The sequence below is a fragment of the Crotalus tigris genome, unplaced genomic scaffold, assembly GCF_016545835.1.
Source record: "Crotalus tigris isolate CLP2741 ecotype Arizona unplaced genomic scaffold, ASM1654583v1 scf7180000017833.3397121, whole genome shotgun sequence".
Lineage (NCBI taxonomy): Eukaryota > Metazoa > Chordata > Lepidosauria > Squamata > Viperidae > Crotalus > Crotalus tigris.
In genome coordinates, this window is record NW_024096661.1 from 2,837,109 (window position 1) to 2,981,287 (window position 144,179).

The following is a 144,179-nucleotide window of genomic DNA, read 5'->3' on the forward strand; positions in this document are numbered from 1 at the left end:
GAAGTGTGTAGTGGGGTGCCCCAGGGCTCTATTCTGGGTCCAGTGCTCTTCAACATCTTCATCAACGATTTGGATGAGGGGATAGATGGTGAAATCATCAAATTTGCAGACAACACCAAGCTGGCAGGAATAGCCCAAACTCCAGAAGACAGGCTTAGGATACAGGAGGATCTAGACTTGCTCAATAGTAGTAACTGTGAGAGGGACCTCGGAGTCCTAGTGGACAATCACTTAAATATGAACCAGCAATGTGGTGCAGCTGCCAAAAAGACCAACACAGTGCTAGGCTGCATTAACAGAGGAATAGAATCAAGATCACGTGAAGTATTAATACCACTTTACAATGCCTTGGTAAGGCCATGCTTGGAATACTGCATCCAGTTTTGGTCACCACGATGTAAAAAAGATGTTGAGACTCTAGAAATAGTACAGAGATGAGCAACAAAGATGATTAGGGGACTGGAGGCCAAAGCATATAAGGAAAGGCTGCTGGAATTGGGTATATCTAGTTTAATGAAGAAAAGGACGAGAGGGGACATGATACCTGTTATGTCCCGAGCCTTTGCAAACGGCTCGGGCGTTTGCAGGCAGTCCCGGGCAGGTGCAAAGCTGCCCGGGACCAGACAGGCTGTCGCCAGCGCCGTGCGCATGCGTGGGTGCTGGCGCGGGAAAAGTAACCCATTTACCTGGGAGTTGCCTATATAAGAGGCTGCGAGGCGTTTGGGCGAGGCCGAAGCCATCTTCCTGTAAGCTGAACGCTGAATAAAAGAAACTGAGAACTTCAGCTGCTTCTCGTGTCTGTTTCCCGCCACGGACTCAACACTGGCGACGAAGGTGGGATGCCTTGCACTACCTGGAAAGGAAGAAGTGTAAGCTTACCCAAGGAGTCCTGAGCGGCGGAAGAGGAACGGCGTCGACTCGGCAGCTGCCCGCCAATCCGGTGCGCATTCGGGGGTAGGCTGGCTGATAGACCCGTCTCCTGAAGATCCGAAGATGGCGAAAATCGGAAGGCTTTCGGAATTCGACGTCTCACATCCAGAGCGGTGGGAGTCCTACGTATCCAGAATGGAGAACTACTTCAAGGCAAACCAAGTGAGGGAAGATAGCTTGAAGGCGGCCACCCTGCTTTGCGTTTGCGGCCAAGACGCCTTCGAAATCGCAGAAAACCTTGCAGCACCTGTCCCCGTAGAGTCTGTAAGCTACGCAGACCTGAAGAAGCTGCTGAAGGAGCACTTCCACCCCAAGGTGTCCGTTATCTCATGCGCCACACCTTCGAACAAAGGGATCAACGGTCCGGTGAGTCAGCCAAGGAAGACATCGCCGCGTTACGGAAGGCCGCCAAGCCCTGCGAGTTCAAGGACCTCGAGGAACGACTGAGGGACCGATTCGTGTGCGGGTTAAGGCATCGCGAGCTACAACAGAGACTTTTCGCAAAGGAAGAATTATCCTTCCAAGACGCCTTAGGGATTCACCGCAGAAGAAGCAGCAGGCGGCGCTGTCAAGAACATGCTGGCCGATCAGAAAACAGGCAGAGGGTTGCGTCTCGTGCCCCAGGAAGTAGTCCAACGAAACTCGAGGGAGGATCCGGACGAAGAAGTCGACCGTCTACACCCCAAGAAGGAAGAGAGCAGAAGGGAAAGCTCTTCGGACTACTCCCCTGCCAAGGCATCGGCTACTGAATGGCAGGTCGCCACAGGAGAACCGACTGCAAGTTCCGCTCCGCTACTGCCGGCATGGGCAAACAAGGCACATTGAAGCTGTGTGTCTGGGCAGACGAAAAATGCAAAACCCCAAGAAGAACGCCTGAAGGGTACCAGATTCCCCAGCCAGAATAGGGTAGGTTTTTGCGCTTTGCGAAGAAGCATCTGTAGAACAGGCACACACAAGCCCATGAAGAAAAAGCTGTCACTCAACGTGAAGCTACAAGGGTTCCATTATCTATGGAACTAGACACAGGGTCTGCCCTGTCCATCATTTCATTGCATACATTTAGGAAGATTTGTTCCAGAAGTGGGTCTAAGGCCAAGTTAAGGCATTCTGATATTGTATTAACAGATTTTCAGAACTCAAGAGTGTGTGTTAAGGGGGAGGCCACCCTTAACGTGCAATACAAGAGTTTTGAAGGTCCACTAGACTTATTAGTAGTAGGGGGTGAACGAACGAGTCTCATAGGACTCGAGTGGTTTGAGGCCCTGGGGATACACGTCACAGGACTAAACAGCTTACAAACACTCGACCTACAGGAAGTCTGCAAAGAATTTGCAGATGTTTTCAGCCCCCAGCTGGGCACATTCAAAGGACCACCTGTGTCCTTAAGCTAGACCCCACTGTCACTCCCATTAGGATTAAAGCAAGAAGGGTCCCTTTTGCTTTAAAAAGTAAGATTGACACTGAACTAGACAAACTAATCCAACAGGGAATCCTAGAACCTGTTGATTCCAGCCCGTGGGAGACCCCCATTGTCACGCCTCTAATGGCAAATGGGGACATTCGCATTTGTGCTGATTACAATTGCACACTCAATAAGGCATTGCAGCAACATGCCTATCCTGTTCCTGTGGTCAGTCACATCCTGGCCTCTCTCAAGGGGGGGAGTGTTTTTGCAAAGCTTGACCTAGCTCAAGCATATCAACAGCTGCCTGTTGATAATGATGCTGCCATAGCTCAGACTATTGTGACCCACAGGGGAGCTTTAAGGTAAAAAGGCTACAGTTTGGGGGGAAAACAGTGAATGTCGCTCCGGGATTCCAAAGCGAATGGAAAACACACTACGAGGTTATACAAGGGGCTCTGCCCTATTTTGACGATGTCTTGATTGCAGGAGACTCCACACACATTCTAGCTGAAAGCTAGGGCTGTCCTGTAAGATTCAGGAAATCAGGCCTCAAGCTCGAAAAGGACAAATGCAAGATTGGGGTGCCTTATACACTGAATTTTTGGATTCAATTGATGCTGCTGGGATCTCCTGCTGAATCCAAACTAACTGCTATTTTAGAGGCACCCAGGCCAAAGTCTAAGGCCGAACTTCAGGCCTTCCTAGGCCTCCTGAATTTCTACAATTCTTTTCTTCCACATAAAGCTAGTGTAGCTGAGCCTCTTCACAGGCTACTAGACAAACAGGCTGTGTGGCTGTGGTCACAAGCGCATGAGGCTTGCTTAAAAGAAGTCAAGGCCTTGCTCACTTCTAACAGTGTTCTTGCACATTTCAACGAGTCTCTCCCTGTGTGCATCGCTTGTGATGCGTCCCCCTACGGGGTTTGAGCTGTCCTGAGTCACCTCAGGTCTGATGGAACTCAGGTTCCTATTGCATACTACTCCAGAACACTGTCTTCTGCCGAGCGCAACTACGATCAGATAGACAGGGAGTCTCTGGCTGTTGTTGCTGGAATTAAAAAATTCCACGATTTTCTATATGGCAGGCATTTCACGGTCTTCACTGACCATAAGCCTCTGCTGGGACTGTTTACCACACGTAAGCAGACTCCCCACATCATTTCCCCTAGAATGCTTAGGTGGTCTATTTTCTTGTCTGCATATGATTTTTCATTACTCCACAAGCCTGGGAAAGAAATGGGCCATGCTGATGGCCTCAGTAGATTGCCTCTGCCAGTAGTAGAAGCTGACCCCGCGCCAGCTGTCAACATTCTATCAATCCAAGCCTTGCCCGAGCTTCCTCTTAGTGCCAGGGATGTTACCGCTGAAACAGGTACAGATCACACACTTTCACGTGTCCGCTCCTGGGTCCTGTCCGGGTGGCCTGAGCACTGCCCTAGTCCTGAGTTTCAGAGTTTCTGGTCCAAAAGGAACGAATTGTCCCTTTCTCAGGGTTGTTTGCTTTTGGGAAACAGAGTTGTCATTCCCACCTCAATGAGGACTAGGGTCTTAGAATCCCTCCACGAGGGTCATCCTGGCATTGTTCGTATGAAGGCTCTTGCACGCAGCCACTTGTGGTGTCCTGCTTTAGATAAAGATATTGAGGCTAAGGTACACGCATGCCACCTGTGCCAACGATCTCGCCCAGAGATGCCCCAAGCTCCTGTGCATAGATGGGAGGAAACACAGTCCCCATGGTCTAGGGTGCACATTGACTACGCTGGGCCCTTTCAGGGCCAGTTCTTCTTGGTCCTTGTTGACAGCCATTCAAAATGGCTTGAGGTTGTGCCTGTCTCATCCACCACCACTGCAAAGACTATTCAGGTACTGAGGGGGATTTTTGCTGCACACGGGCTGCCAGATGTCATTGTGTCCGACAACGGCCCTCAATTCACCTCCTCCGAATTCCAAGCTTTCTTACAGGCAAACCTGATTCGTCATGCCACATCTGCGCCCTTTCACCCTTCCACCAACGGTATGGCTGAACGCATGGTGCGCATCGCAAAGGACGCCTTGAAGAGACTCACCTACGGGGACTGGCATCACAGGTTGGCTGACTTTCTCCTTTCTTATCGCACCACACCGTCCACTTCTACAGGGAGAAGTCCAGCTGAACTTCGTTGGGGGCGCCAACTTACTACGAGACTTGACCGGTTGCATCCGGACAGACTGCCTTCATCTACCTCACATCCTAGGGCACCTAGACAACTACTTGTGGGTGCCCCGGTTTGGGCTCGCAATTACGGGCCTGGTCATACATGGGTCCCCGCTTCTGTGTCCAGGATCACAGGTCCTCTCTCCTACGAGGTTGCCCTGGACAACGGTCGTGTCCTGCGTCGGCACATCGACCAACTCCGCTCTAGGCGGGACTTTTCTGCTGAAACTCCTGGGTCTTTTCCAGGGGGGGAGGGGGACCCTTTGGAGCAAAGGGAAGGGCAAGAGTTACTGCCCATCTCCACTGAGGGAGCCACAGACGGCCCGTCCCAAGATTCTGCAATTGCTCCGAAAAGGAAGTCATGGAGCTTACCCACACAACAGGCATCCACGCCTACTCCAGCCAGGGAGTCACCCCGGGGGCATACTCACTTTCCACACACATCACACAGCACTCCAGTCACGGAGGATACCCGGGGGCATCCCAACAAATCATTCCCCGCAAGAGAGCTGGCACACAATCCCCAAAGTTGGCCTGACCTTACCCCAAATCCTACAGGGGGTCAAACATACACAGAGCTAGTCGAGGAACCAAGTCCCGACTACAACACCCCTAGCACAAATCAGGGGACACCTGAGTTTTGGGAGAGTACAGAAACCCACACGAGCCCAAACACAGAATGGGGTTCAGGGAATGGACAGCCTCCTGACAGGTCTTGGACTGACCTAGGAGGTTCTACAGAGACGCCCAGCAGTGGCTATCACTTCAAGGGGCCTGAGGGTCTACAGCTAGGTAGGACAACCAGGTCACAAAGCAACAGAAGCCCTGGCCTGACGAGCCCGGTGGGCAAGCAAGCAGGCCAGGCATCGGGGCACAGTCCTTGGAAGACACCAGGGCACAATAGAGAGAATAGGCTCACGCCTCCCTCCAGTCAGGGGACTTATGCCAGTAACCCACAGCTAAGAAGGTCACAGAGAGCAAAGAAATCTCCCAAGTACCTAGAAGACTACATAACATTGCTGGCAAGGCAAAGGCCAGTAAACAGTGGGAGCACTGGGGAGCAAAATGTTATATAAAATAAATGTTGTATGTTGGTAGTAGTTTTAGCCCGGGGGAAAGGGGTGTTATGTCCCGAGCCTTTGCAAACGGCTCGGGCGTTTGCAGGCAGTCCCGGGCAGGTGCAAAGCTGCCCGGGACCAGACAGGCTGTCGCCAGCGCCGTGCGCATGCGCGGGTGCTGGCGCGGGAAAAGTAACCCATTTACCCGGGAGTTGCCTATATAAGGGGCTGCGAGGCGTTTGGGCTGAGCTGAAGCCATCTTCCTGTAAGCTGAACGCTGAATAAAAGAACCTGAGGACTCCAGTTGCTTCTCGTGTCTGTTTTCCCGCCAAGGACGCAACAATTAGGGCATACAATACTTTTCCTGATAATAGAGGAGGGAATTCTGTATACAGAATGTTTTTTTCTTCTACTCCTGCTTTTTTCAGTGAAAAACATCAGCTGCAGTTGCTGTTAACAAAGAACAAAACAGAGGGGAAAAAAACAACCCCACACTCCTGAGAGCCTTTTCCATCACAAGCGACAATGGTGGGCTACAGTGGCAAAATACATTTTATTAACCCATTAAACTTCTGACAAAAGAAAAAGACTTGAATTAGTGTATACCTGATATGGATGTGGATACTCTTCTAGATTAGCAACTCTCCCAGCTGTCCAGGAACACCAAGGCTTTGTGTTATTGATAGCTAGTTTTTGTTCTTGAGGCTTGTTTTACTACAAACTCCCTAATGAGGAGTTTATAGTAAAACAAGCCTCTGTGTGGGGTGTTGTATGGGCTCTGCATACTGAACACCTAAGTAAATAGTCAAGGAAATGTGTCATTGTAAGTTATTTCAGTTGAGGTACGGTACTGGATTTAATTACAATGATACTACAGGGTGATTGAACAAAGCAAAACATGCTTTTTTATGATCTTGTCACTATTAAATTTGGGCTCGACTAGAAGACCTCCAAGATCCCTCCAAGATCCCTTCCAGATTCTATTCTATTCTATTCTATTCTATTCTATTCTATTCTATTCTATTCTATTCTATTCTATTCTATTCTATTATCAAATCTGTAAGTCCTAGCTATTTTGGGGTGGGTGGGGGTGATGATGATGAAAATAAATCTTTCCTTTGAGGAGGTGAGGAATTTAAAAAGAAGAAAATTATGTAGGGGTGGCTGCAGTGATGGTGGTTGGCTTTTAAAAGACAGGTGTGAACTGGGTGATCCAAGACCCAATTCTTCTAGAGTTGAATTGAATATGCATGAAAAGGGGCAGGCTTTGGTCTCCTGGTTGTGTCTGCCATTTTGAAACCGATGATCATTGTTGTAGACACCCCTGAGAATATATCTCCTCTTAGGCTGTTAATCAAAGACAAAGCTATATTGCCCCTTTATTTCCTAGAATTGGTCCCAAAATGTATTTCTACACACATTATCTGGGAAAAATGCAATTGAACTTACTGAGTCTTATTTCTGAGTACACATTGCTATTTTCTGAGCTAAGATAGTATTATATTATCTCTGCAAAGACTTGTTCTTCATTAAAACTGTCATGGGAACAGGGAACAGTGATGAGGAGAAGAGGGAGCGCTAATCTTGAAGTCTTCTTTCACACAACGTGGCGATAGTACTATGAAAATGGACAATCACATAACCCTCTTGGTCACCTTATAAAAAAGATTACTACAAGAACCCCAGACTTCATTCCCAGGAATTAAATCACATTATCTATTTTTTTTAAAGTGAATTCATTCCATCAGATTGAGTACATCCAGAATAAAAGTGGAATAATTGCAATTATGCTAATAATAATTGTGAGATAAGAATAAAAGTGGAATTATAATTGCAATTACACCAATGATGATTGTCAGATAACTAACTATGAACTTGTGGTTGATAGAAGCTACTTGACAGTTACGGTGTTTGTGCTTTTTCCAATTCAAATGCTTGTCCCTCAAGAGGAAAGTTTTCCTACTCTGACAGGCCTTGCCAAAAATTATTGAGTTTTGTGAGAAAAGGTTTTTCTCTTTTGCTTGATCCCTAAGAAATCTAGGCAGCAGTTCTGACTGAATAACTTAGTATATAGTTACTATTCTAATACTATCTTTATCTTGCATAGGAACATATTTTATATTAGCAGAAAATTATTTATCATGTAAGTACTTGGCTTTAACCCGTTTCCCCCCCTCTTTTTGTAAAACACCATTCTATGCCATATTCTATCCTACTCTGGATGCTGAAAGCAGATTTGGGGGAAAAGGGCAGGAAGAAAAATATGGATAACCTGTCGCGAACAAGTGGAAACACTTCCTGCTATTGTACTGAATAAAATCCCTTATGTTTAATTCAATGCTTTAAGCAAAACTGAACATTTTAGAACAAAAAGACAAAGCTTTCTTCTTTCTCCAGCTATCCTATAATATGCCGTATTTCTTTTAGTTTTGGCAGCCACCTAAGTGTGACTTGGTAGCCTGGATGTTTTTATTCTCTGAATCAACCAAAGTTTGAAATCTGCTTGAGATCATAGCCTGAGGCTATAATCTGGAGTTTTAGAAGTCTGTAGGGCAGCAATTTTGACTGTTTTTTTGTTTTGTTTTGATTTTGCTAACCAAGGCAATTCTACTGGATTGGCTCATTATTTATTTTTATGGTTTATATCCCATCTTTCTGCCTATCGGGCTCTCGGGAGGGCTCCCAATAAAAAATAAAGTGCGAGCACTTAAAATCTCATAAACACAGTTAAAATCATTATAGAAGTACCTTGTTATGACCCTGGGATCTCTCTCCCGTAGAGGTCTGCTTCCAAGTTCTTGCTGTTTCTGGGTCTTGAAAAATGAAAGGAAGAGGAGTTCATAATATGTAATAACTCTAAATTCAAAAAGTCATGAAGAAAAGAACCATAGGGCTGAACAACCCACTTAACTCCCCCAATTCATTTTTGTATCTCCAAGATTCCTTGAGGATATTTCCTGTGGAAACTCAGTGCCAACATTATATTTTCCCTTCCTTTTTTTTCACACAAAAAAAACCATAAATTAGGTGGGAATCTTAATGGACTAAAAATGAAGTGGATGGACTTCTTTCCTTTGACTGCCTTGATCTGCATTTGTGAAAGCCAGGGGAGGCCTCTGAACTTGCAGTCTTCCTACGCTTTCACTCAGCTGTTCTTGTGTTATTGGAAGTTACATAAGGAAGATTACCGCCCCTAAATGCTGCTTTAGTGCCCTACTGTAAGGGCTGGTTGAGAAAGGTCAATAAGACAAAAATGTCTTGCTAAGGCAAATTGTGCCACATCTTTGCCTTAACAAAGATAACTACATTGTCTCTGCAGCACAGATCTATTAATGAGGTAAGTTCAAGACATTTTACCTAGACCTCTTGTGCATGCAATAGGTTTTCACTATAAGACAGACTTTTTAAATAATAATAGCAGAAACAGCATGTATCACTTTATTCCTAGAAGTGGTTAAATTTGCTAGTGAGTCATGCCAACAAGTCTAAAAGTTCTAAAAAGTAAATGATCACAGAAGGGTGCGCTTTCCAAACTTCAATAAGAACTTACATTTTAAACAGATGTTGAAGTTTTAAAAAAGTTTTTAGGTTAGAGGAAGATACTTTTGGTGTGCTAATTCAGCACAACTTCACTACAAGCTCTTTTTAGGACACTTTGGGTATTAGTATGCTGGCCTTTCTTTCCTCGTCCCTGCTAACTCTTCCTTTGAAGAAATACTACAGGGGAAAATTTAAGAAGGTATGAGAGCATATTGCTTCTCTCTTATAGTTTACACTCATTCTTATAATAGGTTCAATAAAACCTTGCTGCCTTTGTATCTCAAGTCACAATCTGAATTCAGTCATGCTATTTTAGGATTAGATCTTCCAAGATCCTGGGAAATTTTTATATCCCAAATAAACTCTTCACAAAAGATAGATCAAAAGGTTGATCTGCAATATATCTATCTATTTACTAGTAAACTTTCATGTCTGTAACCTTTAACTGTGTGAAACAGTGCATTCATAAGGCAACTATTTTTGAATCAAGGTACCCCAAATGGACTAGCTTACACAATACATCCAAAATCTGGGATGCATGACTAACATGGGATTGAAATTTGGCAAATTTGTTATTGCTTCAGTGCTGCCATGCTGGTATACTGCCACCCAGAAGTTGAGTAGACTGCCCCTGTCCTGGCCCTATGAAGGCTGGGTAGACTAGTTGAACCATCAGCTGCTAAAGAGCAGTCAGCTACAGTCAAGCTGGCAGGAAGCTGAAAGTTGCTGCTGCTTGCAATGCTCTTTTGTTCTTAGACATTCTTTCTCTCTCTCTATTTAGATAAGGAAATATCTCAACTCTACAATGGCCCAGTTGGGCACGGGTTGTACAATGTGCTAGTAAGACTCTTGTGTCTCTAACCTTTAACTGGGCAAAATGGTGCATCTTAGGGCAAAATCTTGTCAAAAAGGGTGTCTCAAACTTATAAAATGCTGGAATCCATTACTACCAAGGGAATGAAGTTTGGGAAATGTGCTTCAGTGCTGCTTCAGTGCTGCCAGGCTGGTGCATTCATGTGACCTCATTTTCAACATTCTGTGTCAGTTTCCCAGCCACTTGTGCAATCTTTTGTTCCCTGCTTCCCAGCAGTAACCACTTACCTGTCTGCTGGGAAGGGCAAGATAGGGGAGGGAAGAAAGGAAGGGACAGAGGAAAGAACAGGGAGAAAGAAATCCCCATACACCCTTCCTGGCCCATATCACCCCCCATGTGCTCTCCTTGACTATCATGGCCCCCTCTATACCTTATTTGACCTATATAGTGCATATGACCTTCTTACTCAGTCTTACCTCTCCATAGCTTACCCTCTTGCACAGTGCCATGCACCTGCACACTTCTTGCACACAGTCACACCCTTCATGACCCATGCCACCCACACATGCCTTTCCCAATCCACACAGCATCTCTCACACAATCCCCACATACTTCACAAGCTACACTGCCATCCTTCCCAACTGACCCTTCCCTACCATACCTTACCTGACCCATGCAGTACTCTCTGTGTATGTGCATGCACCCTTCCCAATCCATACCACCCCCTCCATGTCTTCCCCAAAAGGCATAGCATCTCTCATATACTGCATGCATATCTACTGACCCCCTCATGCCTTTCTTGACTCATGTAGCCCCTTCTGTGCACTCCCACAGTCTCTCAATCTGCATGGCCCATGTGCCCTCACCAACCCATGTGGCACCTCTCATACACACCACAATCCCATGCACCTTTCTCAACCAGTGCCTCCCTCACGCATGCCCTACCCAAACCATGGTGGCCCTTTGTTGAAAAAGATCTCTACCTCTTAAAACTTCTAACTGCATTAGTCTTTTTTTTTTAGGATTGTCATAATTATGCAAAGTAGTTATATATATCTTCCTCTGGCAGAGCTCTCCTCTCTTTGCAAAAGACTAAGCCTTATTCCAAACATTGCTTTTCTAAAACATAATGGTTTATGAGTAGTTTATACATAATTTTACCAAATTAAACCAATGTTGGGGTTCATGTGACACGATGAACTGTAAAATAATCATATGGGCTAGGTTCACACAATATTCTAGATTGAAATGCCTTGCCAAACTGTTAAATGAAGTTTAATGTCTTGTACAAACATAGTTAAAGACTACTACCAATTTACTACTACTTAATTCAGTGTGTTCTTGGCTGTTCTGTCACATATCCTTCTGGCATGTAATAGAATCCACTGTAGTTGGACCATATGTTCTTCCTGTCTAAGTGGCTACTTAGATGCAATCTTTCACCTCAAATGATCTAATTAGTCAGTTTTTGCTATGAATATGCTATTGGTTCCAAGAATAGTGGAAGTAAGAAGCAAGAATTTTAAATACACAAATGTGACACATTAACTTCACCTCCTAAGCCTGGAGGATAATTGGTGATATCTGTTATAAAATGTTCTAATAATTGCCACCTCAACTCTAATTCACATCAGAGCAAAAGCAGAAAGCAGGAGCCAAAACTTTTTAGTTTTTAAGTTTAAATATTCCTGCTTCATTAGGTATTCTACGAAATACGGCTAAATGCTTATTTGCTGCATTTGGAGCAGCGCTGCCCAATGCTTAGAAAATCATATACACATATGAAACTTTTCATCCAAATTCACCAGTTTACTTAACTTTGTGTAGAATAGTTGCCTTAGGGAATATAATTACTGTAGTTCCATTGTTCAGAAGTGGGTGAATAACAGCAGTTATTATTGCCGGACCATTATGCGTGAGTTTATAATAACTGAAATGTCTACTTTACATTAGAAAAAGGCAACTACAGTACATATCTGAACAAATATGCCATTAGAAAATAGAAAAGCTATTTTTTATATAAAAAGAAAAAGATGTGCCTCAAATGCAAATTAACATAAATCAGAAAGCTGTCAAAAACATGAAATATGTCTTCCAATTTTTGGAAAGTTGTTTTCCTGTGAACCAGGCCACTGTTTCTTTATTTCAAACAAAGTATATTTTATTTCATTTCCCCCCCATACACTCTAGAGCTTACATAGAAACATTTTCTAGAAATATGTGGAGAAATCAGACTTTGAGATGTCATGTAGATCAGTGGGAAAAGTTTCAGTATGGAGGAAAGAAAACCTCCATTGTTTTGTCAAAGTCTTTGGTCATCTGCAACTTTAAATCCCATTTATCAGTTCATCACTGGGGCGAGAAGTAAGATTTTCCTCATTTGGCTCCTGAGTGCAAAGCACTTCCAGAACACACGCAGTTCTGGAAGTGAAGAAAACCGTGGAAATAGAATAACAAATTAGTTTTCATTGCCTGCACATTTTCATTGCTGTCTATCATACCCTGTCATAAGATAGCTAATGTTTAATTGAGTTCCTTCATCAATTTGTATTGCCTCTGTGGTATCTGAAGCAGCTTTCATTTATCTCTATAAATTGAACTCTTCTATGAAGGCTGGAGCAGTTAATTATTATAAAGAGGATTCATTCATAGCACTGATTCAAACTCCCTCCATGGCATTCCAAGGATAGAAATGAAATGGCTGAAGTTCAAACATAATCCCTGTACTCCTAATAATGAACAGGCCCCTCAGTTTCTGAGCAAATTTTCCAAAGTGTCAGTGATTTCTGGACAAAGTCAGAATTCCATTCCATTGTCATCCTGACAAAGGGCAGCAATTTATTTCTTTAAAAGAGGCACAAGAAATTTGATGACTGGAGAAGTGAGTAATTAAAAGAATAGGACTTGGGAATGTATATTTATCAATCTAGAGGGAAAGATGGGGGTTACTATTTTTTTTAAAGCAATGCTTCATTAGAAAGGAGTTTTCTAAGGTACAAAGAGTGGCAGGGCTACACACAAAGACTATAGTCAAGCTGTTCATTTATGGACAAGCTTGCCAACTTCTAGTGGTACATGCATGCCATCCAGGTGAATGGTGATGGCATGTTCTATTTCATGCAAGTTCCTTGGAGAACAGCCAGAAGAACCAAAATTATTTGATGGACAGGCTATACCTCTTTTACTCTTTACAACTCTGAAGGCATACCCATACCTGGTTGAAGGGACTCAGAAATCAACCACATTACTGGATGAAAGATAGCTGCCAAATGACTCTACTTCAAGAGATCTATGAAAACATGATAAGATAAGTATGCATATTAGAAAAAAATATGCACCTAGCAGTTTTTATCTCTACTGTGCTATATGCCATGCTATTTATTGATATTTATATATTTATATTTATCAAATTTCTATACTGCCCATCTTACCTAAGTGACCCTACGTGCACAAACTTTTTTCTTTTTTTACAATTTCCTGAGAGGAAAGGGCTACAACTACATTTAACACAGAAGGAATGTCTTTTACTTTATCATTTTATAGTATGAGATAGTTTCCTCCAAGCCACATCTGCCAATTGAATTAGATTACACCTCCCTTTATCTCTAGGCAGCATGGACATTGTAGTCAAACTAGGCAGAAATTAAAAAAAGACTGAACTAAATTTTAGTACTGGAATCCTTTAGCAATTGGTTAGAGAGTTTCTTTCCCCCCCAAAAAATCATACATGGTATTTTTCTGTGAAAATTAGTCATACTTTTAATCTAAAGTTATATAGGCTCCATGCTGCATCTCAGTTGTAACATGTTACTTGTGTTTCGCTGAGATGTAATTTTGTCTCTGCATTTCTGCCCTACTCTTTCTAGCTCAACTTTTAATGTGCTAATCATCCATTGAAAGCTATCAGAAGGCACCTAGCCAAATCAAGCTCTAGTCTTAGATACACCTGCAAGAAGGTAAGGCCCAGTGAAAGTATGTGGTCTTTCTTTGGGACTTAAAATATTTTAAAAATCTTCTATAAGTACCTCACAAAGTGAATGTTATGTTGACAAGATTATTGATGCAGCGTCTGATGATGAAGTAGTCATGCCTAGCCCATGCACTTTTTGTATTCAGAATAGATTATCCACTTCTGACATTTTTAATTAATCATTTTCCTTCATTTCACATGTAAGTCTGACCAAAAAGATCCTATTTGTTGCGGGGGAACAGATTAGACTTTCTAGCAACCAATCATACAGCTGGGCAATTTAAGTCATTCAATAAGCTCAGAACTGAATCAAATTTGCACTCTGATTTTATTTATTTGAGTTATACTCTGCCTTTCATTCAGGAGCTCAAGGCACTGTACATAGTGCTTTCTTCCTCCTGCTTTTGTTCCTCATTTATATTTAAAAGGAGTGCACATTAAACTGCTTGTTAGCAAATTCTCAAAAACTTTCTGAATACATTAATTATGTAATCTGTATTATTTCAGATGTATATCAAATACAAGCAATTCTGGAAAGCTGACACAATAGACATATCAATAAAATGACAGGATATAGCACACATATAATAAATGAAATATGGCCACTGAAGACAAACAACAAATACATTCAATTTGTGGGTTCAATTTCTTCCTGACCTTCATTCCTAAGAGAAAAACCAGTTCTTCGAGGCTTTATGAAAGGCCAGCAGGGTTGGGGGCTAATCTAATTTTGGGAAAAATAATGCATGTCTGAACAAAATGGAATTTTGTTCAATGTATTTTGAAAACATTTTCATTTATTGGTTTTCATTCCCCTGACAGAGATATTCAATTGAAACACATTGGGATTTTTTAATATATATAATTAAAAAAAACTTCCCCTCTAATTAAGGTCCCTATTTCCCACCTATTTGATTAATGTAGTTCTACCCATGGCTGCTATTTTCATAGGAGAATATAAAAATAATATCATCTGACGAGTTTTCCACATCCCATTATATCCCGCCATGGCAGTCTGAAAAAGAACTCATAACTGTCTCAGAGACTATCTAGCTTTCATTTGCTGCTTGATCCAGAAGCTGGCATTTCAGTCCTAGATCCATCCAGCAAGTGAAATCAAGCAATCAGGAAACAAGGAGTCAGGATGATCAAAATGGCAGCAATAGCAGGATAAAGGCAATGCCTTGACACCTTCTGGCCCCAAACAGAGACCTATCAGATCTCATACCAGAGGGATGATGATGATGATGATGATGATAATGACGATGACTTAAAAGTGTAATCCCCAATATTCACCCTTCACTCTGAAGTCCCTTCACTCTGGGATAGTTTGTAAGCCCTCATGTGATGAGTAAGAGGAAAAGCTTCCTATGTGAAATGGACTGAATCCATGCCAAGTGATGGCATTGAATTTTTGGTAATAAATGTTTATTTTGTCTCTTTCTGAACATAACCAGCTGCTTCCTTCTATATATGTAGCTTGAAAGATATACATGGACTAGTGCTATTGAACCTTGGCTGCAAATTCCAGACAGGAAATAGATCACAGCAAAGAAATTCAGAGAAAACTCTTCTCTGTCAACTACTGGTTGTCCTGATTTGCTTTAGTCCAGATTTGGTCATTTGAGGAGGAAGAGAACATGTAACTTTTGCCTGAAATAATGGTTGGGAAAACAACAGGATGAAGTTTTAAGAGAAACTGCTCATCTTACGTTGAGATGATTTGGAAGATGATATTCTGGGTGACCAAGTATTGGATTGGTATTTTCATGTGAAGGTAAGGAGACTGCCAGTTAAACCCAAAGTAGTAAACATGTATAAACTATAAAAATGCCACAAAGACAATTTAATTGACAGAATAAAGCAAAACAACCTATTCCAAACTAACAAATGGGTGAACATTATTTCTTTCTACTAGGTAGTTTAAGAGTTGTGCCACCAGGCCTATAGTCAAAATGAATATATTTGGGGGGAGGGGAGGAGAAAAGAAGATACTATAATTATGTTCAGGGAAAATCCAATATATAAGAAATTTTAACACTGAAAAACAAAATAGGATTGTAGAAAGAAAACAAAATCCAAACATCCAGCCAATAGGAACTATGGAATAGAAAAAGATTGTAAGAAAAAGAAAAAAAGACGGAATCTGCACCAAGGGGGGGGATGGGGAGGGGATTGTTTTCTGGCATTTACAGGAAAAGATCTAGGGGGAAAAATGCATTGCAGCATTTGCAGCAGGGCCACTTGGAATAACACAATCAGTAAGCCAAAATGATCAAGGATTGTTGCAGAACAATGATCCAAAGAAAAATAAAAACACAAGCAGGAAAAAAGAGAATTCTTTATCTTATTACTCATGTAGGAATTATGTTCATATCCTCTAACCCAGGTGTCCCCAACATGCCCTCCCCCTCCTTGGGCATGGAGGGAAGGAAACGTCATCTGCAGATATGCAAGATCTAGATTGCACAAGAACCATCTCTCCTTCTTGGTCCATGGAAGACAATTTTTCTTCTGAAACCAGTCCCTGGTGCCAGAAAGGTTGGGGACCGCTTCTCTAACCTACTGTAAATCATGGCCACAGGTATCTTCTACTTATATTCCAAGGTGGTCTTCAGTCAACAGAATATACTCATCTGGAACACAAAATTCTTATTTCCCTTTTATATACATATAAACATATTTAAACACCATATGCAAAATAGTAGCTTAACGTTTATATGACTAGAAAGAGAAAGTCTAGTTTCAGAAGCAAAATTTTAATCTTTCATTATCAGATTGGCTCTTAAAGAGATCAGTGATACTGGTATCAGCTGAGTAAAGCACAGAAAACTTATTAAACTATTAAAATTACTTGTTACGATACTGACAATAAACCTAATCTTTCTGGTATAATCTGCAGGGTGTAATCACTCCCTCTTCAGTTTAATGCTATCATTCATTTTGATCTTCTCAAAGCCAGCCTTTGTGACAAATTTTCGTCCATGTAGACCTACTTTTATCAAGGGTTGTTTTCATTCTAGCTATCTGCTTTGGGCTAATTCTGCTACAATCTGGCGCTTTTGTGCCATTAAAAGCTCACACAAAATACAGACAAGGTGGAAAATGGTACCATTTCTCATAAGTACCAGAGAATTAGATTGAAATACAATTATATTTTTATTTTAATAAAAAAATAACTGAGCCACACTGTTAAGCACAGAGAAACAGCATTCTTTGTTTTCCTGCTTTGCACCAACTAAGTGACTAATCTGCCTCCATGTTTCAGTATGAGTCATTTTATTATTATTCTTATCTTGGCTGTAAAGTTCAGCATGCTATTATTATAAAATATTAATAATGGCTGGGGAGTACTAGTTTTGTGATTTTTTTCCTCCCAATCTATACTTTGACTTTGAGACACCTGTGGTAGTAAATGCTTATATGTCCACCTTTAAAACTATTTGGCACTTGCACTTGAGGAGCTGAAAGCACATTCAAAATGTTAAATGCATAGCTCACCGCATATCAAGACAGATCATTATTCTTGTACATCAACTATTTAGAATCAGGTACTATAAAAGCAAAATAAATTTGTGTGGAAAAATGTACTGTAGAGACAGTTAAAATCTCTCCCATTCTGCAAGATTTACCAGTGATGTGATGGTGCTTTCTTGTAACTGGTGCTATGGATTAACATGATAAACAGTTTGTATTCAGACTTCCTTCTAACTTGAGAATTGTTGGAGAATGGCAGGGGGAAAGCTTGCTTTATCTCCAGAGAGAAGTGTAGGAAGGACACCTAAAGGTGCTTTTCCAAAAGGCAATGGGAGTTTCTTGGGTTTTTTTCTTGAAAACATTTTGCCTGTGATCTAAGAAGATTCTTCAGTTCTGACTGTATGGTGGGGAATGGAAGGCTTTATATTCTTTTTTTTTTTAAGTATATTTTATTGATTTTTTTAGAATGACAATCTTTAGTGCTTAGTAAACAACATGTTGTCTGGGTTCATATATTTAACAACAGTGAATAGTAGTTAATTTCTATACTTTCATAATCAACATATTAACTAGAAATACTTTTCCTTGGTCCTCTCTTCTTCCAATAGGTTTTCCTTTTACCAACATTAAACAAATATAGTTCTTAATACTATCAATATATACAGATTTAAATATAATTTTTTTCTAATATTTAACAATAACATCAGTATGTAATGTCTTTTTTAATCAGCTTGTTTTACAGTTGCATTTGCAAAAAATCATTTTATGTAAATCACTATAGGTCCTGTTCTCAGAACTCTCATTTAAGCTTAGTTTCCCCTCAGTAGTCAAAACATTTCTTATCAGTTATAGTTTTCTCAAAACTGATTACATTTAAATATCCAAAATATTTCATACGTTTAAATCATCCCAATATTTTTACATTTCCCATATTATAAAAAAGAAAGAAAAAAGAAAGAAAAATACTATACTACTTATACGTCACATTTCTCTTACTGTAAAACCCCTTCATTTCCAAGATTTAACTATTCTTTTAACCATACTTAGACAAATGTTTGGTCATATGATATTCCATCTGGTATGTCAAGTCATCTCTCTTGAGTCTGGCTCTCACCTGTTCTTATTTAAGCTTAGGTTCCCTTCAGTATTCAGAACATTTCTATCAGTTATAATTTTCTCCAAGTTGATTACAACTGAATATCCAAAACATTTCATTCATTTAAATCATCTCATTGTTTTTTACATTTCCCATATCATAAAACAATACTATACTACTTATAAATCACATCCCCTTTACTACAGAACCCATTTGTATCCAAAATTTAACTATTCTTTTAACCATATTCAAACAAGTGTTTAGTCATGTAGTACTCTATCTGATAAGTCAAATCATATCTCTTGAGTCTGGCTCTCGCCTTCTTCTCTTGCCTAGCAGCTTTCCAAGTCAGTGTGTTCGGCTTGCCATATAATTCTTCCTGTATTTTTATAAGTGTTGTTAAGAATGGGAAAGACAAATTGAGTAAGGTGCTTTTGAGGAGGAGTTTTGCCCATTTATACTCGTTAAGATGCTTCCACTTTTCTTCTCCCTCAATTTCTCTTCACATTTTTTTGTCTCCCAGACTCTAGTGGTTATCCTAACAGCTCTATTGTCCATTTTATAAATCTTCTTTCTTATCTTCAGGTTTGTTTTGATGTTCTGAAAAATGAAATGTCTTTTCCGTTTCCAATATTATAGCAAGATCTTGTAAATTTTTCTTTGCCTGTGTTAAGTTGTGGTTTTCTTCATTTGTAGCCTCCATCTTTGAATCATTTTTCTCTAGTTTTTATTCTATTATCTGATTTGTTTGTTTACTCTTTATCACTGTTTTCTGAGAATTTTTTAATTGTAAGCTTAGATAAAAATGTGTTCATTTATATCATCAAAATTATTTTTAATCTCATTATGATTTGAATCCATTGTCATTGTAACATAGCGTACATTTCCTCCTGGAAAATATTTGTCTTATCTTGAAGTATTTCTCCTGCAGATGTCTGATGTTCCAGACTGGGGATTTTAGAAAAGAATATTGCATGTGGTTTCTTATCACTTTTAGTTGTATATGCAAGCTTCATTTTCATCAAACCAACCAGTCTTAAATTCCAAACACTATAGTCTTATATATCTCTTAACTTTATAAAAACCATCCAGTAATTCCCCACTAGGAGAACAGCCAAGAGGTCAAAGTTTTTCTTTCTCTGCAGACTATTCTTAAACTTAAATATCACAGCTCAGTAAGTATTTATAATCCAAGAAGGTCAGCAGTTTTCATAAACAATTGTATTTCTCATTCTGCAATAGATAGCCCAGTGTGTTTTCTTTCTTCTATTCCCAGCTGTTTGTGCTCTGTTGGATGGTGAGAATCAAAATGTAAATGGGTTTTCTGTATACTTGAAGGTTGAGCCTTCTGATTTCTTTGATGTGCTCTGCACAGCCCAGGAAAGCCAGACTATTTTTCTTAACATCTTCCCTTGTGAATACTCTCCAGAGTATTGATGTGTTTGGTGAAGGCTTCCACTTCCCGTGTTTTAATCTTGACCAAAGTATCATCCACATATCTATACCAGTGAGTGGGTGGAATTCCTGTGACGGAGTTTAGGGCTTTGTTTTCTATTTCTTCTACATAGAGATTGGTCACAATGAGGGACACCACTGAGCCCACAGTGCAGCTGAATTTTTGTCTGTAGAAGGTATTTGAGAAGCTTATGAAGTTGCAATTAATATAAAATATTGGTATTAGTATATATCAGGAATACAAATGACACCAAATATTGAGCAAGATATTTCAGTTCATGTCTTTTATTTCATATACTAAATAAATAGTTCACTGTGGGGAAAAAATTAAAAAACCCATCAGTGTTCATTTAAAGGTCTGCCAGCCTGTCAGGAAAAGATGAAATTTAATTTTGGGTGGTGTCAACTATGTCAAGAATGTGGACTGTTCTCAGGAAAATGGAAATTGCAGAACATTTTATTGTCCTTATGTGAAATCTATACTCAGAACAGGAAGTCCTAGTCCAGATGGAACATGACAAAATAGATTAGCTTCAGGTTGTCAAGGAGTGAGACAAGGCTGTGCTGTTTACTCTCTATCTACTTATTCAATCTATATGCAGAATATATGTATATATATTTCAATAATCTGCACTATGCAGAGCATGCTACTCTGAGAGCTGAAAAATGCAATGATTTGCAAACTCTAGCAATGAAAAATGAAGAAAACATGAAACACTGGACTGAAATGGAATTGATAGAAGACCAAACTAATGACAACAAGTGTGGGAAACAGCCTTAGAACTGCTAGATCATCAACAGTAAAGGAACCAGCAGTCAAGAAATCACTGCAGACATTCCCTTGTTAGGGTAGCATGAATATCTGAAGATATTCAGATGTTGTGGAATGTCAGTGCCTACAAGAATGAGAACTGTGCAGCCTGTATTCCCTACAGAAGTTAAAAATGGACTTTGAAGAAGCAAGATAGAAAGTGTATTGGCATTTTTGAACTTTGGTGTAGGAGATGACTCCTGAAAACACCATGAACATCTAAAAAATCAAACACATGGATCATAAAATAAATGAATCCAGAATTCTACACAAGGTACAAGTGACCAGGTTTAAACTAGCACATTTTGGAGACTTTATGCAAAGACTAGCTTTCTATAATGCTGGAAAAAGTGGAAGGAAGCAGAAAAAAAAAAGTATGACCTGCAGAAAGATGGATGGATTTGATTCCAGTGGTAATGAGTGTGCCATTGAAAAATCAGAGGGAACTAGGCTGAGGATAAATGATCCTAGAGAAAATCCATTTGTGTGGTTGCTAAAAGTTGACATCAACTCAATGGCACATAATCATCGTTATAGTGCACAGCCAAGTCAGCAGACTTTAGATGCTGTAAATTACTAAGTTATTTAATTTATTATCATCTTATTATTGCCAGGGAAGAGACTGTGAACTCTCTTCCTATCCTGAATGGTTTACATCAGATATTATGCATTTTGACTTGATTGGCCAAGGTGAACACTTTTTTTTTCTGTGCCTCTTATTAAAAATGCCCATGGCAGGCCCTACTGAGGAATATATGCTATTGACCCTGAAGTTATAATATATATTGTTTATAGGAAATAGCTTCTGAAAGCATGATCACACAGGAATTTGTCTCATCTATTTTTAAAGTTGTCTAAGAAGAAAGAAAACAGCTATCATCACATCTTCTCCTAGCTAATTCTATTCTTTTGTTATGCTACATGAAGAAAAGTCACCTTTTGCCTATCCTGAATTTCCAGCAACTCAGATTTGTAATTTAAAATAGTGCTGAAGAGCCTACGCAATCCTTGCATTGCTGCCCTACAAGTTCCAACATTCCTCACCATTGGCTTTCTCCCTATACTAAAAAACCCTAAATGTTGAACATTTTCTCTCTCTTTTTTAAATAGAAAGAGAAAATAAAGGCTCCAAGAAAACAAAAAAGAAAGAGAAAATAGAGAAAAAAATCCCAAGAAAGCAACTTTACACCACCATCATGACAGAATAAACAATTTCACTATCTCTTCACCTCTTCTTAATTAACAGATATAAACTCTTCATCCCATAATTCACCTTTCAAACTATAAGAAAATCCAATAAGTAATGCCTTCTTCAAAATGTCCAAATGGAATCCTAAAATAACATTAATTAACCAATTTAAAATTCATCATTCCATATCTCAACTCTCAACTATAAGCAAACCCACATTTAGAAGGCATAGAACAATCTCAGTTTCCTAGTATGAACAAAAGGCTTAAATTTAACATGACAATTTCTCCTTTAAAGAGAACAATTTCACAAAAATCCTTACTTTAAGTGGAAGGGCAATTAGATACAAAACCAATTTAAATGTTATCAGATTAGAATACATAAAATAACTGTGAGGAAAAAGGTCTAAACACTAAGTTAATTGTAAGTAAGTCCAACATACAACATTTTTTCCATTCTAGGTGTCAGCAAGTCCTAAGAAAACTACCAAAAAATAACATATTCCATTTTAACTCTGATCACCAAGTAATAAACCAACTTAGTGTTCCTTCTTTTTACATAAAACAGTTTTGTTCTTTAATCCATTCAGAGAATTATTGATCTTTATTTCAAATTTCTTCAAAACATCAAACATCTTTTTTAAGTGCAACAAGAAGAAATAATTCTAACCCCCCCCCCCCGGGATTGCTATTTTTATTTCTTTTTTCCTTTCTAAAGATTTATCTGATTTTTTTTTTGTATGTCTAGTAACAAATTCTTGTTCATATTGTTCTCAGATAGTCTTTGTTTCATAACTTTTTCTATAACAGCTTCTTTTGGGACCCCAGAGATACAACACAATGCCGTTATTGATTCAAAGTCCAAATGCAATCCCTCAAAATGACTCTGAACACCATTATTTGTTGCTTGTCTTGTTATGTCTTCAATATCAAAAATATGTTTTTCTTTCAAACAAAATGTATTTATTCTTTAAAATTAATTTCAGGGTCTTAATATTCAAAATCAAATATTCCAATGTTTTCTGAGCTTAGTCCATTTAAAACTTTCTACAACCAAAACCTTGCCTTGCTTTTCGCTGTTTATTTTAAAATCTTAATGCTTATAAAGATACAGCTTCATTTTCTTATATTATGAATTGAAGGCATTGAAGGTATTTAACTTCCAGAGTTGTCATTTTGAAGGTGTCTAATTTCTTTAAAACAAATAGTAAGCAATTTCTGAACATGTCTAACCAACAATGTGCAAACTTAGTATCCTTTGAAAAACTCTGATTGCAGCTGGACCAAGTATGGCAAATTCCCTCAGTCCCAATTCTCCCACCCTCTGGTGACCATTGTATTACTGTCTCTCTGTGAGAAGCAACCATACGGAATGCAGCTTGGGCAATCTTGCATCCTCTTTTTATCCAGAGAGTGTTGAAGGAGTTGATCTACTTGTCGATTCTTTATTCTAAGCTGCAATCATTCTTCCCCAGAACTTCAATGTTGTACATTTTCTTATTAAGAAAAAATCTAGTTATGGGATTTCCCAATCTCATAGATTTGTTTGGCACTATCTCTATTTTCTTTTTCATTTTAGTGGGTTTTTTTTCAAAAGTTGCTTGAATTTTTTTGTTCTGTGCACTTTCAATCTTGTAAGTTTTGGGCCCACAGTACATTTTTACAGGTAGTTTTCATTTACCATGTTTCCCTGAAAATAAGACCACGTCGTCGTTGTCTTCTTCTTCTTCTTCTTCTTCTTCTTCTTCTTCTTCTTCTTCTTCTTCTTCTTCTTCTTCTTCTTCTTCTTCTTCTTCTTCTTCTTCTTCTTCTTCTTCTTCTTCTTTTTCTTCTTCTTCTTCTTCTTCTTCTTCTTCTTCTCCTCTTCTTGTTCTTCATTCTTCTTCTTCTTCTTCTTCTTCTTCTTCTTCTTCTTCTTCTTCTTCTTCTTCTTCTTCTTCTTCTTCTTCTTCTTCTTCTTCTTCTTCTTCTTCTTCTCGTCCTTCCTCCAAAAGAGGCACCAGATCTTATTTTCAGGAGATGTCTTACTCACCTCCAGCTCCAACAGCCCCACTCAGCTGGTCCACTTCTTCTATGTCCGAAGGAGCAGCTTCATTCTTCAGCTGCATTCCGGCCTGCCTTTTGCAGACAGGCCTTTCTGGAAGGCCTATGCAGCTGAGTACCGAGGGTTTTCGGCTGCAGTGGCCTTCCAGAAAGGCCTCTGACTGAGAAATGCAGGCTTGGCTGCAGAAGATGCCAGAGAAGAAGTAGGCCGGTGAGGAGAGGCCTGGCTGCAAAGTAAGTGGGTGCAGGGTGCGTGGGGCAGATCCTCACCCCTACCCCATCCTAGCTTGATTTTTAAGTGTGTAAACTAGGGCTTATTTTTGGGATAGGGCTTATATTAGTCCCACCCCCAAAAATCAAGCTAGGGCTTATTTTAGGGGTAGGCCTTACTTTCGGGAAAACAGTAGCAACCACAGATGGGACTGGAAACTCAGTTGTTAAGTGAAGCAGTCACTAAGTAAAATTGTAATTGTGTTTATGATCTTATTTCAGCTTTCCTTTGCTTTAAAGACCAGCAAAGACTGAAAATGTGAAAATTGGTTATAACATTACTTTTTCATCTCCACCATTGTAAATGTGAATGATCACTAAATAAGGCAATTGCTAATTGAGGACTACCTATAACAATATTCTGGACAGTAGTACCATCTTATAATTTTATTTACTGCTACTTTTCTCAGTAGCTATTATGGGAAATTTTGGTGCAGTGATTGAGTTTTTGAACTTGAACCATTTAAGTTTAAGTCTATCCTCTATCATGGAAACTACCATGGATGACTTTGGGTTCGGCCCAGGAATATTGCTGTTGAAATTGGGAATGACCACTCATATAAACTCATATAAACTAGGTAACATCATCAATGACTAGCACTGATGATGTTACTTTGTTTAAGAAATGTAACATCTGCAAGAAAACAACCAAGCTCAGGGAGCAACAATGACCCCTCATTTCAATCCACAAATTTTCTCCTTTATTGGTACCATATAAGCTCTCTTAAGGAAGGAAGGTATGATATGTGTTGTGTCCTGAGCCTGCTGGAGCAGAAAGCAGGCTCAGAATTGTTGCAAATGGTCCCGGGCAAACCAAACGCTGCCCGAGACCAGATAGGGTGGCGCCAGCATTGTGCGCATGCGCAAGGTGTGAAAATGGTCAGTTTCTATTGGTTCACACTGTCTGGGTCTCAGGTCCTATAAAAGGCCTGTGTGCCTTTTGCTTTTTGCTTGGTTGTAAGAGAAGAGTAATAAAGAGCTTGTTGTTTCACCCTGTGTCTTCGTCAACTGCGAACAAACGGAAAACACAACAATATGAGTCTAAAAAGTAAATATGTTCTGCGTTAAACTTAGGTCACAATAGTATTTATCAGGAAGTAAAATGCTGAGTGATCTGTGTATGTGTGTGTGTATCAAAATTGTGTGTTAAAGATTTAATTCTCCTTGGCTCAAATTTGAAAAGGAAAAGCAAAAATATAAGGCACTCCATGAGTCTTATTTCCCCTTTTTTCTTTTCAAAATATCCTGGTAGAAAATGAGGTGTTCCTGAGAACAGACTTATTAAGTGAGTTAAAGATTTGGTCATCTATGAAATTTTCTCAAAGGAATAAATATTCTCATATCCACCATATCTGATAGCCTATATATCTAAGAATAGAGATGCTAAGGGGTAACAGCTCATTCATGACCACATTTACGAAGAATCTGGAAAGCTCGGTTACATTTAATCTTGTGAACAGGACATTCATATTTTTTTAATAGTGTGTTGCCTGAGCTCCATCAAATATCTCTGAAGTATCTTAAACTTTTAAAAACACTGCAGTAAAACAGATATAAAGACTTCTGGAAAAGAGCTAACTTAAGTATATGGAACAACTTTCAAATATGAATGGAAATAATAAAATTAAAGCAACTTATTCATCTCAAGTGACAAATAAAAATGTCAGTGTTATTGTCACAAAAGCTAATACATGACAAGAGACTGAAATAAAGACATGTTTGAACTACTGGAAATTTTCATTTTATTTTACTCTATGTAAAAGAGACCATTGTGGAAACTGTCTAGCCATAACAAAATGTTTTTAGCCCTGGATAAATTTGGTATGCAGGGAGAAAGTTAAGGGCCTACTTTAATCTCTCCCTTTGAAAACTACAGGATATGAAGAGCTTTAACTGGGAGGGATCCTGCTCATGGATTATATATTGTGTACACTATTTCCTTGAGTAAGCTTCCACTGGAAATAAAAGCCACTGATAACTCCTACAACCACAGTTCAGAAGTATAAAATGATGTTCAGAAAGGAGAGGATACAGTACTTGGGAGGATAAATAAAAATTAACTTTGAATGGCAAATTATTTCAAAACAATCAGTAATGTCTATTAGCAATGTTCCAACTTGAGGCTTCCAGATGTGCTGGATTTCAACTCCCAGTTGAGGGCTCTATTGGACAGTGCTATATTAGCAAGTATGGTCCACAATAGGAATGAGTATTTTTCTTCAAGTTGAGGGCTGAAATGTGTTCCCCAAATTAATGGAGGAACCATAGGAAACAATGGGGCTGATTTTTTTAGTTCATTTTTTGTATTTGAGGGGTTCAAAGGGTAGGAATGATAGTGGAAAGATTTCTACAGGTCAAGGATTCCTTTCTATCCTTTCAAAAGCCTGAAATATTGTCTAAAATTCTGGCATCAATTTCAGACGTTTTACCTCCAAATTACAAATATATTATCTCAGGCCTCTGAAGGATGGAAAATAAAACAAATTGCCTTCTATTTACTTTTCACTCTTAGTTTTGAGCAAACAAAAACAACATCACCAAAAATGATAATTTTTTCCACTGTGTTCACTTGGGGTGCTAGAGCTCAAAGCAGACTGCTAAATCCATCATCATCATCATCATCATCATCAAGTGAAGTGTGTAGTGGGGTGCCCCAGGGCTCTGTTCTGGGCCCAGTGCTCTTCAACATCTTCATCAACGATTTGGATGAGGGGATAGATGGGAACTCATCAAATTTGCAGACGACACCAAGCTGGCAGGAATAGCCAACACTCCAGAGGACAGGCTTAAGATACAGAAGGACTTGGACAGACTTGAACACTGGGCACTATCTAACAAAATAAAATTCAATGGTGAAAAAAGCAAGGTTCTACATTTAGACAAGAAAAACAAAATGCACAGATATAGTATAGGGGGTACCTTGCTCAATAGTAGTAACTGTGAGAGGGACCTCGGAGTCCTAGTGGACAATCACTTAAATATGAGCCAGCAGTGTGCTGCAGCTGCCAAAAGGGCCAACACAGTGCTAGGCTGCATTAACAGAGGGATAGAATCAAGATCATGTGAAATGTTAATATCACTTTACAATGCTTTGGTAAGGCCACACTTGGAATACTGCATCCAGTTTTGGTCACTGCGATGTAAAAAAGATGTTGAGACTCTAGAAAGAGTACAGAGAAGAGCAACAAAGATGATTAGGGGACTGGAGACTAAACATATAAGGAACAGCTGCTGGAATTGGGTATCTCTTGTTTAATGAAGGATGAGGGGGGACATGATAGCAGTGTTCCAATATCTCAGGGGCTGCCACAAAGAAGAGAGAGTCAAGCTATTTTCCAAAGCACCTGAAGGCAGGACAAGAAGCAACAGGTGGAAACTAATCAAGGAGAGAAGTGACCTAGAACTAAGGAGAAACTTCCTGACAGTTAGAACAATTAACCAGTGGAACAACCTGCCTCCAGAAGCGGTGACTGCTCCAACACTGGAAGTTTTTAAGAAGAGACTGGACAGCCATTTGTCCAAAATGTTATAGGGTTTCCTGCCTGAGCAGGGGGTTGGACTAGATGATCTCCAAGGTCCCTTCCAACTTTACTATTATTATTATTATTTTGGATCATCGCACAGTCAGCCAGATGTTCAGACTGGATTTGGCATTTTGTCTACCTATCGAGTCCTTATCATCATTATCATCATCATCATCATCATCATCATCATCATCATCATCATCATCCATCCATTGCAGGATGAAGGCCTCTTCTGCAATATGGTCCTGAGTTTTCTTTTGCCAATTGGGCCTGAAATATGTGCTGATGTCATCAATCCATCTTGTTTTAGGTCTGTTTTGTGGATGCTTGGAATGATGATGAGTGGAATCCATTCTATGACTACTTTGGTCCACTTGACATCAGTTCTTCTTCCTATGTGACCAACCCATTTCCATGATTCATGGATTATTCACCCAATAAAGATTATTGGCTAAATTAAGCAGTTTGTATGATTTGGTATGAAGTAAAGACCTAGTTTTTTTTAAGGAAGCAGTATATAAAATAATAAAATAGAAAATAGCTTACAAACCAGTGAAGTATGAAATATAAAAATAATATAGGCATTTTTTATAAAATACCTATCTGGGGGATTTCCAGACATGCAATTGAGGGAACCTCTAAGGGGACAAATTTTGATAAAATCTCGTACAAAGAATTGTTAATTTGTTCTGGTTCGAATTGGCATTTGAAATCCCTAGATGTATTAAGGCAGCAAAATATTCTACAGTCATGGTTTCAATATTTACAAATAATGGATAGATGGACTGTAGACAAGAAAGAGGGAATAACACTAGAAGATAGACAATTGGTTATTCAGATTAAAAACCAAGGTCCGGCTCATATAAAAAGAATATACAATGTTTTATTAGAGTTAGATTCGGAAACAGAATTGGTTAAAGACTGTATGATTAAATGGGCTCAGAATATACAGGAGCCGATCTCATTGGATTTATGGGAGACAATTTGGATAAGAAATGTTAAATTTACACAAGCTCAAAATTTGAGAGAAAATTTTTATAAAATGTTTTATAGATGGCATTTAGATCCTAAAAAATTATCTTGTATGTATTCCAACATACAGCCCAAATGTTGGAGATGTGGCAATAATGATGCGACATACTTTCATATTTGGTGGAATTGTAAAAAAGTAAAGGCTTTTTGGATTATGATTTGGTGGAACATTCAAAAGATTTTTAGAAAAAAGATAAAGTTTACTCCTCAACTATTTTTACTTGGTATTTTTGTTGACTTAAATGAAAAAGAAACTACTTTGATGTTGAATTTATTAACTGCAGCAAGGTTACTAGTAGGTTTATATTGGAAGAAAGATTCCTTGCCTACTTTAGAAGAATGGATATTTAAAGTATCTAGTTTTGCAGAAAAGGTAAAAATTTCTGCTTATTTAAAGGATCATACACAAGAAAGATATATTACTCTATGGGGAAGGTGGATAGATTATATTCAGAAAAAGTATGGAATTAAAAAGTTTCATTTATTTTATGAATGAATATCAAATATTATAGAGAATTGTTTTATAGGTTATGGAGTTAAAGGTTAATTATGATATATATTTTTTCTCTCTTTTTTTTCTTTTTTCTTAATTATTATAATTTTCTTTTTTTTTAACCCTGTATTCTGCTCTGGGAAGTGAAGGGAGGGGGGTTGGGGGTGGGAGGGAGGGTAAGGGGGGGGGTTTCTCTATTTTAAAATTTTATTGTATTTTTATAAATGATTGTATGTTTTAAAAAATAAAAAAATTTCAATAAAAAAAATAATATAGGCATTTTTGTTTCCATCTAATATCATTCTAGCTCTTGTCTAAAAGGAGAGTTTGATTCAGACTCAGTTTGAATTTTGGAAATTGGTTGCTTTTGAATTTTAGACCAGATCAGAATTGATAGATTTCTCTTAGGCCCTAAACTAGAAATTAGCTTTGGAAAGCTGAAGTGTTGCCATTTCATTGACTAGCATGAACATCTATAAATAGCTGAGACAGAGTAAACCTTTCTGAGAGGATGAAACTGTAGGAAAAGGGGGTCAAACTTGATCGCATCACGGGACATATTGTGACATATCGTGACATTTTCTGCTTTTGTGGAGCCAGGGTGGGTATGGCTTGTGTGTGAGGCATCCGGTCTGTGGGCCGCCAGTGTGACATCCTGCTGCTGGAGATGACCTAGCTGAGCCCAAGGGAGGGGTCAAGTTCATCATCAGTCTTGAATCCCTTCACACCCACAAGTCCAGCCCACCTTGAATTCCTATGACTTTTATCTACCACCAATTTGCTTGGACCGTTAGTAGTTCAGATTCTTATAGAACTTAAGCTTGAAATAAAGCTTTATACTTATTTGAACTGATTTGGCACTTGACAGAAACTTCTCCAATGTCCCCAGAGCTAGAAATGCGGAGTTTTGGAGACAGATTGCAATTTATTTATTTTTAAAGAAAAAAAAAGTTACTAATTATTTCGGGACAATGGATATCATTTGTTGACATTCTTTTGTTGCACAAACCTTACCAGGCTTCACCAGGGTTTGTGTGTATGTGTGGGCTCATGGGCAGGTGTGCCCGGGGACCTTTGACAAAATGGTTGGAGGGGTAATAAAAAAAGGTTTTAAAGCCTTAACTCCCCCAATTCTTTGCAACATAATGTCTATGGAAAATGTATAGATTTTATGCACTATAATTACTATACTAATACTATAACTTGATGTGTAATCTGTCAGATTTGAACTACTAAGTGGCAGCAAAGAGTTAATTGTGTGTCTTTGCTGCCACCTTATGGCCATCTGGATTATTGCAAACCAAATCTGATAGCCCTATTATCATCAAGAGAAAAAGGGCAGGGATTTGAAGTTAGGCTCCTTTTTCTAAAAAAAGAAGTGGGTATGTTGTTGGGTTTGGACAGAGCTGGATGGCAGTTATCTCAAAGACAAAATATTGCAATAGTTCCCGGATGAGCAGTGATGAGAAGGAAGACTTCTGTCAATTTCTTTCCTTTTCCTTCCCTCTTTCCCTTAGTACTATAGAAGAGCCTAGAAGCAATGCAATGGCTTTCTGTATCCATGTGGACCTTATTATAGTTGAAATTACATACTTTTAGAGGAAAAAGGTGTGCCAGTTCAAATGTTTTCTTAGCACTGTGCAGTGGTCTGAGTCAAATAAAAATAGAGTTTATTTTGTATTTCAAGAGAATAAATCAAGAGAATATACAGTGAAAAATATAAATCAGAGCAGACAGATATTGCAAGTTATATATGGCATACCACAAACAACTACAACAGACTCAGAGGGCAATACCTGATGATGTATATACTTGAAATCCATTGATTCCTATAAATAAAAGTTTCACTTTTTAAAATTATCCTAAATGATTTTTCTTAAAACAAAAGTAGAATAGACAAGCAAGTTGAAGTGGAAAATATCAGTTTATTAGACTCTACCAACCTAATTACTAACCATACATAGACTATTTCACCCTATTTTTCCATAGAATTTAATTTAGCCCTTGGCAAATGTTTTGAGCTAGTCATTGGCAATGATAAATAGTTCCTCATTGCTCAGCAGAGCTCCACTTCTACAGCAAGGCCCCATGATGTATCACAAAATTCTATGTCTGGGCCTTGAATGATCTGCCATCAGGGAAACATGGTGCTTTTTATATTAATTGTTTAGCTCAGGCAATTCAGCCAGTTAGATTTTATCCCATATGAGGAAATAACTTTTTACTTGATGGAAAACACAAAGCTCAACTCTGCTGTCCAGATTGCAAAGATATGACAGATAAAAAATAATGAAATTTGTAAAGCACTCAAGGAACAAGGCATCTTCTTCCATCTCCAAATGTAATATTCATGCAGCCAACAGATGTGATACATGTAGTCACAGCGTGGATGAATTTGCTTTGTTACTCCCCAGTAATGAGCAATTACTTTGGCAAACACACAGTGCTTGTTGACAGGAACTGTATCTGAATGCTTAACTAAATCAAAATACATACTCGAACATCCTTTGAAAGGCTTCTCCTCAGCTTTAAGGTTTGAGGAAAAAGGAAAAGTCAGAAGGAAAGAAAATTGCCATTTCAGAAGGCAATAAATCTTCTTTGAGAACACTGGGAATTCTCTTTTACCCTCAACACATTCTGTGCAAGAAAGAAATGTACAGATGGCACTGAAGAGGATAGTATTGATTCAGACAATCAATTTGGCCTCTCACAACATGTCCCAACTTTCATCATCATTTTACAATGAGAAAGTAGCTACAGTTACATTGCAACAATGAAGAAGTCCTGTTAAGAAACTTAGCCTGAACCCTTTATCCTGACCATCGCCTGCCACTGAACAAATTTATTATAATAGACCTTTTAAACCAGAGGTGTCAAACTCGTAATGTCACGTGATGTGTCGCGATGTATCGTGACTTTTTCCCCATTGCAGGCAATGGGGTGGGTGCGGTTTCGGCACGATGCATCCGGTCTGCGGGCCGGCAGTTTGACACCCCTGTTTTAAACTGAAAAGATGTAAACTTTCTGAACCAGGAAGCCATGGCAGTATTAATTCACACCCTTATCACCACATGGTTGGACTAATACAACATGCTACATGTGAGTATGCCTTTAAAGGTGAGCTAGAAGCAACCAGGCCTTTGGGGGGGCGTGTCATTTTATTGTCTGTCAATTGCAGGGTGACAACTATTTTTTGGTTACTTAACTGGTTCTCCAGAAGCTTCTGGACAATTTGAAGCTGCTGGTTGTTAACAAAAACCCTAAAGAAAACAGTGACAGATTATGTAAAACTGAGGTCCCCAACCCCCGGGCCACAGAGTGGTACTGGTCCAGGGCCTGTTAGGAACCAGGCTGTGTGAACCAAGTGTCATTGTGTATGCACAGGAACTAGGTTGCATGCAAAACTATCCCCCCCCCAGTCTGTGGAAAAATTGTCTTTCATGAAATCGATATCTGGTATCAGAAAGATTAGGGATTGCTGACGTAAAGGATTGCTTCATCCAGGAAAATGCTGATCTGCCTGTGAGAACTTTCAAGAGAGTCTGCTGAAGGTTTCTCCTTGGAAGGTACAAAGACCTTTTTATAGCAATCCCCATATTATGGAACATACTACCCTAGAGAGTAGCCACTGCCTCATTCATATCTGGTATTCAGGAAGAGGGTTAAAACTTTCCTTTCTGAACAAACTTTCGAGAAATTTTGGGATGCCCCCATTACATTGTAGACTGCCCAGAAACTCTGGATTAGGCACTATGAAAATCAACACAATATATATATAATACACATGAACTAATTTTTTATTTCAAAAATAAAAGTTTACTGATGTGACCTATCCACTGAATTTTAGCCAGACCACATTCACTACTGAGGGAACATGATTCCCCCACCCCTAGCTGCAGTAGCTATCATGGCTATCATTAAAGCAATTTGCACCTTTTGTCTTGACTGCAGAGATTTATTGGGCAAATTTGAAATATAAACAATCACAATACAAATTTTAAAAAATCTTGGCTAATAAAACTACCAGCAATATAATATTATGTATAGTAACAATGCCAAAATTTATCTGTGGGAAACCAACATTCTTAACTGTTGCTTATGGAATTTAATAGCAGACTATTCTGAAAATGGTATTTGGGAGAAGCATGGCCAAAGTAGGTTACTGAACATTTCCGCACTAGCAATTTATAGCATCCCTCAGCCTTTGCGGTATAAAACCTGTCTTCATTAGTGATATATCTCCACAGCGCAAAACCTGTCTTCATTAGTGATATATCTCCACAGCGCGAACTGGATGATGCTATAAATTACCAGTGAGAAAATGTTCACTGATTGCAACAGCAGAAGGAAAAACCTTAACCATAACAGAGAAAATAGTTGCAATTCCAATTGCAGCTATTTTTCCAAGGAAACCTCTGGCTTTAAAGATTAATAATTTTCTCAGTTCTGAAAAATATTTCTAGAATCTCCAGCCCAATTCAAATGGGCATTTAAAATCACATTCTTGTTTGGGATATGAATCTGATATTATTTGCCTAGGGTACCTTCACGTCTTGCCTGTGTTGACCTAGCCATGTTGATATGGCATCACATTCAACTTTTCAGATTAGTGTACAACACATTGGGGACTTTACTGTGAACAGAATCTTCAAGAACTGAAGTCAAGATTCCTACATGGGCAAGAACCTGTAGACATTCTGCAGGTTTTCTTTCTAGAGATAGATTTTTAATTTCCAGGCTGTCTTTTCTTAATTCGCAAATAGCAGAAGCATAGATAGATTGACAATTGAGCTCCTGTGATAAAATAGGTTGCCCGTAGTCAGTCCACCAATTCTAAGAAAATCTCCAGTGGGCAAAGGCAACAGTCACAAAGAATCATTATACCAAAAGAAACCAACATGCAATCTGAGTTGAAAACACGAGGGTAACTCATCCCATAAACAACAAATGTGAATTCCAAGAAATAACTGCTTTCAAACAGAGAGACTGCTGCTTGTGGTTGTAGCTAGATACCATACCTCATACTTCTGCAACTGATACCTTTTAAGTCTGATCTGGCTACAAGGCCAGCCAGGGGTATTGAGTTAAATTAATTCATCTGGGACTTTCCAAACCTGATTTGCCTGCCAAGATATTCAACATCCTGATGCCTTCTGTGGATTTTTGTGTCTATGTTCCCTTATTTGGACACTCAGTTGTTGTTTTTTCTATTGACCCTAATGCCATTCAGTTGGGCTGGGTGTCTCTTGGCACCACTGAAGGATAAATACAGTGTACAAGATCCATATATTATAGGGATTTTTTGTTTCAGGTGTGTCAAACTGCTGGCCCGCGGGCTGATTTCATCATACCGAAGCTACGCCCACCCCATTGCCGGCAATGCAAAAAGAGTCGCAATATGTCGCAACATATCACATGATGTGGCGAGTTTAACACCCGTGCTCTAAGTAAATGATGATTCCTAATAACTGCCTGCACTAGTCCCTGAAGTTTTCTTAACAAGATTTTGGAAAATGTTTGCTGGTTTATTCAATTATTATCTAAAACAAATGACTCTGGAGTATTTAATGTTGTACTATATTGTAACTTTTCAATTGCTTTATCATTGTTTTATGATTGTTCAACCCCAGAGTTATATATATAGGGCTGAGAGAGACAGAGAGTGGCTCAAGGTGACCTAGCTGGCTTTGTGCCCCAGGTGGGACTAGAGCTCATAATCACCCAATTTCTAGTCTGGTGAATTACCCCAGACTGGCTCGCTAATCCTTAAAGCCTATGTCTATTGAATTGTGTATATGAGGCATGCAAATGTCTCTAGTTCTGGCACTATTGTATCCACTCTCTGTTTATCACATTTTAACCTTTCATACTTTTATCATTTCCATTTAGCCACACATTGAAGCTCAGTTTCTTTGCATTGTAACTTTTTTTTAACATTGCATTCTCTAAGACTCATAATATGTATTCTTAGCTTGTCTGATCCTTTCCCCATTAACAGTGAAATGTTTAAGAATAGGTGGATCAACAGCAGTACATTTATCTTGAGGATTGTATGATAATGTTGGCATCAGTATTAATTAACTTATGTGAAGAAACATAATTGCATTCATAACCCTTGAAAAAACTCTCCACAGAGCAGAAAGCTATGTCAAATATGTTTGGCATATGGAAAGATAACTTAAAATTTTCGCAAGAATTTTGTTCCAGCAAGGATTCTACAAAAATGTTTGAGATTACATTACTAATAAGAATTCTATTGCTTTTATAACAATAGGGTATCAGGTTATATTTCTGGAAATTTATGTTACAAATCACTGTTTCTTGATTTCCTCTAACATCAGAGGTATAAATATATCATTTTTATTTTGTGTGTGTGTTTTAGTTTGGTTTTGTTTTTGTTTGATTATTACAAATGGATATTTTCTGTATGTCTAGTGTTGAAAACAATTAGTCATTGCAATTACCTTTTCACAGGTTTTCCATTACACCTATAACTTTGAGACCTTGACATGCTAAATGCATTGCTAAGAAAGCCATTGTAAATATAATGCCCTATTAGAACACTGTTTTAATTAACTAATAGGAGGGAAGATATTGGCAACCTATTTTAAAGCCATCCAGGCCCCTATTTGAAAGTTGAATTATGTCAGTTATGAATGGGATGATACAAGTCTCTTTTTGGGAGACTTGGTAAGTCTCAATTCAGTGCACAAATAGTCCAACTTCATACTTCAGTGAAGAACATTCCAATTTTAGAAAAATAAACTGATTTTTTTTCATAATCAAAACATTGGGGAGGAAGATATCTAAGATGAATGCATGGAGTCTTCTAGAATTTGAAAGGAGCAGTAAAAGTCACCTTACTTTGGATAATTATTTTTTTTCTCTCTTCATTTTTAAAAAGCCCCTTTAGATCATTTCACTTGCAGCAATCTGCTGTAATTCTCCTTAGTTTAACCAAATAATCTGATCTTTCTAGTAAAAAAAGTAAAACTGAAGGAAAGTATGCTGATGGTTTTTAAACTGACATGAAAATTGTAATGTTTTTTTTTATTTTATTTTTTAGTACTGCCTTGGGAAAACTATATTCTGAAATGAATGCTAAAATGGATTTTAAAAAATCATACCAAAAATATCTCACTGGATTTTGAATAATTCTGTTTCCTCCCATTCCTTTCCCTCCCAAAGTATTTAAATTCATTAGCAAGAATTAACAGCATTGTGCCAAATAAACCAATGTGATTAATGCTTAGGTGGTTTCAGTATAGATCCATGCTTTTATAGTATTTTTATATGCACAGTTTTCCTAGCACGGCAAGCAATTCTGAACTGTTATATCTAAACAGATCTGAAAGGACATTGATTGTGTAGCCTTTCTAGTCATTTTATAACTGAAATGTGTGGCATTTATGTGGAGTGAAAGCCACCAAGCTGCTGAACTGCCAAACACCGGTTAATGTCTCTAGCAATCTAATTAGCATTCTCTCCATGGGCACAATTTATGCCACAGCTCTGAGACCAATTCCCCATTAACAGACACTCTGTTACTAAGAGGGTGAAAAAAGACATCTATAATTAAAAGTGGAGAGCTTTGGGAAGGCCTGAGTCATAACATTCTCTCTCACTCATTTCATAGATAATTTACTTGCTCTCAAAAGAAGAGAAAGCTGTGATTTTTCTTGGTACCCAAATGTTCTCATTATGATGGAATTAGCCCAGAAAAGGCTAGGAGAATAAACAGCAAAAATAAAACTTTAAAAAGCTTAACTGACACTAATCTATCTATCTATCTATCTATCTATCTATCTATCTATCTATCTATCTATCTATCTATCTATCTATCTTTGTCTGTCTGATTAACAACACCACTTTTTGCAAATGTCACCACAAACGTGACCATATAACCCTATTTCTTTGATTATTTACCATGTTACACTTGCACAATATAATACTGTATATTCATGATTCAAGTCATAAAGCTTTTAACATACAGCAATTTCAGTGAAGCATGAATGTATGTATATTATATTACATTTCAAATATGATCTTTATTGGCAAAAAGTTGCCCTAGTCACTCCCTAGTCAGCTAATTGCTCTTTTATGCACTGCAACAGACTCCACCATTCCTGGGCCTTCTAGCTATAATGGATATCAGCTCACAGAATCTTCAGATAAATGGCCAATTGCTATATTAGCTGGGTATCATAGCAGTTGTAGTCAGTGGTGGGATTTAAATATGTGAACAACCGCTTCTCTGTGTGGATGCCACTTCTGGAAGTCCATTCTGGGACTGGGCAACAAAAAATTAGCTACCAGTTCTACCAAACTGGTGCAAACTGGCTGAATCCCACCATTGGTTGTAGTCTAACACAACAAGAAAGCTTATGAATGAATGATGCATTACAGCATTCACAGGAAGAACAAACTATAAATTACCAGATAGACAAAATGCATCATGGTATTCTTTCCCAGGCCCCAGAGATAACTTCTATTGTATACCTTGGTAACAAAATTATAATTTTAAAATTATAATTTTATAAATTTTAAAACATTATTTAGCAATAAAACATTCATTGGTGGGAGGGGGAGGACAATGATTAACTATGATAACTGAGAAACTAGGGAGTTAATTTTCTTTATTTAAAAAATCAGCAAAATAAAACTATGTATAATTATCCCATAAAATGTCATCCAGTAAAACAACATCTATCTCTAAGGTGTCAATCAATAGTTTCAACATGCAGCTGATAAATAGGAAGAAGGCCTACAGGATATGGCAGTTTTTATGTTCGCAGGGTTGAGGCATTAAGTGGAGACACATTGTGTAAGCAATAAGCCTTTCTTTATTGTTCTCATCCACAACCAACAACTGCAAAACGGCTCACACGCCTTTTATAGTGTCTTATCCCTGAACAACGTCAACCAATGATTGCATGCACGCAAAGCTGGAGACAGCCAGTCTGGTCCCGGGCAGTTTTTGGTCTACCCAGGACCCTTTGCAACATTTCTGAGACTGCCAAATACTTCATCTTACATTTATAATTTTTAACAAAAAAATACAACAAAATAATAATATACTTTACAGAGTGTTTGTTCTGCATTTGTTTAAGGACTAGTAAGGTTCCCTTGACATGACAGAAACCTCACATAGTCCCCAAGATATTTGGGTGGGCCCTTGGCCTACTGTGACCTTCTGATGGCCAGTGAATGTGCCTGGCCTGCCAGCTCGCCTGCCAGGCTAGGCAGACCAGGACTTTGATGCCCCAAAGACCCAGGTGACCCATCCAGTTGCTGACTGGCTGGATCCTCTGAATCCAAGCCAGGGTTCCTTGGGGGGGGTGGAATTCCTCAAGTCCAGTGGTGGGGTGGAATTCTCCAAATCCACAATGGACTCCTCTTGGGAGCACTATCCCTCGAGCCCAAGACCAGCAGCTGGAGTAGCCTGAGTGGCTGATGTGCCCCAGTACCCCAATGGCCCGTGTGCGTGCCAGAGATGCCAGAGTCAGGAGCTGCCTCCATGGCAAACCCCCTTTCTGGAGACTTCCTGTTCAGAGAACTTGCTGAAGCCTGGTATGACCCCCATTCTGGAGCAATAGCTGAATCCTGTGAATGTCCCTGTTCTCCCACGGGAACATGTACATGTGAAAACCCGCTGGAGCTGAAAGACTGTGGTCCAGAATAAAGGTTATGGTCCTCCTCCCCCCTGAGAGCAGAGCCAGGAGCAAAAATGTTGCTGGGCAGCCTCCAGCGCAGTTGGTCTATGTGTCATTGGATGACACACCCATCGTCCAAGGCCACTTCATATGACAGTGGCCCAGAGACCTTGCATACTACTGCTGTGACCCAGAGATGTCCCAGACCGTAGTTCCTTGCCCAGACCAGATCACCCACCTGTAGTCTCCTAGGTGCCCGTGGTTGTGACACCTTTGAAGCCACCCGGTCTGGGTGCAACCTGTCCAGTTTAGTAATGAGGCGGTGACCCCACTGGAGTTCTGCTGGGCTCTTTCCTGTGGCTGTGCAAGGTGTGGTGCAATGTGCAAGAATGAACTCAGCTAACCTGTGATGCCAGCTGCCATAAGTGAGTCTTTTGAGAGCATCTTTGGTAGTGCACACCATCCTCTCAGCCTGGCCATTGGAAGATGGGTGGAAGGGAGCAGAAGTCACGTGCTGGATCAAGTTGGCCTGAAGAAAAGCCTGTAACTCAAAAGAGGTAAATTGGGGGCCGTTATCTGAGATCAGGACATCTGGAAATCCATGAGAAGCAAAGATTCCTCTCAACAACTGGATGGTCTTAGCAGTAGTAGTGAAGGAAACAGGTACAACCTCTAGCCACTTGGAATGGCTGTCAATGAGGAGAAGGAAGAATTGCCCCTGAAAGGGCCCAGCGTAATCTATATGTACCCTTGACCAAGGGGCTTGTGTTTCCTCCAACCTGTGTACAGAGGTCTGAGGCATTTCAGGCCTTGACTGTTGGCACACTTGACATCCGTGCACCTGGGTCTCAATGGCTTTATCGAGCCCAGGCCACCAGAGATGGCTGTGTGCAAGCGCTTTCATCCGGACTATACCTAGATGTCCCTCATGCAGAGAGATCAAGATTCTAGACCTCAATGAGGTTGGGATAACTACTCTACTACACCCATAACAGGCACCCTTTGAATGTGGAAAGCTCGTGCTTCCTTTGCCAGAAGCTTTGAAACTCAGTATCTGGACACATGTCAGGCCATTCTGACAACACCCATGTCAGCACCCGTGTAAGCATGTGATCAGTGGCAGTTTCTGCAGCCATGTCCCTAGCATTGAGGGGAGATTCAGGTAGCTCTTGAATGGAAAGAATGTTAATAGCCAGAGCAGGATCTGCATCTATCTGTGTTAGAGGTAATCTGCTGAGGCCATCTGCATGGCCCATTTCTTTTCCAAGTTTGTGAATCAGTGTGTAGTCGTATGCTGACAGGAAAATTGACCATCTCAGCATTCTGGGAGATATTATGTGAGGGGTTTGCTGGTTTGTTGTAAACAAACCCAGCAGAGACTTATGGTCTGTATAGACCGTGAAGTGGTGGCCATATAAGAAATCATGAAATTTCTTTATGCCAGCCATTATGGCCAAGGCTTCTCTGTCAATCTGAGTGTAATTACGCTCTGCAGATGACAGAGTCCTTGAATAATAGACCACAGGGACTTGTGTCCCTTCAGCCTTCAGGTGATTGAGTACTGCTCCCACCCCATAAGGGGATGCATCACATATGATGCACACTGGCAATTGCTCATTGAAATGTGCTAAGACCGCATTTGAAGAGAGCAAGGCTTTAACCTCACTGAAACTCCTTTCATGGACCTTAGTCCACTGCCATGGAGCCTGTTTATCTAAGAGCCAGTGTAATGGCTCAGCCACTGCAGCCTTGTGGGGAAGGAATGTGTGATAGAAATTTAAGAGTCCCAGGAAAGCCTGAAGCTCGCTTTTGGACTTGGGACTTGGGGCATGCTGAATTGCTTGAAGCTTGGATTCAGCAGGATGGATGCCTTGAGCATCAATTCTGAAGCCTAAGAATTCAGTGAAAGTGACTCCAATTTTGCATTTATCTTGCTTCAGTTTCAGACCCGCTTGGAGGAAATGAAGCAAGACAGCCCTTAATCGTTCAGCTAAGTTTAGAGATAACTCCCCAGCAATGAGGACATCATTGAAGTAGGGACACATCCCTGGAATACCATGGAGTATGTGCCGCTTTAAGGCAGTCTTCCCTTATCTGATTGACCCTAAAATAATTCTCCACCCGCGCCATGTATGAGTTCCAGCGCTCCGGGTGGGATACATCAAAATCATATAATCAGCCAATCTTAGACATCTTAAGCCTTACAGTCTTGTTAATGCCTTCGCTGCAAGCCTTGTCTTGGGGGAAGGGGTCCGTTTGCTGAGCTCACCTCCAGCGATGCTGTACTGGCAGGCTGAGTCGCTATGCTGGAGGCCGACTTCCCAAGCTTCAGGACCTTCTGTGAGTCCTAGATCTTCCTCTTGCCTGAAGTGATCCCACCTTCGTCGCCAGTTTTATGTTCACATGGTTGAGGCATTAAGAGGAGACACATTGTGTAAGCAACAAATTTTTCTTTATTGTTCTCATTCACATCCAACAACTGCAAAATGGCTTGCAGGCCTTTTATAGTGTCCTATCCCCGGACAACGTCAACCAATGATTGCAGAGGCTGTTTCCCGCTTGCGCATGAGCACAAGGCTGGAGACAGCCAGTCTGGTCCTGGGCAGCTTTTGGTCTACCCGGGACCATTTGCAACATTTCTGAGCCTGCTGAATACTTCAGCAGGCTGAGGACATAACAGCAGTGATGGCGAACCTTTTAGAGACCGAGTGTCCAAACCGCAACCCAAAACCCACTTATTTATTGCAAAGTGCCAGGGCCGCATAAGCATTGTGGTGCCCTTGGGGGGGGGCAGGGAGGCACCTCTGAGTGCCACCTCTGGCACGCAAAAACTGGGGGCACAAAAATGGGCCACTGTGCTGCAAGGCGCAAAAATGCCCACTGCCGCACCGCAGGGTACAGATACAAGGTGCTACATCACATAAGAATGGGGCAGGGCTAGTGAATATCACACAGGCATTAGCCCCACCCCATTTGCAGCGCATGCATACTCACAGCCCCATGTATGCATGCACGCATGTAAAATGCTTCCTCCTCCCTTTTCTTCCAGTCCACCAATCAACAATGGTTGGTGACCTCTGCTCTACCACCTCTACTCGAGCTTGCTGCTTTGCCTCCTTTGTGCTGGTCAGGGCTCCTGCTCTGGGTGGCAGGAGCAGCCTGATGGACCTGCTGCTGGCAGCGGTGGCACATGCTCCAACAGAGAGGGCTCTGAGTGCCGCCTCTGGCATGCGTTCCATAGGTTCGCCACCACTGGGATATAGTTTACCATAGTAAGGAAGATAACCATGAGGATCAACTTTCATATTAGTTATTCCTCCAATTTGTGTATCGATGTATTATAGGAGAGAACAGATTAAGACAGTAGTAGCATTCTAGATCTTACCTAATTATCTTGAGAGTCAGTTTGGTATAGTGTTGAAGATGCTGGTCTAGAAACCAGGAGATTGTGAGTTATAGTCCCTCCTTAGGCATAAAAGCTGGCTAGGTGACTTTGGGCCAGTCACTCTCTCACTCAGCTTAATGTATCTCACAGGATTGTTGTTGTGGGGGAAAAGAGGAAGAGGAGCAAATATTACGTTCATTTGCCACCTTAAGTTACATATAAAAAATAAACATGGGATAAAAATCTAATAAATAAAATATTCTAAATCTACGTCCAATAAAGTAATAAATATGGGATAAAAATCTAATAAATAAAATATTCTAAATCTATGTCCAGTTGCAAGTGTTACTGGTTTATATTTCAGCAAAAACTAGAATATCCTAGATTGTCTATTCCTTGAACAGAGCTTCTTATACATGCATGTTGTTTTAGAAACCACAGACCATCTTGAGGCAAATTGCACAATTCTATAATATGGTGCCTCTTTTGGAGGGATAAAAAAGTCCGGGTCTTATTTTCAGGAAAACACAGTAGGTATGGTTTTCAGTTATGTCTTATTGTTTCACCATAAAATTCTAGATTTACTTGTCTCAACCAAGTTCCACTGAACTGAAGAGCTTATCTGTATTGTCCAATTGTTCTCTCTAGTTTTGCCCTCCAGAAATTGGCAGGTAACCATTTCTGGAGGGCAAAACCATGTGTGAGCTTTTCTCTACTTGCAAAGATACTTCTTCCTGTTAATGTTGCACATGTTAATGTAAAGTACTTCTGCCTGTTTGGGGTATAAAATTTCGTAAATGCTTACTATGAACTCTAAAAGGTTTGACACCTCCTTTTCTCAGCAGAACTGGAATAGAGGTACCTTGTGAAATAGTCAGCTTTGCTGGAGTGGCTACTGTATGGTGTTGCCTAGCTTAGCAATATGTATCCTTGATAGTTTCTTTAAAATGTTGAAAAGGCAATTTATTGAGTCCTAATGAAACATCTGATCACGTCCTATATTACAGATGATGTCTGGCATGAATCTATATTAATCTTCCTTATTTTTTCTTTCATATTAAAACAGAATCATCAAATATTTCATCCAAAAATAGGAGCAATCATTACCTAGCAATTTTGTTTCCCCACTACCTTCACATGGTAGTAATTGAAAAACATCTCATAAATGACTTCTTTGGAATCAATTCCCTTCTTTCTATTACACTCAGATAGGCTGAATTCTTTTTAAAAAATGAAATCACATGTACATCAAGTAAAAATGCATATTCTCTATATTTATTTGTGTCTGCAATCTTCGAAGGCAGAATTAGTTCCCATCAGATGTTGCTCATGCAGTTCTGCTAGAAGCATTTGTGACAGTCTTAGACACATTATTGGGTAACTTATTAAAGTCAGAAGCAAAGTCAGAGTTACAGCAATTTGCTTTCTTTGCTGACATTGGAAGGCAGGATTATCTATTTGGTTCACTGCAGAAGTCCAAATATTGATAATGTAACTGATAATAGTAGTTTCCTGTTATTGCCCAGTAAATGTTTTGGGAAATAAAACTGCTTCCCACAGAATGCCAAGCAGGAATTTCCAACTGCTTCACCATTTTTGCTGATCTGCCAGGAAATAAACTTCTTTTTTTCACCTGCATTTTCTGCACCACATGAGAAAAATACATCTTCCTTCCCCCATCCTTACCACTTTCTATAGAGGGACAATCGAGAGCCTCTTGTCATACGGCATTATAATCTGGTTTGGAAGCATCACTGCTTCAGACAGGAAGCCGGTGCAGAGAGTGGTGAGGATGGCAGAAAAGATGATTGGCAGTTCACTCCCTTCTAACCAGGAAATAGCATATAAGCGTTGCTTGAGCAGGGTCCGCAGTATTGTCTGGGATGCTACACATCCTCTTCACGACCTGTTTTCCTTGTTACTTTCTGGGAGGAGGCTTCGTGGTATCCTAACATCCAGATTCAGTCACAGTTTATTCCATACAGTATCAACTTTGTGAACTCTCAAGCTTCTTCTTTCCGCTATGTATTCAAGATGGAGGTTAATCAATATTTATATGTATTTATATGTAAGGGTGTAGGTATATACATATGTATGTATATAGCATGTCTATATGTGTGTTATGTATGTGTACACTTTTGAGAGCAGGCAACAGAATTTCATTTTTAATGTGTGCCAGTATGCCCACAGTAAAAATGACAATAAAGGTTATCTTATCTTCTGTAAAATTTTGCTTACCAAATATTGGTTATCAGTATTTTCATATTTATGTATAGAAAGAAATTAGAATGAACAATATTACCTTTTATGCCTTTTGGCATACCAAAATAATATTTAGATTAATAATTTTACCTATGTGTCTTTATTGTGCCTTCCTGCATTCTCCTATAATGTTTTATTTCAGAACTGTTAGAAGCACTAGGCAAATAAAGAGAATATGAGGCAGTAAAAATACTTCTAGTTCATACGATTTTTCTGTTGCACTTATTTCATCTTTTATATATCAGTGTCATCTTTCTTTAACCAATAGGCTGTCATAATAAGAATCTGAAATTTCTCAGTTGATCTGCTCCAACATAATGCTATTTGCAAATTCAAGACATGTTATTTCCATTTTCTGTTATTAACATAAAGCAAATTGCAATGGGATTTATCTCTAAGTCTAAGTGAATACACTGAGCTAGCACTTCCCCCTCCCCTCCCGAACCTTTCTGAGCTTTCTGGAAAACTCAGAACAGTGGTATTTCCTAGCATTTTCACCAGATTTGAGGTCTGTTCTTCCTGCCTGAGGGAGCATTTCCCCTCCCATCATGGAAAAGAGGGGAAATCTCTCAGCACACTGGGAGAATGGACCTCAAACCCAAATGCCTCAGATGTTCCCAGAGCCAGTGACCTTAGGGCTGGAACTGTCTCAGGCTTCCAGATGGCACATTTGCATTGCAGAGTTTCCCTGCCAAACCACCCTCACATTCTGATGCCTTCCCTCCCCCCTCCCATTATTGTGGTCAGATGGTGAGCAGGCTGTTTAGCAAGTCAACCATGACAGTCCCTTCCACTTGCAACCTTTCCTGTGGGCTTCCCCATTGACTTTCTGGGGAAGCTGGCAGACATGATTGCAAATGGCAATCATATGATTTCAGGGCACTTGGCAACCAGTTGTAAATGTGAACAGGTTGCCAAATGCCTGAAATGTAATCATGTGACTCAGTAATGGTGGTGTGACATTGTATGGCAGATGGATGTACTTAACAGGTCATAAAGTACCCATTCCAAGGCTATTGTGACTGCTTAAATAAGCAATTATAAATCAAGGACTACCTGTAAACCTACAAATAAATTAATAGAACAGCCCTTCATATTATCACATGTGTACATACTACCACATATTTCATCATTTTTTCCTTTCTACACTATTCATCCCCTTCTGCTGCAAAAAACAGAACAGCCGTGCACTGTAATTTCAGAGAAGATTGTAGATATCCATATATCTCTGTGGGGTTTCCACTATGTTGATTTTTTTTTATTATTCCCCATTTCACCCTGTGAAATTCTTCAGTGAAAAGGTTTAGCTGAATAATTCAAGAATTCAGATAATAAAAAAAAGAGTGGATGTGGAGTGGATATGTTTGGGAGTAATAAATCAACATACTAAAAAGTTCTCTAGATGTTTGTTTTAATGATTAAAATGGATGCTTGGTCTTTACTCTTTCTAAAAGGAATGAAGAAAATAAACCATAGCAGTACCACAGGTTGGGGAAAAAAGAGGTGTAACCTCTGTCACAGTAACAATAGCTTAATTTAAAATATGAGAACCATATATCATAGGGGTGACAAGAAAACAGAATTTGTGCAGGGGAAAAGGAATGAATCTGATATCCAGCAGAGAGGTCAGGCAAAGATATCTGAAATGATGGAATCTGAAGAATATATACTGACACTTTTCAGTATATGAAAAGACTGAGGGTGTTACCCCCTCCCAAGTGATGCTTAAATGGAGCTGGATGGGGAGATGCTAAATGAAACACCCATGGTCTTTCCAGCTGAACTAGTCTGAAAGCAAATATGATGGATGGATGGATGGATGGATGTGTGTGTGTGTGTGTGTGTGTGTACATGCGCATGCACACACCAAGATAAAATAAAATTTTCTTGTGAAAGAAAAGCACACAGGAGATATTATAAGCTACAAGCACAACATTATTAATAAGGATAGATTTTTTATAAAGAAATATTGGGGACTGTGATATTTCTTTGGCCACAAAACTTCAGAGACAGCTTTCTAAAAGGTACCAATAAATTGTTCATTGTTTATAGAATCTTAATATTTCTCCAAATTAATGTAAGTTTTAGAAACAGCTCAAGCATATAAGGATACATTGAAATTTGGGATGTGTTTGAGTGTTCCTTTAGAAAGCTATTTTTTAAATTACAAAGTAATTATTTTCACATCAAAAAGCCAAAGAGAGATCAATGGCAAGATAGATAGATAGATAGATAGATAGATAGATAGATAGACAGACAGACATTGATAGATAAGATAAGATAAGATAAGATAAGATAACCTTTATTGTCATTTTTATACTGTGGGCACAATGGCACACATCAAAAATGAAATTTAGTTGCCTGCTCTCAAAGTGAAACACATACATGACACACACCTAAACATACTATGAACAACATATGTATAGACCCACATCCATACATATACGTAGCAAATAAATATTAAATATTGATATAAATGATAGATATAAATAGATAAATGATAGATAGGTGATAGATAGATAGATAGATAGATATAGATAAATGATAGATAGATAGATAGATAGATAGATAGATAGATAGATAGATAGATAGATAGATAGATAGATACTTGCCTGGGGTCTCCATTCTCGTTTTTATCATTCCAGTATTCATATGTAAACAAAAATCCTTTAAGAATTTTATGTAATTGGGAAATTATATTTGATGTTTCTTTAAATCTGAATTTTCTCCCAGATTTGTGTTACTATCAGTTTACTCCCTAATGTGATTTTCCATTACACACACGTGGACACATATCCTTATGTTTTTCAGGTATTACACAGACGGGTTTTGTTTGTTTTTGAAAATCTACTCCAGAGTGCCAATGTAATTAGCTGAAATCCTGTTGAAGAATGTTTCAAAATATGGGAGGATTATTGGTTCTGATTAAAATTAAAATAATTATATTCTGGGGAATTCTGCTCATTTTTATATGTTCTAATGTTTAATATCGTGAAGCTTTTTTTTTTTTGCTGCCTAGCTTGTTTGATTGCTTATATTTAGCTGTCTGCTTATCTATTGTCCTCCTGTAAAATAGATACATAGGCAAATAAACCACAGCAATAGAAAGGCTGTATTTACCTATTTTAAACCCTTGACATTTTCAAAGTAATGTTAAAATAACAATTTAATTATTATTTGTAAAGAAAGTAAATACTATTTTCTAACTAGAAAGTGGAAAGTAATGAATCTGAACAAGACATCTTAACCATCACAAATGATTCAGTGTGATTTACAAGATTTTTCACCTCTCTGCTTAAATATGGGCACCAGAAGACAAAGCTGAGGTTTTGTAATTGTAATTCTACTTGATAATAAGTGTCATGCAGGCAGAATGTATTGACCTCCGGTCATCTGCTCTACCGGGCTTATGGGCCAGGGTGTTGTTACTGCTTGACCTTCAACTTCCAGTAATCTCTTTAAGAAAGCTTTTCTTAATTTTGTAAATGGGGGTCTGCTAGCAAAATATTTTTCCCAATGGATCCCTTCTTTTTTCATACATGCAGCATTGCTTCAATTATTAGAGGGAGAGTCAGAAGAATTGGTGCAGTTAGCTTATTGATTTAAGAAGCAAAATTAAGCAAAATTAAAGGCCATGATTTACAATTTTCATAGAATCATAGAACTCAAAGAGGTCATTGGGTCAACAAATTAAATCTCTTTCTCAATGTAGAAATCTAGGTTAAAGCATTCCTGCCAGACAGGTATCTAGTCTCTATTTGAACATGTACCACATTCAATTGCTCTTACAAGTCAGAAGTTTCTTCTAACATTCAACTGGAATCTGATTTCCTGTAACTTAAATCCATTATTTTGCCTTCTGAATTCTGGAATGAATGACCTTTTCTGTGATATTGTCTCAGGTACTTGACAGCCGCTACTACAATCTCCCCCCAATCATTTTTTTTTCTAAAGGCTAAACATATAGTATCCAGCCTCTTCAGTCTCCTTGTAAGTCTTACTTCCTAGCTCCCAAAGTATCTTCATTGCCTTTCTCTTCAACTTTTTAAGTTTTTTTCCCCAGTCCTTCTTAAGATGTGTACTTAAAACTGCACATAGTACTTGAGGTAGAATCTGAGCAAAGGACAATATTATGCAGTAATTATTTCTCATTAGTTTGAAATTTATCTTCCTGCAGCTTATACTGTCGTTTTTCTTTGCAGCTGTACCACACTGCTGACACCAAAAGGAGGACAAAAAAGCAATCTGCTGTGCATATCTTAATTGATAAATAAGTCTGGATATTTAAAAATAATTGTAATTCAATAATATCTATATTTACTATATTAACTATAATTGTAATAGAAAGATGATATGTCTCAGTATATACCAAGAAAGACTATGAAAAGATAATCTATGTGCTTATCAGTTTTTAGTCTAAGGTTCAGTACTCAGACACAACTTCAAGGCCTTTGACCTCTCTTCTTGGTACTAGCAACTTACCTAGTAGAAGATGACTTTAAATAGTGACTTGATTTGCCAGATTTGATTTAATCTGTCAGATCATGGGCTTCAGATTTCTAGTCCGAACATATGTGGTTAAAAATGTGGGAAATTAAATGAGTGCATTTAGCTTTGTTTAGGAAACATATCAGATGGCAAAACAATCCAAGGAAATTGTTGTATATTTTTTATTGCTAGGCCAGGGAGGTATGATGGGTCAAGATGATGAGCTTGTCAACTGGAAAGCTGACAGCCTAGGTTTAGAACAGAATGCCACATGACAGAGTGAGCTCCCATCACTTGCCCCAGCTCCTGACAACCTAGCAGTTCAAAAGCGTGTAAATGCAAGTAGATAAATAGGCACCACTTCGATAGGAAGATAACAGCATTCCTTGAGCCTCGGCATATAGTCATGCTGGCCATATATCCATGGAAGCATCTTCGGACAACACTGGCTCCTTCGGCTAAGAAACGGAGATGAGCATTGTCCCTAGAGTTGGAAACAACAGGATAGGGGAAACCTTTTCTAATAAAATGTCAGGGTATCTCTGATGAGATGCTTTGAGAGAGAACCTCTGCCTATATTACATATGGCCTCTCAAAGCAGCTCTTGTTCCAGACCGCTGCACCTGTCCAATCTCATGACCTAGAACAGGGATAGGCAACCTTGACTTTTTTATGACTCATGGACTTCAACCCCCAGAATTCTGGAATTCTGGGAGTTGAAGTCCATGAGTCATAAAAGAGCCAAGGTTGCCTACCCCTGACCTAGAAGAAGCAGTCACAGTACACCAGCCCCTTAAGCAGGTGGGATGCCTTTTTTAAAAACAATGTTCTGATTTGTCACTAAACAGGCAGATTTAAAAAAAACTCTTTCATCTGGGCACATTTGCTTTCAGATACTGTGGTTAAAGAAAATAAGTCCCATTTTGATTTGACCTCACCTGTTGACATAGAGGGGTAGCTCTTCTCAATACCCATTTAACTGAGACAAAAAGTCACATCTGGCTATAAGATAGTGAGGGAAAAAGTCAACACTGGGGAAGGCTCTGCTATGGGCTAGCATGCAGGAGTCAATAATCCTTGGTTTCTCCAGAGTTACTTTGGTACTGACTTCACTAGGAGCTTAGAACGTATAACATAGACTAATATGGTTAGAAGGATCTTTGGAGGTCTTCGAGCCCAATGTCTTGCTCATGCAGGAGACCCTACACCATTCCAGACAAACAACTGTCCAATCCCTTTCTGAAAATCTTCACTGATGGAGCATCCACAACGTCTATAGGCAAGCTGTTCCACTGATTAATTGTTCTCAGGGTCAGGAAATTTCTCCTTAGTTCTATCTTGAATCTCTTTTTAATGATCTTTCAGCAGTTATTTCTTGTCTTGCTTAAGACTGTCAACATTCTCTTTTCCCCTCTTCTGCCTTTTACTGAGAAAGAAAAACCTGTTTTGGCAAGACTCAACAAACACAGAATTTTCTCATGGAAAGCTACCTGGGCCTCAGATTCAAATGCCAAGAACAGAAACTTCTATCTACAGTACTACCAGGAATAAAGAGCTTACTGCAGATAATAAAGCTGAATTTAAAGCAGTCTCTGCCAGCCTGCAAGACTGAGAATTGGAAAACAGGATTATTCCATGAACAAAACTAAAGACTAGCTGCCTTTAATTTCCTCCTCTCCCTATAGTATATCCATACCAGCTCATTGTTATTAAGAATTTTGTAACATTAAGAATTGATGTCTGAGCTTTTCTTCTCTTCTTCCCATCTGTTTCCTTTTATGTCATCTTCTGTATTGTAAGAATATTGGCCAGGATTATAATGATTGATGTATAAACTCCCCAGGAGCTTTTTCAGTCAAAGAGGAGGTAAAAACATTTTATAATCATTTTTGTTAATAAATAAATGAAAGCTGTGCAGAAGTATGTGAGAAGAAGACAGTGGTACTCCTGAGTAACTTTTACCCTATAATAATATCTAACACTATTTGCTTGACTCAATACAGATTCATTATAATTATACAATATTATTGAATTCTAAGCAGAAATAACTGTACTGTGCATGAAAAGAGATAAAGAGTCTTGAAGGTTTTAAGCCTATTATGAAGGAAAGAGAGAGAAAAAGATTATGTAATAAAATACAGGAGAAAATGGGCAGAGTGAACAGTTTGTTTCTTTCTGGTACAGATGCGTACCAAGTAAAAATTGTCACCCATCATATTTATGGCATTCATTAAGTGATTTGGGGCAAAAGAATTCTGCCAAGAAGGACAAAATAAAATAAAATAAAATAAACATCTTGGCAAGATTAGCAGAGTAAACATAACACTGTCATGTTGAAAAAGAAAGCCGGAGTAAGAGCAGCAGTGTACCTAATGTATGCCAACTGGCCAGCTGAGCAGGGCAATCATAAATTTCTTTATTGCTTTTCACATAGTTCACTGAGACTTACTCATTGCAAGTGTCTATGCAGAAGTTATGTTTTTTGAGGGGTGGGGGAGAAGTACATGAATGCAATGATTGCTGTTTTTGCTTAAGCCAGCATGGAGGAAGGTGGAAAGAGGTTTTTTTTTTTTCTATTTCTGTTTGGGGGAAGCATAATATAAAACATTTTTCCTTTCTATTTTAATGGGGAGAAGATAAGCAATTCCACTTCTTAATCTGGTTAGGCTCTTCCATTGCAGAGATGTGCTTAGGAAATGGGGGGAAAATCATTAAAGGCTGCCTGACAATGATTCTTACATTCTTAAAAGGTAAAAAACAGTAAAAGACAAAAGAAACTGGATATGGACATGACAAACTACAATGTACTCAAAAGGATCTCAAAATTACTTTATTTCAAAGCCTGGGGAAAACTCAGGTTTTTAACGGGTTATAGATCATTAACAGCCAGTTTGGTCTAAAGCAGGAGTCTTCAAACTTTTATGACTTGTGGACTTCAACTCCCAGAATTCCTCAGCCAGAGTGCCTGGCTGAGAACTCTGGGAGTTGAAGTCCACAAGTCATAAAAGGGCCAAGTTTGAAGACCCCTGTTCTAAAGATTAATGCATCAGCCTAGAGACTAGGAGATTGCGAATTTTAGTCCTGCCTTAGACATAAAACTAGCTGGGTGACCTTGGAGTCACTTTCTCTCAGCCTTAGGAAAGAGGCAATGGCAAACCACTTCTGAAAAAAGAGGAAGGAAGGAAGGAAGGAAGGAAGGAAGGAAGGAAGGAAGGAAGGAAGGAAGGAAGGAAGGAAGGGCACCATTAGGATAGGAGCCATGTAAATCTGATTTGGGGTGTGCAGAAATCCTATTCCAGGTGGCAGGCGCTATGATAGAGAAGGCACATTTTTGGGGTCTAAGTAGATGATATTCTTTAATAGATGTGACCTGCAGTGCATTGATTCTGACCAGTCTTATTGGATGGGCAGAAACCATGAGAGATTCTGATGCTGCAGATCCAGATATTCCACTCATTCTCTCCTCCCCACTTTCTTATTCCATTAAAGAGCTCTGCAGGCAAATGTGTCCATTATCTTTTAAAGGAGATATTTCAATTTTTTTCTCTCCAAGGGTGGACTCGCTCATGCTGTCATGCAAAGGGGCACCCTGAAAAATCTTACAATTCCTGGGACACACTCCAGGGAGATAGGCTATCTAAAAAAATTAAGAAACCTCTTTTTGAGACAGAATTCAAATGATAGTTCCTACTACCTGAAATGTGAGGTGTCAGATTGATACAGATGGTAATGTAAATAATTATAGGCACTCTCCACCTGAAAAGTTGGGTCAGCTTTTCTTGTCCTCCAAGGTGACATTCATCAATTTTTCTCTTTCTGACAGTTTATGGACCTAAGAATTTTCCCCACTTTACAAATCTCCTTGAGAAAAGAAAGATACTTCCAAGGTGATCTAAGAAAGAAACCTGAAATAACATATAAAGTATTTTTAACATCTTTAACTTTGTTCTTAATTCTGTCTTTATTTCTATTTTATAACTGTGCTTTTAATACTTCTGTATATTTTTATTGTAAACTGCCCAGATTCACTTTGGTGAAGTGTACAGTGCAGAAATTTGATAAATAAACAAATAAGATAAATAAAAATATTTACCTAATCCTTCTACTATCAGAATATTGATGCTATCTTCCCCTACTCTCTTCCTACCCAGTTTGATCTGCTGTTACTTAATTGCTATTTTGTTCTTTGCATCTTCATTTTTCATGTCAGATTCTAGCCAATCATGTGTTTCAAAAGTACTGTAGTATCTTGGTAATCAACTGCTTTGAAACTCATCAAATTTGGTACTCAATATATTTTGATACAAAATTTTTGTCCCAGTACTCATGGTTTGTTTGGTACTCAACACACAAGCTAGAACATGTTGGTGTTGGCTACCTTGTAACTCATCACATTATTCCTTATGGGAAAAAATATTTGGTACTCACTGTTTTTGGTAATCATCACACTTTCTGGAACCAATTAACAATGAGTACTGAGATACCACTGTATCTAATTGGCTAATAAAGTTAAAGCCAGAAGACTCACAGTGAAGTAGCTTCCTCCCACTCAGACATGACTAAATTGCCTTGGTCCAAAGCAGAGACTTTTGGATGCTATGGAACACATTGTGGTGAGAGAGAAGTTCTCTGAGGATGGGCTTCAGAATAAGTCCGAAATCTCGGAAGACTAAACTTCTGTCACCATGACTGACCCAGATTGGATTCTGCTTTGGAAGATGCTTGGAGACAAATAGTTGGGACTGGGAGCATAAAGAACATCCCTGCACCGACAATCTGAAAATCCTTAATGGATATTTCTGATAGTCATAAAAATGCTTGGCAGTTTTGTGTTGGCCAAGACAACCACAAAGCTGGGTTTATTTCAAGATTTCATTGTAGAATTTCTCAGGGAACTTATTTAACTTCATGAACATTCCCGTAACGGTTAAGGCAAAATTATTATTTTTGAAAGAAACTATATAGAAGCATTTAATCAAATTTGGCCATTGGAAGCCCATTAAGTGGTGACTTAACCAGGTATGATGTGTGGAAAATATTACACTTTGGTTTTCCTGCTTTTCCCCCTTCTTCTTAATGAAAGAATAAAAACAAATGGAAAGTTAAATGGGGGTGGCTTGGAATATCGCTATCATAATGTATAGTGCCATCAATGTGCTTACATTAGCACCATCAAGAAGTTTGATTTTAATGGCAGACTTATTACTTTCCAGAATAAAATCATTTTAACACGGTGGTTAAAATAAACAAAACAAATAACATTCACTTGCAGGTCAAACTTCTTATTGTCCATTTGAATGGCATATTACAAAAATGTAACACAATTAAAAGAATAGGAAGAAAGGAATGAAAATCAAGGTATGGCTTATCTATTTGGTTCAAAATATTGTAAAACAATCAAAAAGTAGTATAAATAGTAGGCTGTTTAAAGAAATCAGAATGTGTAGAAAATCTGTGATGCTTTGTGTAAAAACAAAAAGATAACTAAGAAAAAAGTTTTTCTTCACATAAGTTATATATCTGATTTTTTCCCCTCTTTCAGCCAAAACCATAAAGTGTCATTTATCTCCAGCTAGTGAGATAGGCATATGCACATGCTGCATTCACCACAGGTGTTGATAATGAGTTTACTATTTTTAATTATAATAATTTCCATATCATGGCCAGAGCCAAATAGCATTTTAACATCTCTGCTTGAAAAAATATGGAAAGTAGAAAAGCTATCATTATAGCTTAGCAAGATAATCAAGCTTCTTTGCTCACATGAGGGGAAAAATCATTATGTGCCTTTTGCGAGGTCTCAGTATAAACCAAAATGCAACCTGGGCTTTTATGGGGAGGGAAAGTCCTGCAAGGTCAAGTTATTATAAAACACAGCAGGTGCAGAATCATGGTTGTGGATTCCTAATGTTTGGAGATATGCACATTACAGTATCTTTACATGACAGTATATGTAGAAGTGGACAATTAATTTCATCTCTATTTCAACATGAGTTGATCTAATTTTGCGTTTTGAAATAAAATGTAGAGGTTTTCGCGGGTGTTTGTATGTAGGTCTTTGGTTGTTCGGGTTTTCTCCCGCGTAAAATTGGAAGTGTCTTGCTGACGTTTCGACAAAGTCCCATTCGTCATCTTCAGGCTGGTGTTTTCAACTTCGTGCTTCGAGGAGTAATTTGCTCCTTGAAGCACGAAAACATATGTGTGTGTGTGTGTGTGTGTGTGTACATTTAAAAAAAATATTCCAAATTTTAAACTTGATATTTTTTAAAGAATGAGAAACTGAAAAACAGAATTGACAGGTGTGCTCTGGAATAGAAGTAGTGGATAGCTGTGAAGCAATCACTCATCACATAGCCTGGGTTTTTATACAGAGATACCTTGATAGGGCCAGCTGATAATCATTTGGTCTCAGGATCCAAACAGTATTTGTGCTTTTCTTACTGATACGGAATATTTATACCCACCGAATAAAGGTAGCATTTGAGATGGCTTGTTATAGACTGCAGATATAACAATGCTCAACAATTACTAGGAAAGACAGACAAGGTGGTCCTTGTTTAGTGACTGCCTTCTTTAGCAACTGTTCACAGTTTTAATGATGATGTAATGATCCTCACCTTTATGATTTTCAGAGGTCTGTACAATGAAGAAAAAAAGTAAGATCATAAGCATTGTCAATTTCACTTAGCAACCGCTTTGTTTAACAACTGAGTTACCAATGTTAGTCAGGAAGCATGAGAGGCAGCTAAGCCTGTTATTCAAGGCAAAATTATTTGTTTGGTTTTTCAAATTTATACAGGTAGTCCTCTACTTATGACCACAATTGAGTCCAAAATTTCTATTGCTAAGCGAGGCAGTTGTTAAGTAAATTTTGCCCCATTTTATGACCTTTCTTGTCACAGTTGTTAAGTGAATCGCTACATTACTAACATGGTTGTTAAGTGAACCTGGCTTCCCCATTGCTTGACAGAAGGTTGCAAAAGGTGATCTTGGGACACTGGACCTGTCATTTATATGCGTCAATTGCCAAGTTTCTGAATTTTGATCACATGACCACAGGAATGCTGCAATGGTCATGAGTGTGAAAAAATGGTCATAAGTTACTTTTTTCAATGCCATTAAAACTTTGAATGGACACAAAATGAACTGTTGTAAGTTGAGAACTACCTGTATAGCTCCACACCTCACACTACAACCAACTCTGGGCAACATACAATAAAGCTTAAAAACAATAATTCATAAATAACAGCAACTATTATTATTACAAACATTAAAAAATATAAAACATCCTCCTCATGAAATAATATTCAAAAGGATGTTAATAATAACAGTGCCACTTCACTAATTTGCCACTCCCTGGAGTCTCCAGGCCCAAGAGCACAACTACGTTTTGAGGACCTTCAGAAAGCCAAGAGCAATGATGCCAGCCTAATCTCAGAGGAGGGTGGATATTTCACAAACCGGGAGCGACAGCTAAGAATTCTCACCACTTAGGGCCTCCCAAATGTATCTCCTTAAATGATAGAATGCACAACATGACCTCTCTACTAGATCTAGTGGGACAGGAAGATGTAATTGAGGAAAGGCAATCCCTCAACCCAGTCCCATGCCATGTAGGGCTTTAAAGTTCAAACCCAGCAAAGGTTAAAACCAGGCCTGAAAATGAATGGTAAGCAATGCAGCTTTCTCTGGAGCCACAACAAGGCCAATCTCCAACTGTGAGCAAATTTGGGTGACTTTGTTTGACAGTCGCTGAGCAAATTCTTTCACATGGCCCTGCAAAGGATTCTCTAAGCCCCTTCTACCCAAGAGGGATCATGTTATTGAAACAGGACCACAGATACAGTAAGGACAGAGAAGTACTGGTGTTTCACACCCTTATTGCTTTAATCATGGCTCTAAGTTGTGTCTGGTTGAGTTGAGTTCCCAGTAGAGCATCAGCAACTCTCTAGATCAGGGATCTTCAAACTTGGCCCTTTCATGACTTGTGGACCAACTCCCAGAATTCCTCAGCCAGCATGCCTGGCTGAGGAATTCTGGGAGTTGAAGTCCATAAGTCATAAAAGGGCCAGGTTTGAAGATCCCTGCTCTAGATGTCTCTTCTCTCATTTCAACATCCTCAGCTACTCCATACACCATGGGGAGAAACAGGTTCCATGAAAGGAGAAAGGTTGTGTAGAGACAATCCAACGGAGATCCTATATATCTAAACTCATTTCATCTCAGGCTACTCCTCATTAAGGAGCATGAATGATACTTGCTTTTCTGTCCAGCAGGTAATCATATTTTTTTTTCTTTTTTTTTTTAGTAAATTAGTACAGTCCATTCTTCAGCCTTACAACTAAAGTGAGGTTGGAATTGGCAAAGGGTAACATAATTTACAATAGTGTATCTTTCTGCTGGCTGAAGGTCTGGAAGATAGCACTTGAACTTGATTTGGGGGGAAAGCCTTACATCTCCTTAGTTGAGCTTTGAAAATAATATAAGGGAAAATGTCTCCATTAATCCCAAGATGTGACTGCATGCTAAGAACACAGTAATTGTTCAGTCTTCCAAATATCTGTCAATCTTCTTCTTTCTTTTTTAATTAGCCATTTATGTGAAGCAACTAATGCTATTGAAAGAATGTATTGTTATTGATAAGTGCATGTGATTACCTCATCAGTAGTCATAATGAATCATCCCAGAAACAGTACAGTTCTGCTGATTCAATCTCCCCTGGCTTCATGTTTGAATAATAGCATATTATCAACACCTCTATTTGTAGAAGAGTAAACCCACTATATAGGCCCCCAGAAACTTAAAAATATGAATGAGAGCACTTTGACAATCACACTCTCAACTTTTCCCTTCTCAAAAGTGATGGTGGCATAGGCTATCGACGTCTCTCAACAGATGTTGATTTCTTTCAGAAGATTATGTTTGTGTCTCTTCCTCTCTATAATCCCTCTGCCTTCAATAGAATATAAAAGAATCCAGAACTTTCAACAAGCTGATTTTGAAGACATGCTAGATTCTGCAGAGTAGTAAAGGAAATAACTATATCAAAGATAAATTGCATTTTGCCCTCTAGGTACCATAGCACCATTTTGTTGCAAACCTGTTGAGAGTCTGACAGCTTTGAGGGACAATGCCAGGGTAGAAATAAAGAGATTGAAATAAATAAATTAGTCTAATAAATAAATTGGACTAAAATAAGGTTTCTCAAACTTTATGGTACAATAACTCTCTAAAATAATACTTTTGTGTAATCCCCAGCTGAGGTGGTGCAGCAGTTAGAGTGCAGTACTGCAGGCCACTTTAGCTGACTGTGTTCAGCAGGTCAGCGGTTCAAATCTCACCGGCTCAAGGTTGACTCAGCCTTCCATCCTTCCGAGGTAGGTAAAATGAGGACCCAGATTGTTGGGGGCAATGTAAATATATATATACATTGCTTACTGGTGTACACCGCTTAGAGAGTGCTTGCACTTAAAGCGGTATATAAGTCTCATAAATAAATAAATAAATATAGGTAGTCCTCTAGCTTACATTCATAGTGACCATTCATTGTTACAATGGTGTTGAAATATTGATGTATAACCAATCCTTGGAATTGTCATCATTGCAACACATGATTGTAATCTGGACATTTGGATCCCATGCTCATGATTATGATGGTGCAGAGAAATGTAGTAATTTCATCACCATTTGTGACCTTCCCTGCCAGTTTCCCACAAGCAAAGTCAATGAGGAAGCCAGCACATTGTTCCAGTAAGTCCCCCTGGCTTTCCTGCATTTGACTGGCACCATGCCTTCCATCCTATAGCTTTATTGCACTTTTGCAATGCTGCAACTCCCCCTCTCCCAGCATCCCCCAACTTGCATACAGCCTGTGCTGGTCTGCTCACACTCACACACTTACACACTACAGATGTTAGGAATCTTTACTAAGGCTTCCAAACCTGGATTAGTATTCCCTTGTGCCAGCACCAGCTTAACCCCAATGGGTTCCTCAGACTACTCACAAGAAGCCAACACTAGTCCTCAAAGGCAAAGGCAAACCAATCCACTAGGCAAAAGCAAGTCCTCAAGGCAAAGGCAAATCCACAAGGCAAGAGCAAGGCAAGAACACACAGCAAAGAAATGGACCCATTGTTCCCAGCGTCATTTCATTCCCCTTGCTGAACTAAATAATTGCTTCTTGGTGCAACTCATCAAGAAGGGTGAGGCTTCTTCCTCATGAGTAATCTGGCTGACCTTCTTTGTGCTTGCCTCCTCTCAGCCCTACATGCTCTCAAATCTGGAGAAGGAGGTAGTTCTTCATGTCCACTGACCAGCTGCAGCCCTGTGTCCTCTCCATCCAAAGCCAGCTGCAGCTCTGTCTCTCCTGTCTCTAGCTCAGTCGGCTGCTTGTCTGATTGCTCCCCTGTGTTCAGCCCTTCCACTTCTGGCTTGTAACTCTTGGTTGCTGGATCCCTCTCCTCAGAAATAGCATCTGGACAGGCATCTGGGGAATCATCCAGGGGACTCATCACATTTGGGTCTCCCCAACACTCCACAGCACCTGGGACTCTTTACCACTTCCTGCTTAATGTATCTTGTGGACATGAGAGTTTTCTGTCATTATCATTGTCATTGCTAAGTGATGGGGTCATGTGATATTATGTTTTACAACTGCATTATTTAGTAATGGCAATCCTGGTCCCAATTGCTATTATAACCCAAGGACTACTACTAACATTTAGATAGATAGCAAATGGAAGAATTAAGCTTTCTGCAGTTGAATGGAGCTTTTTCACTGCCCTCTGAAAGCTGGAGAGATTATTTCCCATCACTTCCAGTCAATCCATTTGGGATGATAAAATTGAAATCCCTCCACACACCTAAAAGGGGGAAAGCTGATGCTGAAGACTTAGTTCTGGGTAGGCCATCTCCAGAGATGCAATAGCTTGTGAGATGTTCCTCAAAAACAGCACTTCACTAGCCTGCATCCTCTGAGAATGAAAGAAAACAAGAGAGGGACCAAGGGAGATGATGCAGGTGACTTGCATCCCCCCAGTCACTCCTGAGATTCAAATCATGGTGTAGCATTTTCTCCTGGATGGAATGGATCTCAGAAGGACTCTGCTGTCCCATTTCAGGATAATCACTTCAACATACAAGTAGGAAAGTATTTTGGAAATATAACTTGCTAACTCCCTTCAGAAACTCAGCTGGAGTTCTTCACTAAGGAGAACTGCAAAGACAAATAAGTACTTTTAAGAGCTTTCCTTGCCCAATGCTATCAGCTCCCCAGGAATCCACAGTTATATTAGTATACTTTAATGTAAGCTTTCATGCCAATTTAGAATCAAGTAAACCAGCAATATGATTAGGCACATTCCCAAGAATGCTCCGCAACATATCAACCCTTCATGGAGGACACACGGCAATTTGTTGGCAATTAATTTGATTGCAGCTCATCACATACCCTTTTGAAGAGATGCTGTGAAGTATAGAGACTATGTGTATCTATAGGATGGAACAGCTGCCATGCATTGTGCCAATAGCAGTGGCTTCTGAACACACAGAAGTATTTTCATACATAAGCAAATGTATTGTTTATTGAATTAAAGCAGATCATTGAATTGGATCAGCAGTGCCTTGATCCTTTGTGGAAACAACAGAGTGGATTACCTTCATAAAACACACAGGCCTAGGAAAAAAATCTGTGTCACATGAATAAAACTAGTTTTATTACAGATTATAGTAAATTTCTACATTAAAGACAGTTTTCATAAGATACAGCTGATCATAATCTCAAAAAACAGGTGAATGCAAGTATTTAGCAATGGAAATCTATTCAAACAGAGCCAAGATAAGTGTGAAAAACAGTTCCCAGTGCTGCCTCTTAAGCTTCTTGTGAAGAATTAAACCCACAGAGCATTACATTCCTTATTATTAATAAAGGAATCAATTATCACACACCATCAGTTTACTATTCATATTCACTGTATAATGCTTCACAGGTTTAATAACCATAAAGGTATGTGAGGAATTTTTAAAAAGAATAACTTTTTTAATTCCACAGTGTTTCAGTTATCTAATGAAACCAAATTTTTCATAACAAAATTAACATAAATTCAAATGAAGATTGTTGTCCCTGACTCTTTTTAAGTTCTGCCTAAAGAGATTTTATCAGTTATTAGAGAAGCCTCTTGAGCTTATACATTTCATTTAATTTTATTTGTGGCATTTATATCCTGCCTTGAATAAAATAGGAAGACTAGTAAAATGCATAAATTAAAAAATGTGAAAGCTGATTTTGTTTCTCAATATTTTTAAATATGCAGAAAAAAACAAGTTAAAGTGATATATAATCAAGGATAGACAGAAGATAAATCAGGATTTGTTGACAGTACTTTGGGTGATTTGCAGTAATTGGCAAGGATTTCTGGATTCCAGTTTTCTTTTAGCAACAGTAGCAACTGCTTAATTTCAAAACCCATTATACTCTGGAAGCTCAACATAGTTAGAAATGGACTTTTGTGTCAAGGACTGTAAGACCCTTTCTGTTAAAGGGTCACCAAGCAGGATTCTCAGAACTGCAATGCCTTCCTTCTATCTCTGTATTACATTCATTTCCATTATTAAATGCTTTACTTATGTTGCTATTTGAAATCACAATTGTTTTCATTGCTTCTGTTTATTGTCTATTGCCATTCCTGCTTTCTTATAGTAATTATAAAATTATTTTTATTCTAAATAATAAAATTATTATTGTTTTGTTTTTATTTATTTTGACAGCTAATTTCCTGTGGAAACTAGTGTATAACCCCAGAATGCTCTGGATTTTGTATCATCGGGCGTCATTGCAACTTAGGGGTGTTTAAAGAAAAAGAAAATAGCATTATTTCACTTCTGTTATCCTTAAATCAATTTAGCAGCTGCTATAGAATATAATGCTGCTTTCCAAGTAAGTGATGAATAGAAGATGAATTGCTTATTAAACAACAGTACAAACCCCAGGAGATGAAGCAATTATAGAGAACTCTCCACTCTTGTAGATACCAAGTATATTAGAAGAAATAACCTCAGAGTGAGGTTAACATCGTAATTTTTATTTGGTTGTATCTTTAAATTAGAGATGAGAGAGCCAGTTTGGTATAGTGTTAAGGCACCAGGCTAGGGGTGTGTGTGCTTGAGTTTCTCCTTAGGCACAAACCCAGCTGGGTGACTTTGTGCCAGTTGCTCTCTCTGAGGTCAGGGAAGGAAACAGTGGCAAACCATTTCTCTAAATCTTGCCAAGAAAACTTCAGGGACTAGTCCAGATGGTCATTAGGAGTCAAGACTGACTCATAGGCCCCAATCCCACTCCCCAAAACACACTAAATCACAGTTCCCCAATCTTTCCAGCTCTGCAGACCAGCCGGGGAAGAGAAGATGATTCCATGTGAGCGATGAGCAAGCACACGCATGTGCAAATCTATTTGTGTGAGCAGTACGCAAGCATGTCCTCTGCTCGCGCAAGTGGGGACGTGCACACTCACCCGCCATTTCCACGTCTCAGTTCCAAATGGCTCAAGGCCTGGAAGTGAGCCATGGACTGGAATTGGAGACCCCTGCTCTAAATACCCTTTTGATACTTAACCATCTTCTTTCTTTTTAGATGTGCATTTGAAATGGATGAGGTTAAATATATATATATATATATATCCTGAACAGGTTATGTAATAGCATTTCTAAATGACCCTATCTAGAATTGTTAGACTCCAGTGCCCCTTATCCCCAACACATTTAGAAGGCACAGCTTGTGGTATAATACTGCATTTTCTTGACATATCATATAGTTAATATATTTGTCTTAAGGCTGCAAACATGTTAGGAACTTCTGGATATTTTTGATCCCCATCTCTCAGTTTTTAATATCTTCTACCAATAATTGGGAATAAAAAGATTTTACTGCAAGGCCATCTAGAGGCCCATTGGTTCTCCAGTTCTAAACCATTTTTTTTTTGCACTTGTGATTTCATGTACTGATTTTATATTTTTTTATTAGCATTGTCTGCCAGAAATGCTTTTTGATTGTGGTGGTTAACAAAGCAAACAAATAAACAATAGAATTTCATTAAAATTATATATAATAGGGAAAAAATGTATACGGTGGGGGTTCTTCAACAAATCCATGAGATAATTATTCTTTTCTTATTATAAATTAGCTGTCCTTTGTTAAATACTAAAATAGCTTGCTGACTCAATGTCAAAGTTTCATATATATCAACATTTGTTACATTTTTATAATAATATTAATAATATCAGTTTAAAATATCTTTTCTAACCAAAGCATAACTTAATTTCATTTGTACTTAATTTTCACTTATTTAATCCATATCCTATTTTCGCTTTTTTCAATTTTAATTTCCCATCCATGTTCAAAGTATCCCAATCATTTATAATTTCAAAACAAGTTATATTTGGGCAACCAAAAGCATCCCTTATTCAAAATTCTTAGCATATTCTTGTTTCCCTTTTCATATAATATAATATTCTGATTACAACTCCTAACTATCTAATTATAAAAATACTTCTATTTCTAACAATCTATTCTTAACCATATTCAAACCTCTAATTAGTAATACAGCATCCCCTCTAATAGGTCAAAGCTTCTGTTTCCTTCAATCTTACTCTAGCTTTCTTTCTTTGCCAACTAACTTTCCAAGTCAGTGCATTTGGATCATCAAAAAATTCTTCCTCTATTTTTGTATATATTACTTAAAACAAGAGAAACAATTTGGTTAAAGTGTTTTTGGAAGAGTTAGCCCATTGATATTTATTAAACCGTCTCCCTTCTTCTCCAGTTCCCCACAGTTCTGTTAACGACTTTATCTTCCATTCCATCAGCTCTCCTTCCTTGTCATCCAGTATGTTCTGAAACCTTGGTTTGTAAAATGTCTTTTCCATTTCCAATATTATCATTGTGTCTTCTGAGTTTTCATTTATCTGAGTCTGGTCATTAGTTTCTTCCTTTAGATCATCAATGTTTATGTCAGCATTCTCTAGTTTTCCTTCTATTTTCTGGATTGCTGGTTCCTTCTCTGTAGTTGTTTTCTGAGTTTGTAGATTTAAATTAGAAAATCGTTCTTTTATCTCCTTTGAGTTATTTTTAACCTGCTCACAAGCTAAAGTAATTGTTTTTTTGTATTAATTTCAACAGGGAGAGAATTTCTTTCTGTGTTTCATCAGTATTTTCTTGGTGATATGGCAAGTTAAGGCTACTGGGAGCAGATATTAAAGATAATAAGTAATAATAATAGTAGTAAAGTTGGAAGGGACCTTGGAGGTCATCTAGTCCAACCCCCTGCTCAGGCAGGAAACCCTACCCCATTTCGGACAAATGGCTGTCCAGTCTCTTCTTAAAAACTTCCAGTGTTGGAACATTTACTGCTTTTGGAGGCAGGCTGTTCCACTGATTAATTGTTCTCACTGTCAGGAAGTTTCTCCTTAGTTCTAGGTTGCTTCTCTCCTTGATTAGTTTCCACCCATTGCTTCTTGTCCTGCCTTCAGGTGCTTTGAAAAATAGCTTGATTCCCTCTTCTTTATGGCAGTCCCTGAGATATTGGAATACTGCTATCATGTCCCCCCTTGTCCTTCTCTTTGTTAAACTAGACATACCCAATTCTAGCAACCGTTCCTTATATGTTTTAGCCTCCAGTCTCCCAATCATCTTTGTTGCTCTTCTCTGTACTCTTTCTAGAGTTTCAACATCTTTTTTACATTGTGGTGACCAAAACTGGATGCAGTATTCCAAGTGTGGCCTTACCAAGGCATTGTAGAGTGGTATTAATACTTCACGTGATCTTGATTCTATCCCTCTGTTAATGCAGAGTGGTGGTGTTTTATTATTTAAAGCTGAGTATGAAACTTCCTTTATAAATTTATCCAACCAACTGGCCATTCCTGAATCTCCCCTAAGCAGATATAAGTAAAATTCAAATTTTTCTGTCCAGTAAGAAATATAACCTTTCTGTCCATGAAGAAAAAAAGAACCATTGAAGTTTATTTAACAATCAATATTTATAATCCAAAGTGTTCCATATGTTTCTTCTACAAGAAAATAAATCCACAATACAGTTCTGAAAGTCAGCATTTATGTTCAAAATTCAGACAGGCCAAATTTAGAATATTTGTTATCATCACTGCCACACAGATAGGCAGCCCCCAAGCCTGTTACTTTTTTCTCAGCTGCACTTCTCAATAGTAAAAACTTCCAAGGCCAGCCAAAGTCTTATCTAGTTCTGTGCTTCAAGCCAGGCTTCTTTTAGGCATAAATAAGTTGTAGTGCCATAATTCACTACTGGATGTCATCAACACCATTTTCCAGTTTTTAGATCCAAAACCTATATTGTAAATTTTTCAAGTCTTTTTTTTTAAAGAAAAAGGTCTTAAAAACACTTTTAGTCCCCAATTTTTCAAACTGTATGTATATATTAATTCCAAATAGGTCTTATAGGTTTTGCCATTTTCCCCAAGTAATTAATTCATTGCTTTTCTTTTCTGAGGGAATGGGGCGGAAATTCCCTATCCCTCTTTCATCGGGGAAAGTGCTTTGGGCAGATTTTCAGGAAGAGGTTTTAAAATCATAAAGAGAGGATCAGGTCTCACTCAGGTTCATCTATGTTGCTGTAAAGTTGCTTGGTAGTGCTTGTTGTCTTCTGTTGTCAGCAGCTTCGGACTGGCTATGTGAATGCAGCCAGTCTTTCCCCCGCCGGTTTGGAGGGCTTCCTTGGATCAAACAAGAGGGCTGCCACCCCCCCCCCACATGATCAATGAGAGTCCCTTCCTTGCTTGCCACCTGTATGGGGCAACTTTCAATCCTGTCCAGGGTCCCCCAGCAGGGCAAAACCAAACACGAAAGACGGAGCCCCGTCTTCATGCATCTGCATCACTGTGATGTCAAAACCGGAAGCCACTCCTTCCAGGTTGTCTTCATGGAGTAAAATCTTTTTCTTCTCTGGAAAGTTTATCAAGTAGTTATAAGCTTCCCTTTTTCTCAAGGATTTCTCAACCTTGTTCAGTTCTGCTGAAATGGTGCGAACCGGCTGAATCCCACCACTGGGTAAACCTGTGTACCAGTAGCTTGTGTGAGGAAGCATGGGATTCAGTTTTTGGCTAGGGAGGCAAAATGATCTGATTTGAATGTGATGTACTTCTTTTCATCAAGGTCTCATATTGCACAAAGCACTTTGTTTCTTTATAAAGATAGGTTCTGACACCACATTTATCTATCACCCCCTCCTGTAAGAACTCCCTCAGTGAAGGGAAATCAGAGATGACATCTCTCTGCAAACACTAGGAGACTGATAGCTGGGTCTCTTCTTTTCCTGCCAGGTCCTAGTCAAATGTCTCAATTGCTTAGGCAGGAGCAAATGGCTTTAGTTACTTTTTTAGTGCCTTTAGTGCCATTTAAAGGAAAAGCCTCCATTCCCTACAATAGAAAATCCTTAATTCATGTTATTATTGGATAAAGCACTGTAGCTAGCATTTGAATGAGTATATAGAAGCAAAAATTAATTTTGTGCACTAGTAACAGAAAGAAATGGAAGTGAAAATGAGCTTCTTAGAGATGAATTCATAGTGCTTGCAAATTTAAATTGGCTCATTGCCACGTCTTCCATTTAATGCAGTAGATCCACAAAGATACAAAATGGTTTTCTTCTAAATATTGTTAAAAAGAGACTGGAAAGTTAGCATCTTTATCAAGGAAGCCTAGTTCCAAAAATGAATAAAAGTTCTTTCATAGAGTTTTATTCATAATGTAATTCCATCAGGTTGACTTTTGGCATTAGACAGTTGAGAAAATTGCTCTGACAACCCACCTAGACATAATATGCAAGTACACTGCAATTGGAGGTATAAAATATTTCTAATCCATCCTGTGCAAAGAGTTACTTGAATCCCTTGTGTCACCTTGTTTTAGAATAGTGAAGCTGATGTTACCTGTAGATGGTACATTTTCCAGAAAATCCAGGAAGTATCTTATATTGAAATTTTCTTTTGTAGTCCTGAACAATGTTAACAATTTTTATGTGCCAGCATTATGTCCTCAGGTCTCAGTAGGGCCAAATAAATATTTTTATTTATTTTTAGCAACCAGAGATGGGGTAGCAGATTACCCCAGTACACTGAAAGACAGAGCTTAAATGCATTCAGACTCACCAGCAAAATGTTGACTGGATCTTCCTCAAAAATATTGTTTAATTACCGAGATTTTTCAGAATGCATTTTAGTTGCTTGCTTTTCTAAACTTGATATCTTCCTCAGTATCAGTGCTGATCTGGTTGGCTGGGTCCTGGATGATATATGAATTGTGGAGAGAGATGGGAGATCAGTCTGCACTCTGCCTTTTCTCAGTCATATATATAGCACCCCTTTGTGTACATTTTCATAACCACAACAACCCTAGGAGACAGGCTAGACTGAAAGAGAATACAGGTGGTCCTTGACTTACAATAGGTCATTTAAATGACCGTTCAAAGTTACAAGGGCGCTGAAAAAAGTCACTTATGATTATTTTTCACACTTATGACCATTGCAATATCCCCATGGTCACTTGATCAAAATCCAGACACTTGTCAACTGACTCATATTTATGACGGTTGCAGTATCCCGGAGTCATGTGATCACCTTTTGTGACCTTCTGACAAGCAAAGTCAATGGGGAAGCCAGATTCCCTTAATAACTGTGTTACTTACTTAACAACTGCAGTGATTCACTTAAAAACTGTGGCAAGAAAATTCGTAAAATGGGGCAAAACTCACTTAACAAATGCCACACTTAGCAACATAATTTTGGATGACTGAATCCCATCTAAAAATGTTCACGAACCAACAACGAAAAAGGCTTGAACAGAATAAAGACTTACTTGGTTCAGCTTTCTCTTCCAGCATGCAGCTGCAGACAATATATTGGTGGCCAGGAGGTGTAGTTAATTTGGGGGTGGGGGATGGGTTTATGAAAACTTTGGTAACTAGGAAGATAATATATAGTTGGAGGCACTGCGTGTGAGTAAGCCCAGAATTTTGTGTTCTTTTGCTTTCCCTCATTAATTTTTTTGAAGGGGACTTTTCAAAAACAATGTTAGACATCTTTTTGAGCTTGGACTGGAGACCGTGGATTTCCAAATTGATAGGAAATCATGGGGCTGATATTGAGGCAGAAGAGGTTCTGGGGCACACAAAGAATTCCAAATCACTTATGTCCTGGGCCTGCTGAATGACTCAGCAGGCTTAGGAGGCTGCAGAAGGCCCAGGCAGACCATGTAGTTGCCCGGGACCAGACAGGCTGTCTCCAGCCTTGTGAGTACGTGCAAGGTGGGAGATTAGCCTTGCATTGATAGGCTGATGCTGTCCCTGCAAGGGAAGTATAAAAGAGCCAGCACCATTTCATTTGCTGTTCTATTTGTGAACTCAATAAAGAAGACCCCTTCTCATACCTTGCAGCAAGAGGCATCGAAGAGGCTCCAGGCTGTAATGATGTCAAAGCTAGGCCATCTATCAGAATTTGATATTTCTCACCCTGAGCGCTGGAGCTCCATGTGACTCGAGTAGAGAATTACTTTTGAGTAAACAAGATCCAAGAAGAGGCCCTTAAAGCTGCTACATTGCTGTGGGTCTATGGGCAAGAGACTTTTGACATTGCAGAGAATCTTGTAGCCCCAGCACCACTGGAATCAATTGTATATGCTGACTTAAAGAAGATGCTGCGAGAGCACTTTGAACCCAAGCTCTCAGTAATTGCATGGAGGCATGCCTTTGAGCAGAGGGATCAGAGGCCTGGTGAGTCTGCTGCGGACTTTGTTGCTGCCTTAAGACAAGCAGCTAGGCCGTGTGCATTTAAGGATCTAGAAGAGAGATTCCAGGATCGCTTGGTTTGCGGCCTACGAAGTCATGAGCTGCAACAGAAACTTTTTGCAAAAGAAGATGTCTCATTTCAAGATGCTTTGAGAGATATTGCAGTTGAAGAAGCAGCGGGAGGAGCTGTGAAGGCCGTTTGGCTTGCCAAGAACCCCCCAACGCCTAGCACCATCTATCACGAGGTCACTCGAGAGATTCCAGAAGAGGATCCAGAGTTGGAGGTAGACAGGATTCAGCAGCAAGCAGAAAGAAGGCCTCAGGAAGGTAGACAACAGACAACCTCATTCCCTCAGTGTTTCGGGTGTGGAGGACACCATAAGCACTCTGACTGCCGGTTCCACTCCGCTATCTGCCAGGCATGTGGAAGGCAAGGGCACATTGCCTCTGTCTGTTTGGGTCGCCAGAAGGAATGGTCTCCAGAAGAATTGCCTCTGAAAGGTTCCAAGGTCCCCAGCCAAAACAGAGTGGGCTTCTGCACGTCCCGTAGGGCCGTTTTCAAAACTGGGGTTCACGGGCCACTTAAAAAGAAGCTTCACATTGACATGAAGTTGCAAGGAGTTCCCTTGTCAATGGAGTTGGACACAGGGTCTGCTCTATTGATCATTTCCTTAGACACTTTTAAAAAGATTTGCAGCAGAAGTGGCCTACAAGTTAAACTCAGGCCTTCAAATTTAATCCTTACTGACTTCCAGAATTCCAGAGTCAGTGTAAAGGGGGAGGCCACGCTCATGGTGCAGCATAGGAGTTTTGAAGGGCTGCTAGATGTGGTGGTAGTTGGGGGTGATCGTATGAGTCTTATTGGACTCGATTGGTTTGAGGCCCTTGGAATTCAAGTGACTGGACTTCACAATCTGCAAATGTCAGGCCTTGCAGAAGTTTGCAAGGAGTTTGCTGATATGTTCAGAGCTTGACTCATACAAGGGGCCTCCCACTGCTTTATGTTTAGACCCAGCCATCACACCCATCAGGATCAAGCCTGAAGGGTGCCTTTTGCCCTAAAGAACAAAATAGATGCAGAGCTGGACAAGCTGCTCCAGCAGGGCATCTTAGAACCTGTGGACTCTAGTCCATGGGAAACCCCTATAGTCACGCCACTGAAGGCCAATGGAGAAGTTCGAATTTGTATGGACTATAAATGTACATTTAATAAGGCATTATTTATTTTTTATTTATTTATTAATAAAATTTATATGCCGCCCAATCCCTAGGGACTCAGGGTGGCGTACAAAATTAAAACAATAAATATAACAATAAAATTGCAGCAGCATGCCTACCTGGTGCCTGTGATGAGCCACATTCTGGCCTCACTCAAGGGGGGGGGGGCAAATCTTTGCAAAGCTTGATTTGGCTCAGGCCTATCAACAGCTACTTGTTGATGAGGCAACGGCTGAGGCCCAAACAATTGTGATGCAGCGGGGAGCCTTTAAGGTAAAAAGGCTGCAGTTTGGAGTTAATGTGGCCCCTGGAATATTCCAAAGTGTGATGGAGCGAACACTCCGTGGTATTCCTGAGGTCTGTCCCTACTTTGATGATGTCCTCATTGCTGGGGAGTCATCTGGGAACTTAACTGAAAGGCTGAGGGCTATCTTGCTGTGTTTCTGCCAAGCAGGGCTGAAGCTGAAGCAAGACAAATGTTACCTCCACTGAATTTCTGGGGTTCCATATTGATGCTGAAGGCATCCATCCTGCTGAATCCAAGCTCAAAGCAATTCAGCAGGCCCCAAATCCCAAGTCCAAAAGCGAACTTCAGGCTTTTCTGGGACTGTTAAACTTCTACCGTGCATTTCTATTTCACAAGGCCACAGTGGCTGAGCTGTTACACCAGCTCTTGGGTAAACAGGCTCCTTGGCAGTGGACACAAGTCCATGAAAAGAATTTTTCAGAAGCCAAGGCCTTGCTGGCCTCAAATGCTGTGTTAGCTCATTTCAATGAGCAATTTTCTGTATGCATAACCTGTGATGCATCCCCTTATGGAGTTGGGGCTGTGCTGAATCACCTCAGGACTGATGGGACACAAGTCCCTGTGGCCTACTATTGCAGGACTCTCTCATCTGCAGAGTGTAATTATGTGCAGATTGACAGAGAAGCCTTGGCAATAGTGGCTGGCATAAAGAAATTCCATGATTTCTTATATGGCCGCCACTTCATGGTCTACACAGACCATAAGCCCCTGCTGGGTTTGTTTACAACAAACAAACAAATCTTCACATAATATCTCCACAAATGCTGAGATGGTCAATTTTCCTGTCAGCATATGACTTCACCCTGCTTCACAAACCAGGTAAAGAAATGGGCCATGCAGATTGCCTCAGCAGATTACCTCTACAGCAGGTAGAGGCAGATCCTGCTCCTGCTCTGCACATTCTCTCCATTCAGGAATTGCCTGAATCTCCCCTCAGTGCTAGGGATGTGGCTGCAGAAACTGCCATTGATCACACGCTTATATGTGTGCTGACATGGGTGTTGTCAGGATGGCCTGACACATGTCCTGGTGCAGAATTCCAGAGTTTCTGGCAAAGAAAGCATGAGCTTTCCACTTTCAAGGGCTGTATACTATGGGGTAGCAGGGTAGTCATCCCAGCTTCATTGAGGACCAGAGTCTTGCTCTCTCTGCATGAGGGACATCCAGGAATAATCCGGATGAAGGCGTTTATGCGTAGCCATCTCTGGTGGCCTGGGTTCGATAAATTGATCAAGACCCAGGTTCATGGGTGCCAAGTGTGCCAACAGTCAAGGCCTGAAATGCCTCAGGCCCCTGTACATAAGTGGGAGGAGACACATACTCCATGGTCGAGGCTACACATCATCTACGCTGGGCCCTTTCAGGGGCAATTCTTCCTTCTCCTTGTGGACAGCCATTCCAAGTGGCTAGAGATTGTTCCTGTCTCCTCCACTACTACTGCTAGGACCATCCAGGTGCTGAGAGGAATCTTCGCCTCACATAGTCTTCCAGATGTCCTTGTCTCTGACAACGGACCCCAATTCATGTCTTCTGAGTTTCAGGCTTTTCTTCAAGCCAACTTGATCCAGCATGCCATATCTGTACCGTTCCATCCAGCTTCCAACGGCCAGGCTGAGGGTATGGTGCACATTACCAAAGATGCTTTAAAGAGAATCACTCATGGCAACTGGCATCACAGATTAGCTGACTTTCTTCTTTGCCACTGCACCACACCTTGTACTGCCACTGGGAAGAGCCCAGCTGAACTTCGCTGGGGTTGCAGACTCATTACCAAACTAGACAGGTTGCACCCAGACCGGGTGACTTCACAGGTGTCACAGCCATGGGCACCTAGGAGACTACAGGTGGGTGATCCAGTCTGGGCAAGGAACTATGGACCTGGACATCTCTGGGTGACCGCAGTGGTATGCAAGGTCTCTGGGCCACTGTCATACGAAGTGGCCTTGGACGATGGTCATGTGTTAAGGTGGCACATCGATCAACTATGCTGGAGGCTGCCCAGCAACACTTCTGCTCCTGTCTCTGCTCTCGAGGGGGGGGAAGAAGACCACGATTACAATCGTGGACCACAGTCTCTCCGTGAAAGTGGGGATACACTGGCTCCAGAAGGGGGTTCTGCCTACAAGGTGGCTCCTGACTCAGGCACTGGGTCTATGGATTTGGCCAGCCAACCGGCACTACAGGCTTCTCCATCTGCTGGTCTTGGGCTCACAAGACAGTGCTCCAAGAGGGTTCCATTGTGGACTCAGGGAATTCCACCCCACCAAGGAATTCTGGTCTGGGGTTACAGGCTCCAGCCAGTCAGTACGATGGAGGATCGCTGGATTCAAGGGGACATCTATGTCCTGGTCTGCCAAGCCTGGCAGGCGAGCTTGCAGGCCAGGCGCCCACAACAGCTCTAAGAAGATCAGAGCGAGCAAGGGGTCCCCCACCCAAGCATTTACAAGACTATGTAATGTTCTTGTCAATTCCAGGACAGGCCTAATAGAAAAAAATAGAATGTATGTAAGGGAGGCTTAATAGTTCTCTTGAACTCAGGGCACACTCAGAGTTGGGGTATTTTGTTTGATAGTATTAAACAATATGTGGTATTTGTGTAAATATGAGAAATGTAATGACTGGGTCTGCCTGCGTGCAGGCATAACTGTGTTTAGAAATAACAACATGCTTAATTGAACACATGTATATGTATACTGCTATAAAAAAATAAGTATTCACTTATTGTTTTATCCAAGTGGGGAGGGGTGTTATGTCCTGGGCCTGCTGAATGACTCAGCAGGCTTAGGAGGCTGCAGAAGGCCCGGGCACACCATGTGGTTGCCCGGGACCAGACAGACTGTCTCCAGCCTTGTGAGCAAGTGTAAGGTGGGAGACTAGCCTTGCACTGATAGGCTGATGCTGTCCCTGCAAGGGAAGTATAAAAGAGCTAGTGCCATTTTGTTTGCTGTTCTGTTCTGTTTGTGATCTCAATAAAGAAGTTGTGTTTGTTACACCTGCCTCGCTTCGATGTCTCTGAATCTAAAACAGAACAACTTTTATTACAATAAGTCAACCAAAGGTCTCTGGAAATCCCACAAGAACAGAAGGCAGAAGCATGCTGCCTTCAGTAGTGAATGTGCCATTTCGACATCATGACTAACTGGCAGCTACTGATAGCCTTATTCTTTGCTGAATATGTCTAATGCCGTGCCTGTTGAGTCCTCAGCTAATGGCAATAAGTCACGAAGTATCTCGTAGTTTCAGGAGCCTCTTTATTGTTGTTCTGTAGCCCCGTTACAACTCTGAGGCACGCAAGCCTCTCAGCCTCTCTTAATAACAATTCCCAGGCCAAAAGGCAACATTTAGGCGCGCTGCGCGCCTCATGCATGCGCGCGAGCGCCGGTGCTAGCCAGTCTGGTCCTAGGCAGCTTGCAACTGCCCGGGACCGTTGCAACGTCCTGAGCCTACCTTTGCAGGCTCAGGACACAACACCCCTTCCCCCCGGGCTAAGACTACAACTACATGAATAGTTACACGCGACCTCAACACGAGCGTGGTGTGCCAACCCCAGCTCCAATGGTGCTGGGCTATTGTTCTGGAGATTAATTCCCCAGTGCCCCTATTTCCAATTTTCCACAGAAACACCCTCTTACTGTTTCTGCTTTGCCAGCAGAGTTACAAAATCTTCAAGGTACTTAGGAGATCTCTTAGCTCTCTGTGATCTTATTAGGCCCTGATAATCTCCAATTACATTTTGCCCAGGGGATGATATGGGTTTGCCCCCTTTCTTGGACCTGGTGGTCCCGATGGACCGTGCCCCGTTGCCTGGTCTGCTTGCTTGCCCACCAGGCTCGTCAGACCAGGACTTTGTTCTCTCCATAACCTGGTTGACCTGCCTAGTTGCAGGCTCTCTGGCCCCTCTAGAAGACTGCCACTGTTGGGCAACTCTGTAGAGCCTTCCAGGCCCATACTGGACCTATCGTGAGGCTGCCTTCCTCCACTCCCCAGTTCCATAGTAGGACTGTCTGGGTTTTCAGTACTGCCCCAAAACTCAGTTGCCCCCTCAACTATGCCAGAGATGTCAGAATTGGGATTTGCCCCTCCGACCATCTCCCTGTGTGAATGCCCCCTTCTGGGAACAGTAGCAGTACTGGGCCAACTAGACTGATTGTGTGCCAGTTCTCTTGCAATGTTTGAATTATTAGGATGCTCCCAGTTATTCTCCCTGACTGGAGTGCTGAATGGTGTTAGTGGATGATGAGTATGCCCCCTGGGTGACTCCCTGGCTGGAGTAGGCACTGGTGCCTGTGTGCTATTTGGTTCCCATGAATTCCTGTTCGGAACACTCGCGGAATCTTGTGATAGGCCATCTGTGGCCTCTCTGTTGGTGCCTGGCTGCTGCCAACACCCATCCCTTTGCCCACAGAGGTCCCCCTCCCCTCCTGGAAAAGAACCAGGAGTCTCTGAAGATAAGTCCAGTCTTGTACCCAGCTGGTCGATATGCCGTCGCAGGATACGACCGCCATCCAACGAGACATCATATGACAAGGGACCTGTACCTTACATACTACAGGAGAAACCCACAAGTGACCTGGCCCGTAGTTACGGGTCCATACCGGGGCACCCACTTGCAATTGCCTCGGTGCCCTGGGTTGTGTAACCTTAGAAGGCAGTCTGTCCAGATACAACCGGTCAAGTTTAGTAATCAGTTTGCGCCCCCAGCGAAGTTCAGCTGGGCTTCTCCCAGTAGAAGTTGAAGGTGTGGTGCGGTAAGCAAGAAGAAAATCAGCCAACCTCTGGTGCCAGTCCCCATAGGTCAGTTTCTTTAAAGCATCCTTGGTGATGCGGACCATCCGTTCAGCAATACCGTTGGTGGAAGGGTGGAAAGGCGCAGAGGTGGCATGACGAATCATGTTGGCCTGTAAGAAAGCTTGGAATTCAGAAGAAGTGAATTGAGGGCCATTGTCAGACACCAAAACATCCGGAAGCCCATGTGCAGCAAAAATCCCCCTCAGTACTTGAATGGTCTTTGCAGTGGTGGTGGAAGAGACAGGTACAACCTCAAGCCATTTTGAATAGCTATCAACCAGGACCAAGAAGAATTGACCCTGAAAGGGCCCAGCATAATCGATGTGCACTCTAGACCTTGGTGACTGTGTTTCCTCCCATCTATGTACAGGAGCCTGGGGCATTTCTGGGTGTGAGCGCTGACAAAGGTGGCATGTGTGCACCTTAGCCTCAATTTCCTTGTCTAAACCAGGCCACCACAAATGGCTGTGCGCAAGCGCCTTCATTCGTACAATGCGAGAATGACCCTCGTGAAGGGAACCTAAGAACCTAAACCTCATTGAGGTAGGAATGACAACTCTGCTGCCCCACAGCAGACAACCCTGAAAGGTGGATAACTCATGTCTCTTAAGCCAGAAACTCTGAAACTCAGTGCCTGGACAACTCTGCGCCTGAATGGAAAGGATGTTGATGGCAGGGGCAGGATCAGCCTCCACTACTTGTAAGGGTAATCTACTGAGGCCATCAGCATGGCCCATTTCTTTGCCAGGTTTGTGAATTAAAGAAAAATCATAGGCTGACAGAAAGATTGACCATCTCAGCATCCTGGGGGAGATGATATGGGAGTTTGTTTGTTTGTGGTAAACAACCCCAACAGAGGTTTATGGTCAGTGTAGACTGTGAAATGTCTGCCATATAAAAATCATGGAATTTTTTTTAATTCCAGCAATAACAGCTAAGGCCTCCCTATCTATCTGGGCATAGTTTCGCTCAGCAGAAGACAAGGTTCTGGAGTAGTACGCAACAGGAACCTGAGTTCCATCCGGTCTAAGGTGGCTAAGTACTGCTCCCACCCCATAAGGGGAGGCATCACAAGCGATGCACACAGGGAGAGTTTCATTAAAATGTGCAAGTACATTATTGGATGTGACTAAGGTCTTAACCTCATTGAAGCTTGCTTCATGTGCTTGTGACCACTGCCACACTGCCTGTTTGTCCAGAAGCCTTTGAAGTGGTTCAGCTACATTAGCCTTGTTAGGAATAAATGAATTATAGGAATTCAAGAGGCCCAGGAAAGCTTGTAGTTCAGCTTTGGACTTAGGCCTAGGAGCTTGCATGGTAGCTTTTAATTTGGACTCAGCAGGATGAATCCCATTGGCATCAATTTTGAATCCCAGAAAATCTGTAGAAGGCACCCCAAATTTACATTTGTCCTTTTTAAGTTTGAGGCCTGTTTTCCGGAACCACAGCAGGACAGCCCTCAATCTCTCAGCTAAATTTTGAGTGGAATCTCCAGCAATTAAGACATCATCAAAATAGGGGCAAACCCCTGGTATACCCCTCAAGGTATTTTCCATTACGCTTTGGAAAATTCCAGGAGCCACATTTACTCCAAATTGTAGCCTTTTGACTTTGAATGCCCACTTGTGTGTTACAATGATTTGTGCTACAGCAGCAGCCTCATCAACAGGTAACTGTTGATAAGCCTGTGCTAAATCTAGCTTTGCAAAAACACGCCCCCCCCCCTTTGAGGGAAGCCAGAATATGGCTGACTACAGGTACAGGATAGGCATATTGTTGCAATGCCTTATTTAGAGTGCATTTGTAATCTGCACAGATGTGAATGTCCCCATTAGCCTTAAGAGGCGTGACTATGGGAGTTTCCCAAGGACTGGAGTCAACAGGTTCTAAGACTCCTTGCTGAATCAATTTGTCCAATTCAGCATCAATTTTCCCTTTTAAAGCAAAAGATACTCTTCTTGCTTTTACTCTGATAGGAGTTACAGTGGGGTCCAATTTTAAGGAAACTGGGGGCCCTTTGTATGTGCCCAGCTGTGGGCTGAAAACATCTGCAAATTCTTTGCAGACTTCCTGTAGATCTACTGTTTGCAAGCTATTGAGCCCTGTAACTTGTATTCCCAAGGCCTCAAACCAATCGAGTCCTATGAGACTCGTGCGCTCACCCCCCACTATCAATACATCTAATGGACCTTCAAAATCCTTATATTGTACGTTAAGGGTGGCCTCCCCCTTAACACACACTTTGGAGTTTTGAAAGTCTGTTAGAACTCTATTAGAAGGCCTAAGCTTGGCCTGGAACCCACTACCAGAATAAATCTTTCTGAATGTGTGAATGGAAATGATTGAAAGTGCAGACCCAGTGTCTAGTTCCATGACCAATGGAACTCCTTGCAACTTCACCTTAAGTGACAGTTTCTTTTTGAGTGGCTTGTGTGTGCCTGTCCTATAAATGCTTCTTCGTGAAGCACAGAAACCCACCCTGTTTTGGCTGGGGACCCTGGTACTTTTCAGGTGCAATTCTTCTCGGGGTTGTACCTTCTGATGGCCCAGACACACAGCTGCTATGTGGCCTTGCTTTCCACATGCTCTACAGATTGCAGAACGGAACCTGCAGTCGGTCCTCTTGTGGCGACCTCCACACCCAAAGCACTTGGGTACAGCTGAAGACTTTTCTTTGCCTTCCTTCTGCTTCCCTTCTTTGGTTGGGTAGAGATGATCTACTTCTTCATCAGGTTCTTCTTCTGAGCTCCCTTGGGCTCCCTCATGGTACACGGAAACAGCTTCTGGAGTACTTCTGATAGGCCTCATATTCTTGATTGCCCCACCTGCTGCCTCTTCTGCAGTAACCTCTCTCAAGGCATCTTGGAACGATATGTCTTCTTTAGCAAAAAGTCTCTGCTGCAAGTCTCTGTCCCTAAGCCCACATACAAATCTGTCTCTCAGCCTTTCCTCTAAGTCTTTAAACTCACAGGGCTTAGCCGCTCTTCTCAAAGCTGCAATGTATTCTTTAGCTGATTCACCAGCCCGTTGATCCCTCTGTTCAAAAGTATGTCTCCATGCAATAACAGACAACTTGGGCTGAAAATGTTCTTTTAGTAATTTCTTTAAATCTGTGTAGGTAACAGATTCAAGAGGTACAGGGGCTGCTAAATTTTCAGCAATTTCAAATGCATCTTGACCACAAACACACAGCAGGGTGGTGGCCTTTAAGCCATCTTCTCTCACTTGATTTACTCTGAAATAGTTTTCTACTCTGGCCACATAAGACTCCCATCTTTCTGGATGCGTAACATCAAACTCAGAAAGTCTTCCTATCTTTGCCATTTTTGCAGTAGTACGGAAAGGGTCTATCAGCCAGCTTACCTCCAACGACGCTGTATTGGCAGGCAGTTGCTGAGTTTAATGCTGTCTTCCTTGCTGCTTTCAGGACTCCAGGGTAAGCTTACAATTTCTTCAATTAATTATAAGGCATCCCATCCTCGTCGCCAGTGTTGAGTCCTCAGCTAATGGCAATAAGTCATGAAGCATCTCGTAGTTTCAGGAGCCTCTTTATTATTGTTCTGTAGCCCCGTTACAACTCTGAGGCACGCAAGCCTCTCAGCCTCTTTTAATAACAACCCCCGGGCCAAAAGGCAACATTTAGGCGCATGGCGAGCGAGCGCCGGCGCCAGCCAGTCTGGTCCTGGGCAGCTTGCAACTGCCCGGGACCGTTGCAACATCCTGAGCCTGCCTTTGCAGGCTCAGGACACAACAGTGCCCATTTCAAATCATCAGCCCTCATCCCTTTTCTTAGCAGAGCATTTTGTAAATTCATTAGGTATTCTGTCAAATGCATTTGATTGCCTGCCAATAACTTTCATTGACCTACAATCATTTATGAGACAAGAAAGCCCCCTTCCTATCTATTTTCTCCACACCTTGTTGAAGTTTATATAGTTTTTTCAACATTGCCCATCTCTCTTTTTCTTAATTAAAATAAAAATAAAAACCCAAATGCTATAATTTGTGAGGAAAAGAATACCAAAACTCAACCCTATAGTGTCATTCCTTATGGCCTAGAGCTATGCTGGCTCAGGAGTTCTGGGAGTTGAAGTCCATGAGTCATAAAAGAGCCTAGTCTAGAGAATTGAAGGTGGAAGAAACATTTGGATGTTTCTTCATATACGTACCAGTCACATTAAAAAAAAATTCTTCTCACAAATATGGGAAGAATAGGAATCAAGAGTCTGAGGTGTGGGAATCTAGAAGAGGGAGACCAGTGAAAAAAACTGTATTGTGAAACTTTAAGGCAAACTTTGCTCCTTACATGAGGTGTGGTACATCATGAGCCAGGTACAAAGAAGCAGAGCTCTTGCGTCACATCAAAACACATATTTCCTCATTGTGGAAACTAATGCCTATGCTAGGAATATGACTTGAGATTGTACTTAAAGATCACAATCTGTCTCTTTTTCCATCAAGTAATTTATTTGCAATTCTGGTCTGCTTTACAGGATTTGGGGAATGAACCTTAAAGTGTTCAAAAGAATAGCAGGATACAGATGTATATGGTGAAGAAATCCAGAAATATAACTGCATTTCTAAAGTGAGTATTAAATGATTTTTTTTTTCACAACTCGTGAAGGGGTTGAACCTCCCTGGACATAAGTTGCAACAGTGGGCCTTATTTCCAAATTGGATTGGACTGTAAATGAATGTCTATTATTCTAATTGAGTTTTATTGCCTAGGATTCATATGGTCACAAATCAGATCACTTAAATCTATGGTAATTTTACATTACACTGATTTCAATAGGTCTTGTCCAAACATGCAGGGCAGAACAATTCCACCTTGTCCTCTGGAGCCCTCTAAGCTTGAGTACTGCAAGAAATCCAATGGTCAGAAAGGCAGAATGGAGAAAAGTTAATTCACAGCTTTTTACTGGCATCTCAGATTCTAATATAGGGAAGAACTGGTCTTGGAGGGGTGGCTAAAGGGTGAACAAAGGACTTCCATCTATGTTACATTTGCTATAGCATATCCACCCACTGCAAAGTTGCAAGCTTTCTTTCTTGCAAAATAGTCATAGCAACATGTGTAGTATTTCACTTGTTTTTCTAATATAGATCATTAATGCACAGCCAGGCCTGGGGAATCTCTGATACACCAGATTCTTTGAATTAAACTCCCAGAATCCCTAATGAAGTGGAATGCTGAGAATGATTGTGCAGCAGCACCTATAATGTCTAATACATCATCTAATTCTGTATAAAGTATTCTTAAAAAAGGATTCCCAAAATAGCTACAAAGAAGTTGGCAATCATTTCATAAAATTTAATTGTGAAATTACGTAGGAGTTGCCTGTCTGTTGAAGTGAAAATAGAGAAATCATACTATCTATGAGGAAACTGCTGCAATCAGAGCAGACACCATTATTTTAGGCATTATTAAGTGAATATAATAAAATATTCCATCAAGCATATGTAACTGTGTGTAGGTATAGGTATAAGTGTAAAAAAACAAATAGATGATAGATTAGATGAAGACAGATAGATAAATGATAGATGAAAGATAATGATAGATAGATAGATAGATAGATAGATAGATAGACAGACAGACAGACAGACAGACAGACAGACAGACAGACAGACAGACAGACAGACAGAAACAGGGCTTTTTTTTCTCATAGAATGCCCAGAACGGAGTTCCGGCACCTTTTTTGGATGGAACCTTTTAGAGTAGGCAAGGCGGGTTGTATGATGTGTGTGAGTTCCGGCACCTTTTTTTTTTTTTTTTTAGAAAAAAAGCATTGGATAGATAGATAGATAGATAGATAGATAGATAGATAGATAGATAGATAGATAGATAGATAGATAGAAATGGATCAAGCATATAAGGGTACATTGAAATTTGGGATGTCTTTGAGTGTTCCTTTAGAGAGCTTTTTAAATACAAAGTAATTATTTTCACATCAAAAGCCAAAGAGGAATCAATGGCAAGATAGATAGATAGATAGATAGATAGATAGATAGATAGATAGATAGATAGATAGATAGACAGACAGACAGATAGACAGACAGACAGACAGACAATGTTAGTTATCAGTTTCCTACTCTGATAAATCTGAACCACCATGGATCAGACATGCTGTCACTTGATTTCCTGAATTAAATTGTTCCAATCACTGAAGATATTTTTCTAAATGTCACTCAGCACGGAGGTTTGTGGAGTTTCATTTTTATTTGAAGATGAAAAATGAGTGTTCTTGAAATATCAGAGTTTAAGATAGTATTGTGTATATTGAAGCTCTGTAAAAAATAACTTGGGTTGAATAATTCCATCATATTGTCATTTTTATATCATTTTATTATATTGCTTGTTAACAGTACAGAGTTAGGTGAGATGGGTGGTATAGAAATTTGATAAATAAATAAATAAATAAATACATAAATAAATTTACCATACAATAGGCATGATAATGTTATGAAGACAATTTGTTAAAACCATATTTTAACAAAACTATATTTTCTTCACTTAGTGGAGGAATCCTTTTAAAATTCTACCTTTTTCTTACTTAATGAAGTATCACAGTTACCATTTAAGTAAATGGCAGACTTGGAATTATCCCTATGTTTCTTCCAAATATCTGCTTTATTCCATCTCTATGTGTCTGTCTGTCTGTCTATCATCTATCTATCTGTCTATCATCTATCAATCTGTCTATCATCTATCTATCCATCTATCTATCTATCTATCTATCTATCTATCTATCTATCTATCTATCTATCTATCTATCTATCGTCTGTCTGTGTATCTATATCTATACACACAGAGAGAGGAGAAATCACACTGGAAAGACAATTAGACATGACTCCTCCCTCTTCTCCTACCCTCTCTGTGACTACCTATGTAACTATTGATGGATTTATCCATATAATGTATAGCAAATTATGCCTATCCTCTGTTGCTTTTCATCAGAAAGAAAAGAAAAAGAAAAGAAAAAAATATATGAGGGGAAAAAAGAGAAAGGAAAAAGAGAGAAGATGCATTGGAATTCTCACCAGATAAAATTTCTGTCCTGTGGCACTTTCATGCTTGGAAGAAAATACTCACCACATATACCATGTATGTGGTATGTAATTGATAAAAATCTTGTGCTAACGTGGGTATCTTTTAGAATTCCACCAGAATGTTCTATTGGCATCATCTGTTGTAGTTTACCTCTATTGTTGATTTGCAGTTACAGTAGACATCTATCCTTCCATCTGTATTCATAACAGCTCCTCTATTATTCATAAAGTATTAGAGAAAAGGCAGGAAGCATCATCCTAAACTATTCTCTGACTGACTGTCATTTTGAATCAGTTTCTAAAATGTAATAATTTTATGAAATACTAAGCCAAATCAGCATGAACATAAGCTTCAAGTCCTTAAGTTAGTGGGAATAAATATTTCTTCATCACCAGGACAATGGACAGACAGAGATCAGCAGAAGGCATTCATGAAAGTATTTGTGCATATACTTTAGCTTCTTTACTGATTGAAAATGACAGATCTCATATATACATAATCACTGATTGCTTTTTGAATTCTCATCAGCAAAATAAAACATCCAAAAGCCAACTGAATTAATACCTATCTGATCAAAAACTTATAGATCGGTCAATCCAAATTAAATAGTCATGCTACCAGTAAGTCTATGCTAATTTAGCTAAAAATAAATAAAAAAGAAAACACTGGAGAGGCATGCAGAAAGAACGAAATTCCCAAAAGGATATCTTAACTGAGAAGGCTTTTTTTTTCTAACTCTGGATTACAAACCACAACACCCACATTGTTATTACTTTTATCACACTATTTCGATTCTCTTGAAAACCTTTTGGAAAACAGAATGGATAAATTCACCTTGATGAGTTTCCAGGTCAGTTTGTAATTGATCACATAAACAGCCCAGTACAAATCATTCTGCATGATTATCCTTACAATTTTTCTTTATTTTTCTTTTTTGGTTTGGAAAAAGATTTGGGACCCTTTTTCCCTGGATTCCAAAACAAAAAGTTAATGTTGCACAAAATCAACATTTATGTGCTTATTCCTTTATTTATTCTTCTACTATCTACTCCACACAATCAAATAACTCTTGTGGCTTACATAGAGTATAAAATAAGTTAAAACAGCCACAATCTCATTAAAATCCCAACTATGTTCAAATTCAAATCTGTAGTTGTCCTAAAAGATTGCCAACTTTTGTCTAAAAATATACAACTAAATTTAAAAAAAAAGCAGTATTGAATAACTTGACCATCTAGATTCATAGTTACCGTGTTTCCCCAAAAATAAGACCAGGGGTTTTTTTTTCCTCCAAAAGAGGCACCAGGTCTTATTTTCATGGGGTGTCTTTTCCACTCACCTCCGGCACCAACAGTCCCATCCGCCCAGCCTTCTGGGGCCGAAGGAGCAACTTCATTTTGCAGCTGAGAATGGAGCTCTGGCTTGCAGCAAAGGTCTTTCCGGAAGGCCCCTGCAACTGAGAAACAAACTATGGATTAAATCTATATCTTGGTTCTCGGCTGCAGGGGCCTTCTGGAAAGGCCTGACTATGAAATGCAGACCTGGGGATGCTATAGAAGAACTGGGCCAGTGAGGAGAGGCCTGGCTGACAGGTAAGTGGGTATGGGGTGCCTAGGGCAGCTCAACAACCCCACCCCCACCCTAGCTTGGTTTTTAGGTGTGTGCCTTGCCCCAAAACTATGGCTTAAATTTGGGGTAGGGCTTATATTAGGCACTCCTCCAAATCAAGCTAGGGCTTATTTTCGAGGTAGGTCTTACTTATGGGGAAACACAGTAATGCATTTATTATAGGCAAGGCTGCCATCAGTGAGTGTTTGAGCCGCTAAATTGATGTCTAGTTTATGATCCCTTAAGTCAGTTACAGTTATGTCAAAACAGTTTTCAAATAAATTGTATTTGAAAACTTGTATTTGGAAAAATCCTTTGAGGAAGCTGGTGAGTTGGGATAACCTCTGACAGAACTTCACATTTCTTTTTTTGCATTTTTCACATCTTGAGGTATGAGAAGGTGAGTGTATATTTTTGATGGGTACAGTGGAATCTTCATTGTACCCATAAAAATGAACAAAACTGAGTTCATGAACATTTGCAGTCATGGAAATTAATTTTTTGAGGCAATGATTAAATTATTTAATGCTTAAATGACAGGTCCGTTGTCAACAAAGCCCCCCTTGTCTGTGATTTAATATTGGACAGCGGGGTGGACCTGGCATGTATAACCGAAACCTGGCTGGGCCCTGAGGGGGGTGTTTCCCTCTTGGAGATGTGCCCAGACGGGTTTGTGGTGCTTCATCAGCCTCGACATCAGGGCAGGGGTGGGGGAGTGGCAGTCATCACTCGGAAGTCCTTGAGTCCTCGTGGGATTCCTGCCCCGGAGGTTGTTGGGTGTGAGTCTCTCCTATTGAAGTTGGGTTCACGGGTTCGGTTGGGCTTGCTGCTGACATACCTACCTCCCAGCTGCGTTGCAACAGCCCTGCCTGCATTGCTGGAGTCAGTAGCCGGGTTGGCGTAGGAGTTCCCCAGACTTATAGTACTGGGGGACTTTAACCTACCATCACTCGGCGATCGCTCAGAGGCGGTGCAGGAGTTCATGGCTTCCATGGCAACCATGGACCTGACCCAGGTAATTCAGGATCCAACTCATAGGGGTGGTCACACACTCGACCTTGTGTTTCTCTTGGGGCAATGGAGACATGATCTGGAATTAAGGGGAATAGAGATCTTGCCCTTGTCATGGGCAGATCATTTCCTATTGAGGCTGGACTTCAGAACATCACTCCCCCATCGCAGGGAGAGGGAGCCGACTAGGTGGTTCCGCCCCAGGCGCCTAATGGACCCAGATCGGTTCCAGGAGGAGCTTGGGGAAATACCTGACTCCCTTGTCCACAACTCGTCCGGGTCCCTGGTTGCGGCCTGGAATGAGGCGGCGTCCGGGGCCCTGGATCGAATTGCGCCTTTGCGACCTCTCTGTGGTGGTGGTCCCCGGAGGGCGCCTTGGTTTACTGAGGAGCTCCGGGAGATGAAGCGCCACAAGAGATGTCTAGAGCGACGTTGGAGGGCCAGTAACTCTGAATCTGACCGATCACTATTAAGAGCCTATCTTAGGACTTATTTAGTGGCGATAAGGGCGGCAAAGCGTGTTCACTTTTCCACACTTATTGCGTCCGCAGAATCTTGCCCGGCCGCCTTGTTTAGGGTGACCCGCTCCTTTCTTAAAGTGGAGGAGGCGGAGGAACCCTTGCAGGGGAGAGCTGAGGAGTTTGTTCAGTTTCTTTCGGACAAAATCGCTCAGATTCAGAGAGATCTGGACTCCGACTGGGCAGTGCCAGCCGAGTTGCCAGGGGCTGGTCTTAGTCATGTTATCTGGAGCGAGTTTGAGCCTGTGACCCCTGATGAAGTGGACAAGGCCGTGAGGGCAATGAATGCCGCCACCTGTTTATTGGACCTGTGCCCTTCCTGGCTGGTTTCTGCCAGTAGGGAGGTGACATGAGGCTGGCTCCAGGCGATAATCAATGCCTCCTTGATGGAGGGGTCTTTCCTGCAACCTTTAAAGGAAGCGGTGGTGAGGCCCCTCCTCAAGAAGCCTTCCCTGGACCCAGCTGTTTTGAAGAACTTTCGTCCCGTCTCCAACCTCCCCTTTGTGGGGAAGGTTGTAGAGAAGGTGGTGGCGTCCCAACTCTTGCGATCCTTGGATGAAACTAATTATCTGGACCCTTTTCAATCTGGTTTCAGGCCCGGCTACAGCACTGAGACTGCTTTGGTCGCACTGACCGATGACCTCTGGCAAGCCCGGGATAGGGGTTATTCCTCTATCCTGGTGCTTCTTGACCTCTCAGTGGATTTCGATACCATCGACCATGGTATCCTTCTGCGTCGTCTCGGAGAGGTGGGGGTGGGCGGCACCGTATTGCGGTGGTTCTCCTCCTACCTCTCTGACAGGTCGCAGTCGGTGTTGGCGGGCGGACAGAGATCGACCCCTAGGCACCTCGATCATGGGGTGCCTCAGGGCTCGGTCCTGTCCCCCCTCCTTTTTAACATCTACATGAAACCGCTGGGTGAGATCATTCGGCGACACGGGGTGAGGTATCATCAGTATGCGGATGATACCCAATTATATATCTCCACCCCGTGTCCTTTCAGTGAAGCAGTCGACGTGATGTGCCGGTGCCTGGAAGATGTGAGGGTCTGGATGGGGGTGAACAGGCTTAGACTCAACCCTGACAAGACCGAGTGGCTCTGGGTCTTGCCTCCCAAAGGCCAACTGGATGGTCCATCATTAGTCCTGGGGGGGGCAAATTTACCTCCCTCAGTGCAGGCACGCAACTTGGGTGTCCTCCTGGACTCACAGCTAAATTTGGAACAACATCTATCAGCTGTGGCCAGGGGGACCTTTGCACAGGTTCGCCTAGTGCACCAGTTGCGGCCTTATTTGGACTGGGAGGCTTTACTCACAGTCACTCATGCCCTTGTCATCTCAAGAATGGATTACTGTAACGCGCTCTACATGGGGCTACCCTTGAAGAGCGTTCGGAGGCTGCAGTTCGTTCAGAATGCAACCGCGAGAGTGATTGTGGGCGCGCCAAGGTACGCCCACGTGTCACCTATCCTCCGCGAGCTGCACTGGCTTCCTGTGGGTCTCCGGATGCAATTCAAGGTGTTGGTTATCACCTTTAAAGCCCTTCATAGCATAGGGCCAGGTTACTTACAGGACCGCATTCTGCCGCACAGTTCCCAGAGACTGGTGAGGTCCCATAGATTGGGCCTCCTTCAGGTCGCGTCGGCCAGACAATGTCGGCTGGCGGGCCCTCGGGGAAGGCCCTTTTCTGTGGTGGCTCCGACATGATGGAATCAACTTCCCCCCGAGGTTCGAACTACTCCCACCCTGCCGGCCTTTAAGAAAGCTGTTAAAACTCTCCTGTTCCGGCAGGCCTGGGGCTGATGTCCCCGGGGGGGGGGCGGGATATGATCGGACTCGCGGTATGACTGTATTATTTTATTGTTTTATGATTGTTTTAATCTGTGTACGCCGCCCTGAGTCCTTTGGGATTGGGCGGCATATAAATAAAATTAAATACAAATACAATATTTTAAAAAAAGGAGAACTGAGCAAGTCTAACGTTAATATTAAAAACAATCTGGAAATCAGCATTATTTTACTTTCTAAGAGCTTTCCTATGGGAAGGGGGAGAAGGGGCTCAGATGCCAAGAGAATCAACTGGAATTACTTGCCACTTTCTTATCTCTGTAATTGAAAGCATAGGTGGCTACATGTTTTTAAGTTCCTATTGCTATGAAAGCTTGTTCTTAAAAGAATCTGTCCACCCACATTTATTATTATTATTTTGTCTCACACAGTCCTGATTGCTCATGCATTTCAGATTTGTATGCTATCCATAAAAGAAAACAGAGGAGGTCAAGATCAAAAGCTCTGCTTATGCTTGAATGGCACAGGTAAATTTTAACATATTTTCCACTTAAAATCCATGTGTACAACAATCTACTGCTTCCATTTCTCTTTGTGAGGTTGATCTATAGCCATCACATTTTGCAGTGAATCATGTTTTATTAGTCTATTTTTATTAAATGTTATCAATAGATAGACAAACAGAAATAATTCATACATATACACAGAGAGAGAGAGAGAGAGAGAGAGAGAGAGAGAGAGAGAGAGAGAGAGAGAGAAATGTAACATCTTTAATGTTATAAATCTCCAACAGATGGCAATAGTGACACCTTTTTAGCATGTTTTTTCACTCCTGTTGGTAGGAAATTGCTGTGAGAAAGGTTGGCTTGCTATTGTTCATGAAATTGAAGCCTGCAGTGAATATTCATCAATGCTTTTTAAGCAACACACCATGATTGAAATTTGACAGCCAAAGGAGTCCCTCCAATTGTAATTTGCCACTGAATGCCAGCTGTTTTTGGTGGCAACTTGTTGACAAGAATACTGAACCAAAAAATGTAAAGATGGCAAATCAAGAAGCAGTGATTTGTGCTATTAAGTTTTGAGTTTCACCGGAACACATGGGTTACATTATTGATGTTCTTCAATGTTGGAAGGTTTGTGAAAGAGGAGTTCGCAGAGATTAAAGCTTCAAGAATTGAAATTTGACAATAATTATTATCACACTAAGAAAATATTTCTTCACAGCACTGTGACATGGGCTCATTTTTCTGGCTCAGAAATGAAGCATCACTGCATGGAATATATAACAAAGATTTACTTGTGGGGGAAAAATTTTGAAACCTATGCAGGAAATCTCATGGTTACAGATTAGGGACATGGAGGGATGCTGATGGTCTTACATGGATTTCTTTGAACTAAAAGAGCTTATAGCTCCACATTGCAAAACACAAAACTTTAAAAGAATGATTAAACAGAGTGCAAGAAGGAAATTTGGCCACAATGTTCCATTATTAGGCCTTACCCCTCACGAGACACTCAAAAGACAATTGTGAAGTTGGATTGCCCTGTCTTACCGCATCTGCCTTACAGTCCAGGTTTGGCACCATGCGCCTTCTGCCTTTTCCTCAAATTGAAGGAACATCTTTGTGGGCATCCTTTTGACCCAAATGACGAAGTGGGAAACACTATTAGGACCTGAAAAGTGTGGAATTCTTTTGTGTCAGCTTTAACAACCTTGTCATCATTGGCAGAAGTCTGGTAATTATATGGAGAAGTAGATATAGGTAACTGAAGAGCTCATTTCAAGGATTATTCTCCTGTTTCATGTATTAAACTATGCTTAATTAAACTAATGAAGGTGGAAGCAATACTTTTCATTCAATCCTTATGTGAGCATATGCTTATAATGATGATTTTTTTCTCTCTCATTTTTGACCTACAGAGATATAGATTCACATTCTCTGTATCTATAATCAGTATTTTTAATGACTAACAGCACTGTCCAATATCAGACTATTCAGAAATAATACTATTGATACTGCTTCAAAGAATATCAGTTCATAAGTGAAATGATGGTAGGAATGTATTGTATATCTGACTGCGGTGTTAATTCTGGTAATTATTTTCATAAGGGAAACTCAGATGGGTTACATGTTACCTTTGCTTTGCTTATTACCCTTTGCCTCTATATGACTGTGTGACAAATTCCACTGTCGGTGTGCTCTCATGTTCATAGCTATGTGCTCAGTTAAATACGACAATTAAGAAAATGAAAAATCCTGCTTGCAATGCCTGGGTGGGAGATTATTTTACCTCATCCCCTTGGATATATTCTGCTAAAGCAGTGGTTCTCAACCTGTGGGTCAGGACCCCATTTGAGGTCGAATGACCATTTCACGGGGTCACCAAACAATGCAGTCCGCCATTTTTTCCCCTTTTCCTTAGCTGTGCTACTCCCTTTTATTCTATTGGCTTTTGAAAGCCAATAGAATAGACTCTCTTGAATAGAGTCTAATTCTATTGGCTTTCAAAAGCCAATAGGAATTGTCCAGGCTGTCTCTGCCCTGCTGAGCCCACCAAAAGTCCCATTCTGCAAACGGTGCTGCAAGTTGTCTGCAGCGAAGGCGAGCTGTCTGGAAGTTTCTACCCCTCCCTGCTGAGCAACTACTAAAAATGTAAGTAAAAGAGGGCCAGGTGTGGGAGGTGGGAGGCCGGCGGGCGCAGGGAGGGTTGCTGGCACGCGTGGGGCCCGGCAGGTGCCTTACCTCCCTTGGGCTGGTCCAGCTGGTGGCCCAGCCAGTGGTTGGCCTGTGCTGTCTCTGCCGCTTGCCAGCTACACCTCAGCCGGCGCAGGGGGCGGCACCATGCATGCACAGCGCTCCCGGGCAGGGAAAGTCCTCGACTTACAACCGGTTGAGTAGTCCTCAACTTACGACCGGTTGGGGTCGTGGCATTAAAAAGGTTGAGAACCACTGTGCTAAAGGAAATGCTAGTTTACTTGCTTTGAAATAATGCAACAACCGAGAACATCAAGCAGCCATTTTTGTGCACAATCCCCTAGCATTTCTGTAGATCTCTCTCTCTCTCTCTCTCTCTCTCTCTCTCTCCCTCCCTCCCTCCCTCCCCCTCTATGTCTGTGCCTCTCTGTGTGAATATGTGTGTGTATGTGTGAGACAGGGAGAGAGAGGGGGAGGGGGAGAGAGGGAAGGGGAGGGGAGAGAGAGGAGGAAGAGGGAAAGGGAGGGGGGAGAGGGGGAGAAAAGAAAGACTACGAGTCAGATTTTATTTGTGAATCATGGTTGAGGTGCTACAAATTCCCCTCAGGTAAAAATCTGTAATCTCATCAAAGAGGAAATCCAAACAGAATTATTTTCTATCACTACAAGCTACATTTTCAGACAAAAAACACCATGAATACAATTGGAACTCCATTAACATAAATGTTCAGGGGCTTTATTTCTTTGAATTACTGCAAATTATTGAAATATTATCTTGAATGAAAGTAGAGGCAAAGGTCTTTTACCTCCCACTAGCTGATGTAAGCAATTGGGCATATGTGTAAAATAGTTTGTGGCATGTGCTTACTCTTAATAACATTGCTTTCAGCAAAAAGCAAACTCTTTATAATTGCTCAAGTCTCAGCCCATTTAATCTTCATAAGCACTTGCTGACATTTAGCACATCGTCTTCCCAAACAAAAGTCAAATATGTTAATTAAAAATTACTTTAGGTATTCTTGAATAGGTTTTGTTTTCTCATTTATGTTTTTCTTAAAGGTATTCAAAGGCTGGCTAATATATGCCTGTTACAAAGCAGGAGGCAGGAAAATTTAAAACCTCCAAAATAGGCCCTTCCCAGCCCCCACCCACCTCAAATTCCACAATGTAAAAGATAATTGAAATAAGTTGCACAGTCAGACTGAAAAGCCTACTCCCTTTGTAGAGTTTTTAGCATTTCTGCTTAAAACTTCTCCCTTCAGCCCAACTCTGGGAAAATTGAAAAGAAGGTGCCGGGGAACTTCCTGTCCCAAATTTAACAACTTTTGTTTCAATCCTGTAACACGAGAATCAGTTGGATAACTGTGGTTTTGCAGAGGGAGAACATGTGAATGAAAAATTCCCTTAGTGAATCAATGAAGCCCAGTCTCAAGATGTAAAAAAGGAGATTATTGGGAAAAGTGAAATATGATAAAAACAAAGAAGGGTGATCACCATCACTCATATGGAATCCCAGCCAAAATCAAAACTAAAGTGGACAGAATTGAATAAAATCTTGAGCTTTATATTCCTTGCAGTGAGGAAAGTTGAAGAAAGATTAATTTTTTATTGCAAAAACCTATGTACTGTCCATTTGACCACATTCTGGGGCTCTTGTTGGGATGTTCTAGGCAAGACTTTTTGATTCCTCTTCTTCCTTTCTTCCCCTTTTCCTAAACACTGATCCTCAATTTGTTGGAAAATGGTGATAAAATAAGAGTCAGTTCCTTTGATGTTTTCCTCCTATGAAAGCAATAAGAGGTAGTCTTTGATTTACGGTCATATTTGAGCCCAAAATTTCTGTTAGTAAGCCAGACAATTGTTGACTGAATTTTGTCCCATTATATGATCATTTGTGCCACAGTTGTCAAGTGAATCATTGCAGTTGTTAAGTCAGTAACCCAGCTGTTAAGTGAATCTGACTTCCCCATTGACTTTGCTTGTCAGAAGGTCATAAAAAGTGGTCACATGACCCCAGAACATTGCAACCGCCATAAATATGAGTCAGTTGACAAGCATCTGAATTTTGATCATATGACCATGGGGATACTGCAACGGTTGTAAGTGTGAAAAACAATCATAAGTGATTTTTTTCAGTGCCTTTGTAACTTAGAATGGTCACTAAAAGAACTGTTGTAAGTTGAGGACGACCTGTATGCAGAATCAGAGGGGCATTTCCTTATTTGCTTTTAGAAAAAAAAATCACTTAGTATTTTGCCATATCTTTTTTACCTTCCTGAGCCTAACTTCTTATAACAAGCCTTTCTATTTCCTAAACATTGTCTTGGTGAAAGCTTCAGAAGAAAGTGAAATATGTCAGCTTCAATAGCTGGTCAATAGAAAGGGATTAGTGTGAGCAGCTCCCCAAACCATGCTGCATTTGCACTTGATAATAAATAATAGAACTGTGTGAAGTTAACCTTCTCCTGCATAAAAATGCCCTGATAAATATAAATCCTGCCCTTTTGTCTACTAAATTTAAATCAGAGTATAACAAATCCTAGACAATCTCCTGTCCTGGTATGGAGCGGATCCAAACCTGTTTTGCTTTAGGAAGGATATAGTTTCATATGCTTTCAAACTGTGTCTTCATATAATTCCCTGATTGGAAAGTCGCTGTACAAAAAAATAATAATAGAATATTTACATTTTGCAATGATAATGTTAAAAAAAAGTTGAATCGGTAACTGTGCTTTAACCTCAGGCAGGTCATCTTTTTTTTCATAGGGAGAGAACCTGTTTGTGGCCCAGTAGTTTTTCAAATTTATCAAGCAATTATGAACATTCAGGATATTGTAATTACTCATGCTATGTCCTTCAGTTTTTCCCTCTGAAGAAGAGGTTTTCTACTTGGTTCTTATTCACAATAATGTCTTCATCTGTCTGTCTGTCTGTCTGCCTGCCTGTCTGTCTGTCTACCTCCCCTCCCCCACCTCTCTCTGTCCCTGTTGTAGCTTTTCTTCTCCTTCCAAGAGGGGTAAGGGGTATCTTACAAGTCCCCTGGTTGACTTCACTTCTCAATGCAGAAAGATCCCATTAATGTTGCTCCTTCATGACAATTTAATGGTAATATGAGCCACCATGAAGAATAGAGGAGTGTTCCTAGACAATTTCACCCAAAGGATAAGCAAAACAATGAGAAATTGGTGCCTTTTCTAATAAGAAAATAAGAAAGAAGAAAATAAAACAGGAAAAATCCAAAGATTCAATATTATACTTATGATGTAACTAATGTGAAGATGAATCAAGGCCTTACATCTATGAAAACAGGAGAAGATCCTAAGCTGAATGTTATCCTATTAATAGAAGCATAGATTCAGTTCTTTACCCCAATACTATTGTAAATCTATAATTATTCGTTTCATTCCTACCTACTTTGTCAGTTAGATTTATTTATCCATGAACCTGATGATTGTGCTGACTATTCAAACTCTCATCCAATTTTTAAACACTGATGCAAAAATATTTGTGGCATGTAGTTTACAAATGATTATCCATGCTGTTCAATCTGGTTTCATAAAGCTTTGCTAGAAGTCTGCTGAGTAGATCAGTAATATTCTGGATATTCATTAGGATACATGGAAGTCAGTGGCATTGATTTCATTAGATGCCAAAAGGGGCTTTGATACTATAGATTTGAAAAAAACTGAAGTTAAGTTTTGTTTTGATACATAAGTCTTCCTGTTTTAATAATTGGATCTATATGCGGTACTCTACTTCATCTTTACTTCTATTAATCTGTCTCAGGAAACTGATCAAGGGTTTATTATATCTGTTCTTATTTTTAATTTAATATTGGAACAACTGTCCTGTTTTATTTTTAAAAATGTGGATATTTCAAGTGTAAAAATGGCTGGAATGGAACACAACATGTTATTATATGCTGATGATATATTCTGTCTTCTTGATAATTATACAGATATATTGACATTTTTCAAAACTATGGTAATTTATACAACTATTTAATTCATTGAAGTAACTCCTATATTTCTTAAATGCTATAATGTTTTTTTGAAAACATATTAAACATGTTTCTGTTTTTATTTGCATTATTTAAATATTTGGGAGTAATTATTCTATGAACACTTTCTTCATCTGCAGATATACAGTATATTGTTAATTTGTACATTTATGATAATTGCTCTGGTGTCATAGACCAACAATACATCATTTTATTTAAAAAAATATCTTAAATTATGACACAGTGTGAAATTAATACCTGTTACCCACATTCTCTCCCAATTGTCCATGTCTATTTTATATCTGAAAGTAGTAGACCATCTTGTCATGCAATCGTTAACCTATTCTTCTTCTGTTTCAAATCATAACAAAGGTTTTTGCTAATGCATGTTCATCAGTTGTATATAATTCAATTTCAAATTCTGTTTTGTGTTTTGCAATTATTCATATTAAATCTTTTTTTAATTGAGCAAATGAAAACTGTTGAAAATTACGTCCTTCTGCCTTCCAATAAAATTTGTTAACCTCCTTCTGATTTTTCCAAAGCAATTTTACAAAAAGATCGTGGATTGCCAGTATGTGTTTCCTTTCTGCTTATGAACTGGTCCTTTGTCAGGGTATTGAAAATCAATATTATTTCATGCCAACAAAATTTCATGGTCTGTCTGAACATTAGTCTGAGTGATTTCCTACATATAATGTAATGTTTACTTGAAGGTTTCCACCCTCCCTTTTTTCTCTCCCCTCTTTTTTTTCTTTTTATACATCAAAGTAATAGATTTTTTTTTAAAAAAAACCTGGTTTTCAGGAAGATTTTTTAAACTTTAAGTTATAAATACCAGGCTTTATTTTCTCTTATTCACAAAGATAAAAAGAATTCTGTGAAACAAAAATGATACATATCTCTATCTATCTCTCTATCTCTTTATTTCTATCTATCTCTACCTCTCTATCTCTCTATATCTATATCTATATCCATTCATCTATCTATCTATCTATCTATCTATCTATCTATCTATCTATCTATCTATCTATCTATCTATCTAAAGGGTGGGCAAAGTTTTCTATCAGGTAATGATTAAGCCATTAACTCAATTGATAGGGTGAGTTCCACAGATCACGCAGTGCTGCGCCATCAACATTATTGAAAATGGGACTCCAAGACATAAAGAAAGTTTGCTTTGGCAGCATTTCTTGATGAACAGGGCAAAATCAGCCAGAAATTATCTTCTAGTGCTGCATTATAATTAACATGCATGAAGTGATCCTAACAATAAACTCATGCTTGAAGAGATGAGAAGTATCTTATCTAACATGTTTAGCTAATCCAGCATTTTCTTTAACGGAATGATAGCCAATAGCAGATTCTAGGAAATGAACTAGCCCAGGATAAGTGGAACACTGTCTCTTGGCTCTGTCCGTAATCCTGCCTGTTCCTCATAGTAACATGACTATCATATGCTACTATCATTTTTTCTTTCTTTCTAAGAAAAGGAATTCAGCCCACTGAGTCTCATTAAGATTTAATGAGTATAGCAGTTTCTTAAGTTGAATAAAGGGAGATTTGTGTCTGGCATTTCATTGCTCATCTCTGAACTTTCATTTTCCTCCTTTTATGACTTCTTTGTCTTCCCAAATATTTGTTGCATTTATGCAATGCTTTATAGATTTGCATTTTGCAAATTTTCCTGTCAAACAGGAAGCTTCTATTTCTATGCCTCTTGTGCAATAGAATGGTTTTCCCTTGGGGTTGGGAAGCTCATAAAGCCACCATATGTAACATAGTCAGCAAGAGAAAGAGTATGTTCTTTTTGTTTGGTTTGGTTATTATATTCAAATGTATAAAATCATGAACCTCCCTGGGTTAAAAAAAATGAGGTTATTTGCATGTGGATGAGTTTTGTAATGTGCACAGGAAGAGACTGTTCATGCATCAGTGATTGTTATTATGCTGAAAATATTCCTTGTCTTTACTGCAGATAATCTTTGGTAGAGTTGAGGTGGGAAGAACCTTAGTGTAAGTATGGTGAAGAATTTATGAATCTAATTTTTCTTTGCTAGACAAGTATATCTCCAGTATTTTTAAAGCTTGCAGACTGCTTCTATTAGTTTCCTTCCTTCTTTCTTTAAACTACAAAATATTAGCCTTGACAGCTTGCTAAGTGTTTATTGGTGTAATAATACGAATAGCAATCATTCTAATTACTATTAATAGTAGTAATATTAAGGGCAGTAATAGCAGTCAGTGCATGTATTATTTCTAGGACATTTTCAGATGTTGTTTGTGAAATGTTGTTTGTGAAAACAGATTTTACCTGGGTTATTAAGGAAGAGCAGGAAGAAAATAAAGAGCATTCGTGCCATGTTTTTCAGCGATTAGCTAGAAATGGAATCCTAGTGGAGGTGTAGCCCAATACATATTGCCTGACTGAAATTCTTATCAGCCTTAGCCAGCAAGGCCAGGGACAAACAATATGTGATGAATAATAGGTTTTAGAGGAAGCACATACAATCCTAGGATTTAGCAATAGCAATAGACTTAAACTTCATATTTCTTTACAGCTCTCTCTAAGTGGTTTACAGGGTCAGCATATTGCCCCCAACAATCTGGATCCTCATTTTACCAACCTTGTAGGAATGGAAGGCTGGGTCAACCTTGAGCCAGTCAGGATCAACTCCTGGCTGTGGGTAGAGTCAGCCTGCAAAAATGCATTCTAACCACTATGCCACCAAGGCTCTTTGGCATGGAGAGAATTGGGAAGAGACACAAGTCACTTCTCTTACCTGAAATTCTCTTCTGCCCTATACAATCACTTTCTTCTGAATGATTCCAAGATTTGCAAGGGAAATAATCTGCAAGCAAAAGGAAGAAATGGGTTAAAGAGGCAAAAGGGGAGAGGGATAACCTTTTGGCTTTCCAAAGGCCCATGAAGACCTGGCTCTTCCTCCAAGTATTGGGCTAGAATGGGAAGGGGGAATTGATCTAAAAGGATTTTGATTTGGTATTGGGGGAGGGGGGAAAAGGATACTTTTGGTTTGAATTAAGTTTGAAGGATTGTTGGGAGCCGCCTAGAATCATTGTATGAGATAGGTGACCATGTAACTCCTGAAGGTAAATAAATAAATGGAGAGCCAGGTTTTACTATAGCCAAACTCTAGACAGATCATAGAGGTGCCCATAAAGTTGGCAAAAAGGCAGGCCAAGAAGGTGAACCTTTTGTATATATTCGCAGGTAAACCATGAATTCCCTTCCAAAATACACTTCCACAATTGAGTTTGGATAATCCACAGATAGGCTTATCCATGAGTGTATGTAGTAGTACCAGTTTACTTCTTTAAACCATTTATTATTGTAGATAAGCTCTTTCGTGGATATGCTGACCCTCAAAGCTTTTTTAAAAATCAATATATTTAATATACAAAATGTGAAAACAAAGGGACTTCATTTGTTTTCACATATTGTTTCAATAAATGTTGTTTTCCAGAGCAGATTTTATTTTAACCTTTCACAATTGGTTTTTCCCAGGTACATTTTTCATGATTTTTTTGTTAAAAATTCAAAGGTCAGCTTATCTATGGATGGGCTTATTTGCAAGTATATATAGTAATTTATTTCTAAAACTTTGAATCCAGTAGGAGCAGTCCACTCCCATTTTGGGGTAAACAGTATCAATTCTTATGTCAAATCATGAATATTAACAAATATTGATATAAGTGCAATTGAACTTGTTTGGAGAAACAGAAAATACATTATCAAAGGAAAATGCTTCTTTTCTTTCTTTCTTTCTTTCTTTCTTTCTTCTATAAAAATTATGGTAGAGAAAGCACTAAAGCAAACATGTTACAGAATGACAGTGTGGATAAGGGAATGAGTGATAAGGAAAAATGAGAATATTTTAATAATATTTAATATGATAACAAAGATTAGAGGAATTGGTCTAATTTCCACAGAGCAGATAGACAAGTGAGAGGATTGATTACAGGAATATAAAATTACAGGAATATAATTTGTTTTGAGAATTTTAATTGTACCAATTTAGTATGAGATACTGGTAGAACACAAATATTTTTGTAGGTTGTATCACACTAAGTTTGTACACTTTTTTTTTTTACAAACATTCATATTGTAACTATGATTTGATTAATTTTTGGCATAATGCTGTGTAATAGCAGGCACTGTGATTTCTGAACATATCTTACCGTAATCTGTGAACCTGGGCTTGTGGCTTATTGAACAGATCATGGTTAATGCACATCATGTCTTAACACGATAAATGAAGCCAGCAATTGAGCTGAAGCCAGATATGGTTATACTTAAGTAAATCTACAAAAATCAATGGAACCTGAATTAGTTTCGACTGGATCTTCTAAACCTGTGTGTTTCTGTTTTCCAATTTGTATGTTTTCTTGCATTGTGCCATCAATTTCATGGAGAATGCAGGAATATTTTACACAGCAAACAAAGGCAGAATAATCATTTTTTTTACATTGGCTATATCCAATGAAATTAATGAAACTAACTGCATCTAACTATTTATGTTGAGTTCTGTTAGAGCATAAGTAGAGTGTCTGCCATGATTCAGTTTTAAAGGGGTGGAAGCCAAATGCAAATTGAAAAATAAGCAACCAAAATTTTCTCCAGTAGAACATTTTCAAAGACAGTGCTTCACCTGCCTCCTCTAAAGCATTGGAAAAAAAAATCCTTTATTCCATTATTTATTACTAAGGCATGGAAATATCAGCACCATAACTATAAATTTGAGAAGTATAAAGCTCAGTCAAAATTATTTTGTGCTAAATGTAAAAATGAAACAGCCATCAAAATACTCAGAAAAGTTTTCACAACGGTATGTTTTAGTGTTAGTTAATTAGTTAGTTAATTAGTTTTAACTATTGGTTAAAAGAAAATCTTCTTAGATTTTTTTAAAACTAGCATTTAGATAAGGGTGTCAAACTCGCAACATCATGTGATGTGTTGTGATGTATTGTGACTTTTTTCCCATTGCCGGCAATGGGGTGGGCTCAGTTTCGCCATGACGCAGCCGGCCCGCAGCTGGCAGTTTGACACCCCTGATTTAGATAATTAGGTTCCCAGACAAAATGTCTTAATATGTATTTTTTATCTTGCAAATGCAAATGGATTTTAGTTTAAGAACTGCATCAACTTTTTCTGTATAATTTATGTACGTGTAGTGTGTGTGAGAGAGAGACAGAATGAGGGAAGAGGGGAGAAGAAAAGTTAAAATATGTAAAAAGAAAAACAATTTTCAATGAATTTTGGAAACTCTTCACTGTAACAGAAGAGAAGCAGGAATATATGTGTGAAAGGTTATGACGAATGTCATATATGCATACAGGAGGAAATATTTTTAAAAACTGTCTTCGTAATCAAGTTACCTTATTCAAAAATGTAAAAGAAAATTACTAATGCATTGTTAAAGGTCTTGTTCAAATGACTGTGAAATTATCAGAATAGAAGAGTTTATTGCATTTCCAGACTATAGTAAAGATATCCATTGTGGAAGAGACTATGCTAAATGTTTCTTTCCGATAAATTGATGTATTTCATGTAGGGAGCTTATTACTTCACAATCACATAATGTGAGCCCTAGAACTGAGTCAATATTTCTAATAAAATTGCTGCTATAATGGCTGAGCTTATCATCATCACCTGTTGCTATTAAATTATTGCATTATAAGATACAGGTGATCTGTCATCCAATGCATGACAAAGATTTTCTTATTACTAATATATATATATATATATATATATATATATATATATCAGAAAAACTAGTTGAATCTAGGAAACAAATTATTGCTATTTCTCGTTGTTATGCTTGTAATTTGGGTTTTTGTTTTGGGGTTGTTTTTTTAGTTTGTCATTTTGAAGTTCCTAGATATATTAGACATCCCATAATTCCTGGGTTGTCTGGGAGCTATGGACCTTACATTCTATCCAGTATGCCTGGAATGCTTGAGGTTGTTGAAAGCAGCTCTAGCAGTTTTTTGATATACTTATGAGGATGTAGTAATGAAAAAAACCTTGCGATATGTCGCAACACATCAGGTGATGTGGCGAGTTTGACATCTATGCTATAGATCAAAACTCTTTTTCATCTGTTTTCCTTTTAAGTATATATTTAAAATCTGGAACACTATGGTGCAGTAAGAAAACATTAAAGGAATTTGAAACTTGGAGGCAAAACAATGAGGAAAATATGTCTAATGCAGGTAATCCTCAACATAACCACAACTGATCACCAAATTTCTGTTGCTAAATGAGACATTTGTTAAGTGAGTTTTGCCATTTTATGACATTTCTTGCCACAGTTGTTAAATGAACTATTGCTGTTAAATGAGACATTGCTGTTGTTAAGTGAGATGTCTGTTAAATGAGTTTTGCCATTTTATGACATTTCTTGCCACAGTTGTCAAATGAACCACTGCTGTTGTTAAGTTAATATCATGGTTGTTAAATGAATCTGGCTTCCCCATTGACTTTGTTTGTCAGAAGATTACAAAAGTTGATCATATGATCCCAGGACATAGCAACCATCATAAATATGAAGTAGTTGCCAAGCACCTGAATTTTGAGCACATGATCATGAGGATGCTGCAATGGTTGTAAGTATAAAAAGGGTCATAAGTCACTTTTTTCCAGTGCTGTTGTAACTTTGAACAGTCACTAAATAAACTGTTCTAAGTTGAGTACTACCTGCATACAACATTGCTTCTGGGAAAGGCTAACTAGAGTGACAGGGTGAAGCTTATATCTATGTGAGGGTGCAGGTTCGTTCTCCAAACTTGTGGATTGGTTTCTGAATGTTTCATTAGCAGGCTAGGTAACATCTTCAGCGGAGATTAGGGATGTCAGTGTTCTTCTGTTTATAAGGGCTTCATCTGTAAGTGTTTCGAGTGAGGGTCCATGATGGGTCTTGTGATGGGAACGTTACATCAGGTCAGGGTTATTGGGAGATGAGGTGCCGGTTGTGGGGGGACTCGTGTGGGTTGGTTGAGGGTCAGTGCTGTTTCTGGTTGGCTGTGTGGTTGATTTGGATTCTGAGGGGTTTGTAGGCTGGCTGCAGGTCAAGGTGTCTGTTGATGGAATTGCTTGTGGATGAACTCATGAGCATGGCAGTTGGTAGCATGGCCAAAGATTTTTATGTTGCTCCAACCAAACTGGTGCTGTTTGGTGTCGGTGTGGGTAGAGATTAAGGATTTGGGATTGTGGCGTTTGACTGCCAGCCGGTGTTCATGGATCCTGGTTTTTAATGTTACCTAGCCTGGTAATGAAACATTCAGAAACCAACCCATAAGCTCAGGGAATGAACCTTCACCCTAATTTTACACCCAAGCTACAGATATTCGCCACTATTGCAAACTTATATCTATGTGTTCAAAAAAGTTTATATTTCAAATATTAAAATTCCAGACATCAACATTCTTTCAGTGAACATGGAAAAGTTCTTTGCTTGGACATACTGAAAAAAATCAGTTCCACTTATAATTCTGTCCATTTTTTTGCACTACATTCAATACTATAATTAACAAAAGTCCAGGTTTTTCCTATAGTAGAGAAGGCAGCCATTGCAGAAACAAAACAAACCAATAAGGTTATACCTAATGAAGACCAAAAATAAATAAATAAATGTAAAATTAGGAAATAATTCTTTCACATCAGTTCCTAAGACTTGTATTGTTCTTAAGGCACTTTTGGTAAAAGTTCAAAATCAGTTGCTGTTCCTTAATAGAGAAAAAGAGGTGAGAGTTTTTATTACAAAAAAATTGGCTTTACAAATCTTCAATTTCTGTAGTTATTCCCCCCATACAATCCAATTTCTTTAATATGTTTATTTTTATTTATCTTATTTATTTCAGTAATTTATGTTGCCACCCATCTCATAGCATTGACTCTGGTGTTAGCTGCAATGGGAAAATTAAGAAGATGAGGGAATGTATGGCAACTCTAACAAAAAATGAGCAATTATTCATTATCTACACATTAGAGCCATCATTAAAAATGCACAACAAAAAATGTTATTCCTGCATCAACTCAGAAAGTTCAGATTGCCCAAAGAGCTGCTGACACAGTTCAACAAAGAAATTATTCTATAACTGTCTTATTTGGCACAGCAGCCAAATGGGACAGGTACAGACTTCAACAGATAGGACTGCAGAAAAAACAATTGCTACCAGCCTGTCTTCCAGGACCTTCCAGGACTTGTATACTGCAGGAGCCAGAAAGAGGGCTGAGAAAATATCTACAGACCCCTCATATCCTAGACATAAAATGTTTCAACTCTGGATACTGCTACAGGGCATTGCATGACAAAACAACTAGACAAACTAGCATCATTCTATGCTGAACATCTAATTCCCATAGCACTGTCTTATGTCTAAAAATATTTACCTATGTAGTAGGGATGTATTACTATTATCCTTCTACTATTATTATCTTATGTTTATATTACTTTGTTGTTTGCATCTACACTGAGAGCTTATGTACCAGAGACAAATTCTGTGTGAGTCCAATCAATAAAGAATTTATTGTATTGTATTGTATTGTATTCATTATAAGGATTATTTTAACCAGTACAAAACCAATAATGTTTATCATCTTTGGTTAAAGAAATTGTGTGTTTATTACAGCTTAGTATATAAAAGAAATTGTTTATAGCAAGGAAGAAAAAATATTTCCTGGGAGCATAATGCAACCAATTCACATAACCCAGCTGTATCTTACTATGTAAATTGCTGTTTATCCAAAACATCAGAGAAGCTGATCAATTTATACCTATTAGATAACATTTTGACCCAGTTAGAAAGCTGACTGAATTAAATTGAAGATGGGAACTCTTTGGGGATTTTCAGCCACTGCTTGATTTTTTTGCTATAGAACTTCAGCCTTCACTTCTATAATATCAAAATCTTACTTCTTTATTCCTGACAGTAGATAAATCTAATGAAGCTTAATAAGGATTCACCCACAGGCAGGTTTATAATGCCAGAAAAGCTCCTCTGAAATACAAATTGTGTTTCCTGATCACTGTGAGGGAATAGTGAATGCATTATCCTTAAAGTCTGATAGGCCTGCGTATCTTAAAACATGGTTCACAATTCACTGCTCCTTTGTCAGAAGATATGGTTGCAATTTCTTTGCAAACAAGATATATGACATGAAAAGAATTTGAGAAAAGCTAGAAGCCTTCAATCAAGCAACGTCATAGTCAGAAGAATGATTTCTTAGATGTTTCCCCCCCAAAAAATATCAAAGAATCCATGATGGAATTCAAACTAATGCAGTCCAAGAAATGGTTGCTGAATCTTCATCTTAAGATAGCCATTTAGTGACCATTTTAAGTTACAACATCATTGAAAAAAATGACTTGTGACCATTTTTCATATGACTGTTGCAGCATCCCCATGATCACATGATCAGAATTCAGACTCTTGACAACTGGCATGTATTTATGACAGCTCCAGTGTCCTAGGGTCATGTGATTAACTTTTGCGATCTTTTGATAAGCAAAGTCAATGGAGAAGCCCCTATTCATTTTACAACTGTGTTGCTCACTTAACAACTCTGGCAAGAAAGGTCATAAAATGGGGCAAAGCTTACTTACTATCTAATTTAGCAACAGAAATTTTGGGCTCAGTTGTGGTTGTAAGTGGAGGACAATCAGTAGCCTATATCTCTAGGTCAGACATGTCAAACACAAGGCCCGGGGGTCGGATGTGGCCCACAAAGTGGTTTCATGTGGCCCACAAAGCCATCCTGGAAACAGTGAGGGAACGGCCCCTGCTGCCTTGGCACTGGCCTAGGCCAGCCGGGAGCCAATGTACAATTTTGTGGTGGCCATCTTGGCACTTGCCCCGGTGGACCATGTCTTGGCACTTGCCCCAGTCCCACTCCCTTTTTCCAGAGACCCTCAGATCTGTCCCACTCCTACCCAGGCCGCTACAGGCACCCTTGACGTGAATGATGTAGAACTGACCACGCCCACCCAGTAGGCCACACCCATTCCATCCACACCCACCCAGTAGGCTGCACCCACTCTGGCCACACCCACCTGGGCCCCCAAGGGCAACCGCAATGCTGATGCGGCCCTCAGTGAAATTGAGTTTGACACCCCTGCTCTAGATCAGAGCTTTTCAACCAGTGGTATAGGTACCACCTGTAGTACATTGGCACCTGGCAGGTGGTATGCGACCATCCTATAAAAGTGGTAGTGGGGGAGGGGAATGAGCTGAACCAGTGGCAGCACTGCACAAACCTGAGCCAGACGGCTGGAGCTGCAGGCCTGTCAGGGCTCAGCGGAAGCATCAGGATCAATGTTTCTTAGGGGCTTTTTGTTTCAAGAAACTTTCTTAAAGTGTCTGTCAAGCCCTACGTGGCTTGCCATTCGGCAGCAGGGGGAACGGAGAGAGGGACCCACCACCGCCGTCCCAAGCAGCCAGCCAGCCAAGCAACAAGCCACGCACGCCGACCAAAACCGAGCCCCAATGTCCTACCTCCCTGCCAGCCACTGTAGGAGCCGCAGGAGCCGGCGCCGAGTGCTCCGCCAGCCAGCTGACCAGCGGAAACTGGCTGGCGACCAAGCAAACAACGCATGACCTTACCCCCTCGCCTGCCACCATAGGAGCTGCAGGGGCTGGTGCCGAACGCTCCGCCAGCCAGCTGAGCAGTGGGAACTGACTGGCGGCCAAACAAACGATGCATGACTTTACCCCCTTGCCGGCCACCGTAGGAGCTGCAGGGGCCAGCGCTGAATGCTCCACCAGCCAGCTGAGCAGTGGGGACTGGCTGGTGGCCAAACGAACGGCACATGGACTTACCTCTTGCCGGCCACCGCAGGAGCCACAGGGGCCGGCATTGTATGCTCCGCCGGCCAGCTGGAGAGTGCGGACTGGCCCGGCAACACCCAGCAACTCAGCGGAGGGGGAGAGCAGGAGGAGCTCTCCACTGAGGACTGCACAGAACGGCCATATTCACCAGTGCCGGAGGAGCCAGGACATGGGGCAGCGGCAGGCAGATATGCTATGGCCGATCGGGCGATGGACCTAGGGGGCGGGGTTTCATGGGAAGAGGGATTGGGTCACAAGGGAGGCTTTATAAGTGTGATTAGGCAGATGGTGGTTTGTGGGTGGAGGATGGGGTTTTGGGCGTGGTCTTATTATAAAGAGCACTGGGAGCAAGCCACTCCCAGTGCTGACTTTATTTGTTAGGCAGTGAATAAACTTCCTAACTTGCACTAAGTTCCTGCGTTCCTGGTTTCTTCATTCTGGACGACAAAGGACCTAGTTTGACAGTGTCATGTTCTGAACTAACACAATAGGCTTCTGATCAATGAAATGGAAGGATCACTTCTCTTAATTTGGGAACTGTACTTCTTTTCATGTAATATTAGCACTGCATTTGCCTTTTTGCAGCTCTGTCACATTGCTGATTTATAGTTCTTCTGTTCCATAATCTTTTTCACAACTACAGGGCATCTCCATCCTTTATCTATTCATCTGATTTTTCTTCTGAACTTTGAAAAAGTTTGCTTTGATCTCTATTAAATTTATTTATGTTGGGTTCAAACTATTTTGCTAAACTATCAAGATTGTTTTTTCCCCTTTATCTTCTGGAGCATTAGCTATCCTCCCTAATTTAGTGATATTTGCAGATTTGATTTTAATTGTTTTTAATTCAAATCACATAAAAATATTGAAGAGGTTAGGGCTCCTGATTAAAGACTGTAGCATCCCTTTCAATAACTCACTTCAATCTCATGACCAACCATGGTTGAGTCCCTTTGAATATGAGCAAGACAGGTTGGCATCCCTTTAACTGTTCTGTCATTTAGCCTAACTTAACTAACTTGCTAACCAGGATGTCCCAGGGTACTTTGTCAAATGCTTTGTTGAAATTGAGCTTTGGGACATCTACAGCATTCTCATAGTCTACTAATCAAAACACCCATTACAAATAAGACAACATTAAGCTGATATGGTTTTTACTAGGAAAATCTAGTTAAAAATGCTGACGTCTGATGATTACCACATTGTTTTCATGGTGCTTGTGAGCTGATCTCTTTACCATATGTTTTAGAATCTTCCCAAGTATTAATATCAAGTGACAGGTCTGTAGTTTCCTCTATCTACTTTCTCCCCCCCCCCATTTGTCTTGAAGTTACTTGATATTCCATCATTTGCCAAGATGTCTCAAAGATGATATAAAATACACACAAATACAAGATATGCATAATACATCAAGCCAGGCCATCAGCAAGTTTCTTCAGGAAACTATCATTTTCAACTTTCTGTGCTGCTTCTTCAACCCGGATTATTTGTTTATTAAATTATTATTATGTTAAATAATATTAAATTAGCATTAAATCATAAATTATTTATTTATAATTTATAAAATATTTATATATTCATTCATCAGCTGCCTGATGAAAAAAAAATAAGCCTCATTGGAGAAGACTGAAGCAAAACAGGAATTGAGTAATTCTGCATTTTCTTTGTTATCTTTCAGGGTTTTTTTTTCTGTGTTCTTGAGCAGCTGATATGTGGATGCTTTTTTCTTTTTGTTTTTCAACATGTCTCAAGAAATCTATTTGGTTGTTCAATAACCTCAACTCATTTTCAAGTTTTCGAACATCGTCTATACCAGTGTTTCTCAACCTTGACAATTTTAAGGCATGTGGACTTCAACTCCCAGAATTCCACAGCCAGCATACAGTTCTAGTCTCTCTAGTCCCCAGGTTAGTCACGGACTTGGTCTATGAGCTAGGACATTCTTTACTGGTGATGCTGTGAGTCTTCAGATGGGGACGATGCACAAATGATCCTTCTTTTAGATCCATAGATTTAGCTTGTGTTCATTCTCTACTAATACTGGAAAAGAACTGGACTGCATCCATAAAATTATAAATCGTAATCTATAGTGTGCATTGGAAGTGGAAAAAGTTAGAGATATTTCAGATTTCCATCCATATTCATTTTTCTGGGAATGAGTGTCAATTTTGTTATTGGTTTTTGGAAATAATTATGAGTGTGTGAATGTATTCCATTTTGGTAGTTTACCGCAAACGGGCACACAATATGCTTATCAAATGTTATGATTCCACTTTTATTTGAAAGGATAAAATGGACCATCCCCTCTTCCCCCCCCCCTTTTTTTTGAAAAAGTTATATTCCCAGATAGAGGATGCTTTAAAGGTTTAACTCTTTGAAACAGTATCTTCCCTGTATTCTTTTTTAGAACAATATATTTATCCCCTCACTTTTTAAACAAGATTCCACAGCTGAGACTAAAACTATCTAAAGCAGTGGTTCTCAACCTTTCTAATGCCGTGACCCTATAATACAGTTCCCCATGTTGTGGTGACCCCAAACCACTTATACATCACTGGGTGCCAGGGGTGTGCCCAAAGAAAAGGGGGAAAAAATGGCGGACAGCCTTGTTTGGCGACCCCCGTGAAATGGTCATTCGACCCCAAATGGGGTCCCGACCCACAGGTTGAGAACCACTGATCTAAAGCAATGCAGTATGCATTCACATGTACCTTATATAGTTTCCTGCAATCATAAAAATAGCCTCAAATAATGTATATATGTTTGTGTAGATTTCATATAGTTAAAATGCAATCAATTAAAACAGCTTGGTAGAATGAAAAGTCTTTAAAGACATGTTAAGTTTTCACGCAAGTTGAGTATTTAGAGGAGATGGGATTCGGGGTTAAATTTCATGCTTAAAAATGGTGTTTTTTGTAGTTTTAAAAAATTGAGCCCTTTTGGTGTCTGGGGAAGGAAATTCCTGATTCCGGGGTCAGGGATTTTTGAGCTCCAGAGGTGAAAATTTTTTTTTGACCGAAATGTAAAAATGGACGTCAGAATGGGATTCGGGGTTAAATTTCATGCTTAAAAATGGTGCTTTTTGTAGTTTTTAAAAATTGAGCCCTTTTGGTTTCTGGAGAAGGAAATTCCTGATACCGGATCAGGGATTTTTGACCTCCGGAGGTGAAAAATTTTTTTTGAACCAAATGTAAAAATGGACGTCAGAATGGGATTCGGGGTTAAATTTCATGCTTAAAAATGGTGCTTTTTGTAGTTTTTTAAAAATTGAGCCCTTTTGGTGTCTGGGGAAGGAAATTCCTGATTCCGGGGTCAGGGATTTTTGAGCTCCGGAGATGAAAATTTTTTTTTGACCGAAATGTAAAAACGGACGTCAGAATGGGATTCAGGGTTAAATTTCATGCTTAAAATGGTGCTTTTTGTAGTTTTTAAAAATTGAGCCCTTTTGGTTTCTGGTGAAGGAAATTCCTGATACCAGGTCAGGGATTTTTGACCTCCGGAGGTGAAAAATTTTTTTTGAACCAAATGTAAAAACGGACGTCAGAATGGGATTCGGGGTTAAATTTCATGCTTAAAAATGGTGCTTTTTGTAGTTTTTAAAAATTGTGCCCTTTTGGTCTGTGGGGAAGGAAATTCCTGATGCCGGGGTAAGGGATTTTTGAGCTCCGGAGGTGAAAATTGTTTTTTTTGACCCAAATGTAAAAACGGACGTCAGAATGGGATTCGGGGTTAAATTTCATGCTTAAAAATGATGCTTTTTGTAGGTTTTTAAAAATTGAGCCCCGTCTTCCAGTGGATCTGCCCCCGCGATGGAGGCTACTTTGTAGCCGTCCTCCTGGGTAAGTGTTTGAATCGCTATGAACAGCAGACATCAGCTGTTCAGCGGTTCAAAATCCCCCTCCCGGGCAAAGGAAGGGGGAAGAGGATTGTTTGAATAGTGGTAGAGCCTCTTATGCACCCCCAGGGCTTTTTTTGGGGGGTGAAAAGAGTGCTCCCATGGAGTTCAGACTGCCTCCACTTCCCAGCTGCTTTTGTCCCTAGGGACAAAACAAGCCGCTGCAACCACCTCCGCGATTAAAGTGAACTGGTGAGTTTTTCTTAGAAGCGGACAGAGTTGAGTAGAGGATTTCGTTTTTGCTTTTTTTGATTTTATTTGGATTTTAAGTTTAAAGATTTATCTTTATACTCCCTCTTTTTATTTTTATTTTTCCTTTGTTGAAAGGGAAAGTAAAATGGCGATCAGCAGGCTTTTCGGTGTTTTTTTTTCCCTTTCTTTTTTTTCTTAATGAGTGGAACGGAATGTGGACTTGATTATCTATAATGATTTTTTGATGTTGGGTTTGGATTTTAGAAGGATTATTATTTTTGTTTAACTTTTTTGTTTTGTTTTTTGTACTTTTAAAAAAATGGAATGGATTTTTTCTATTTAATCATTTTTTTCTCTTTCCCTTTTCTTTTTTAAACTTTTTTCTTTTTATTATAATGATCTCCTTTTGAAGGATTTTTTGATTTTTTGGAGTTAATCTCTCTTTTTCCTTTGGTTAATTTTTGTAATTTTTAAGAAGGAGTAAAGATTTTTTTAAGATGGCTCCAAAGCGTCCAGTAATTCCTACAGCTCCTAAGGTGGTTTCTTCTTCGGTGTTATCATCAGCGCAACAACCTAAATCAATAGCTTCACCCTCTTCTTTGGCACAGTCAACAATGGTGAAGGATTTGCAAGACATGATGGGAAATGTTATATCTCAAATTAGGGGAGAAATGAAAGAGATTTTAGAGGAAAATAATAAGATTTTGAGGCAAGAGATAGTTCTGGCTTTAAAAGGAGTTGCCTTTGTTCTTGAAAAGCTGAACTCTCGTGTAGAAGAGGTACCAGAAAAAGTGGAACTGATGGAGGGAAAATTTGAAAGCATGGAAAAAGATGGAAAATTTTCAAGATGAGATTCTTATGCTTCAATATAGACAAATGGAATATGCTTTAAGAATTAGAGGCTTGAGAGAGTCTGTGCAAGGAGATCTGAGAGAGATGGTTGCAAATGACTTTGCTGTGATTTTGAACAGAGAAAAAGAGGAAATACTTAATGAAATTGAAAAAACATTTAGAGTTAATTCTGTGGTGGCAGAGCAAAAGAATTTGCCAACAGATGTGGTAATTTACTTTGGGAAAAGATCCCCGTGCAATGAAATTATACAAGCTTTTTATAAGAAGAGGTTTCAAATTGCTTCACAAGATGTTATAATTTTAAAGGAGATCCCATCTAAAATTTTACGAAGAAGAAAGGAGTTTGCTTTTTTAGCAGATGAACTTAAAAAGAGATGAATCCTGTTCAGATGGGATGTTCCGACTGGAATGGTGGTGAGTTACCTGGGGATACGTTATAGACTTAATACTGTTTTTAAAGCAAAAGGCTTCTACACTTCGGTCCTGGGGGTATGTTCATCGCCATCTATTACGTTTAAAGCTTTGGAAGAGAAGAAGGTAGAATTGCAGTCTGAAGAGCCTATACTTATGAAAAATGAGAAATCTCAGTTTGAGGGGCCTCAACAAGTTGAGATGGAGGAGCAGAGGATAACCTGTGTAACATATAACTGTAAAGAAAAGGAGCAACAGAAGAAGGAGGTTAAGGAAGCCTCACAAGTATTGGTTTTTGAATTTGCGGGAGAAGGGCCTCAACAAGTTGAGATGAAGGAGCAGAGGACAACTCGTGCAACATATAAACGTAAAGAAAAGGAGCAACAGAAGGACAACAGAAAGGAGGTTAAGGAAGCTTCACAAGTATTGGTTCCTGAGTCTGTGGGAGAAGCAAGATTTATAAACTTTTGGGAGCAACCTTTAAGGGCAGATTTTAAAGCACTTCTTTCGAGGTTTATGGATAAGAGAGACTGATAAGGAATGTGTTTATTGTGGATGGAATTGGTTATTGGTAAAGATTTAAATATGTACAAGGGAATTTTAATGTTTTAAGTAATGTTTAAATTTGCGTTTTGGAGGGAGTTTATACAGAATGATGGATAATAATATAAGTATGATATTAGAAAATGTTTAGAGTATATTATAATGGGTTTAATGATTGTAATTATAAAAAAAAATTTTTGGTTTTTTTTTATTTTTTATTATTTTTAAGAGAAGATAACTTGTTTAATTTAATGTATTTAGATTTGCTTAGAATTTATATGTGTTTTAAGTTTTTTTTTTGATAGGAGAGAAGATTATGGAGATCGAACGGAAAATTTTAGATAAGAAGTTTAAGTTTAGCAACGTAAGGACTATTCAAAAGAATATTCAGTCTTAATGGTATAATTAATGTTTATATGTTTATATGTTTACTTTTGTGTTTTGGGATAAAGAAAGAGGGAGAGATTAGATTTTATATTGTATGTATAGATATCTCAGGAGTATTTTTGCTTTAAATATGTATAAGGGAATTTTAATGTTCTAAGTAATGTTTAAATTTATGTTTTGGAGGGAGTTTATAAAGAATGATGGATAATAATATAAGTATGATATTAGAAAATGTTTAGAGTATATTACAACGTGTTTAATGAGTGTAATTATTATTTCTAAAAGAAGATAACTTGTTTAATTTAATGTATTTAGATTTATTTGGGATTTATAGGTGTTTTAAGTTTTTTTGAAAAATTTTAACTAAGCCTGTACTCAGCTCTGGGAAGGTTGGGGGAGGGTATGGGAGGTGGGGGAGGTGGGGGAGGGTGGGAGGGTTGGGGGGGGTTTGGGGAAGGGAATTTTTTTGTAAAATTTGAAAATTTTCAATTAAAAAAAATTGAGCCCTTTTGGTGTCTGGGGAAGGAAATTCCTGATGCCGGGGTCAGGGATTTTTGAGCTCCAGGGGTGAAAATTTTTTTTTCACACAAATGTAAAAACGGACGTCAGAATGGGATTCAGAGTTAAATTTCATGCTTAAAAATGGTGCTTTTTGTAGTTTTTAAAAATTGAGCACTTTTGGTGTCTGGGGAAGGAAATTCCTGATGTTGGGGTCAGGGATTTTTGAGCTCCGGAGGTGAAATTTTTTTTTTGACCCAAATGTAAAAACGGACGTCAGAATGGGATTCGGGGTTAAATTTCATGCTTAAAAATGGTGTTTTTTTTTTACTTCCGGTGGTTCCAGCGACGATGAATGGCGGCGTTTTACAAAGCCGCCCGTTCCTGGTGCGTGTAAAAGCCGCGGGACTTTGACAATCAGCTGTCCTGCGGCTTGAATCTCCTCCCTGGGAAAAAGGGAGGAGGAGAGCTCTCAGGTAGAGGTAAGAGCTCCCCTGGATTCCTGTTATTTTGGGGATCGGAGGGTAGAGCTCCCTCGGAGACTGAGTAACTCCGCGTTCCAGGGAGACTTCATTCCGAAGTTTTTGAGATGAAGCAAGTTGCCGCTTCCACATCTGCTTTTTTTTCCAGCTGCTTGTGAGTATTTGAAAGCAGACGGAGCAGACCAGGAGAGACTGTGCTTAAGTTTGATGGTGCCTTTAACTTCAGCAAGTTTCCTCTTCCTTTTCTTTTGTTCACTTTCCCTTTAGAAGAAAGGGAAAGTGAAAACTAAAATGGCGATCGTCTTTCTTGTCTGATTTGCATTACAGAGTAAAACCTGGATACAGATTAACTCTTTAAATACAGAAGTAAGAATTTGGCTTTTATTCTTTCCTCTTTTTTTCTCTATTTTTTTTTCTCTTTTTTTTAAGAACACTTAAAAGAACTGTGCCCTTTTTTTTTTTTTCAATAAGAATCTTTCTTCTTGGAACTTAAGAAAATGGCTTCAAAACGTCTGCCTCCCGCCCCTAAGGTTCCTATTTCTTCTCCAATGCCTCAGCCTGCATCTCAGAAACCAAAATCACCTCCACCTTCTCCTCCTCCTCCTGCAATTTCTCTTAATGATTTACAAGATGCTTTAAAACAGCATGCCTTGGATATTAAGGAGGAGGTAAAAGATCTTATAATTGCAGAGAGGGCTAATACAGAAGAATTATTGGAGAAAAAGAACAAACAAGTAAGAGACCATATCCTTCTGGCCTTTCAGGGCCTAGCCCTGCACATAGAAAGGATTGATGACCAGATGGAAAAGATTACTGAAAATGCATCAAGGATGGAATTTAGAATGCAGGAGGTAGAGAACAAGATAGAAATTACACAGGATGAACAAATCATTTCACAATATAGGGAGATGGAACACGCATTGCGTATCAGAGGCCTGAGGGAGAACCCTCAGGAAGACTTAAAGATGCTTATTGTGAAAGATATTGCTCCTAATATTGGTTGGCGGCCTGAAATAATTGAGAATGAGATAGAAAAATTTTTTAGAGTTAATTCACGGGTTGCTAGACAGAGAAATCTACCAAGAGATGTGGTTATTTATTTTTCTAGAAGATCTATCCGTAATGAAATTATACAGGCTTTTTACAAACAAAAGTTTCAAATTGCTGATCAAGACATGATAATTTTAAAAGAGATACCTCCAAAAATTTTAAGAGCCAGAAAAGATTTTACTTTCTTGTCTGATGAGTTGAAACATCGTCAAATTCAGTTCAGATGGGAGATTCCAAGAGGAATAATAGTAAATTATGAAGGGATACGTCACAGATTAACTACTGTTTCCAAAGCAAGAGATTTTTATCAGTCTATCTTAAAAGCAAGATTGTCACCACCTCCACAAATAAGGATGACGGAAGAGTCTCTTATGGCAGGAGCCTCATCAATGATGGTTATGGAACAAGCTGCACCGAATTCTGACATAAAAGAGCAAAGGATGACACGAGCTGCCCATAAACGTAAAGAAAAAGAGCAGTTGCAGAAGAGTGGTGAAAGTTTGGTTGTTACAGAGCCTGTGGGAGGGGCAAGACCAAAAAGATCTTCGACAGCAGATCTGCAGGCCATGCTCCAGAGGCTCCAGGCCGGTGGAGATGGTCAGGTTCCTGACCTGGAATGTTAATGGCTTAAACGTGCCCCAGAAACGAAGAAAGATTTTCCATTATTTGAAACAACATAATAATGATTTGATATGTTTGCAGGAGACTCATATAACTTTAAAGGATTCTAAATTCTTGATGAATTCCCGTCTGGGCACACATTTTACTGCTCCAGCCCCTGGGAAAAAAGGGGGAGTGGTAATTTATGTGAAGAAAACTTTTTCAGCTAAACTAATTGAGGCTGATTCTGAAGGAAGATATCTTTTTGTGGAATTATTATTACAAGGCCGAAAGGTTCTTATTGTTGGACTATATGCTCCCAATCAACAACAGAAACAATTTTATAAGTTGCTGCATGGCAAGATATCTCAGTTGGATTATAAATCGGTAATTTTGATGGGTGACTGGAATGGGGTTTTAGACCCAACTATAGACAAAAGAAGTTCCTCTAAAACTTTTATTCAAACTAAATTACCTATGACTTTCTTTGATTTGAAGGAAGAATTGGAGCTTATTGATATTTGGCGAGAAAGGAATACAAGTGATAGAGACTTTACCTTTTATTCTGATAGACACCAGTCATTTTCAAGGATTGATTTTTTTTGATTACTAGTGACTTCCTCCCTAGAGTGAGGAAGGTGAAAATTTTTCCTAGAACATTGTCAGATCATAGTCCGGTGTGGATGGAGTTATATTCGGAAGACGGGAATAGAAGATCCTGGAGATTGAATGAGAACTTATTTAATCGGGAGGAGTTCGTACAAAAGTGTAAAGAACATTTAAAGGACTTTTTTACTATAAATATGAATAAGGGAACATCGATGTCTATGGTGTGGGACGCTAGTAAAGCATATATGAGGGGAATTTTGATTCAATTGAATAAAGTTTTTAGGGAAAAAGGGTCACAAAGACGTAGAGAAATAGAAGAAGAGATCAAATCAAAAGAACAAGAGTTGGTTCTTAACCCTACTGATAATAATTTAAAGGTATCTATAAAGATGCTTAAGGAACAATTTAACATGTTGATGGCAGATCAGGTGGCTACCAATCTGTCGTATATGAGACATATACTTTTTGCAATGCGAATAAGCCTGGGAGGTGGTTGGCTTATCAGTTACGAAAGAAACAGAAAGCTAGAATTATAGAGAAAGTAAAATATAAAGGTACTGAGGTTTTTCAGCAAGATTTGATTAAAAAAAGCTTTTTGGACTTTTACACAAAATTATATTCAAGTGATAATATAAGGGATTTGGATATAGATAAATATTTACAATCAGTACATTTTCCTAGACTTTCAGAGGAACAACAAAATGGGATGAATAGTTTAATTACTGTGGAGGAAATTGGCTTAGCTATTAAGCAGTTAAAGGTTGGAAAGTCTCCTGGAACAGATGGACTGACTTCTAGGTATTATAAGATTTTATCTGAAGAAATGATAGAGCCACTAAAGGAACTCTTTAATAGTATTTTGTTGGGTATGCAAGTTCCTCCTTCTTGGAAAAGAGCTTTTATATCACTGATTCCGAAGGAAGATCAGGATCTTACAGAGCCTAAGAATTATAGGCCAATTTCATTATTGAATGTTGATTATAAGATCTTTACAAAAATTTTGGCAAATAGATTAATGCAGGTTATGAAAGACTTGATTCATAGTGATCAAGCAGGATTTATAACAGGGAGATATATGAAACATAATGTTAGACAAATTATTAACTTAATTGAGTACTTGGATAAGAATAATCAGATTCCTGTGGCTTTTATCTTTTTGGACGCTGAAAAAGCTTTTGATCAATTGGACTGGCAATTTTTATTTTCTTTGGTAGAGAAAATGAATTTTGGGGATAATTTTTTACATGCACTTAAAGCTATATATCAGCAGCAATCTGCACAAATTGTTGTAAATGGGGGATTGACTGAGAATTTTAATATTCAAAAAGGGACAAGACAAGGATGTCCATTATCCCCATTGTTATTTGTTTTAACATTGGAAATTTTATTGATTCAGATTCGGGAATCGAAGTTAATTAAGGGTGTAAAGATAAGGAAGAATGAGTATAAATTGCGGGCATTTGCGGATGATTTGGTTTTAATTTTGGAACAGCCGAATCAGGCGATTGATGGTTTATTAGAACTTATAACACAGTATGGGAATGTTTCTGGTTTTAAAGTTAATAATTATAAGACTAAGATATTATCTAAGAATATGTCAGTTAAAGAAAGGGAAAGTTTGATTAAAGCCACAGGTTTTCAGATGGTAAAAAAGGTTAAATACTTGGGAGTATATCTAACTGCTTCAAATGGAAAATTGTACAAGAACAATTATGAACCACTATGGGCAAAAGTCCAAAAGGATTTAATAGATTGGAAAAAATTGCAATTGTCATTGTTGGGGAGAATTTCAGCTGTAAAAATGAATGTTCTACCAAAGTTTCTTTTTTTGTTTCAGATGATACCTATTCTTAAAAAAGAGGCAAATTTGGAGGAATGGCAAAAGGGTATCAATAATTTTATATGGGCCGGGAAGAAACCAAGGGTTAAATTTAAGATATTACAGGATGCTCGAGAAAGAGGGGGACTTAAGGCACCCAATTTGAAATTATATTATGATGCAGCCGCCCTAACTTGGTTAAGTGATTGGCTTAATTTAACAAATATGGATATTCTTTTTTTGGAAGGTTGGGATTTAATATATGGTTGGCATGCATATTTAATTTTTAATAAGAAAGTTGATCGGACTTTTAAATCACATATTTTGAGGAATGCCTTACTTCGTGTTTGGAAGAAGTATTATTATAGATTAAATTATAAAATACCTATCTGGGGGATTCCCAGACATGCAATTGAGGGAACCTCTAAGGGGACAAATTTTGATAAAATTTCATATAAAGAATTGTTAATTTGTTCTGGTTCGAATTGGCATTTGAAATCCCTAGATGTATTAAGGCAGCAAAATATTCTACAGTCATGGTTTCAATATTTACAAATAATGGATAGATGGACTGTAGACAAGAAAGAGGGAATAACACTAGAAGATAGACAATTGGTTATTCAGATTAAAAACCAAGGTCTGGCTCATATAAAAAGAATATATAATGTTTTATTAGATTAGATTCGGAAACAGAATTGGTTAAAGATTGTATGATTAAATGGGCTCAGAATATACAGGAGCCGATCTCATTGGATTTATGGGAGATAATTTGGATAAGAAATGTTAAATTTACACAAGCTCAAAATTTGAGAGAAAATTTTTATAAAATGTTTTATAGATGGCATTTAGATCCTAAAAAATTATCTTGTATGTATTCCAACATACAGCCCAAATGTTGGAGATGTGGCAATAATGATGCGACATACTTTCATATTTGGTGGAATTGTAAAAAAGTAAAGGCTTTTTGGATTATGATTTGGTGGAACATTCAAAAGATTTTTAGAAAGAAGATAAAGTTTACTCCTCAACTATTTTTACTTGGTATTTTTGTTGACTTAAATGAAAAAGAAACTACTTTGATGTTGAATTTATTAACTGCAGCAAGGTTACTAGTAGGTCTATATTGGAAGAAAGATTCTTTGCCTACTTTAGAAGAATGGATATTTAAAGTATCTAGTTTTGCAGAAATGGCAAAAATTTCTGCTTATTTAAAGGATCATACACAAGAAAGATATATTACTGTATGGGGAAGGTGGATAGATTATATTCAGAAAAAATATGGAATTAAAATTTTTATTTATTTTATGAATGAATATCAAATATTATAGAGAATTGTTTTATAAGTTATGAAGTTAAAGGTTAATTATGATATTTTTTTTTCTTTCTCTCTTTTTTTTCTTTTTTCTTAATTATTATAATTTTCTTTTTCTTTTTTTTTTAACCCTGTATTCTGCTCTGGGAAGTGAAGGGAGGGGGGGGTGGGGGTGGGAGGGAGGGTAAGGGGGGGTTTCTCTATTTTAAAATTTTATTGTATTTTTATAAATGATTGTATGTTTTAAAAAATAAAAATTTTCAATAAAAAAAATGGTGTTTTTTGTACTTTTTAAAAATTGAGCCCTTTTGGTGTCTGGGGAAGGAAATTCCGGATGCTGGAGTCAGGGATTTTTGAGCTCCGGAGGTGAAATTTTTTTTTTACCCAAATGTAAAAACGGACGTCAGAATGGGATTTGGGGTTAAATTTCATGCTTAAAATTGGTGCTTTTTGTAGTTTTAAAAAATTGAGCCCTTTTGGTGTCTGGGGAAGGAAATTCCTGATCCCGGGGTCAGGGATTTTTGAGCTCCAGGGGTGAAAATTTTTTTTGGACCCAAATGTAAAAATGGATGTCAGAATGGGATTCGGGGTTAAATTTCATGCTTAAAAATGGTGCTTTTTGTAGTTTTTAAAAATTGAGCCCTTTTGGTGTCTGGGGAAGGAAATTGCTGACCGGGGTCAGGGATTTTTGAGCTCCGGAGGTGAAATTTTTTTTTGACTCAAATGTAAAAACGGATGTCAGAATGGGATTCGGGGTTAAATTTTATAGTTCAAAATGGTACTTTTTGTAGATTTTAAAAATTGAGCGCTTTTGGTGTCTGGGGAAGGAAATTCCTGATGCCGGGGTCAGGGATTTTTGAGCTCCAGGGGTGAAAATTTTTTTTGGATCCAAATGTAAAAATGGATGTCAGAATGGGATTCGGGGTTAAATTTCATGCTTAAAAATGGTGCTTTTTGTAGTTTTTTAAAATTGAGCCCTTTTGGTGTCTGGGGAAGGAAATTCCTGATGCCGGGGTCAGGGATTTTTGAGCTCCGGAGGTGAAAATTTTTTTTGACCCAAATGTAAAAACGGACATCAGAATGGGGTTCGGGGTTAAATTTCATGCTTAAAAATGGTGCTTTTTGTACTTTTTAAAAATTGAGCCCTTTTGGTGTCTGGGGAAGGAAATTGCTGACCGGGGTCAGGGATTTTTGAGCTCTGGAGGTGAAATTTTTTTTTGACTCAAATGTAAAAACGGATGTCAGAATGGGATTCGGGGTTAAATTTTATAGTTCAAAATGGTACTTTTTGTAGATTTTAAAAATTGAGCGCTTTTGGTGTCTGGGGAAGGAAATTCCTGATGCCGGGGTCAGGGATTTTTGAGCTCCGGAGGTGAAATTTTTTTTTGACCCAAATGTAAAAACGGATGTCAGAATGGGATTCGGGGTTAAATTTTATAGTTAAAAACGGTACTTTTTATAGATTTTAAAAATTGAGCCCTTTTGGTGTCTGGGGAAGGAAATTCCTGATGCCGGGGTCAGGGATTTTTGAGCTCCGGAGGTGAAATTTTCTTTGACTCAAATGTAAAAATGGACGTCAGAATGGGATTCGGGGTTAAATTTCATGCTTAAAAATGGTGCTTTTTGTAGTTTTTAAAAATTGAGCCGTTTTGGTGTCTGGGGAAGGAAATTCCTGATGCTGGGGTCAGAGATTTTTGAGCTCCAGGGGTGAAATTTTTTTTTGACCCAAATGTAAAAACGGACGTTAGAATGGGATTCGGAGTTAAATTTCATGCTTAAAAATGTGCTTTTGTTACTTTTTAAAAGTTGAGCCATTTTGATGTCTGGGAAAGGAAATTCCTGATGGTTGGAATAGGGATTTTTGTGCTCCAGAGGTGAAAATTTTTTTTGACCCCAATGTAAAACTGACGTCAGAATGGGTTTGGGGTTTAAATTTCATGCTTTAAAAGGGCATTTTTTTGTAGTTTTTAAAAATTGAGCCACGTCTGCATCTTAAAGAGACTTGTGAGTTAATTAAAAGCAGATGGAGCTCACTAGGAGAGATTAGGATTGTTAATGCTTGGGACTTTAATTCAGGAAAAGAGTTAAAATAATCTTCTCCATCTTTCAATTTCACTAAAGGCAAGAGGAGAAAAATGGTGCTGGAGTGTTTTTTCTTTGGTTGAAAGGACAGATTTAAGAAAGACTTATATTTGGCAACAAAGTTTTAATATGTAACAGATTTTGGCTATCTATTTAAAAGGCAAGAATCCTTTCTTTTCTCTTTTTGGAATTAGCCTTTTCTTTCCCTTTTTTTCTTTTGTTTTTCTTTTGTAATTGCTGATTTTATAAGAAGTGGCTTTAAATAGACAGAAAATGGCTTCAAAGCATCTCGGAATCCCTTTGCTTCCTAAAGATTCAATCTCCTTTCCGGTAACTCAGACTGGGTTGGTAATGAAGCCTAAATCACCCCCACCCTCTCCTCCACCACCGGCATTTACACTTAAAGATATACAAGATGCTTTGAAAAAAACAGCGCAAGATATTAAAGCAGAGGTGGCAGAGCTTTTTGAGAATAAGAACAGGGAAATGAGGGAAGACATAGTGCTTGCATTCAAAGGGCTAGCCGCCCATATTGAACATATAGATGACAGGGTGGATGAAGTTGTGGAAAATACTGCGAGATTAGAAAACAGACTTGGTAAAGTTGAAGATAAGATTGATACAACACAGGATGAAGTTACTATATCACAATATAGAGACATGAAATTTGCTTTTGAATAAGAGGATTGAAGGAGAATTCATGAGAAGATCTGAGAGAGGAGGTGGCAAGAGATATTGCTCCTATTTTGGGATGTGAACCTGAGGAAATATTAAGAGAGATAGATAAAATATTTAGAGTCAATTCATGGATTGCGAGGCAGAGAAATTTACCTAGAGACGTGGTTATTTATTTCTCTAGGAGATCACTTCGTAATGAAATTATACAGGCTTTTTATAAGCAGAGATTTCAAATTGCAGCCCAAGATGTTATAATTTTAAAAGAAATACCTCCAAAAATCCTTAGAAAAAGAAAGGATTTTGCTTTTCTGGCTGAGGAGCTTAAAATTGACAGGTTCAGTTTAGATGGGAGATTCCTGTTGGAATAGTGGTGAATTACACTGGGACATGTTATAGACTTAATACAATCTCAAAAGCAAAAGATTTTTATACTTCTGTCCCGAAAGCAGGTTTGCCATCATCTCCACGACCTAAGAGAATGGAAGAAAGGACGGAAGAACAGCTAGTTGAAGGTACAATATCATTGGTCATAGGAGATTTACAGGCTGGACCTATGGAACAGTGTTTGGAGGTAAAAGGTGATCCAAAGAAACAGAGGATGACTCGTGCTTCTCATAGACATAAAGAAAAAGAACAGCAGAAGGCTGATGTTGGATCTATAATACAAGGTTCGATTACTACAGAGCCCATGGGAGGGACAAGACCGAAGAGATCATCAACAGCTGATCTTCAAGCAGTGTTCCAGAGGCTTCAAGCCATTAAGAATGGCAAAGTTTCTGACATGGAATGTTAATGGCCTGAATTCACCACAGAAAAGAAAGAAAGTATTTCATTATTTGAAACAACATAAGAATGATGTTGTTTGTTTGCAGGAGACTCATAGTGCTTTAAAGGATCAAAAGTATTTGATTAATTCCCAGTTGGGATTACATTTTATAGCTTCTGCTCCGGAAAAAAAGGGGGTGTAGTTATTTATGTAAGAAAAGACTTATCGGCTAAATTAATTGATTCTGATATACAAGGAAGATATATTATCATTGAATTAGTATTACAAGACAAGAAATTTCTTATTATTGGACTATACGCCCCTAATCAACAACAAAAACAGTTTTATCAGTTGTTACATCAGAAGCTAATTCAATTGGATTATAAATCTGTTATTATGATGGGTGATTGGAATGGTGTTTTAGACTCAAATAAGGATAAGAAGGTTTTTTTTAAATCTTCCAATCATGCTAAACTACCTAAAGCTTTTTTTGATTTGAAGAACGATTTGGAACTCAGAGACATTTGGCGAGAATGGAACATTGAGGAAAGAGACTTTACTTTTTTTTTGATAGGCATCAATCGTATTCTAGAATTGACTTTTTTTTTAATCACCACTGATCTTTTTTCTAGGGTCAAGAATGCTAAGCATTTCCCCAGAACATTGTCAGACCATAGTCCTATATGGTTGGAGTTATCTGTCGAAGACGGGAATAGAAGAACTTGGAGACTGAATGAAAATTTATTTAAATATGAGGGGATTTCACAGAAATGCAGAGAATATTTGAAGGATTTTTTTCTTTTGAATATGTATAAGGGTACCTCGATGGCAATGGTTTGGGATGCTAGTAAAGCTTACACGAGAGGGGTTCTGATTCATATAAATAATGTGCATAGGCGTAAACAGATGCAAAAGTGTAAAGAGTTGGAAGAAGAGATTAAATTGAAAGAGAAGGCTTTTATTTTGAATCCATTGGACAATAGGTTAAAGGCTTCTATAAGTATGCTTAGGGAGCAATTTAATATGTTAATGGCTGATCAGATAACAATTAATTTGCATTATATGAAACATAACATGGTAGGTGGTTGGCTTACCAATTATGGAAGAAACAGAAGTCAAGGATTATAGAGAAAATAGATTATAAAGGTAAAGAAAATCTGATTAAAAGGGTTTTTTTTAGATTTTTACTCAAAGTTATATGCTAGTGAAAGCATACAAGTTTCAGATATAGAAAAATATCTACAGGCAGCATATTTTCCTAGACTTTCAAATGATCAATGAGATGTGATGAATTGTTTAATTACTTCTGAGGAAATTATTTGGGCAATTAAACATTTAAAAGTGGGTAAGGCTCCTGGTACAGATGGATTAACAGCAATCTATTATAAAATGTTATCTGAAGAGATGATAGAACCATTAAAGGAACTTTTTAACAGTATTTTGTTGGGAGCAGAGGTACCTCCATCTTGGAGAAGGGCTTTTATATTGTTGATCCCAAAGGAGGATCAAGATCTTACTCAGCCTAAGAATTATAGACCTATATCTCTTTTGAATACAGATTATAAGATTTTTTTGAAAATATTGGCAAATAGATTAATGCATGTTTTGAAGCAATTGATCCATAGTGATCAATCTGGATTTATAACTGGGAGATATATGAAATATAATGTAAGACAAATTGTTAATTTAATTGAGTATTTGGACAAGAATAATCAAATTCCTGCGGCTTTGATATTTTTGGATGCTGAAAAAGCTTTTGATCAGTTAAATTGGCAATTCTTATTTAAAGTTGTAGAGAAAATGAATTTTGGGGATAAATTTTTATATGCTTTTAAGGCTATATATCAACAACAATAGGCACAAATTATAATTAATGGGGGATTAACAGAAGCATTTAAAATTGAAAAGGGTACAAGACAGGGATGTCCATTATCCCCATTGTTATTTGTTTTAAAAAATGGAGATTTTATTAATTAAAATTCGTGAATCAACTATAATAAAGGGAATAAAAATAAATAAGAATGATTATAGGTTGAGAGCTTTTGCTGATGATTTGGTTGTGACATTATCTCAACCGACATATTCGGTAAGGGATCTGGTGGAAATTATAACCCAGTATGAGAAAGTCTCTGGTTTTAAGGTAAATAATAACAAGATTAAAATATTACCAAAAAATATGTCTATGAAGGAAAAGGATATGTTAGCTAAATTGACAGGTTTTGAAATAGTGAAAAAGGTTAAATATCTGGGAGTATACATTACAGCTTCTAATGTTAAATTGTATAAAAATAATTATGAGACATTATGGGTAAAAGTCCCCTTTATGGATTACTGCCTTGTCGTGGCGAAGGGGCTTGCGTAACTCAATGAAGCTATAAGCTATGCCGTGCAGGGCCACCCAAGACGGACAGGTTATAGCAGAGAGTTCTGACAAAATGTGATCCACTGGAGAAGGAAATGGCAAACCACTCCAGTATCTTTGCCATGAAAACCCCATGGACAGTACTAAAAGGAAAAAAAGATATGATGCTGGAAGATGAGCCCCTCAGGTCGGAAGGTGTCCAATATGCTACTGGGGAAGAGCAGAGGGCTAGTACTAGTAGTGCCAGAAAGAATGAAGCGACTGGGCCAAAGCCGAAAGGACGCTCAGCTGTGGATATATCTGGTGGTGAAAGGAAAGTCCGATGCTGTAAAGATTTTTTCTCCATAGGAACCTGGAATGTAAGATCCATGAATCAAGGCAAGCTAGACGTAGTCAAAAAAGAGATGACAAGGCTGAACATCGACATCTTAGGAATCAGCGAACTAAAATGGATAGGAATGGGTGAATTGAACTCAGATGACCATCAGGTATACTACTGTGGGCAAGAATCCCTCAGAAGAAATGAAGTAGCCTTCATAGTTAATAAAAGAATAGGAAAAGCAATACTGGGATACAATCCCCAAAATGACAGAATGATCTCAATTCGAATCCAAGGCAAACCATTCAATATCACACTAGTCCAAATCTATGCCCCAACCACTGGTGCTGAAGAGGATGAAATTGACCGGTTCTATGAAGCCCTACAGCACCTTATAGAATTAACACCAAAAAAATGATGTCCTTATCATCATGGGGGATTGGAATGCTAAGGTAGGAAGCCAAAAGATAACCGGAATAACAGGCAAGTTTGGCCTTGGAGTACAAAATGAAGCAGGGCACAGGCTAATAGAATTTTGTCAAGAGAATACGATGGTCATAACAAACACTCTTTTCCAACAACCCAAGAGACGGCTCTACACATGGACATCACCAGACGGTCAACATAGAAATCAGATTGACTATGTGCTCTGCAGCCAAAGATGGAGAAGCTCTATACAGTCAGTAAAAACAAGACCAGGAGCTGACTGTGGCTCAGATCATGAGCTTCTCGTTGCAAAATTTAGGCTTAAATTGAAAAAGTAGGGAAAAGCACTAGGCCACTCAGGTATGAACTAAATCATATTCCTGATGAATATACAGTAGAGGTGACAAATAGATTTAAGGAATTAGATCTGATAGACAGAGTGCCTGAAGAACTATGGATGGAAGTTCGCAACATTGTACAAGAGGTAGCAACTAAAACCATCCCAAAGAAAAAGAAATGCAAGAAAGCAAAATGGCTGTCTGAGGAAGCTTTGCAAATAGCTGAGGAAAGAAGGGAAGCGAAAGGCAAAGGAGAAAGAGAAAGATACACCCAATTGAATACAGAATTCCAGAGAATAGCTAGAAGAGATAAGAATACCTTCTTAAATGAACAGTGCAAAGAAATAGAAGAAAACAACAGAATAGGGAGGACCAGAGATCTCTTCAAGAAAATTGGAGATATGAAGGGAACGTTTCATGCAAAGATGGGCATGATAAAGGACCAAAATGGCAGAGACCTAACAGAGGCAGAAGAGATTAAGAAGAGATGGCAAAACTACACAGAAGAACTATACAAGAATGAGCTTAACATCCCAGATAACCACAATGAGATGGTCACTGACCTCGAACCAGACATCCTAGAATGTGAAGTGAAATGGGCCTTAGAAAATCTGAGCAACAACAAAGCTAGTGGAGGTGACAGTATTCCAGCTGAGCTATTCAAAATCTTAAAAGACGATGCAGTAAAAGTGCTACACTCAATTTGCCAGCAAATCTGGAAAACTCAACAGTGGCCACAGGATTGGAAAAGGTCAGTTTACATTCCAATTCCAAAGAAAGGCAATGCCAAAGAATGTTCAAACTATCGCACCATTGCACTCATTTCACATGCTAGTAAAGTTATGCTTTAAATCCTACAAGCTAGACTCCAGCAGTATGTGGATCGATTACTACCAGAAGTACAGGCAGGATTTCGAAGAGGCAGAGGAACTAGAGATCAAATTGCCAACATACGCTGGATCATGGAGAAAGCTAGGGAGTTCCAGAAAAACATCTACTTCTGCTTCATTGACTATGCAAAAGCCTTTGATTGTGTGGATCACAACAAATTGTGGCAAGTTCTTAAAGAGATGGGAGTACCAGACCATCTCATTTGTCTCCTGAGAAACCTATATGCGGGTCAAGAAGCAACAGTGAGAACCGAACACAGAACAACTGATTGGTTCAAAATTGGAAAAGGAGTCCGGCAAGGCTGTATACTGTCGCCCTGCCTATTTAACTTATATGCAGAGCACATCATGAGAAAGGCAGGGCTAGATGAATCAAAAGTTGGAATTAAGATTGCCGGGAGAAATATCAACAACCTAAGATATGCAGATGATACCACTCTAATGGCAGAAAGTGAAGAGGAACTAAAGAGCCTCTTGATGCGGGTGAAGAAGGAGAGTGCAAAAGTTGGCTTGAAACTCAACATTAAGAAAACCAAAATCATGGCATCCGGCCCTCTCAATTCCTGGCAAATAGATGGGGAAGAAATGGAGGTAGTGACAGATTTTATTTTTCTGGGCTCAAAGATCACCTCAGATGGGGACTGCAGCCAAGAAATTAAAAGACGCTTGCTCCTGGGGAGGAAAGCTATGGCAAATCTAGACAGCATACTAAAAAGCAGAGACATCACCCTGCCAACAAAAGTGCGTATAGTCCAGGCCATGGTTTTCCCAGTTGCAATGTATGGCTGTGAAAGTTGGACCATAAGAAAGGCTGAGCGCAAAAGAATTGAGGCCTTTGAACTATGGTGCTGGAGAAGACTCCTGCGAGTCCCTTGGACTGCAAGGCGTTCAAACCGGTCAGTCCTAGAAGAGATCAACCCCGACTGCTCTTTAGAAGGCCAGATCCTGAAGTTGAAACTCAAGTACTTTGGCCACCTAATGAGAAGGAAGGATTCACTGGAGAAGAGCCTAATGCTGGGAAAGATTGAGGGCAATAGAAGAAGGGGACGACAGAGAATGAGATGGCTGGATGGAGTCACTGAAGCAGTAGGTGTGAATTTAAATGGACTCCAGAAGATGGTAGAGGACAGGAAGACCTGGAGGAACATTGTCCATGGGGTCGCGACGGGTCGGACACGACTTCGCAATTAACAACAACAATGGGTAAAAGTGCAAAAGGATTTAAATGATTGGAAAAAAATACAATTATCTTTGCTGGGGAGAATCTCAGTGGTTAAAATGAATGTTCTTCCAAAGTTTCTTTTTTTGTTTCAAATGATACCTATTTTGAAAAAAGATGCCAATTTGGATGAATGGCAGAAGGGTATTAATAAATTTATTTGGGCGGGTAAAAAACCAAGAGTTAAGTTCAAGATTATACAAGATGTATGGGAAAGAGGTGGATTTAAGGTGCCTAATCTGAAATTATATTATGATGCGGTGGCTTTAACATTGATTAGTGATTGCTTAATTTAACGAATAAAAATATACTTTCTCTTGAGGGTTGGGATTTACTATATGGATGGCATGCATATTTAATTTATGATAAAAAAGTGGATCAGGTTTTTAAATCCCATATTTTAAGAAGTGCTTTATCGTGTGTCTGGAAAAAGTATTATTATAGGTTAAATTATAAAATACCAATTTGGGGGATTCCTGGACACGCGATAGAGGGGGTATCTAGGGGTGTGAACTTGGATAGGATTTCTTATAAGGAATTACTTAGATTGGTAGGGAAGGATTGGCAATTAAAATCTTTAATTGAGTTAAAGCAGGAAAATATTGTACAGTCTTGGTGTCAGTATAACCAATTGTTGGTTAGGTGGAGCTTAGATCAAAAGGTTGGTATTACTTTAGCGGATGAGAATTTGGTAAAACAGATTAAAGATTCAAATTGAGCCCACATAAAGAGAATTTATAATGTTTTAATAGAATTGGACTCTGAAATGGATTTAGTTAAAGATTGTATGATAAAATGGGCTCAAAATATTCAAGAACTGATTTCATTGGATATATGGGAGGTATTTTGGGTTAGAAATGTAAAATTTACTCAGGCTCAAAATTTAAGAGAAAATTTTTATAAAATGTTTTATAGGTGGCATTTGGATCCCAAAAAGCTGTCTTATATGTATCCCAATTTACAGCCCAAATGCTGGAGGTGTGGTAGCTTGCATGCAACCTATTTTCACATTTGGCTGACTTGTAGAAATATAAAAGCTTTTTGGATTAAGATTTGGTGGAACATTCAAAAGATTTTTAAAAGAAAGATAAAGTTCACGCCACAACTATTTTTGTTGGGTGTTATTGTAGATTGTGATGCTAAAGAAATGATTTTGATGTTGAATTTTATAACAGCTGCAAGGTTATTAGTAGGGCAATATTGGAAGAAAGATTCTTTGCCTACTATAGAAGATTGGACGCTTAAGGTGTCAAATTTAGCAGAAATAGCAAAAATTTCTGCTTACTTGAAGGATCACTCACAAGAAAGATTTATTTCGGTTTGGAGAAGATGGATAGATTATATTCAGAATAAATACGGGATTAAAAAGTTTCATTTAGCTTATGAGTAAATTTAGAGTATTATTATGGTTTAACTATATTTATTTGTTTATATTATTATGTTTATTTTTAATTTGTTTATATTTATGTTATAAGGGAGTTAAAGTGCGTTATGGATTTGGTTATTTGTATAGTTGGGTAATGTTTTTTGTCTAGAGTTTGATTGTTTATTTGTAACCCTGTATTCAGCTCTGGGAAGTGGGGGAGGGGGGAGGGTTGGGTGGGTCTTGGGATGTATACTGTATATAAAACTTTTCAATAAAAAAGGGTGTTTTTTCTAGTTTTTTAAAATTGATCCGTTTTGGTGTCTGGGGAAGGAAATTCCTGATGCCTGCGTCATGGATTTTTGTGATCCGGAGGTGAAATTTTTTTTTGACCAAAAAGTAAAAACGGACGTCAGAATGCAATTCGGGGTTAAATTTCATGCTTAAAAATGGTGCTTTTTCTAGTTTTTAAAAAATGAACCATTTTGGTGTTCTGTTATGCATGAACTCAACCATTTGCACCTTGAACCAGACATTATAGTTAAACCATCGCTTAGGAAAACTGGTTAACACAGCAAATTCATTCCAGAAATTTCCCTGGAGAGCTAATTTGGCTTCATCTCTGAACTATTTCCCTCAGCTGTAATCTTCCTGCTTTCTTTCTTGCTGATATTCTGAAGGAATTCAAGAGACTCCGGAATGTAAAACCTCCCAGTAAAAAGCTGTCTTGCTTTGCTTCTATTCCAATATTTTAAGTGAGGACTTCTAGGAAAGACAGATGTTAAAGCAGCATCTTGAATGCAAAGCAGTATCATTTGTCATGGAGCTATTCTTCATCCTAGGAGTAAATGCTTTCTTATTAAAGCAAAAACTGTGTTAATAAAATGCAAGGGTTTTCAGGGCACTTGCTCACGTCAATTTTCAAGCTATCCGGAGAGCTTGGTGGTGTTTATAGCACCATCATCTATTATAATGATCCTTTGTCCTCCCCTTCACAACTGCTCTCTTGGCTTCCTGCCTTTAATCACCATAAACCACAGGAAACATTCTAGGAAATGTATTAGCTATCATTGAGCATGACATTTGTAAATAAAATATATATTTAATGAAATGTGCCTAAGGGAACACATGTCAACTGTCTCTTGGTGATTTTTTTTTCTCTTCTCCTACTTGCAGGAGACAGGTATTTTGTTTGTAGCTGCAACACACTGGAGCATTGGGGAAACTGAAAAGATTGTTTGAAAGCAATGTCAAAGACGCTGGAACATATGCAAAAATGTCACGAGACAGTAGACAAGTGGCAGTAGGCAACCAACCGTAGCTGAGTTCCAAAAAGGGAAGTAGGTTTGGACATGTCTGGTCCTTGATCAGATGATGTCAAAGCTAGAGAGTACACAAGAAAGTCAAAAGTATTGTGGAAGAATGCAATAGTGACTCATATCTGTATTGCTGCTAAGAGAACACCTTGGATGATCCATAAATAGATGTCTCTCTCTCACACACATGCACATGCAGACACAAACACACACAAACAAATACAAGGGTTTAGGAAGAAAATATATTTAAATACCATCTATTCATCCTGCAATGGGGGATGGGAGGGGGGGGGACACACAAATCACTTTAGCCTCTAGCTGTCTGAAAATCCAGGTGCTGAGAACTAAGCGAAGCAAAGCTCCAAGGTCTGGTATTTCAGAGACCACAGAAAACAGGTAGAATCCTTTTATATTCTCTGTTGCTCTATACTTTATTAACTTCAGTAAGGTTTGCCCTAAGGAGAGGCAACAAGCAAATATGCGTTTATCTGGAAATAAGGAGGAGGAAGAATTGCTTTTTGGAAAAAATGTTATACTTTTTTTAGTTTAATCATAAATAGGAAGCAGATTTTCTTTTTTGAAGCAAGTGTTGGAGAAAGAAAATTGGATAGATTCATCTGTTCCAGGGGAGAGGACCGGGAATGTTTACTATACTTTAGATCCCTGTGTATCAAAAACAATCATATCTGTGAAGTTGAATCATGACCTTCCCCTATCTTTTCTCTCCTCTAATACAGGTAATCCTCGACTTATGATCAGAATTGAGCCAAAAGTTTCTGTTGCTAAGTGAAACATTTGTTAAGTGAATTCGCCCCATTTTAGGACCTTTCTTGCCACAGTTGTTAAGTGAATCATTGTGGTTGTTAAATCAGTCAAACTGTTGTTAAATGAATTGGCTTCCCCATTGACTTTGCTTGGCAGAAGGTCGCAAATGTGATCACATGACCTTGGGACACTGAAGCCGTGACAAATATGAATCAGTTGCCAAGCGTCTGGATTTGATCACATGACCCTGGGGATACTACAACAGTCATGTGAAAACTGGTCATAAGCCACTTTTTTCAGCGCATTGTAACTTGCAGCAGTCACAAACTGTTCTAAGTTGAGGACTACCTGTAGTCTTCTCACATTTAAGAATTCCATGGTGGGCAGGCAGATACTGCAGGGCTGTGTAGATCTACAGTTTTGTCATTCAGTGTTATGAAGCTTCAAACAAACTATGGACCCACTTCAGTGGCTTCCTATCTAGACAAGTGCCTTTATAGAATATCTTTTTATTACAGTGAGGGGGGTGTGATTCACTTTTCTGTGTTCATGTGCCATCGTATCTGACTGATTCTCCATTTTGTGATCTGTGTGGATGGTCCAGTGATTGATTTGAATCACATTGATTGGAACTGGCATTGCTTTGCATAGGCTAAGGTACTTTAGGCTGTGAATGCTTGGGATTAGTGAATGTTCACAAGGCAAATGGATGAAAATGTTATAAGTATATTGCATTAAAGAAACAGGGAGAAAATATTAGATTTGGGCAGGATTCATACAATATACTGAACCAAAAAAGTGTTTTGAATAGATAAAATTAAGTTGGCTTACATTAAACCAATTACATCAGGGTTAAAGAAACAGCAGAGAACCAATTTGGTTAAGGCATCAGTCTAACTCGGGTTAGATTGAGTTCTAGAGAGCCAGTTTGATTAGTGGTGAAGGTATTATCCTAGAAACCAGGAGCAGTGAGTTCTAGTCCCACTTTAGATACAAAACCAACTGAGTGACCTTGGACCAATCACTTTCTCTCTCCTAGGAAGCAGGCAATGGCAAACTACATCTGAAAAACCTTGCCAAAAAACTGCAGAGATTTGTCCAGGCAGTCTCTAAGAATTGAACAGGACTGAATGAAAGAAAGAAAAAATTAAAATAGCAATTAATCTAACTCTATGTACATATTTTATTAGATGCTGGCTGCAAAGAGCTCCTTAAAAGGTCTGCAAGCAGAATTAGGTATGGGAAACAATATTACAGGTTTTACCACAAACATTCTTCAGAATGTTTTTCAAACTTCTGGCTGGAACTGTTAATAATGTCAGTTCCTTGATGGTTCCTTGCTATGGTTGCTGTGCTAAGACAGATAACTTGTTTAGCTTCATGTTTGCATTAGGGGATCTACTATTAATAATTTGTTATTGTGGAGTTCCCCACTGCTAACAATGAACAAGAACATGTCTTCTTTATAGCATTCTTCCAGGAAAGCTAACTTTTCAGAGTACTCCAGGCAATACAGCTAGTCCTTCTTTAGTGACCATTCACAGTTATGATGGTAATGACAAAGTAACTTTGCAACCGATCCTTGCATTTATGACTTTCACCGGTCTGTAAAGCAAAGAAAATCTGAGTTAGATTGTAAGTATGGTAATGACTGCTTCACTTATTGACAGAATTGCCAGATGCTAAACAAAAACTACACGTAGTAAAAATTACTGATGAATTGTCTTCATGTGCACAGAAAATGGCTAATATTAGCTGTGATAATCTCTTACCCATTAGATTTATTTCAACTCTTCCACCTACATTCACAGAATTAGAGGCCAGAACCAGAGTTTGTGAGTTCTAGTTCTGTCTTAGCCATGAAAGCCAGCAGGGTGATCTTGGGCCAGTCTCTGTCTCTCAGTCCAGCCCACCTCACAGGGTTTTATATATATAATATTTATTTTGCGGTCACAGACCAAAATACAAGTGCAACAAAAAAAAAACACAAGAAAAATATAATCACAAACAATTAACACCAGAAGCCTTGGCTAAAGGGAATTACAACATTCTCTTCCAAAGAAATTTAGAAACCTGAGAAGTAATATAGGAGGAGCCATCCCCTAGACAATATAAAACCAAATTACTAACATTAGAACCAGAGGGATCAATTCCAAGCAGAGGCAATAGTTTAATTCTGGCTGTATTATACATAGGGCAGTATAATAAGACATGCTCCACAATTTCAACTTCAGCCCTATCACAGGGGCATAGTCGCTCACTAAACGGGAGCCTCTTGAATCGCCCATCGGGTAGTGCTGAGGGCAAGACATTGAAACGGGCTAGGGAAAAAAACTTTTCTATACTTGGGGATGGTTAGAGTACAGAAATGTGAAGCCATCCTCAATCCATAATTATTAGAATGGCTGAAGATCAAAGGGGAGCAAGTTTTGTTGGCTCTGGCTCTTAAGTATTGCAAATCTATGTCCACAAGCCATTGGACTATCCTAAACTGGGCGCCCTTGAGACCATAATCTCCCAGAGCATCCCCCGTAAAACCTAGCAAGTGGAGTTTCTTCGTCAGCTCCCTCTCCCAACGAGAAGTATGAGAGTCAGCAAACACCAGGGAGAGGTAGCTACCAGGGACTGCCGAAAAGAGCACTCGAAACCACCATTTGAAGGTGTTAATCCATGCCATGCATTCGACTGAATGAATGCCCAGTTCCAGGTACATCGAAGCAAATCCAACACAGGGAGGGAGACCCAGAAGTTTCCTAAGAAAAACAGCCTAGGTACTTTCAATACAATCCTTGAAGCCTCGTATCCATATGGGAATTCCATAAAGAGTTTGGGCCAGGGTTTTGGCTTGATATATACGCAGAGCAGAAGGAATAAACTGGCTTCCTTGGGTAAAAAAAATATTTTAATACAACAAACATTGTACCCAAATCCTTGGATCATCTCCACTGATTTCTGCTATACTGTTTGAAGCCAGGAGTTAAAAGATGAGAAGAAATCAGTGTGGAATTTAAAAGAAGGACAAGAAGAAAAAGAAGAAGTGAGCCTTTTAAATAAAGCTTGACAGATGCTTAGCATTCAATTGTGATACTGAAAGGTAACACAGTTAAAACCTTTTCTCCAAGAACTATCATCCCACCAAAATTAACAAAGGCAGCTCAGATTGTGTCTATTAGTAGTGGAAGAAGTAATCATCTTCTTAAAGCAGATCTGTTTGTTTGTAGTGCTGCTGAATCTGCCTGCCTTTTGCTTTCTGTTTTGAACTGTGAGCAATGTCACTGTCTTGGAACATGGCCAGCACTTCAGCTGCATGATCCTAGATGCTTTACAAGACAGATAAAGTAACGCTGGTTCTGCAGTGATGTTGTGGGAGAATATTAAGAGTTACGGCTGCTTTTTTCTGCTTAAGAACTCTGGGCGCTGCAGTATTGATTACTCAGAAGGTGTAATAACTTTGAGCAAGTTTTCCCAATCAATATATACTGTTTTTTCTGGCTGGTTTCCTGGATAAGACTGCAAAATTCTGCTTCTACATGTACTTGGCCATCAAACTTGATGGACAGGGAAGAGGGTGAATTGGAGATCTCCTTCTGTCAGTCTCATCCATTTTGCTACCTCCAAAGTAGAGAAGATAACCTGCCTGTTGCATCTGTTATAACCACACTGCTGTCAAAAATAAAACATATGAAAAGATGGAGGAGTTTACTCCTAAGCAGTCAAAATGGGTGGAATTTAAATTGCTGAGAGCCTATCCTGATCCTCCAGAGCAACCCTAAACAGTCCCCTCCTCTCTTCCATCCTTTACTTCTTGCCCTGTAGTGAAGTTGGTGCCCTCCACTTTTCCTCTACAGCTAAAGACAACTTTGCTTGCTCAGAGCTTTTTCCTCTCTTCCCATGGCAGCTGATTCTCTCTCCCCCCCCCCCCGTCCTTTCCTCCTCTGAGATCCCTGCAGCCCTCCGTAAGACAGCATGTACTTTTTGATTCCTGCTGCTCAATCCCTCCTCTTCCCCCCCGCCTTGATGGCTTCCTACTTGTGGGGTGCAGGGGAAGGGAGCGCCATTTCATTACAGGTGGGAGAAGGAAAACTGGTCCAGGAAGTGAAAAGGGAAGAGATCAAAGGGGGGGGGGAACTTTGGAGATGAAAACTGCTTTGGGTGGATGTTTTGGTCTGCAGCATGTGTTTCCCTTTCCCCTCCTGCCTGCCTTTTCTCTGTTTCCTAGTGTGCCTTTGGAAAGCCGGGAAGGGAGGGGGCAAAATGAATCTGCTCCTAGTGTGGAATCAAGAAGCTCCAAGGGGCCTTTTCTTGCAGTTGCTGCAGTAATGCCCCCCATTCTTCCTGCCCTGGCTGCTGCACCAAAGCAGTTGGTTATTGCTCAGTGGAACCAGCAGTGGGGTGGGAGGAAGGAATGGATTTCCCTTCTGCTGCCTCTGTCTCAGTGGACAAGACCTCCTTCCAAAAATCTCTCCTAAGATTCTGGCAGGCACAGCTCCAGAACTGAGCTATGCTGGCTCAGGAATTCTGGGAGATGAAGTCCACGAGTCATAAAAGAGCCAAGGTTTCCCTTCTGCCTTCTTCAGAGAGAGAAGCTCTGAAGGTCATTAGGATCAATTGTCCTGGAAGGACAGGGGTCCTCTTCCACACCCTCAGTGAATTTCAGCTGGAGGTAGAAAAACGGGCAGTGGCTCAGGCTGAAGAGGCAAATAGTGTGGACCACATCACACACATGGACAACAAATGTCTACAAGTATAGCTTCCCTTAAGTATCACCTCAACTAATCCTTATTTTCTCCCACCCCATAAGCACTCCCCCTCCATACACAATCATAGTAATTTTTCACAGGTCATGCTTAACCTAATCAGGCAACTTCAAGGGCTCGTTTAAAGAAGAGAAAAGGTCAGGTCTCCCTTCAGAGCCATAGGTGGAGCAGCTGAAGGTGTGATTCGGCACCCATGCTTCAAGACAAAATTTTATTTATTTGTAATTAGAAATAAATATTTCACAATATATAATTACATATTGTTTTTATGATTAATCACTATGCTTTAATTATGTTCAATTTGTAACAATGAAAATACATCCTGCATATCAGATATTTACATTACGATTCATAACAGCAGCAAAATTACAGTTATGAAGTAGCAAAGAAAATAATTTTATGGTTGGGGGTCACCACAACATGACAATATTAAAGGGTCGCGGCATTAGGAAGGTTGAGAACCACTGGTATAAGAGGAATCCGTGCTGTTATGTCCTGAGCCTATGCAAGCAGGCTCGGGGCATTGCAAACGGTCCTGGGCAGGTGCAAGCTGCCCCGGACCAGACAGGCTGCTGCCAGTACTTGTGTGCATGCACAAGTGCTGGCACGCCAAAAGTTGCAGATTGACCCGGGAATGGCCTATAAAAGAGGCCAGGAGTTTTGGGCGTTGTCGGCGTCTTGTACTTAGTATGCTGAACTGAAATAAAGAAGTTTCCTGAGAACTACAACTGCTTCTCGTGTCTTGCCATTTCGCGAAGGACGCAACACTGGTGACGAGGATGGGATGCCTTACATCGACAAAAGAAAGGTGTAAGCTTACTCGAGTGAGTCCTGAGCGGCAGGAACGGCGTTGACTCGGCAGCTACCCGCCAATCCAGCGAGCATCGGGGGTAGGCTGGCTGATAGACCCTTCCTTTCTACAAAATGGCAAAAATTGGAAGGCTTTCGGAATTCGACGTCTCACATCTGGAGAGGTGGGAGTCCTACGCAGCCAGGGTGGAAAACTATCTCAAGGTAAATCAAGTAAGGGAAGATAGTTTAAAGGCTGCCACCCTGCTGTGCGTTTGCAGTCAAGACGCATTCGAAATCGCTGAGAACATTGCAGCACCTGTTCCTCTAGACTCTGTCAGCTACGCAGATCTTAAGAAGCTACTGAAGGAGCACTTCCAGCCCAAGTTGTCCGTCATCGCGTGGCGCCACACCTTCGAACAGAGGGATCAACGACCCGGAGAATCGGCCAAGGAATACATTGCCGCGCTGAGAAAGGCCGCTAAACACTGCGAGTTCAAGGACCTCGAAGAACGACTGAGAGACAGATTTGTATGCGGACTAAGGCATAGAGAGTTACAGCAGAGACTTTTTGCCAAAGAAGACTTATCATTCCAAGATGCCTTGAGAGAGGTCACTGCAGAAGAAACAGCGGGTGGCGCCATCAAAAACATGCGGCCGATCAGAAACACTCCAGATGCTGCATCCGTGCACCAGGAAGAAGTCCAAAGGAACTCTGAGGAGGATCCTGACAATGAAGTGGACCGTCTCTACCCCACGAAGGAAGGGAAACAGAAAGGAAGCTCTTCAGCTCTCCCCAAGTGCCTCGGTTGTGGAGGTCACCCCAAGAGAACCGACTGCAAGTTCCGCTCCGCTATCTGCAGAGCATGCGGAAAACAAGGACACATTGCAGCTGTGTGCCTGGGCCATCAGACGGTACAACCTCAGGAAGAATTGCACCTGAAAGGTACCAGGGTTCCCAGCCAAAACAGGGTGGGGTTTTGCGCTTCGCGAAGAAGCATCTATAGGACAAGCACACACAAGCCCATTAAGAAAAAGCTGTCACTTAAGGTGAAGCTACAAGGGGTTCCATTGGCTATGGAACTAGATACGGGGTCTGCACTTTCGATCATTTCCATACAAACGTTTAGGAAGATTTGTTCCGGCAGTGGAACTCAGGCCAAGCTGAGGCCTTCTGACATTGTGTTAACAGACTTTCAAAACTCCAGAGTGTGTGTTAAGGGGGAGGCCACCCTTAACGTACAGTATAAGGATTTTGAAGGTCCACTAGATCTAATAGTAGTAGGGGGTGAACGAACGAGTCTCATAGGACTCGATTGGTTTGAGGCCTTGGGAATACACGTCACAGGGCTCAATAATCTGCAAACACTTGACCTACAAGAAGTCTGCAAAGAATTTGCAGATGTTTTCAGCCCCCAGCTGGGCACATACAAAGGACCCCCTGTGTCATTAAAGCTAGACCCCACTGTCACTCCCATTAGAATTAAAGCAAGAAGGCTCCCTTTTGCTTTAAAAGGAAAAATTGACACTGAGTTGGACAAACTGATTCAGCAAGGAGTTCTAGAACCTGTTGACTCCAGTCCCTCGGAAACCCCCATTGTCATGCCTCTCAAGGCAAATGGGGACATTCGCATCTGTGCTGATTACAAATGCACTCTGAATAAGGCATTGCAGCAACATGCCTATCCTTTTCCTGTGGTCAGTCATATTCTGGCCTCCCTCAAGGGGGGGGGGCATGTTTTTGCAAAGCTTGACCTAGCTCAGGCATATCAACAGCTGCCTGTTGATGATGATGCTGCTGTAGCTCAGACCATTGTGACCCATAGAGGAGCATTCAAGGTGAAGAGGCTACAATTTGGAGTAAATGTCGCTCCTGGAATTTTCCAAAGCGTAATGGAAAACACACTACGGGGTATACCAGGGGTTTGCCCCTATTTTGACGATGTCTTAATTGCAGGAGACTCTACACACAATTTAGCTGACAGATTAAGGGCTGTCCTGTTAAGGTTCAGGAAAACGGGCCTCAAACTTAAGAAGGACAAATGTAAAATTGGGGTGCCTTCTACTGATTTTCTGGGATTCAAAATTGATGCTACTGGGATTCACCCTGCTGAATCCAAACTGAAAGCTATTATGCATGCTCCTAGGCCAAAGTCTAAGGCCGAACTACAGGCTTTTCTGGGCCTTCTGAATTTCTACAATTCCTTTCTTCCACATAAGGCTAGTATAGCTGAGCCTCTTCACAGGCTATTGGACAAACAGGCAGTGTGGCAGTGGTCACAAAAACATGAAGCAAGTTTCAATGAGGCCTTACTCACTTCTAACAGTGTTCTTGCACATTTCAATGAATCCCTTCCTGTGTGCATCGCTTGTGATGCTTCTCCTTATGGGGTTGGAGCTGTACTAAGCCACCTCAGGTCAGATGGAACTCAGGTTCCTGTTGCATACTACTCCAGGACCTTGTCTTCTGCTGAGCGTAATTATGCTCAAATAGACAGAGAGGCTTTAGCTGTTGTTTCTGGAATTAAAAAATTCCATGATTTTTTATATGGCAGGCATTTTACGGTCTTCACTGACCATAAACCTTTATTGGGACTGTTTACCACATGTAAGCAAACTCCCCAAATCATCTCCCCCAGAATGCTAAGATGGTCTATCTTTCTTTCTGCCTATGATTTCTCCCTAATTCACAAACCTGGGAAGGAAATGGGCCACGCTGATGGCCTCAGTAGGTTACCCCTGCCGGTAATAGAAGCTGACCCTGCACCAGCTATCAATCTTCTCTCCATTCAGGCCTTGCCCGAGTCGCCTTTAAATGCTAGGGATGTAGCCGCTGAATCAGGCACAGATCACACACTTTCACATGTTCTTTCTTGGGTTTTGTCTGGATGGCCTGAGCACTGCCCTAGTCCTGAGTTTCAGAGTTTCTGGTCTAAAAGGAACAAGTTGTCCACCTTCCAGGATTGTCTGCTTTGGGGAAGCAGAGTTGTCATTCCTACCTCAATGAGGACTAGGGTCTTAGGTTCCCTCCACGAGGGTCATCCTGGCATTGTATGCATGAAGGTGCTTGCGCGCAGCCATTTGTGGTGGCCTGGGTTAGATAGAGACATTGAAGCTAAGGTGCACGCATGCCACCTTTGCCAACGTTCACACCCCGAAATACCCCAAGCTCCTGTACACAGATGGGAGGAAACACAGTCTCCATGGTCTAGGGTGCACATTGACTACGCTGGGCCCTTTCAGGGTCAATTCTTCTTGTTCCTAGTTGACAGCCATTCAAAATGGCTTGAGGTTGTACCTGTCTCTTCCACCACCGCTGCAAAGACTATTCAAGTACTGAGGGGGATTTTTGCTGCACACGGGCTTCCAGACGTCCTCGTGTCTGACAACGGCCCTCAATTCACTTCTTCCGAATTCCAAGCTTTCTTACAGGCTAACATGATTCGTCATGCCACCTCTGCACCTTTCCACCCGTCCACCAACGGTATGGCTGAACGCATGGTTCGCATCACCAAGGACGCCTTGAAGAAAATTACCTACGGAGACTGGCATCACAGGTTGGCTGACTTCCTCCTTTCTTATCGCACTACACCGTCCACTTCTTTGGGGAGGAGCCCAGCTGAACTTCGTTGGGGGCGCAAACTGACTACCAAGCTTGACCGGTTGCATCCGGACAGACTGCCTTCTTCTTGCACACACCCCAGGGCACCTAGACAACTACTTGTGGGTGCCCCGGTTTGGACTCGTAATTACGGGCCTGGTCATTCATGGGTCCCCGCTGCTATATCCAGGGTCACAGATCCTCTGTCTTACGAGGTGTTCCTGGACAACGGTCGTGTCCTGCATCGACACATCGATCAGCTTCGCCCTAGACGGGACCTTCCCGCTGAGACTCCTGGGTCTTCTCCAGGAGGGGAGGGGGACCCCTTTGGGCAAAGGGAAGGGTATGGGCTGCTGCCCATCATTAATGAGGAAGCTACAGACAGCTTATCCCAAGATTCCGCGAGTGCTCCAAACAGGAATTCAAGGAGCTCAACTAGATATCAGGCATCAACGCCTACTCCAGCCAGGGAGTCACCCTGGGGGCATAATCACTACTCACCCGCATCACTCAGTACTCCAGTCAGGGAGGATACCCGGGAGCATCCCAATAAACCATTCCCCGCAAGAGAGCTGGCACACACTCCTTCAAGTTGGCCCGACACTACCCCTGTCCCTAGAAGGGGGCGAGCATACAGGGAGGTGGTCGAGGAACCAAATCCCGACTACAACACCTCTGACTTCACTCAGGGGACAACTGAGTTTTGGGACAGCACTGAAAACCCCACAAGCCCGGGGACAGACCGGGAACCAGGGGACAGACAACCTCCTGACAGGTCTTGGACGGACCTTGGAGGTTCTACAGAATCGCCCAACAGTGACAGTCACTTAGAGGGGCCAGAGAGCCTGCAGCTAGGCAGGACAACCAGGTCAAACAAAGAAAGAAGCCCTGGCCTGACGAGCCCGGTGGGCAAGCAAGCAGGCCAGGCATTGGAGCACAGTCCTTGGGAACCACCAGGGTGTAATAGGGGGGACAGATACGTATCACCCCTCAGTCAAGGGTTACTTGGCAGGTACCCAGAGGTTAGGAGGTCACAGAGAGCCAGAAGATCCCCTAAGTATTTAGAGGATTTTGTAACTCTATTGGCAAAACAGAGTTAACAAAGAACATTCCTGTACACAGAGGGAATAGAACACTGAGACTGATGGAAACAAAAGAAATGCATAGCATGAGGTAGAATGGCACTACACTCACAATGGGTTATGTGTTATTATGGCATGATCAATAGTCTTAACCCGGGGGGAAGGGGTGTTATGTCCTGAGCCTGTGCAAGCAGGCTCGGGGCATTGCAAACGGTCCTGGGCAGGTGCAAGCTGCCCGGGACCAGACAGGCTGTCGCCAGTATTGTGCGCATGCGCAAGTGCTGGCGTGCCAAAAGTTGCAGATTGACCCGGGAATGGCCTATAAAAGAGGCCAGGAGTTTTGGGCGTTGTCGGCGTCTTGTACTTAGTATGCTGAACTGAAATAAAGAAGTTTCCTGAGAACTACAACTGCTTCTCGTGTCTTGCCATTTCACGAAGGACGCAACACGTGCCATTTTGGTTTTTGGTTCTGTTGGTGAATTGAATAAAGACAATACTGTTTGTTACTCCTGCCTCGTCTCCATGCCTTTGCGATCGAAACAGAACAGTAAGGTCCACCTCCCACCCCCGCCCTAGATTGATTTTTAGGTGTGCACCTCACCCCAAAACTAGGGCTTATTTTGGGGGTAAGGCTTATATTAGACCCACCCCTAAAATCAAGCTAGGGTTTATTTTTGAGGCAGGTCTTACTTTCGGGGAAACACAGTAGTTGCACGGAGTTCATGCTTGGGCTGCAGATACTTCCCAGCTACCAGAAGACAAGCTGACAGGTTTTCTTTACCTTCCCTCACCCTCCCAGGAGATATTCAACTTCTTTTGGTACTTTTTGTTTTGTTTTATTTTGGTATTTTTTTGGGGGGAGGATGGTATTGTGAACACTGGGCAGTAACCCCATCCCCCCCACACTGCATGTCTGCTTTCCAATAAGACCTATTTTTTTGAAAATTAAGATACCAGACCTGGAAGTTTTTTCCTTCCTTCCTTCCTTCCTTCCTTCCTTCCTTCCTCCCTTCCTTCCTTCCTTCCTTCCTTCCTTCCTTCCTTCCTTCCTTTCTTCCTTCCTTCCTTCCTTCTGAAATTTTTTTAAAGATATCCGAGGCAAGGAATTCTCAGCTATAGGTAATATGTGACCTATCTCTGGCATAGAGAGTGGGCCTCACGCTCTTTTCTAGAAGCCAAACTTCTTCATGATCACCAGGATCTGGTCAAAGAACTAACTAAAATATCTCTATAATATTTATGACACTCCCAGGAGCTTAGAGCCCCCTTGAAGCAGATAGGTCAAAATTGTTGTCCTTTTTTTTAATTGTTTGCCCCTTAGAAGTGCCCAATTTCATGAAAATCAGGTCATTTTTTTCTCCCTGCTCAATTGCTTCCTCAAAATTAGGGCTACTAGATCAGGACTGAAAATATTTGGACAACCAATGGATGACAACAAAGAAATAAATTCTCTCTGCTGCCACCCCATTCTTATCTGCTGAAAGGATAAGAAGGTCAGGACTACCCTTTGAATTTTGCAATCCCAAATGTGAAGCCAAATCATTACCAAATAATAATAATAATAATAATAAAAATAAAAAATAGCCTTCAGCTGGAAGAAAATTTGTCATCCCTGTAACAAAAGATACATTTCTTATTTTAAAAAAGTAGGGGAGGCTTTGGAAATAAACTAATGAAAAAAGTTTGAGGAGCTTGATACTTCCATATTATTTCTGTTGATGGTGGCTAGATCTGGGCCTTAGGTTCGGATCAAGGATGGAGCATTTATTTATTGATTTCCCCACCTTTATTATTTTTTTTTTTAACTGCAACTCAAGGTGGCAAAGATACCTAATCCTTCCTCCTCCTCCTCCTATTTTCCCCACAATAACAACCCTGTGAGGTGGGTTGGTCTGAGAGAGAGACTGGCCTAGGGTCATCCAGCTGGTTTTCATGCCTGTTCACACCACTTCTCCAGAGCCAGTATTTTTTTATTTTATTTTTTTGCCCAGGCCCAGAATGGACTTCCGGAAGTAACATCCACACAGAGAACCGGTTGTTCACATATTTGAATCCCACCACTGGAGCTAATGTAAATAAAGCTGCACAGACATTACTTGTGTTATAAGATACTTGCACCTTTAGCATTCTATGTGGCTTCTCAAACTCCAAAATATTTCATATTAGACATTTAGAGTTTTGTATTCTGAAGGAATGGATGGATGTTTGTACATTCCATTCTAGCCTTTGTGTTCATTGTGGGGTTTCAGAAGTATGTGGAGAGAAGCACTTGGCCTCAGTACTGTGTTTCCCCCAAAATAAGCTCCACCCTGAAAAAAAGACCTACCCTGATTTTTGGGGGTGTGTCAAATATAAGCCCTACTCAAAAAATAAGCCCTAATTAGGACCCCACCCACTCCATCCCATCTCGCTTCCACAATAGGGGAGGAGGCTGCTTGGCACATCGTGCTGCTGCTGGCACGATGAGGTGAGGCAGGTGAGGGAATAGGTGGAACTGCCCAATGTGCCCCACACCCACTTCCTTCAGGGGCCCCCAGCCAGGCCATTCCTTGCTTGGCGACCTTTCCTTTCACTCCCCTCCCAAGCCAGACTGCCATGCTATGGAGGATGGGCAGGGTAGGCCCAATCCCTCTCTGCCATTTCGGAGCCAGGGAGAAGTGACAGCGAAAGGCTCTGTTGCCGCTGTGCACTGCTGGAGGGGCTTTATTCATGCTTTGCCCCACAGATCACCTGCCCAGTGGCAACCACCGCCTCCTTCTCCTCCACCAACTTTCCCATGGCTTGCGCTGGGACCAGGTAGCCCAAGCCTCCCCCGCCACTTCCCTCTGCCAGCCCATCGCCACCACTGGAGAGAACCAAGAACGGGGAGTGGAGTAGCTCTGCACAGTGATGCAAAGCAGAGAAGAGCACTTGCTTGCCACTCTGCATTGCCCCACATCTCCCTTCTCTGTTCTGGATATGGTAGTCTTGTTTCCTGCTTCTTCTCCTCTGGGCACTGCTATAGAGCTTGGCACACCCTCTTCCTGGAAGCAAAAAAGTTCTTCACTAACCAGCTTTCCAGCACTGGTGTGTTTCTCTCCTGCTGCAGGGAAACGGAGTTTGTGGGACTAAAAAAAGTTCAGTCAGACCTTCCAATTTCTCGCAAGATCTTTTTTTTTTCCTGGAAGCCATGGGAGAGTTGGAGGAGGAGAAGGAGGTGGTGGCAGCCACTGGGCAGGTGATCTATGGGGCGAAGCCTGAAGAAAGCTGCTCCAGTGGTGCATAGCAGCAGCAAAACCTTTTGCCATCACTCCCCCCTGGCTCCAAAACGGCGGAGGGGGACCGGGCCTACCCCTCCTATTCTCCATAGCATAGCAATCCAGCTCAGGAGGGGAGTGAAAGGGAAGGTCACTGAGCAAGGAATGGCCTGGCTGGGAGGGCCCTGAAGGAAGAGGGTGCAGGGCGCATGGGGCAGCTCCACCCCCTGCCCCACTTGCCTCACTTTATTGTGCCAGCAGCGGCACGATGTGCCGTGTGGCCTCCTGCTGTGAGCAGCTGCAGCAGAAGTGGGCCAGCAGCCACACAGGCTTTTGCTGGATGGGGCTGTTGGAGCTGCCGCCGCGAGGCAAGGCAGGTATCACGAAAAATATAAGATACTCCCCAAAAATAAGACCTAATGCCTCTTTTGGAGGCAAAAATAATATAAGACTGGGTCTGACTTTCAAGGAAACACAGTAACACCAAGGCTGGAAATAAATCCCATTTTGCCAATTCTGCATGCCTTCCCTGTTAAGAATTTCTGCGCAGAGATACTTTTGACCCGAAGTAAAGCTGACAAGAGAAGACAATGATGAACTATTAGGTTGTATTGAGTTCCCTATGAAGAGGTGTGTAAATAGAAACATTATGGAGGAGTTCTTAGGTACCTTCCATAGCTTGTGATACATGTTATAGTTTAAATGATTCATCATCTGACAATGTTTCTGGGATATGTTATGGTAACATGGCTTAATCTTGAGAGGCTGGGACAGTAGGTTTAAAAACATAATTTCTGCTGGTACGTAGCA

At 39.8% G+C, this 144,179-nt stretch overlaps 1 protein-coding gene across 11 annotated transcripts; it reads right to left on the minus strand.

The window, feature by feature from the left end:
- Positions 1-8,161: 8,161 nt before the first annotated feature.
- LOC120307900 (keratin, type I cytoskeletal 9-like) lies at positions 8,162-105,011 on the minus strand. 11 transcript variants are annotated; one of them, XM_039343150.1, is made up of 5 exons: positions 104,398-104,715; positions 96,666-96,734; positions 83,599-83,715; positions 55,705-55,723; positions 52,333-52,992 (listed from the first exon to the last, which is right to left on the minus strand). In XM_039343150.1, exons 1-4 carry the CDS (start codon positions 104,711-104,713, stop codon positions 55,716-55,718), a joined length of 510 nt encoding a protein of 169 aa, XP_039199084.1. In that variant the 5' UTR covers positions 104,714-104,715; the 3' UTR covers positions 52,333-52,992; positions 55,705-55,715. The 11 variants fall into 11 exon arrangements, 5 of the variants coding, with proteins under 5 accessions (XP_039199086.1, XP_039199082.1, XP_039199087.1 ...); XM_039343152.1 differs by lacking the exons at positions 52,333-52,992; positions 55,705-55,723 and adding an exon at positions 8,162-8,399 and having other exon boundaries at positions 104,506-104,715; XM_039343148.1 differs by lacking the exons at positions 52,333-52,992; positions 55,705-55,723 and adding an exon at positions 8,162-8,399.
- Between the last annotated feature and the right edge of the window lie 39,168 nt (positions 105,012-144,179).

Excerpts from the sequence above, each read along its gene's own strand:
- LOC120307900 (XM_039343148.1), bottom strand. The coding sequence starts at position 104,713 with ATGTGCCGTTCGTTTGGCCACCAGCCAGTCCCCACTGCTCAGCTGGCT. Across the intron at positions 83,716-96,665 it reads AGGGCAGAAGAGAATTTCAG|TTGCAGGGGCCTTCCGGAAA; the intron begins GTAAGAGAAGTG and ends TTTGTTTCTCAG. Across the intron at positions 8,400-83,598 it reads TGGGACTGTTGGTGCCGGAG|ACCCAGAAACAGCAAGAACT; the intron begins GTGAGTGGAAAA and ends TCATTTTTCAAG.